The sequence below is a fragment of the Herpailurus yagouaroundi genome, unplaced genomic scaffold (genome assembly GCF_014898765.1).
Source record: "Herpailurus yagouaroundi ecotype Mexico unplaced genomic scaffold, PumYag 183, whole genome shotgun sequence".
NCBI lineage: Eukaryota > Metazoa > Chordata > Mammalia > Carnivora > Felidae > Herpailurus > Herpailurus yagouaroundi.
Window position 1 is genome coordinate 11,107,439 of NW_024412414.1, and position 144,179 is coordinate 11,251,617.

At 39.7% G+C, this 144,179-nt stretch overlaps 3 protein-coding genes and 1 pseudogene across 10 annotated transcripts in view; 3 read left to right on the plus strand and 1 right to left on the minus strand.

The window, feature by feature from the left end:
- Window positions 1-20,412: 20,412 nt before the first annotated feature.
- Window positions 20,413-21,431, plus strand: LOC121041392 (nucleophosmin-like; annotated as a pseudogene).
- A 50,209-nt stretch (window positions 21,432-71,640) lies between these two features.
- On the plus strand, window positions 71,641-98,115 carry CRBN (cereblon). Of its 5 annotated transcripts, none has more exons than XM_040492124.1 (12): window positions 71,641-71,646; window positions 73,673-73,725; window positions 77,855-77,967; window positions 78,587-78,789; window positions 79,626-79,775; window positions 83,681-83,840; window positions 92,150-92,212; window positions 93,430-93,514; window positions 94,113-94,228; window positions 94,859-94,923; window positions 95,572-95,703; window positions 96,678-98,115. In XM_040492124.1, exons 2-12 carry the CDS (start codon window positions 73,698-73,700, stop codon window positions 96,856-96,858), a joined length of 1,296 nt encoding a protein of 431 aa, XP_040348058.1. In that variant the 5' UTR covers window positions 71,641-71,646; window positions 73,673-73,697; the 3' UTR covers window positions 96,859-98,115. The 5 variants fall into 5 exon arrangements, with proteins under 5 accessions (XP_040348058.1, XP_040348059.1, XP_040348056.1 ...); XM_040492125.1 differs by having other exon boundaries at window positions 71,642-71,646; window positions 77,858-77,967; XM_040492122.1 differs by lacking the exon at window positions 71,641-71,646 and having other exon boundaries at window positions 73,606-73,725.
- Window positions 98,116-98,542: 427 nt separating this feature from the next.
- Window positions 98,543-119,317, minus strand: TRNT1 (tRNA nucleotidyl transferase 1). Of its 3 annotated transcripts, none has more exons than XM_040492128.1 (8): window positions 119,247-119,317; window positions 118,000-118,174; window positions 111,246-111,439; window positions 107,395-107,533; window positions 102,924-103,050; window positions 100,682-100,875; window positions 99,642-99,895; window positions 98,543-99,465 (listed from the first exon to the last, which is right to left on the minus strand). In XM_040492128.1, exons 2-8 carry the CDS (start codon window positions 118,145-118,147, stop codon window positions 99,211-99,213), a joined length of 1,311 nt encoding a protein of 436 aa, XP_040348062.1. In that variant the 5' UTR covers window positions 118,148-118,174; window positions 119,247-119,317; the 3' UTR covers window positions 98,543-99,210. The 3 variants fall into 3 exon arrangements, with proteins under 3 accessions (XP_040348062.1, XP_040348061.1, XP_040348063.1); XM_040492127.1 differs by lacking the exon at window positions 119,247-119,317 and adding an exon at window positions 118,966-119,216; XM_040492129.1 differs by lacking the exon at window positions 119,247-119,317 and adding an exon at window positions 116,091-116,154 and having other exon boundaries at window positions 118,000-118,113.
- Window positions 119,318-131,014: 11,697 nt separating this feature from the next.
- IL5RA (interleukin 5 receptor subunit alpha) overlaps window positions 131,015-144,179 on the plus strand; it is a 35,619-nt gene continuing 22,454 nt past the window's right edge. Inside the window, exons 1-8 of one of the 2 annotated variants that reach the window (XM_040492130.1) lie at window positions 131,017-131,616; window positions 132,864-133,007; window positions 136,077-136,131; window positions 136,674-136,758; window positions 138,254-138,399; window positions 139,463-139,601; window positions 142,639-142,792; window positions 142,867-143,054. In XM_040492130.1, the coding sequence (XP_040348064.1) occupies window positions 136,686-136,758; window positions 138,254-138,399; window positions 139,463-139,601; window positions 142,639-142,792; window positions 142,867-143,054 (700 nt within the window). In that variant the 5' untranslated portion in view covers window positions 131,017-131,616; window positions 132,864-133,007; window positions 136,077-136,131; window positions 136,674-136,685. Of the gene's footprint in view, window positions 131,617-132,863; window positions 133,008-136,076; window positions 136,132-136,673; window positions 136,759-138,253; window positions 138,400-139,462; window positions 139,602-142,638; window positions 142,793-142,866; window positions 143,055-144,179 lie in introns of both variants that reach the window. The other variant, XM_040492131.1, reaches the window with a different exon arrangement.

Here is a 144,179-nt window from a genome sequence, read left to right on the forward strand (position 1 = left end):
TTATTAGTCCTTAGAGAAATATAATTTAAAACAAGAATTATCTGCTATACAACCACTAAACTAACGTTTGTTTTTATTTTAATTTAGCATATTATATGCCTGGGGGGAGGCAGACTGGTAGACAGAGAAATGCAGCCCACTCCCCCCACCCTCCAAAAGATGTCCGTCCTAATCCCCTCTACCTGTGAATATTTTGTGTCATAAGGCAAGGGGGAGCTAAAGATGCAAATGGAAATAAATTTGCTAATCAGCTGACTTTAAGATTATCCTGGATCATCCAAGTATTCATTGTAGTCACAAGCGTCCTTTACATGTGGAAAAAAGAGGCAGAAGAGAGCATCAAAGTGATCCTAAGAAGGATGTGTGTGACCAGCCATTGATGGCTTTGAGATGGAATAGGACCACAGGCCAAAGAATGTGGGCAGCCCATAGAAGTTGGAAAAGACAAGTAAATAGATTCTACCCCTAGAGCCTCTAGAAAGGAACACAGCCTGCCAACACACCTTGGTCGTAGCTAAGTGAGATCCATTTTGAATATCTGACTTCCAGAGCTATAAGATGATAAATTTGTGTTGTTTAAAGCCAATGGTACTTTGTTGTAACAGCCATAGAAAATTAATAAAGAAATTATCTGGAACTCTCCTAAATTTCTCACGAGCATAAGATGGTCCAGCTACTTTGGAAAACCAAGTTTGCTAGTGTCTAATAAAATTAAAAATACATCTAACATATGACCCAGTAATCTCATGCCAAGATACTTAAACTTATATCCCCTCAGGAGTTTCTTGTGACTTGTTTTTTTATAACTCATCCCAGACTAAAAGAGAAACAAGTTGTAGGATAGCACATGATGGCATACTCCTCAAAAATAAGAAGGGGTAAAGTACTAGTACATGCAGTACCATAGATGACGCTCAAGTGTACTAAAGTACAAGAACCCAGACTCAAAAAGCTATATATCACGTCCTCTATATGACTTTCTAGAAAAGATAAAACCACACGGACAGAAAACTGACCGGTGGTTTCCGGGGGCTAAATGAGGGGAGGAGACAGTCTACAAAGAGCCACCTGGACACTTGGGGGGGGGGGATGGAACTATGTCTTGATTGTGGGCGTATGTGATTATGAGTTGAATACCAAAAATGGGGGAGCCTTACTATAAGCAAATGCATCTCATTAAGCTTGAATAATCTCCATGTAAGACAAGCTGCATTTGAAATCAGACAGTCTTAGCAACCCCATCTACTGATGGTTCCTCCCTGCTGTCTTATAACAGCAACTTTTTAGAAAAGGCAATTTCAGAACTGGAAGGCATTTTAAAGATCGTTGACTTTTAAAATCATTTTCAGGCTTCAGAATTTTTCCCCCACATGTAATAATATTATTAAGTAGATCTTGTATGCCAGACACTATGGCAAGCACTTTGTATTAGCTCTTTTAGCCCCCACAACATCTCTATAAGTTGATATTGTTAAAACAATGAATAGATTAATAAGTAATAATGAAGAATCTATTAACAATAATAATGATAATAATTATACAGGTGGGAATTATATTATACAGGCTTATATAAATTCACATAGCTGGTGAGTCGTGGAATGCACATTCAAACTCTATCAGTTTGATTCTAGACCCCTTCCTTCAACCATTATATTGTACAGCTTTTCTGTGAAGTCCCTACATTAAATCTCTAAAGAAGTGGTACATGTAGAGCTGGTTGTTGAATGCATGTGCTTGTATGTGTATAGTGGGAGTGAGGGTCTGGATCCTGTCATTGGTTTCACAGTAATAGTATAATTTGAATTCTGATCTGGTTGAATGGTAAGATTATATAAGGAGGAATTTGCAGCCCAGGAAGGTCAAGTGACTTGCTCTAGGTCACCCACCCAGCTAGTGACTGAGGCAGATTTTCTGACTCCTAGCCAAGTGTTCCTTTCTCAACCCAGGGCCAACTCATAATACAAAGCCCATTTTTAATACAATATCTATCCTCTTAGCCTATTCAAAGCAAATTCTGACAGAAAATTTAACCTGTCAGTTGGATTCCCCCTCTTTGTACCATATTTTTCCATTTAAAAAATAAATATTATTATACTCAAGGGAGTAATAGTGATCCCAAAGAGATGGATTATAGAAGCATAAATAAAAGCCCATCTTGGGGCGCCTGGGTGGCGCAGTCGGTTAAGCGTCCGACTTCAGCCAGGTCACGATCTCGCGGTCCGTGAGTTCGAGCCCCGCGTCAGGCTCTGGGCTGATGGCACAGAGCCTGGAGCCTGTTTCCGATTCTGTGTCTCCCTCTCTCTCTGCCCCTCCCCCGTTCATGCTCTGTCTCTCTCTGTCCCAAAATAAATAAAAAACGTTGAAAAAAAATTAAAAAAAAAATAAACAAAAGCCCATCTCTTTCCACAATCTTGGATTGTGCCATCCCACAGTCTTTTGACTCTCTTTTTGAATAGCGTTTGGTACGTGTTTTGTAAGCCCAATAATGTAAACTATATATTATAAGGGACAAATAAATTTAGTTTGTATTTCATACACAATACTTCCTTGCATTCCCTGCTCTGATTTCAGTGCACATTCTCTTTCTGTTTCCTCGAAGTCTGCACTGTCTTGGAGCCCCCTGCACACGCCATTGCCACTGAGAACTGCACACCCAACCTAGCTAGGAACAGAAAACAAGCTGGTCTTGCTCCAAGTAAATCCTGGCAAAATACTAGAGCAGTTGATAAACTAGTACAGACCAATTAGGAGCTCAATATAGTAAGGTGCTAAGAACTGAGGTATGTGAATTATACTGTACACATTCTCACATAAGACAAGAGCAAATGGATTTCTGTATTATCTCATTACAGAGAATAAAAATAAGATTTGGCGGCTTTCAGTAGCTTTCAGTAGAAGGTAGGCAAAACACAGTCTTAGTTCATTAATGAGTCTGATTCTGTTAGTACCACTGACCTCCCGTAGATACTCTGGGATCTAATCCAGAATATCTAGTTGGTTTGTCTTTCATTAAGCAGTGACTGTGTAAAGGACATGTACCTGCTTCATTGCTTCAGTAAATAATTTGCTGAGTGACTATTTGCCAGAACTGTGCTCAGTTGTTTTCCATCCTAACATTCCTGGGTGACCATCGCTGTTACTCTTGTTTTTGTTCTTTTTATCTTTTTACTTTGACTTGTTAATTTGGTTTTAAAGATGTTGAACAGATTAAATAAATTGTTCAAGTTCACCTGTTAAGTAGTAGAATCAGAGCTGTCTGTTTCTGTATTTCAGGTTCCTTTCTGTAGATCACACTACCTTCAGAGGAGGAAGTATTGGCAGAATAGCACTTTCAAACTAACCTAACCAAGAATACCAACTTTGCCACCCAAATCTGAACCTGTCTACTCCTCAGAGACTGTCTACTGTGTGTATTTTGGCTAGGCTGAGACATTAAAGATACAATAATTTCCAAAGAATACAAGAATTAGCAAGAAGCTTAGAAGCCATCTGACCTAACTTCCTTTTCTTACTCTCCCTTTCTTTTTTTTTTTTTTTTTAACACATGAGAACCTGTTGTATGCTATGCAATGCTGAGAATTTCCAAGTCCCCATGCTCTTATGGAGATGACAGTGTAGTGGTAGTGAATGACAAGAATATAGATCATAGGGTCCTGGCCATGTGAGGGTTGGGTTGTAGGCTGAATGGAACACAGTGAATGGGCACTCCATCCAGACTGGGGACATCTCAGAGAAGGTGATAACTTTGTTGAGCCCTGAGAAAGATACAAAGGAAATAGAAGATAGCAACTCAAAAGGATGAAAGCTTATACCTCAAGGAAAAGAGACTTGAATTAAATAACTAGGAACTATGCTGTTCAAATTTCAGCTGTCTTTCTTCCCACTTCCATGGAGGAAAGGTGGATGGTGGCATTACACCTGTGCAGCCAGAATCCAGGCCAGTGCTATAATCAGTTTATAATCGCCCAAGGACTGGGTGAGAAGGGTAAACATAGACAAGCAACAATTGGTGGGTCCTGCTGTGGATTGTACAGAGCAGTCACTCATTGCCATAGGAATTCAAAAGAATAAGCTGCTCTGGATGCAGTCCGTGAGACTCAAGGTTCTTGTCGTTCATTCAGTTTTCTGAGTGCCCGTCCAGTGTCCCTCCCAGCTGGTGAGCCATTTCATCCTCTTTTTGTGGGTTGATTTGTTTTAACCCAATTTGAGATAGGGAATTGATCATTGCAAAAGCATCCTCCCAAATAGAAAAAAAAAAAAATCACAAAAGGAGAAATCCAAATGTCAATACCTACATCAAAAGCTCTTTACCATCCTTAGAATTAGAGAAATTTAAGTGAAACAGTAATATCATGAGCTCTCTATCAAACTAACGAAGACCAAAAGACATGATGATGCCCAGGGCTGGTTAGGGTACAGGAAATGAATCCTCATGTATTCTTGGTTGAAGTGCATATTAGAAAGCCCTCTGACTCTATATATCAACATGTGGCATGTACCTTCCTGTTAATCTGGCAATTCCTCCTGTAGTAATTGATTCTAAAGAAATAAATGGTATAAGGTTACAAATGTGTATGCACAAGAATGTTTACTGAAGACTTATTCATAATAACAAAAAAATGGAATAACTCCAAATGTCCTTATTTAGGGGACTGATTTTATTCAATGATGGTATGGTAATGGAGTAGAATACTATTCAGTGTTTTTTTTTAATGTTTGTTTATTTTTGAGATACCACGAGCAGGATAGGGGCAGAGAGAGAGGGGAACAGAGGGTCCAAAGTGGGCTCTGAGCTGACAGCAGTGAGCTTGACACAGGGCTTGAACTCATGGACTGTGCGATCATTACCTAAGCTTAAGTTAGATTCTCAATCGACTGAGCCAACCAGGTGCCACTAGTGTTTATAATGATTATAGAAAATCCATATATGATGATATGAGAATGTCTACAATATACTGTTGTGATTAAAACAAGAGAGCAAATATAGTGTGAACTATTTTTTATTTAAGATACATATGCATATCAGAATCTGGAAGGTCTGGTTATCTCACAGGGACTTACAATAAGGAAGTTTTACTTCTGAATCATTTAAATATTTCACAAAGATTTTTTATTACTCAGAATTCAAAAATATTTTGCCATATTCTTCTGGAGGGATAGGATGTAAGAGAAGGATCAGACCAGTAGTCTTGGGACCCATCACATCATGGAAGAACATGAGACTCATTAGGCTTTACTTAAGCATTCCTCAAATGAAGGATAGCTACAGATTGATGAACAAAACATTGATGAAAGAAACATGTGAAATTTTTATATGGTCCAAAAAATAGAAGCTAACCTAGAGCTGGGTTCGTTTTCCACACCTTTTGCTTCTTTTGTGCCCAGCCCACCATAATTAGGAGCAAGCCTGCACACCCAGCCCCTACCACAGCTAATGCTGTTTTTGATACATGAAATTCAGTGACATGACTCCACCACTGGAATTTCTAGAATGCTATCAGTATTTACTGCACTGGCAGAGAAATTTTACTTTTCCACTCTTTTCAGGTGGAACCATTTGAAATTGCCCCCACCAAACCACTTTGACTTATAAAAAAGAAAAACTAATTGTATATGATTGGTCATAACACACTCCCTCTAACACATCAATTCATATTTTATGTGATCTATATGAAATGGTGTCTCCAGCAATCCCTAACTACCAATCGAGAAGTAGTGTATATTCTTCAGTCTGAGTGGGTATTTGTCCTCCCAAGTTTGGATGACATAAAAAACTCTGGCTGTACGATTTGAACTGTGTACGTTTGATATCGTGATTTTACAACTGTTGGTAGAAACTCACTTGGAAGCCCTGCCCTTCACCTCCCCTGTCCCACATGCATGTCTATCCCAGCCCTCTTCTTTCACACTGACCAGCAGAAGCTTTTAGCATTATCATGTTGTTTTTACTTCAAAGAGCTAAGAAGCATAGAGGCAAAGCGTGAGAATCAGCCTGTAGACGTTCTCTGAAGCTAAAGTGTGCTCTGCCATAGAAGTGAGAGCAAAGCTACCTGAAGTAATGATTTGTGCTTTTTTAGGTGGTTCAAGTTATGAATTGCAAAGTAGCAAAGATAGTTAAGAATAATGTATAAAAAGGTAGAATCAACATAACTCCTATAAAAAGGTTAATAAGGTTTATCGCCTAGACCAATTTTAAGGCAGGTTTTAACTTATATGTGTTTGGAAGCCACCAAAGCAGGTGATTAGATACAATATTTAGCTTGATGTGCAGGAAAAGCAATTGGGATGAAGCAAATCAATTTCCTAGACTCTAATTCAGGGAACCTGGAAGGTTTTATTAAATATAAGGTTATATTTAGATTTATGGCTTCTGTTGATCCACTAGAATAAACGGACATTGTCCTATCATTATTTTTTAATTTCTTACATTAGGTGTTTTATCAAACAAACAAAAAATAGACTGGAAGAAAAACTCAGCACCAGCTTCAGAATAATTTTTGCCTTTTCCCGTAATTATTTCAATCTATACTCATTTATTGCCTGCCTTGGTGTCACAGAGAGCACACTGCCAGGGTAGAACATTATGTTACAGTGTGGAAGAGACACAGGGGGAGAGACATTTTCTAATATTGACCTTTTTATATAAATGAACCAAGTTATTAACATTTAAAAAAATCCTTTCCATGACTGATGATGCTAGAAGCAATAGAATTTGTCCAGACAAAGTACCTCTGGGTTGCCTTTTTTCTCAGAAGATGGTTTCCAGGAAAAGTGAGATGCAGTGAGGCATGATGGACGAGCACAGAGGATAGATGGAGGGCTTATGTGGGAGAGGTTGCAGTTCCCAATTACCCAGGTGATTAGAACATCAGCTATTTCATTCCATTCCAGGAGGTACTTCTGAGTCCTGAGTGTGACACAGGACTGCCCACAATTTGCTACTTTGGTGGGGAAACCTAGCACAGAATGCAGCTGAAACCAGTGTGAGGCAGAACCTGGAGAGGGATGTGCCCAAGGGTGTTACCACTTAGTAGGAAAAACAACAACAACAATAGCTACAAAGAATTTGAAATGTGATCAGATCACGAATGTGAAGTTGTCTGAAGAAATTGTGGGAGGAAGAAGTAATAAGCCCTATTCTGGAATAAGCCAGATGCTGAGGGTCCATGAATGATGAGTTTCTTTTCCAGAATTATCTACCAGGACCCCTTCCACAGCTCACAGCCACCAAAAGTCCCAAATGTTTCATTCCCACCCTGGAACAGAGACAGGCCCACCTTTAGGAATCTGGCTGATTCCTAAATCCTCAATTCCCAGGTGTGAATATAAAATGAGGCGGGGCTCCAGTGGTGCTGCTCTTATGACCTTTTTCAGATTTCTTGCATGGCCTGGCCCTGCTATGCTTGCCTGCCCCCACTCTGCCATGACTGAACAGTGAAGGCTTCACGCCTTAGCTCCCTGAGTATCTACAGATTCCTCCTGGTTAGCCAAAGTGTACTCATTGCCATCTCAAGGGCATCTTACCCTTTTGGCATTTACAGCCTGTCAAGGAAATAACTCCATCCCCGCTGCTCTCTGGGATTGGAAGAGAGACATTTTTTTTTTCCCCTGGAAGGGTGGACTGTGAAGAGTTTAAGACAGACAGGTAGAGACTGGGGTTCTATCTTGACCATTTGTTCATTTTGTTAACACTAAGTAGAAAAGGAGCTTCTCATCTCTTCCCTTGGACCCAGCTCAGGGGACCTTCATATGCCCCCGTGAGCCCCAAGCCCTAAGTCCCCTGTCCACAGTGGCAGTGTCTGCCTCCAAAGTGTAAGTATAATATATAGTGCTAGGCTGACTACTGAAGACACCCAGGATAGTTTTCAACAGTATAAATATGTCCATGATGACTCTGTGTAAGAGAATTGTCACATTATTACGTCAAACTCATGAATTTGTGGCCTGTATTAGCCTGAAGCTAAGATAAAGTGGTGGGTTTATTTAAAGAATGGTAGTACCAAAGGTACAGAAATACAGAAAAAATTAATGAAGGGATACATAAGTGACTGGGGGGTTAAGAAACCTTAAAGTAGAGGCTTTAATGAGCAGAGGTGAAACAAGTGCAGCAGCTGCCCTGGATAGTTTTATCAGGGACCTTGTGCCCATCCGGGTCCTTGATTCCACACACTCCCCTAGAGATAGATGTGATGGCAGGTGGAAGCAAGATTTGCCCACCTTCAAGCCTTGGCATGCCCCAGTCCATGAGCCAGTGCCAGAATGCATGGTAAAGATGAGCTCCAGTTGTGTTTGCCAGCTTTGGACACAGGCATCAACTGTTCATTGCCCTCCCCCACCCCCAAGGATTAAGGAGCTTCTTCTTTGGACTCTCAAACATGAGAAAATTGATGAGATTCCTGCCAGTATCATGACCGTTTGGGTCCCCCCTTCAAGGGATGGCTCCACGGACCTGCTAGAGAACCCTAAGGGGGTGGGGAATTCACTCAGTGACTCACAGATGTCTCCCACCCATCCCCACTGGGGACCAAGGCACTTTGGGCGTACCATCCTCCATGGAGCCAGGAGAGGAGAAATTATTTCTATTAGTATCTATAATAGTAAGGATCAACATTCAGAGTGATCCCCTGAGTGAGAATCTATGGAGAAATGTGTCCATTTGCTTTCTTCCTGGTTCTGGTGTCACATCTCTACTTGAGGTTTTATGGCTAATGAGTAAGAAGATACTGAGTACTAGTAGAAAACACTTGTTACAGTAAGTGTGTTTGTTCCCTAAACCTACTGTAACAAATTACCACAAAGTTGGTGGCATGAAATAATAGAAACATATTCTCTCACAGTTCTGGATGCCAGGAGTCTAAAATCAGTAGATCAGCTATACCACATGTTTCCTCGGGAGACTCTGAGGGAGTATCCATTTCTCACCTCCTCTAGTTTCTGGGTGGCTTTTGGCATTGCTTAGCATTCTTTGACTTCTGTCCACATCACTCCAGTTTTTGTCTCCTTCTTCATATGACCTTCTTTGTGTCTGTCTTTTCTTTTATCTGTCTCTATAAGGACATCTGTAACTAGCACCTTGATGATCTAGGATAATTTCTACCTCAAGATCTTAAGTCACATCTTCAAAGTCCCTTTTTCCAAATAAAGTAGCATTTATAGGTTACAGGGTATATTAATCAGAGTTATTCATAAAAACAGAGCCAACATGGGGCGCCTGGGTGGCTCAGTCGGCTAAGCGTCCGACTTCAGCTCAGGTCACAATCTCACGGTCCATGAGTTCGAGCCCCGCGTCAGGCTCTGGGCTGATGGCACAGAGCCTGGAGCCTGCCTCCAATTCTGTGTCTCCCTCTCTCTCTTCCCCTCCCCCGTTCGTGCTCTGTCTCTCTCTGTCTCAAAAATAAATAAACGTTAAAAAAAAATTTAAAAAAAAACAGAGAGAGAGAGAGAGAGATTGAGTATTATAATATATATGAGAGGAAGATAAGAAAAGAGAGAAATATATTTTAAGGAATTGGCTCATGCTGTTTTGGAGGCTTGTTGATTACAAAATCTGCAAGGTAGGCTGTTAGGCTGGAGACCCACGGAAGAGTTTTAGTTCAAGTCCAAGGTAGCCTGCTGGCAGAATTTCTTCTTGCTTGGGGAAAGCCAACCTTTGTCCCATTAGTCCTTCGGCTGATTGTGTGAGGCTCACCCACGTTATGGAGGATAATCCGTTTTATTCAAATTACTTATTTAAATCTTAACTCATCCAAAAAACACTTCATAGAAACATCTATGGTAATTTTTGACCCCAAATTGGGTCACTGAGGTCCAGCTTAGCTGACACATTAACTGTCACATAGGGATTCAGACCTAACTTTGGGAGCCCATATCAGCTTACCATGACAAATCCTAGATGCTGTTTTCAGCTTTTATATATATTACCTACTTTAATATTTACAATAATTTTGGGGGTAGAATTTATTTCACAAGTGAAGAAGCTGAAACAGAGAGGATACAGGATTTGACTAATGTCATGTAACTGGCAAGTGATGGAGCGTGGATTTGGACCTAGGCAGTCTGGCCTCATCCAATTAAGTTTTCATTAAAGGGTCATATTTCTGGTAAATCTCCATCTTCACAGTGTCATTGGCCTTTAAATCACATTCAACATTTGATACTTCTGCCTGAATAATGTTTACTTGCTGATTGATTATATGAGAATGGTAAAAACTAAGGGCAGGGTAGTTTCTGTAGTAATTACTCTTTTCTCCTTTCCCTTCCTCCTGCTGTGGTGTTTTGACTTTGTGTACATATCCTATATAGTGGCCTCTTTGTCTGACATTGGGTAAACACACACGTGGTCCTGGCTCAGGCCCCACCCTATTCCAGATGCTGGGGGCACAGTGAAGGACCATACTCAGTTTCAGTGCTAGTAACTTCTTCCTGAACCCACATGTTATGACATTGTCTTTCTCTGATCAGATGTGGAAATTAACTCAGAGGGGTTAAGAGGAAGACTGTCCTCTGATTCAGTTCCAACCTGAAGAGGTTGCTAAGATACTTTGAATATCTAATGATCTTGGAAGACATAGCAAGGGTGTTAAAGCCCATGTAATCATCCAGGCCTTTTGTTATCTCGAAACCTGGGCATGGCCAATAAGTCTAGCACCTTATAAGAAGGAACCAGACAGATGTAAATAAAGACTCAGGTTAGAATTCAAGCAGCTTTATGTTGCTTCTTCCTCTCAGGCCTTCAGCAAAACACAGAGAATGTCCATCTTCTTAAACTGAACTTGAAATTTCATAACACAAAGGTTTTTTCAGTGCTGGTTTCCCTTCTAAACACTTCACAATGCCATATGGAAAGATTGAGATTTTAGCAGCTAACTATTTTTGTATTTTCTATTATGATTAAAGTTTAACGATAATCCTGCTTTATCTCAGTAGGGCTTCTGTTTTCTAAGTGCTTTCATGGATGTGACCTGGTTCAGCCTCACTGTGACCCCATTGGATAGACAGGACAGGAAGGTGCTTCATTGTACAGATAACGAAATTCAGACTGGGAAGAGTTAAGTCCCCCCCCCCCCCAAATACACACATAGTGAGTTGACCTGTTCACCTTAGTTTTTAGATATTCCTGAGTGAAATTAGGAGAGAACGGTAGGAAATATAAGACAGCATTATATATTGTATCTTCTTCTGAACTGTAGTAGCCGTTGTGGTCCCTTAGACTGTCTCTACAATCTAAATGAGGCAAGGCTAGGCAGGTGCTAACAGTTCCTTGAATAAAGTGATTTTTTTTCAATGACCTAATAAGTTATATGTAAAATTTTAAGTACTCTATGTATTTTTAGTCCACTCTAACCCATTATAATATACTAAGCAACTCTTACATTAATTTTTACTGCACTTATTTTACACAGTGAAGTCCTGATGGTAGAAACTGAACTATTGGATAAAATTTCTCCAAACTGGCCTGATTTATTGGTTAATCTTTCAGTCATAGCTACACATGAATATAAAATGCGTCCTTTTGCCTGAGACAATGTGAACACATATTCTCAATGGAGTGTTTTAAAGTGGTGTTTTTACTCTTTTTTTATTTATACTGAAAGTTTTCTAAATCAGATTTTATGAAAGCTTCTAGAGTATATGGACCCCACCCATGGAGATACCTATTTACACATGTATGCAGTTAAAAGCACAAACTGTAGGGACTCCTGGGTGGCTCAGTCAGTTAAGTGCCCAACTCTTGGTTTTGACTCAGGTTATAATCTCACAGTTTGTGGGTTCGAGCTCTGCCTCAGGCTCTGAGTTGACAACGTGGAGCCTGCTTGGGATTATTTCTCTCTCCCTCTCTCTCTGCCCCTTCCCCACTCTCAATCTCTCTCTCGAAATAAATACAAGTAAACATTTAAAAAAAAACATGAACTGTGGTATTGTACCACTTGTATATATCAGTAATAAACTGTGTAACCTTACAGAAATGACTTAATCTCTGTAAGAATTGTCTTCATTTTCCATATGGGATAGGAAATGAATGATCTGACCTATCCTATGGGCTTGTTTAGGAGATTACATGATAAAACAATTGGAAAAAGTTTCAGTCACAACTATATCCTGCCCATAGTTAACACTCAGGACATATCTATTATTATTATTCAGTGTCATTTACCCAAAGTGGCTTAGATGACAACATACAAGAGAATGTAAAAGAGAACCAGAGTAAAAAATCCAAAGACTTGTATATTACTGTCCATCTGCTGCTGTAATAAATTACCACTAATCTGGTAGTATAAAACAGAATGAATTTATTACCTTACAGCACCTTACAGTGCTATAGGTCAGAAATCTGAAATCAGTTTCCCTGGGCTAATACCAGGTGTGAGTATGTCTGCATTCCTTCTGGAGGCTCTAGTAGAAAATTTGTTCCTTGTCTTTTCCAACTTCTAGAGTGATATCTCTTCTTCCATCTTCAAAGCCAGCAATGGCTGGCCAAGTCTTACACTGATGTTCCTCTTCTGTTGTCAAATATCCCTCTGCCTCCCTCCTATAAGGACCCTTGTGATTACATTGGGTTCTCCCAGATAATCAAGAATAATCTCAAAATTCTTAATTCCATTTGCAAAGCCCCTTTGGCCATGTAAGGCAACATCTTCATAGGTTCTGGGGATTAGGATGTGGATATCTTGGTGGAGGCATACTAGCCTACCAAAGTTTATGCCAAATATATGCCATTATAACCATGTGTTAAAGTTCTTGGACTCCATTTATTGCAGAGTTCCAACTCAGAGACTTCTTTCTCTTACCATTAGTGCTATTCGAATAAACTTGATTCTCTAGTTCTTAGTAGCCCACTGACAGTTAGAAATAGTCATTGTGTGCCTGGGAAAGGCCTGGAAACTGGGATCTCACTTTAGCTCACATTCCAATGACCAAGACATGGTCACATGCCTGCACACAGCTCAGCTCAAAGGATCTGGGAAATAGAAGCTGGGCCACAAGAAAAAAAGAAAGAGAGGTTCATAAATCCATACCAGTGTCTATCACATTCTGCAGGTGTTGTAATCACACAAGTTAGATATAAGGGCAGAGTAGGTCCTAGAGGGAAAAAATCACTGAAAGGGAATAGAAAAACAACTAAGATAAGCTCCCACTTCATAGTTTGCCACAGACACATAGGGAAGAGAGTGAGGAAGACCTGAGCGTCTAAAATCAATGACATATGCTGGCGTGACTACATGAGCCTTGACTGCTGAGCTGAACCATCTCCTAGAAGATCTCAGAATTACTATGCTAAGTCCCAGACCAGATTACAGAGTCCAGTGAACACAGCCCCATCAAATACAAATAGAACTGTTTCCCCAGTGCAACAAGAACAATCCAATGTTTAGGATACCAAATTGATGCTTTCAAAAAGTAAAGAGCATACCTAGTGGTACCTTGTAAGTGGAGGAAAAGTTTCCTTTTTTGCTTTCTATAACTACTTACTAGATATTGAAAGCAGAAAGAAATTAGAGAATCGAAAAGTGGCCTCAAAGCACAGAGAGTCCAGTGAACTCAGGGAGACTGATCGACAAGTTGAGTTTTTCCGGCACCTCCCCTCTCTCAGTACAAAACCTCCCTGTTGCTCCTATATTGCAGCAGTACTCTTCTTCCCATTCTGTTGTGATTTGTTTTAGATATAATTGGGAATATAAGGTTACCTTTCTCTGGGTTGAGGAATAGAAAAATGAAGCAGGAATGCAAAGTCACCACCAAGTTACTGGTAAAGTCCTGGTAAAGTAAAACAGTTGGTGAGAAAAGAAATAAACCATGCTCTTCCAAAGAAAATAAAACATCAGGCTAGGTCATGGGTTTTAAAGCCAGATGTCTAATGTCATGTCATCTGCAAAAAGTGAAAGCTTGACTTCATCTTTGCCAATTTTGATGTCTTTGATTTCCTTTTGTTGTCTGATTGCTGATGCTAGCACTTCCAACACTATGTTAAACAGCAGTAAGAGTGGACATCCCTGTCGTGTTCCTGATCTCAGGCGGAAAGCTCTCAGTTTTTCCCCATTGAGGATGATATTAGCTGTGGGCTTTTCATAAATGGCTTTTAGGATGTTTAAGTATGTTCCTTCTATTCTGACTTTCTCAAGGGTTTTTATAAGAAAGGATGCTGAATTTTGTCAAATGCTTTTTCTGCATCAATTGACAGGATCATATGGTTCTTATCTTTTCTTTTATTAATGTGTTGGATCACATTGATTGATTTGAGAATGTTGAACCAGCCCTGCAGCCCAGGAATGAATCCCACTTGATCATGGTGAATAATTCTTTTTATATGCTGTTGAATTCGATTTGCTAGTATCTTATTGAGAATTTTTGCATCCATATTCATCAGGGATATTGGCCTGTACTTCTCTTTTTTTGCTGGGTCTCTGTCTGGTTTAGGAATCAAAGTGGTGCTGGCTTCATTGAATGAGTCTGGAAGTTTTCCTTCCCTTTCTATTTTTTGGAATAGCTTGAGAAGGATACGTATTATCTCTGCTTTAAATGTCTGATAGAAGTTCCCTGGGAAGCTGTCTGGTCCTGAACTCTTATTTGTTGGGAGATTTTTGATAACTGATTGAATTTCTTCGCTGGTTATGGGTCTATTCAAGTTTTCTATTTCTTCCTGTTTGAGTTTTTGAAGTCTGTGGGTGCTTAGGAATGTGTCCATTTCTTCCAAGTTGTCCAGTTTGTTGGCATATAATGTTTCATAGTATCCCTGATAATTGCTTGTATTTCTGAGGGATTGGTTGTAATAATTCTATTTTCATTCCTGATTTTATCTATTTGGGTCATCTCCCTTTTATTTTTGAGAAGCCTGGCTAGAGGTTTATCAATTTTGTTTATTTTTTTCAAAAAACCAACTCTTGGTTTCATTGATCTGCTCTCCAGGTTTTTTAGATTCTATATTGTTTATTTCTGCTCTGATCTTTATTTCTCTTCTTCTGCTGAGTTTGGGGTGTCTTTGCTGTTCTGCTTCTCTTTCCTTTAGGTGTGCTGTTAGATTTTGTACTTGGGATTTTTCTTGTTTCTTGAGATAGGCCTGGATTGCAATGTATTTTCCTCTCAGGACTGCCTTCGCTGCATCCCAAAGCATTTGGATTGTTGTATTTTCATTTTCATTTGTTTCCATATATTTTTAAATTTCTTCTCTAATTGCCTGGTTGACCCATTCATTCTTTAGTAGGGTGTTCTTTAACCTCCATGCTTTTGGAGGTCTTCCAGACTTTTTCCTGTGGTTGATTTCAAGTTTCATAGCATTGTGGTCTGAAAGTGTGCATGGTATGATCTCAATTCTTGTATACTTATGAAGGGCTGTTTTGTGACCCAGTATGTGATCTATCTTGGAAAATGTTCCATGTGCACTCAAGAAGAAAGTATATTCTGTTGCTTTGGGATGCAAAGTTCTAAATATATCTGTCAAGTCTAAATACATCTGATCCAATGTATCATTCAGGGCCCTTGTTTCCTTATTGATCCTGTGTCTAGATGATCTATCCATTGTTGTAAGTGGAGTATTAAAGTGCCCTGCAATTACCACATTCTTATCAATAAGGTTGCTTATGTTTGTGAGTAATTGTTTTATATATTTGGGGGCACCTCTATTCGGTGCATAGATATTTATAATTGTTAGCTCTTCCTGATGGATAGACCCTGTATTTATTATATAATGCCCTTCTTCATCTCTTGTTACAGCCTTTAATTTAAAGTCTAGTTTATCTGATATAAGTATGGCTACTCCAGCTTTCTTTTGACTTCTAGTAGCATGATAGATAGTTCTCCATCCCCTCACTTTCAATCTGAAGGTGTCCTCAGGTCTAAAATGAGTCTCTTGTAGACAGCAAATAGATGGGTCTCGTTTTTTTTATCCATTATGATATGTCTTTTGGTTGGCGCATTTAGTCCATTTACATTCAGTGTTATTATAGAAAGATATGGGTTTAGAGTCATTGTGATGTCTGTAGGTTTCATGCTGGTAGTGATGTCTCTGGTACTTTGTCTCACAGGATCCCCCTTAGGATCTCTTGTAGGGCTGGTTTAGTGGTGATGAATTCCTCCAGTTTTTGTTTGTTTGGGAAGACCTTTATCTCTCCTTCTATTCTAAATGACAGACTTGCTGGATAAAGGATTCTCGGCTGCATATTTTTTCTGTTCATCACATTGAAGATATCCTGCCATTCCTTTCTGGCCTGACAAGTTTCAGTAAAGAGATATGTCACTAGTCTTATCAGTCTCCCTTTATATGTTAGAGCATGTTTATCCCTAGCTGCTTTCAGAATTTTCTCTTTATCCTTGTATTTTGCCAGTTTCACTATGATATGTTGTGCAGAAGATCGATTCAAGTTACATCTGAAGGGAGTTTTCTGTGCCTCTTGGATTTCAATGCCTTTTTCCTTTCCCAGATCAGGGAAGTTCTCAGCTATGATTTTTTTCAAGTACACCTTCAGCATCTTTTCCTCTCTCTTCCTCCTCTGGAATCCCAATTATGCGTATATTATTACATTTAATTGTGTCACTTAGTTCTCTAATTCTCCCCTCATACTCCTGGATTTTTTTATCCCTCTTTTTCTCAGCTTCCTCTTCTTCCATAATTTTATGTTCTAATTCACCTATTCTCTCCTCTGCCTCTTCAATCCGAGCTGTGGTCACCTCCATTTTATTTTGCAGCTCATTTATAGCATTTTTAGCTCCTCCTGACTGTTTCTTAGTCATTTGATCTCTGTAGTAATAGATTCTCTGCTGTCCTCTATACTTTCTTCAAGCCCAGTGATTAATTTTATGACTATTATTATGACTATTATTTTAAATTCATTTTCTGTTGTATTGTTTAAATCGTTTTTGATCAGTTCGTTAGCTGTCGCTACTTCCTGGAGTTTCTTTTGAAGAGAATTCTTCCATTTCGTAATTTTGGATAGTCCCTGGTGTGCCTCAGAACTACAGGGCTCTTCCTCTGTGCTGTCTTGAATAACTTGCGGTGGTGGGCGGGGCCGCAGTCATACCTGATGTCACCTGATGCTCACTGCTGGGGACACAGTCAGACTGGCGTGTACCTTATCTTCCCCTGTCCCAGGGGCAGGACTCACTGTGGAGTGATGTGGCCCCTGTCTGGGCTACTTGCTCACTGCCAGGCTTGTGGTGCTGCTTCGATGGGATCTGGTGTATTAGCCGGGGTGGATCTGCAAGGTGCACAAGGGCAGGAAGTGCAGATGCAGCTTGCTTTGCCTTCGGTGGTCTGCTTCAGGAGGGGCCCTGCGGCACCGGGAGGGAGGCAGACCCATTGGAGGGATGGATCCCCAGAAGCACGGCATTGGGTGTTTGCGTGCGGTGCAAGCAAGTTCCCTGACGGGAACTGGTTCCCTTTGGGATTTTGGCTGGTGGATGGGCAAGGGAGATGGTGCTTCCCAGCACCTTTATTCCGCGCCAAGCTGAGCTCTGTCCTCTGGGGCTCAACAACTCTCCCTCCCGTTGTCCTCTAGCCCTCCCACTCTCTGAACAGAGCTGTTGACTTATAACCTTCCAGATGTTAAGTCCCCCTGGCTGTCAGAACACACTCCGTCTGGCCCCTCCGCTTTTGCAAGTTAGACTCAGGGGCTCTGCTTTGCCAGATGGGCTGCCCCTCCACCTCCCAGGCTCCCTCCCACCAGTCTGTGTAGTGCACACTGCCTCTCCACCCTTCCTACCCTCTTCCGTGGGCCCCTCGTCTACACTTGGCTCTGGAGAGTCTGTTCTGCTAGTCTTCTGGCAGTTTTCTGGGTTATTTAGGCAGATATGGGTGGAATCTAAGTGGTCAGCAGGACGCGGTGAGCCCAGCGTCCTCCTATGCTGCCATCTTCCTTCGAGAATTGGCACTTTAAATACAAAGAGCAAGGGGAGCGCCTGGGTGGCTCAGTCAGTTAAGTGTCTGACTTCAGCTCAGGTCATAATCTCATGAGTTCAAGCCCCACTTCGGGCTCTGTGCCGACAGTTTAGAGTCTGGACCCTGCTTCAGATTCTCTGTATCCCTCTCTCTCTGTCCCTTCCCTGCTCGCTCACTCTCTCTCTCTCTCTCTCTCTCTCTCACACACACACAAATAAACACTTCAAAAAAAATTAAATAAATAAAATGAGAAAAAAAAAGTTTTCAAAAGGATTGTGTGCCAACAGCGTTCCAAGCATGCTGATTACTTTACATCACTTACCTCATGTAATCCTTAAGTGACAGATTTACGAGGGGGAATTACCATAGTTAGTCTCCTTTGCAAGGCACCTGACTCTTGCCACACAGACCAGATAAATCCATTGATAATTTCCCATAGTGTGGGATAATACTGCCCTGGTTGTTTGAAGATAATTTTAGTTGTAAACGACATTAATTAAGTTTGTGAAAAAAGTGACTTGTCGACCTTTTTTATACCATAAAGAGAATCTCTCAGCATGCTGTTGGCATGTCTTTAACTCCTCTAACACTTTTTTTATGTGTAAGTTTTTTTTTTTAAGCTTATTTATTTAGTTTGAGAGAGAGAGAGAGAGAGAAAGAGAGCTTGGGAGTGGGGGAGGGGGAGAGAGAAACCTAAGCAGGCTCCATATTGTCAGCGCAGAAACCGATGTGGGGTTCAAACACACAAACCGTGAGATCATGACCTGAGCTGAAATCAAGAGTGGGATACTTAACCGACTGAGCCATACAGGCTCTCCTTCCCTCTACTAACACTTTTTAGTCTCCCGGAGAGCAGACCTCAGACTCTGATGAGATTTCTGTAGCCAATACCACCTAGCTAGAACTTCATAACTGTTTTTGCTTTTAGTGTATGGTTTTTTTTTAACTTTTTAAATATTTATTTAGTTTTGAGAGAGAGAGAGAGAGACAGAGCACGAGGCGGGGGGCGGGGTAAGCAGAGATAGAGGGAGACATAGAATCCAAAACAGCCCCAATGCGGGGCTCGAACTCACAAACCATGAAATCATGACCTGAGCTGAAGCCGGGCACTCAACTGACTGAGCCACCCAGGCGCCCCCTTTTAGTGTGTTTTTAATTGCTTTCTAGTTACTGCTGCACTTCATTTATGGGAAGAGAATACATATTTCCTCTTAAAATAAGTGCATGTCCACTTATTATAACTTTATTTCCATTCAAAATAGCTTTAAGGTATGTACCCTAAACTGATGCAGTGTTATATGCCAGTTATATCTCAGGCGATCAATCATTCAATTAGAAGAAGGGGTAATAAGATAGGAAAGGGGTTCCTGTGAGGCAAGTAAGAGGTAGACAGAATGTTACTCAGCACATCTACATGGGAGTCTCCTCCCATGTGATGTCAGGGTGAAAACTAGGGTTAAGAGGAAAACTACATAGCGGAGTGAAGGAGATGGAGCTGTCTCAGGTGGTTTCCAGGTTTCAGATTAGATGTAACCTTTCTCAACCTGGATTCCTGGAAGAATCAAGCTCCAATGTACAGAGTTATCTACTGTATGTTGTGAATCAACTGCTCTCTTAATAAGCATCTAGAATGGTTCTACATATGTGCAAAGGAAAAAAAATAGCTTCCAGGAGTATTAGTAAATAATAGTACAAGTGGTGGAAAATGATCAAAGTTCTTCAGAGTGGTCGAAACATAAACATCGTAGAATGATTGAAACTTAAGACATTCTCTACTGAAATACAATACAGGAGCCCTTACAGGAGCCACTGTGAAAGGGACTACTGCCCATAAGAAAGAGCCACAGTCCAGCCATTTTCCGGGGTGGGGGGCAGTTTTGTCCCCCCGGAGACATTTGGTTGTGTCTGGACACATCTTGGTTGTCACAATTTTGAGGGTGGTTGTGGGGATTGTGTTACTGGCATCTAGTGCCTAGAGACCAGGGATGTTGTAAAACCCTAGGACAGCCCACAATGGGAGTCGTCTACCCTATCCGTCAATAGTGCCAAGGTGGAGAAAATGCTCTATCCTGACTGTGCTGGGGGTAATTCAGCTGCTGCTGCTTGTCTTGTCTGAAGGCCAAGTCCCTATTTGATAAAGTTCACATGTCACATTAGAGCTGGCAATTCTTGGGTGTTTGACCTTTGGATGAACTTTTCTACTTGTTCTAGACAAATTATTTAATTATAAAGTATCTTCTATTTTAACTTTTAATTCAGAAAGTGTACCAGCAGTGAGCTGCATTCTTGCCCCTGGTCCTTTTATAACTAGATGCACAGACTTTTTGCTACCCGTTTTTTAATTGTTTCAGCTTTAAAAAGGAATCTCGTGTGGGTGATTCTGATCAAAGGAGTGTGGCAGTTTTTATTTCATCTGTTTGGACCATTTCATTGCAAATGGTCCTACAATTTTTGCCCTTTAATGTATCACAGACTTTAATTTGTAAATCTACATTTTACTTTGAAAATATTTCTAGCCTGCATGGCTCTTTTGTGTTACAGTAGTCATTTCTCTCCATCCGCCTTCTCTCCCACCTAAGTGCGTGCCACCACCCCATGGAAGATTCAGTGGACACAGACATGAGCCCCCTAAGGCTCCAGAACTATCTTTTTGGTTGTGAATTAAAGGCTGACAAAGATTATCACTTTAAGGTAGATAATGATGAAAACAAGCACTAGTTATCTTTAAGAACAATTAGTTTAGGGGCTGGTGCAAAGGATAAATTGCACATTGTTGAAGCAGAAGCAATGAGTTATGAAGGCAGTCCAATTAAAGTCACATTGGCAACTTTGAAATGTCTTTACAGCTAACGGTTTCCCTTGCGGGCTTTAAAATAACACCACCTGTGGTCTCATGATTGAAATGTGGTTCAGGGCCTGTGCATATTAGTGGACAGTGCTTCATAGCTGTGGAGAAAGATGCAGAGTCAGAAGACCAAAAGGAAGAGGATGTAAAACTCCTTAGTATATGTGGAAAGCCTTCTGTCTCTGGATGTGGTAGTAACATTCCACAGAAAAAAGTAAAATTTGGTGCCAGTGGAGATGATGATGATGATGATGATGATGATGATGACTTTGATGATAAAGAAGCTGAAGAAAAGCCTCCAGTAAAGAAATCTATATGAGATACTCCAGCCAAAAATGCACAAAAATCAGACCAGAATGGAAAATACTCAAAACCACCAACACCAAGATCAAAAGGTCAAGCATCTTTCAAAAAACAGGAAAAGACTCCCAAAACACCAAAAGGACCTAGTTATGTAGAAGACATCAAAGCAAAAATGCAACCAAGTGTGAAAAAAGGTGATTCTCTTCCTAAAGTAGAAGTCAAGTTCATCAGTTATGTGAAGAATTGCTTCTGGATGACTGACCAAGGGGCTATTCAAGATCTCTGGCAATGAAGGAAGCCTCTTTAAGACATTAGTTTAAACAGTTTGTTACAATTTTCCATCTTATTTCATTTCTGTAACAGTTGATATCTGGCTGTCATTTTTATAATGCAGAGTGAGAATTTTCCAAGTCCTAGCAATCAGACAAAACAAAGAAACAAAAAGCATACAAATCAGCAGGGAGGAAGTCAAACTTTTATTCTTAGTAGACAACATTCTTAGTAGACAACTCTATGTGGAACACACAAGAGATACCAAAAAAACTGTTAGAACTGATTCATGAATTCAGCAAAGCCACAGGATACAAAATGACTGTACAGAACTCAGCTGCATTTCTATACACCAATAATGAAGCAGCAGAAAGAGAAATCAAGGAATTGATCCCATTTACAATTGCACCAAAAATCATAAAATACCTAGGAATAAAGCTAACCAAAGCTGTGAAAAATCTATACACTGAAAACAATAGAAAGCTTATGGAAGAAATTGAAGAAGATACACACACACAAAAAGGAAAAAACATTCCATGCTCATGGATTGGAAGAGCAAATATTTTTAAAATGTCAATACTACCCAAAGCAATCTACATATTCAGTGTAATCCCTACCAAAATAACACCAGCATTCTTCACAGAGCTAGAGCAAGCAATCCTAAAGCTTGTATGAAACCAGAAAAGACTCCAAGTAGCTAAAGCAATCCTGAAAAAGAAAACCAATTGTGATGCTGGAGGTACCACAATTCCAAAGTTTAAGCTCTATTTCAAAGCTGTAATCACCAAGACAGTATGGTACTGGCACAAAATCAAACACATAGATGAATGGAACAGAATGGAGAACCAGAAATGGACCCACAAACATATGGCCAACTCATCTTTGACAAAGTAGGAAAGAATATCCATTGGAAAAAGACAGTCTTTTCAGCAAATGGTGTTGGGGAAACTGGACAGCGACATGTAGAAGAATGAACCTGGACCACTTTCTTATACCATACACAAAATAAACTCAAAATGGATGAAAGATAAATGTAAGCAGAAAGCCATCAAAACCCCAGAGAAGAAAACAGGCAACAACCTCTTTGACCTTGGATTCAACAACTTCTTACTTGACATATCTCTGGAGGCAAGGGAAACAAAAGCAAACATGACCTATTGGGACCTCATTAAGATGAAAAGCTTCTGCATGGCAAAGGAAACAATCAGCAAAACTAAAATGCAACTGAAAAAATGGGAGAAGATATTTGCAAATGACATATCAGATAAAGGGTTAGTATCCAAAAATATAAAGGGCTTATCAAACTCAACACTCAAAAAACAAGCAATCCTGTGGTCAATAGATGTGAATAGACACTTTTCCAAAGAAGACATCCACATGCCTAACAGACACATGAAAAAATGCTCAACATTACTCATCATCAGGGAAATATAAATCAAAACCACAATGAGATACCACCTCACACTTGTCAGAATGGCTAAAAGTAACAACTCAGACAACAGCAGATGTTGGTGAGATTATGGAGAAAGGGGAGCCCTTTTGCACTGCTGGTAAGACTGCAGACTGGTGAAGACATTCTGGAAAACAGTATGAAGACTCCTCAAAAAATTAAAAATAGAACTACCCTATGTCCCAGCAATTGCACTACTAGGTATTTATTAAGAGGATACAGGAGTGATGATCCAAAGGATACAGGAGTGATGATCCAATGTTGATAGCAGCACTATCGACAATAGCCAAAGTAGGGAGAGTCCAAATGTCCATTGACTAATGAATGGATGAAGAAGATGTCGTGTATAGGGATGTGAGTGTGTGTGTGTGTATGTGTGTGTGTGATGGAATATTACTTGGTGATCAAAAAGAATGAAATCTTGCTATTTGCAACAACATGGATGGAAGTAGAGTGTGGTATGCTAAGCAAAATAAGTCAGAGAAAGACAAATATCATATGATTTCACTCATGTGGAATTTGAGATACAAAACGGATGAACATAAGGAAAGGGAAGCAAAAATAATATAAAAAACAGAGAGGGAGACAAACCATAAGATATTCTTAAATACAGAAAACAAGCTGAGGGTTGCTGGAGGGATGTTGAGTTGGAGAATGGGCTAAACGGGCAAGGGGCATTGAGGAGGATACACGTTAGGATAAGCATTGGGTGTTACATGTAAGTGATGAATCACTAAATTCTATTCCTGAAATCATTATTATACCATATGTTAACTAACTTGGATTTAAATTCAAAAATAAATAAATAAATAAATAAATAAATAAATAAATAAATAAAATTAAAGATTAAAATATTTCTATAATGACATGTACTTTACCACATGCAATTAAACAACATTCTGAGCCTCAATTCCTATAATTAAATAATACTGGGGTGCCTGGGTGGCTCAGTTGGTTAGGCATCTGACTTTGGCTCAGGTCACTATCTCATGGCTTATGAGTTTGATGCCTGCTTTGGGCTTTGTGCTAGGCCTGGAGCCTGAAGCCTGATTGGGGTTCTCTGTCTTCCTCCCTCCCTCTGCCCCTCCCCCACGTGTGGGGCCTCGGGGTCGTGTGTGCGTGTGGCCCGGTCGCTGGCGCCCCCCCACCCCCTCAAAAATAAATAAATAAACCATTAAAAAAATAAAGAATACATAGGGGCTTGGTCTGAAATTGTACCAACCTTGGTCCATACCTAAAATTTGGATTTTCAGACTAATTACATGAGGTTATTTTCTTGCCTCTTTCTTCTAAATACAAACTTCAGAAAGTAAACACTAGTTTGTTGAAGATTTTGATTACTGGGGAGATGGAAAATCAGAGTTTTGCTATAATGAGATTGACCTGTATTTAGTGAATAATACTACTGTTACTAAAATGGGAAAAGAAATCATTAGGACATAAATTCATTTTTATAAAGGGATGAATATATAATTGGTGTTTATCATAGAATTACTTGAAAGCAGGCTATCTTGGAAGAATAAAAATACTCACTAATAATTGACCCCTTATAAAATTAGCTCCTCTCCACAGACTTGGAAGCTATTACCTATGTTGGGTAATACCACATTGATTGGTTATTTGTCAATTCTGTGCTTCAGCAGTGTAAAACAAATGCAAAATGTAATTGCAAATCCACCAAATCTTGCCCCTGAAATGCAGGATTTCAGAAAGCCTTAAGAGAGAGAGAAGGAAAAGTTCTCTAATTGAACACAACGACATCCACAGATAAGGACCCAGTAGAGAAAAATTAAGAGAAAATTGACAAGAATGTTTGTAAAATAAATTCTTTAGAAGAGAAAGATTTCAATATCAAAGATAAAGACAGCCTCTTGGGAAAACTGAGGAAGCCTTCAAACACTTTTGCTGAAGTGACCCTTTTGATTATCACACTGTGAAAGTCAAACATGAAAGAAAGGACATTGTATCACTCTCTACTGCCAAAAATACAAAAAAAAATTATTCTTGTCCCCTAATAATCAATGCTTGATTTAAGTTCTGCTCATTCTTACATTTTATGCAAAGTTGCATTCAAAAATTACATATTAACTTTGGAATAAAATTTTGCAACTTTGATATAATTTTTCAAGATAAGGTTCCAATCACACATTTCCTTATGTACTATGAATTTTGGGTTCCCATTTTAATAGCATTCATTTTAAATTATCTTTTTCTACTACCATTTATCCCTGGACAGCTATGACTTCTTGTTAGAGAATCTCATAAAATAGTAGAGTTTAAAGAACAACTATCAGAAGCCATCAGGTCCAGATAAAAAAATTAAGATTCAGTGAGATTGTCACCTGTCTCAAGGTTACAAATTATATAAAACACTTTAATGGAATGTAAAATTACTCTAAGCCAATAAAATAATTTGCAGATAAGAAAAGTAACCCTTTTGAAGACCCTTCATTGGTGCTTCCAAATTTGAAATCATTTGATCAAAGAAGAGCAATAAATATTACTATTTTTGCCCATATATTTCTAAGTCCCCTTCATATTTTTGGTAAATGGTGAGAGAATAGGAATTATGAATCCCACATCTACCACTTCCTCTTGATTAGTCATTCTCTGCTCCTCCTAAAAATCTGTTCCAGCTCTGTGTTTATTTTTGTATTCCCTTTCACTTAGTGTAATCTGTGATGGATCACTATGCAATTAATTTAAATTACCAACATATCATTATGATAATCTTTTTAACTACCTTGAAATGAATACGGTCCTGATTTGACAAGTTCTCACTGCCTGGTATAGGAAACCATGTGGATGCATGCATTTTCCTCATGTTCTGAGGATGATGAGTTTCTCATTTCTCATGTTCTTACTGTGTTTTTGTTTTTTTTTTTTTTCTCACTTCTACCCTTCTCAGCATCCTGTGTCCCCATTAACTGGAGTCTTCTCACACTCATGATTCATGAGCCAGAAATGGCTTACAAACATGTTTGTCCCCACACCTATGTGATGTTTTAAATTTGTATTAGGGGCCAGGTTCAAAAATTGGGTTGTTCACATAAAACAGGTATCTAGCATGTCTTAAAACAAAGACAAACTGGGGCGCCTGGGTGGCGCAGTCGGTTAGGCGTCCGACTTCAGCCAGGTCACGATCTCACGGTCCGTGAGTTCGAGCCCCGCGTCAGGCTCTGGGCTGATGGCCCGGAGCCTGGAGCCTGTTTCCGATTCTGTGTCTCCCTCTCTCTCTCTGCCCCTCCCCCGTTCATGCTCTGTCTCTCTCTGTCCCAAAAATAAATAAACGTTGAAAAACAAAAAAAAAAAAAACAAAGACAAACAAAACAGATCTTGCTGAACTGCTTTGCCACCTGCACCAGCCAGCTAAAGCTTGGTAACGTTCAGCCTCTTTTTACGCAACACCCGCTTTACACTATGCCGCAGTTCTATCAGGTCCCGCTGTCCTATGAAGACAAACTATCAGTTGTTGTGTTGTATCCGTGCTAGTCTTTTTCTTAGAGGGAAGTTAAGGTGAAATATTTCATGTGTATGTGTCCCTAGAGAAAACAGGAAAATGAAAAAGACACAGAAGGCTGCATGTTTCACAGAGAATGGGAGGCAGCCTTCCTATCTTCTCTTGTTTTCCCCACAGCACGTGAGTTGGCAGTCCCTGATTTAGCCCATTGTTCCCGCATTATTTAGTGTGTGTGTCAATTAAGGTTCTCCAAAGAAACAGAATCATTAGGATATATATCTCTAGAAAGGGATTTATTGTAAGGTAGTTATGGAGGCTGAGCAGTCCCATGAGGTACCATCTGTAAGCTGGAGATTCACATGGGCTGGTGGTGTATTTCCAAGGCCTGAGAGATGTGGAGCCTGTGGTGTACACACCAGTCTGGGTCTGGAGGCCTCAGAGCAAGGGAGCACCAAGGGCACAAGAAGATCAATGTTACAGCTTAAGCAGTCTGGCAGAGCTAATTCAACCTTCTTTCACCTTTTTGTTCTATTCAGGCCCTCAACAGATTGGAGGATGCCCTCCCACACTAGGAAGGGCCATCTGGTTTACTCAGTACACCAATTCAGATGCTAATCTCAAACGTAAACACCCTCACAGACACACCCCAAGTTTTGTTTAACCAGCTATCTGGGCATCCTGTGGCCCAGTCAAGTTGACAAATAAAATGAACTCTCCCAGTGCTCTTGTGGGGATGAAAAGTATAAATCAGTACATGAATTAATGCAGATGAAAAGTGTGTATATGCTTCACAGACCAGGGAGGCTGTCATTGGCATATTTCATCAACGTTTGAAAGTGCACACCACAAATCTTAAAACCAAGAAATTTCATACTGGAGTAGTGGCTATATAGATGATTATCAGATTGTTTATTCCTAGTCCTTTGCCTTTTCCCAAGAAGTTTGAGGTCTGCCAGAAATTTACATGAAAAGAGAACAAAACAGTGCAAGTATTTTTCTTGTATTTACTGCTTTAAAATCATCCTGAATTTATTTATTCATTTTTTATTTCCTCCCCTCCTCCTCCTTTATGCTCATCATAAGAAGGTCTTATGATATCTCAAGCTGATATAAACTTAAATGGAAATGTTTGCCTGCTTGTTTTGATAAGGACAGACTAATGCCTTTTTCCTCTTCCCAAGTAAAGAAATCTCTAGAATGTGTGAAACTGTTGGTAGCAGGTCCCAATTCCCAACAGAGAGACTGGTCGTTTACTTAACAGTCTGCTTTGGGGGCTACTCTGAGGAGCTCAAAGGTCAAGTCCCTAATCAACAAAACTCTAGTGAAATATTTTAAAATACAGCCAGTAACCATCCAGATAATGGCCACACAAGAGAGTTAAAAGCTCTTTGGCATGTTTATATCTGACCTTCGTCTATTAACCTCAAGGAAAGGTAATGAAAGTTACACTCAAGAGAGATGATATTATATACTTCAGGATAAATCTACTTAATGAATAAGTAATAAGCAAATTTTTAAAGAATATGAAATTCCTGGGGACTCTTTGGAAAAAATTTAAAATCTCAATCCGGAGTGTGTTTACCATATAATTATGTAAATGATAATTAGCCCACAATTTCTGAGCCTGAAAGTTTCTTCATTACTAAATAATGCACTAGAAAGAAAACAAACCACTACCACAAAATCTGCAATGGCCAACATCAATTAAATATGGATTTCTAGAATCTTATTTTAGCTATACTAAAATGCCTTTATAACAATAACAAACAGTAACACAGACACTTGGAAGAAACGTTCAGATGGAAAGAAATGAAGCAGCTATAATTAAAAAAAAAATACCTTTATCTTGAGTGATCTGCCAGCTCTCGAAGGAAATGGGACATAGTTAACTGTGGTGGGGAGATTAATTGGTATTTATTTGCCTATTTATACTGGGTAAGACAAAGATTAAATAAGAGAGTTTATTAATGCTTTGTTCAGCATTTTTAAGACCCATCCCCAACCCCAACCACTACTTACCAAGGAAATTTAAAACTCCTTCTGGTATTCTAGACCCCTCACCATCTGGTCTTTGCTTCTGTGTTTTAAACAGATTTCCTACTACTCTCTCAGAAAATAGTAGAGCCTAGGGTTATTTATGGGTCTGGATTTAATTTCTAATTCTACCATTAACTGTCTGTGTGACTTTGGGTAATGTTATTCAATTTCCTTTAGCCTCCATCTCTGTTTGTAAAAGAAGTCATTCATCAGAGGCTTAAATGAGGATTAAATGAGATAGTCTGTGTTGTGGACTTGGCCCCATTGTGGGCATGAGGTAGGCATAGCAGACATTGAGCTTGCTGCAAGGACAAATTTAACTTCTCTCTGTGCCCTGGCAGTGGTCACCTTGAGCCTTCTTCCCACTCCATCTCTTCCAGTCTGTATCCACCTTTCAGGTGCTCCCCATAAAGCCTACTGACTCCCCACCTTTACTGGATGTTGCCTCTCTGGCTTCCAATTCTTTTCCCTGGAATATACAGACTCAGCAATTGACCACAAGCTCTGTGGGGACAGGAGGCATATCCCAGTCATCTTTGTTTTACGTCAGTATCCAGAGGAAATTGGGCACTGTACAGGCAGAGAGAGGAAAAGGTGAGATGAGGGGAGAGGAATGGGAGCCAGAGAAAGAAAAGGCAAATGGAAGGTGAGAACACAAATACTCCCACCAGAAGAAGCCCCCCCCAGAGAAGGCCTTGGAATGAAGGGCTGAGTGGGAGAGAATAGAACACAGAGCAGGGGTGTGTGGCTCTGTTTCCCCATCTGCAGTTGCTGCTGCCAGCCAGTAAATGGCTCCTACAGCTCTTCAGTGGGATCTCTGCTAGAATAAAGCAGCTCTGTGTAAACAATATCCCTGTGTGGTCATCAAAGAACGCGTAATAGGCTCTCTGTGTGAGGGAATATATAATAGACTCTCTGATGAGGTTGCTGCTTCACCCCCTTGCTATTTCTGTACGCTGTTCTGATAACATCTCAGAATGTGTTAAAACTAAGACCACTGGAATTACAGCATTGAAGGGGATATATTGGGGAAGGATAAGTCTTTCTGAGGTGCAGGGATTCTAAAATGATGACCCCCTCCACCATCACCTCTGACCTGCAGTCAGCTTCAGAATCCATGGAAATAATTCTCATGGTGATGCTTGCTCACAGTTCTCTCTCTTCCCTCACCTGTGTCCTACAGCTGCTGCTGCCTCTTTTCTCTAAAGGGTAGATTTGAGGGGTTTCTCTTTTTATTCATCTGGTTAAAATTCAATAATCCTCCTCCAGGGATATCTCTGCCTGAGATCTTCCTTACTTGATGTCAAAACCAACAGCTGGAGAGGTCCTGATAAGGCAAGTTATGGCTGGGCATTGCTGGGGACAATGGTGTCACACCTGGAGTCTTCTCCCTAGAACCCTGCTGTCTGGAGCTCAGGGCTGACCTTATAGACCACAGAGACAGCTATTCATGACATGTGGCTTCAGGAATGTCTGAAGGGGCCTTACCCCTAAATTCTCCCATGTCAGCCTCTGTTATTTGAAGAATCATGGACAAAAGTAAGGCTCAGTATATCTTGAGATAGTAGATAAAGTTTCTTTTCTTTTTAAGCTTATTTATTTATTTTGAGAGAGAGAGAGAGAGAGAGAGAGAGAGAGAGAGAGAGAATGAGGACGCACGCACACACAAGCAGGGGAGGGGCGGAGAGAGAGGAAGAAAGAGGGAATCCCAAGCAGGCTTCGTGCTGTCAGCATAGAGACCAACGTGGGGCTCAAACTCAAGAGCCATGACATGACCACATGAGTCAAAATCAGGAGTCAGATGCTTAGCTATCTGAGCCAACCAGGTGCCCCAGTACAGTTCTATCTTCTATATGCCTGGCCTTGCTCCACACATTTTATAGACATTTTGAGCTTTAAGTTATTCCTATATCAAAGGTATTGATTCAACATATTCATTTACACAATAGACATTTACTAGGCGTCTATGATGTTCCCCCCCCCGCCAAAATGGAGTAAAGCAGTTAATAAAACAGTCCCTGCTCTCCTAAAACTTACCAAAATAAACTAAATACATAACATGTCAGGTGGTTGCCAGTGTTCTGATAAAAATAAGCAAATCACAGTCAGCAAATAAAGAAAATGGGAGAGGAGAGGAACATTCTTTACATAAAGAGGTCAGGGAAGTCTTCCCTGATGAGGTCACCCTTGAGCAAAGATCAAAAGGAGAGAAGGAAGAAATGCTTCAGGAAGAATAGCATAAGCAGAAGGGCTGTAAGTACAAAGGCCCTGAGGCAAGAATATTGCTGACTTTCTCAGGAGTAGCATGAAGGTAGATATGGGAGTGGACTGAAGAAGATGATGAAGTGGTATAGGTAAGTTCAGGGAGGAAGCAGGTGGCCTGGTCATGCACAGTCTCATTAGGGTTAGAATTTTGGTTCTCCCTGAGTGAGATGGAGAGCTTTGAGCAGGGGAATACCATCATGTGATTTGTGTTTCCCAGTGTTCATTCCCACTATTGTAGGAAGGTGGCAAGAGTCAGCAAAAGATGATGGCATGGGCTTGGGTGGTAAAAGTGGTGAGAGGTGGTAGAATCCTTGATATAGTTGCTAATAGATTGAATGTGGTATGTATATAAGAGAAAGAAAGAAAAGAAGGCAGACATATCTGTAGAGATCTTGTCCTCAGCAACTGGACAAATGGAGCTGCCATTTTGTGACATGGGAAAAGCTAAGAAAGGAGGAGATTTACTTAAATATATGAAGTGAGTACTGCTGCCCCATTTTACAGATGGGGAAACTGAGACGTGAAGCTTATATAAATTGCCCAAGGTCATATAAACAGAAGAAAGTTAAGTGGATTTGACCCTAGCCTTATTTGATTCTATCAACCCAGCTAATCCCACAAGGCAAATATAAACTATAAAATGTATATTATATGATAATATGTGTTATATAGTAAATTCTATTAGGGTTCTCTTGATCATAAGTGAAGAAATTCTTTATGACGCTCCCCAAAATATTTGAAGATGAAGCAACTGAGGCCAAAGTTACATTAAATCTGTATATATACTTGGAAAGTTGGATATTTCAGTCATTAAGGTTACATATATTTCTGTACTATTTTAAGTATTTTACCATATTTTAATAAAATTTTATAATTTTCTCATAATAAAAAATAAGTGACAGAAGTTCTAAAGCTAACTGAGGCAAAAACTGTAGAAAATAAAAGGAAAAGTGAAAAGAAGATAGTACCTTGTTGGTTCATATGCTGGGAAGGATACTGGGGTAGGTAACTCCTAGAACCAAAGAATGAGCTATGGGAACTAGGGTCTCAGAACTGGAAATGAGGCTCTAAGTTCATAGAATTCACTTGGAATTCTTTTTCTTGTCTTCATCTCCTGATCATTGGACTTGATGTCTCCAACAGTATGTTGACAAGCCAATTTCACAAGATAGCAAACATGAATATTAGTAGCCATCATTGTTAATCCCAGAGAAAATAGAGTTTCTCTCCCTCCACAGTCAGGCACCAATCCAAGGTACAAATTATTATTCAAAATAATTTTCTCCCCTCTTCCTCATAAAAAAGACTGTACCTCCCTACCCTTGGCCATGTGATTTGCCAAGCCTACTCTGGGACAAGTGTACATCAGTTTGGCTGTGTGACATTCTTTGGTCCATGTAAGGAAAGGGAGCACAGTGTGTGACATATTTGAATGTAAACTTGAGGAGACATCACAGTTTTCCATGAGCTTTTGCTTTTCTCCTCTGTCACAAGTCAAGGTATGCCCTTTATGAAGATTGCTCTGTTGGTCTGGACCCCAGAATGAAAAGGTACATAAGATGCACAAACCCAACAAAAGCTAATGTGTAACATGAATGAAAAGTAAATGTTTGCTCTTTTGAGCTGCCACCGAGATACTGAGAATGTTTGTTGCAGCAAAGCTGCCTGATATGCCACTCAAAGATTGTATTTGGCTATCTTTGTGTCATGTGCTCTTCTTGAACCAATTACCTAGTCCAGAGACATTCCTAAGGGTAGCATAGGCTACACTGTGCTATTAATTCACAAACATTTGTGATTTGGCTCATCACACTTTATTGCTAATCATACAAACACCAGTATGTTATTAGCAGGGGCTCTCTTCCATCAGGTAAGCCAAGGGTCTAGGCTCTCTTCTTCTCACCCGTGACCTAAATACCTGGCATCCAAGGTCCTGTGGCATGGGAAGAAAGCTTGAAATTTATAAAGAATGTTTTCTACTCTGAAATGTTTTTATACTTGGGCCATAGTTGGAAACTGCAAACACTATTTTCATCCCTATTCCACCAAGTAACATGGCCCCACCTAACAGTAGAGCCAGCTGGAAAACAATGAAATTTTCCTGTATGCCTAAGAAGAAGAAGATTAAATTGAATTTGGTTATCCTATGGTGCAATCTGTGCTGTAATAATTATGTTTGACCCAGCCTAAGCAATGTGCCTACCTCTGTGGTCTTATTTACAAAAGGAGAATAGGAAAAATGAATTATCCTGAGCAACCATCATTCACACTGCGTGATTGGTTATGGTGAATCACTAAGTTCATTGGCTGAGGAACCAGGAGCCTTGAGCTCTGGCCCTAGATCTATTACTTTCAGAGAATAACAAGAGACTCTTTACTGGGGGTCTACTTCCCTTATGTATAAAATGTCAACTGACTTCAAAAATTATTTTGGAGGCCATGGGCCCTTTTAAAAATCTTGTAGAAGCAAGGTACCCAAAAGATGCATATACACAAGAAAGTTTTAGGGTGGTTCAACATCCTTCAAAGCTCATGTGTTTCAGGTCATAATTCTGGAAAATGATACATTGAGCCCCTTCCAACTTTGACATTTTATGATTCAACTGGATGGATCTAAGGAGGAAAAAAAAGGAGAGGTATTCAGCAGTGGAGAGGAGACATAATCTATGGGCTATGTGCTCTGCAAACCTGCCCCATGGGCTGTCATCCTCTGCTTTTCATCAGCAATAAAATTTACCCAGAGACATTTTTATCATGTCCCACTGGAACAGATCAAAAATATATATATCAGGTAGATTTATTTTCACACATTTTCAATGAGTTGACAATTTCTTATTCTTAACTGAAATATGGCTTGGGCGATATCCTCTCATTTGCAATACAACCCATTTTGTACATGTGAATGACAAATGGCTGATCTACAGGTTAGTAAACAAGGAAACAGACATCAGCTGTGCCTTGTTCTCAATAGTTAACATGAACCAGTTTTACATGATGCATTGTATATCTTAAAGGAGAGAAAAGAGATGTAATGCCCAAATTGGAGTCCGCCTTGATTAAACCAGGTATTTTGCCACTTATCCTGTCTGCTCCTTGTTTGTCTATCAAGAAAATGAGTATCAGTCCCCTTTCATTAAAACATTATTTTCAGGAAAAAAGATAACTTGATGTACTCACAGGATGCAGTAGGAGAAGAGGGGAGAGGCTAGTCTTACTCTATTCTGTGGCCATACCTAAGATCCTTCCCTTATAACAACCACTTTGCAAATGCCCCAGTAGATTTTGTGAAAGAGAATGGATGGAGCAGTTAATCCTGGAATTAAACAAACCAACAAACAAAAGCTAAAAGGGTATACCTAATGGTAGCATCTTTATGTTTCAGGATTTGTTCATTTTCTCCTTCAACAGGCACTATTAAAAGTACCCAAAGTGCATTAGGTATCATTCTGAGATGACAAAAGCCTGGTTCTAAAACTTAAAAGTCATACTTAAGTTAGAGGGATAAAACATATCATGGCGTCACCTAGGGCACTGAGACTAGAGTCTAAAGCCAGCATGAGAGACAGAAAATGCCCATAGTCCAGATTCTTCCTGAGGTCCCAAAAAAAGGTGTGGGCCATGTTGAAGAGCAACATATCTTGTTCAGTAAGTCTAATATAGTCTGTTGTTTTCAGTAGTTGGAATAGATCATCAGTTCTTTGGTGGAGTACTGTAGAAAATACTTGACAGCCCAGGAAGAGGAAGATTAAATCAAATTTGATGATCCTTATCACTATGTCTGTCTTGGGAAGTCCATTTGGTCCAGTCTAAGCCAAGTGTAGTCGTAGTTTACTATGTGAACATCTCAGTAAACTGTGGCACTCATGTTGAAAGATACATGTTAATATTACAGCATGCCCTGAAAGCAAATCTATGGGGGTTGGGACCAATTGAGGAATAGCAAATTATTTTTATCACCCACCTTGGGCTCATTCAATGGGGATATACCCATTGAATGGAATGCCATGTAAAATAGTCTATTCTATCTAAATTTAGAATATATCATTTATGTTTCTTCTTTTATAATTTGCTAAATGCATCATTTTAAGTTAAAACAACTTTTTATTTTACTCCATATGACTAAATATAGTTTAAGCTAGAGTGTGAAACTGCCATAAGAGAATGACAAGGACATGCTGTTGATCACTTAAGACAAGGAGGTCATTGAGGTCACCTTCAATGGAGAAGGTGGAGTTTGAACTAACAATGCAGGAAGGGGAGATGTAAATATTTAGTGATTGGGAGGAAGACACTCCACTTAGAGCCAACAGTCAGAAAGGAAATGGAGATGGCCATGCATTGCATGTTTCCAAATAATATCACAGCGGGCATCCATAGGTAATAGCAGAAAATAATTTGAAGCAGAAAATTTTAAGACTTGCATGCCCATCTTAGAGTTTGGGACTTCTTTGAGGAAGACGTAGGAAGTCAGAGTTAGTTTTTCAAGTAACATGATCAGAGTTGGGAAGGCACAGTGTTAGAATTAGAAATGGCAAGTTCAGAGATTTGAAGGTCATTTAGGAGGCACTTGGCCCAGAGGTACAAGTCTAAACTAGTCAGGATGTAAGAGGAAGGAGCAAAGAGGAGGAACATCTATCCTATGGGGACTGGCTTCATGATTTCAGAAATTAGCTTCATGAAAGGATAATGAGAGAAGGAAGAATTAGAAATTACTCAGCTTCCTGCATGTCTGTCTGTCATGTCTTTGAGCGAAAGTACTCTGTTCATCTCTTCAGCTCCTGAAGTGTCTAACATAGCCCTTGGCACAGAGTAGAAGCTCCATAGAAGTTTACTGAATCTCATCCTGCATCTCAACATTTTTGCTGGCTGTTGCCGGAAACCCTGCTCTCTGGAGGGTAACAAACAGGTGAATGGTCCCCACAGTAAAGCAGTACAGGCCTTTCTTCTTTCTCGGTCATATTATCATGGAGTTGTACATTGGCGTTGGATTAAAACCTTCACTGTATGGGTAGTAGCTAGAACTGAAAATCTACACTTTCTTTGTTTTTATTGTTTGATGATTGATTGTGAGTGATTTGAAATAACAGGAAACTCAGAAACCATCCAAGAGTCCTTTTCTTTCATGATAAGTCTCCTCACCCAGACAGCTAGCTTTCCAGGCTCCTTGCTTGAAGATTTCCAGGGTTAGAAGGTCACCACTGTGACATTGTTAAATGATTCTAATTGTTTAAAAGTTCTAGAACTATTAACTTCCTCCTCAGTGATTTATGTGTTACAACTATGTACTCCTACATACACATACTCACCAACCTGCCCACTGCCATTTTTTTGTGATCCTTCTGGACCTAAGTTTACTTAAAAAATAAGGTAGAAAATATACAGAAGGATCTTGAGAGACTTTACTAACACATAGTATTGCCATGCAGTAGAAATCATGCCAAGTTCAAATCCAAACCCAAATGGGGAGGAAAAATTTTCACAAATACTTTTAAGCTGAAATTGTAGGATATTTACAATCACTTTTCCTGTTCACTATAGCCATCCGCATAGCAAAAGGACCTTGTAAGGAAAGTCTGATTGGGGGCTTTATCTCATTCTTTGGTTTTCCTAGATTTGTAATACCAGACTAATTCTGCTTGCTGTGATTTTCAATCCAAATTTTGCTTATCGTTGGAATTGTTGGAGATAGAAGAAGAGAGATAATGTAGAAAATACAGAGATACTCTGAAACATTTAGCTGAAGCAATGGGAAGGGGTGGGGAGGGAGTCACAAAAACCATTATGTAAATTTACATCAACTCATGAAAATCCATTTAAGGTCCTTTTGCCTTGAGAAATAGCACAGGTGCTTGACAGACAATAGAGTGAAGGCAAAGCGTGGAAAATTTTAGGCTAGTCTGAGTTCACTTCTAACATTGGGCATTATGATTAAAACATAATAATATTCTACATTATCGCATAGCAATAATCTGCAAATACCAACCCAATTTCTTTCCCCTAGAGAAAGTCAGCCTTTTAAAAATCCCATATTGTAGCCATCTGTCACTTCTCCTTTAAGCTCTTCAGGGGTCTTTACAGTGTCAATTCTTCCCAGCTACTTGGGGATACAAAAATGATCAAGACCCAGCGTCTCCTTTAGAGAGTTCTCAGTCTCCAAGTTATCAGGATTTCCAAACATTCTTCTCCCACTCTCCCATCAGCATCTTCTACATACTCCAATTTACCACTGTTCCTAAGAAAATAAAGCATTTGGGAAAAAACCAGTAGTATTTATCCAGAGTGACCAGTGTAGAAGACATGTTTCTGTGGGACAGAAACTGCCTATGTGTGTTAAATATTGTACTTTTGTTAATAAAACCTCAGAACCTGCCTCACAATGAGCATATGGATAACTCAAAGTTCCTTGGTCCACATATCCATGTATCTGTGACTTCTTTGAACTTTAGGAAAAAACTATATATGCATTCCCAGCAAATTTTATGTTAATGGTCCAGACTCTTGGCTTTTAGTTTATTAGTATCAAAATCGTTTTTAGATGCTAGATCCATGTCTCTTGCTAAGCAGAGTATTCCCCTGGTGTGCCAAAGGTGAACTGATGGACTATAAGCAGTCATGTGCCGTCAGCCCCAAATCCCTCACCACCGAGCGCTTTAGGAGTGGGCACAAGAAGAATTGAGGTTCAACAATGAAAAGAATACCTGCAGCCATCTCTGCCTTTGTACAAAAGGAAAAGAAAAGAAAAATTCTTCTATATGAAGAATTCACATGTTCCTATTCAGACTGTTTTAAAGATATAAATCTAAGTTTATCTGTATAACCCTGAATGGTTTGCTTAATATCTGGTACATTTGGCTCAAAGGCTAACTCCCCCATGCCTGCATGTTGGTGTCACATCATCTGGAAGGAAATGGCATTTCCATGAGCTCTTTGAAGGAATTTTTAGTGCTCCAGAAGGAGCTATATTTTTCAGGGGCTCCCAAATTCACCCCTGAGGAACCATAAAGGATTAAGCTTGCCTCGTTCACAGGAAATAGATTTTTTTTTAATCCTGATTTATTTCAAATTTATGTAATAAAGCATTCTGATCGGCCCCACGTGGATAAGAGAAACAAAGAGGATGGAAATCATGACACAGAAAATATTTTCCTGAAATTGTTTCTTTCTCCCATCAAGATGCATTTCAACAATATGCAAATTGGGTGGTGCCGTTCTACGATAATTATGTTTTCTTAATGTTTCCACAACAGCTCTGCTTTTGCCAGACTTCACTATTTTAGCAGCATAATGGTCACTTTGGAATGGATGAACATGTATTATACCTAGAAAAAGAAGACCTTGGAAAATCAAATTCAGATAATACAGAGAATATACTTCCCATTGCTAATTTGCTGCATAGTTATCTTAGCAATGGAGAAAAATAGAGTGCTCTCTGAAGAAAAAAAAAAATGGATAAAGTGAAATGAATTAATTAGAAATATCCTGAAATGCAAATCCCTCCAGTTCTAAATGTGTGCTTAAAACCCTTCACAAAACCATGGAACACACAGGTTGGATGGATCCCGATATAGTTGTGACTCATCAAAATGTGTGCCACAAGAGCAAGTCTGAACACTGCTAATAAAAACTATCTTTTGTCAAGTAAATTTACACAATGCACCAGATTAAACAAAGGTAACCAAGTTTTATTCCTATAGGAACACTCTTTAATGTGGCAGTAGTCAAGGGTTGTCTTCCAAAGCCAGGTAAAAGATTCAGTATTCCCAAACTATTTGGAAAAGGAACCGTCTTTTCACAGAGACTCAGGATTGGTATACCAAGAAATGCTCTTTGGGGAACATTAGCTACACCAGTCCCTAATTATAGTAGTAAAGCTGCAGTCTAGGAAATGATTGACTCTTCTGAGGTCACCCAGATGACTCAAGGCTAATCTAGAAATGGAGTTTCAGGCTCCATAATTCTCAGTACAGCTTTCTGTTCCCTCTTGAATATTCACTTTTCCTCATTTGATAGAAGCTCATCTGATATTGACATGTTTATAAATTTCCACTTTTTAGAAGATTCCAGAATTTTTCTATAGGGAATGGCAGATCTGTAATATCCTAGTTTGTTCTTTCCACATCCTAAATGATTTTTATCGTTTAAAAAAAATGCATATCAGGGCAAATCGGTGGCTCAGTCAAGTAAGTGTCCGACTTTGGCTCAGGTCATAATCTCATGGTTCATGAGTTTGAGCCCCGCATTGGGCTCTCTGCTGTCAGCACAGAGCCCACTTCAGATCCTCTGTCCACTCCCTCTCTACCTCTCCCCTACTTGTGCATGACTCTCTCTCCCTCTCTCTGTCTCTCAAAAATAAACAAACATTAAAAAAAAATTTTTTAATGCATATCTGCTCCTAAGTAACTGTTCAAATAGTTGCAGCCCTTTATAACAAGGGTCTCAGGCTTCTCATTGCTTCTGCAACCAGGCAGGTAATACAAATGAAACAGCTCAGCTTTAGCCAACTACTGCTTTGTGGAATTCTGAGCCCTTTGTTGCTGGTTCTGACTATTTTAAAGGGAAAGCCAAAAATAAAAGTTTTTACATGAAACACAGCTTTAAATTTTAGTGAATAGCTTAAATTAAAAAATAAAATAAGTTTCTGGCCAAGAAAATACATCTGCAGGCAGAATTTGGCCTATAGGCTGCCAGTTTTCAGTCTCTGCTTTACATTTTGTAATTAGTTCATTTTCTCCCTTGGCTCTGTGAGGGTGCAGTGGTAGGAAAGAGACTCCTGGTATCCTCAGGACAGAGTCACACATTCAACAGGCCAGAGCTATCACCGATTTCTGTCTTCCCTGGAAATGATGCCAAATGAGAGAAAGTCAGAGATAAAGAGAAGTGAAGATCCTGGGTGCTTTCCTCTCTGTCTGTCTGTCTCTCTTTCTCTCTGTCTCTTTTAGAGGGGCAGCACAAGCAGGGGAGAAGGGCAGAGGCCATAGTTAGTGTGCAACCCAACATGGGGCTCTATCCTACATCCCTGGGATCATGAGCTGAGCCAAAATCAAGAGTCAGGCTCTCAACCAACTGAGCCACCCAGAGGCCCTTTATTTTTTAATAGACTTTATTCTTTAGAGCAGTTTTAGAGTCACAATAAAATTGAGCGGGAAGTAGAGAGTTTGCATATTCCTGCCCTCACACAGCCTCACCCGATATCAAAGTGCAGAACCAGAGTGGCACATTGTTACAATCAGTGGATCCACACTATCATTAATTCATAGTTACATTATGGCTCACTTTTGGTGATGTACATTCTATGGTTTGGGCAAATGCATAATGACATGTATCCATCATTATAACATCCTGAAGAGTATTTTCATTGCCCTAAAAATTATGTGTTCCACCTATTCATTCCTCCCTCCCCATTAATCCCTGGCAACCACTGATCTTTTTACTCTCCATAGTTTTGCCTTTTCCAGAATGTCATATGGTTGGAATCATAAAATATATTGCCTTTTCAGACTGGCTGCTTTTGCTTAGTAATATGTATTTGAAGTTTTCCGTGTCTTTTCATGGTTTGGCAGTTTATTTCTTTTTAGCCATGAATAACATTCCATTGTATGGATGTACCTGAGTTTATTTATCCATTCACCTACTGAAAAATATCTTGGCTTATTCCAAATTATGGCAGTTATAAATAAAGCTGCTATCGACATCTGACACAGGTTTTGGTGTGGACATAAGCTTTCAGCTCATTTGGGTAAATACCAAGGAGTAAGATTGCTAGATCATGAGTGTGTTTGGTTTTGTAAGAAACCACCAAACTGTCCTCCAAAGTAACTATCCCATTTTGTATTCCCACCAGAAATAGAAGCTCCCTTTGCTCCATATCACTTACCTCTTTTAATGCCCGGTATATCTTGCCTGTACTCAGCTGACATGGAAATGCGCTAAGTGACTTAGAACATGAAGTTTGTTTTTTTTTTTCCCCCCCCAGGGGCCTGAGCCTCAGAATACCTGAGGGAACGGGAGCTCTTCTTCTTTCTGTTGTATATTTGGCTGATTTTCAGATTTGGACATTACCTGGCAAAGCAGCTTCTCATGGGGGTCTAGGCACAGGCACAGGCCCTCATGGGTTTGTTCCCCGCATTTTCATTGAGAGAAATCCCTTTCCTCACTATTATTCCTAGGAGAAGTTGGACAGCATAGATTGTTAAAGATTTTATTCTCAGGCTTTTAAAATAGCCTAGGCTCTAGTCTGAGAGCTGAGTTGAGGTCTGGATAAAATTAGAAAGGCCTAAAACCGGGATGGTAACATACTTCAGTTCTGTGACCATTTTCTTATGCAGGTGACATCAATAACAGGCAGAAGACAAATTTATTGTCCCCCATTATATGTTCAAATTTACCACTCAGATGAATTCTTTGTCAGGGACTATGCTCAGATAATTATAAAATCTGCCCATTAGTCTCCATTTCAAAAAAGTTTCAAATCAAGGGATTAAAATCTCCATTCCAGTGCAAGAATCAAAACTCCAAACTCTACCTGATAGCAAAGTTTCTCAGCCCCCAGCCTGGTTCTGCTTTGAGCCTTTTGGTTTTTCTGAACCCCGTGGAGACGGAGGGGAGCCCTATGGACTACTTCTTAGTTTCCCAGTATTCATTAGCTGATTTATTCTTCTATGCACAGGACAAGAGGGTGGCAGGCAGGTGAAAAACTCATATTCTCATGTGGCTGGTGCTGCCATAATTTAGCATCAGGACCGTGCACACTTGGAGGTTGTTCAAAACTGTCTCTTTCTCTTGGGGGCATTTTTTTTTCTAGAGGGTTCCTTTTGTATGTTTCTTAGAAATTCCCTTCTAGGAAACTCCAGCTTCCCTGTGGAGTTATTTCTCTTCATCCAGTCTCATGCGATTCCCTCCTTTAGGCTCTGGAGTCAGACCACAGGAGTTTGGGTCATTAATTGTGAGTAAATCACCCAAACCTCCATGCGTCAGTTTTCCCAGCCTCAAAACAAGATGATAATAGAATTGACCTCAAAGGACGCTGAGAAGAATTAAACAAAATTATCAATGTTAAGTCTTGATACTAGAGCTCAGTGTATAGCAAGATTGCATTATAAATATTATTGTTAGTACAGTACCAGTAGTTTGAAGACAGTTTCTAGAAGATAATTCCCAAAGACACAAATTTAACATCAAAGAAGATGGTAAAGGGGATTTTTCTAGAGAAAGAAGAAGTATGTTCTAAAGTTAAATGTGATGTCATGGTGAAGTAGAAAAACAGTGGGTTCACCTTCAGGAGCCCTGGGTTCTAGTTCTAGATCTACTACCCACTGCTATGTGTTCTTAAAAATGTAACAGAACCTCTCTGTTCTGTGCCTCAACTCTTTTGCTAAATTTAGATTAAAAAACATGGTCTTAAATTAATCTCTTAATTTTGCGAGTTTGATATTGGCTAAATTGTATAATCCTAAATTTCTTCATCTTTAAAATGGAATTAGCCCAGCCTACCAGAATTGTGGTAAAGATCAAGTGAGACACTATGTAAATTAGCTCACCATGAACTGTCAATCATTCATTCATTCAGCAAACATTTATTGAGCAACTACACTCCCAAATTCTATGAAGCTGTAAACTATTGCTAACATCACCATGAAGGAACCATGTAAACTCCAGTGTTTCTTCTAGTCCTAAAACTTTTGGGATCAAATTGTAAAAAAAAATTAGAGAGTGAGGGGATGGAGAACTATTTATCATGCTACTGGAAGCCAAAAGAAAGCTGGAGTAGCCATACTTATATCAGACAAACTAGACTTTAAATTAAAGGCTGTAACAAGAGATGAAGAAGGGCATTATATAATAATTACAGGGTCTATCCATCAGGAAGAGCTAACAATTATAAATGTCTATGCGCCGAATACCGGAGCCCCCAAATATATAAAACAATTACTCATAAACATAAGCAACCTTATTGATAAGAATGTGGTAATTGCAGGGGACTTTAACACCCCACTTACAGAAATGGATAGATCATCTAGACACACGGTCAATAAAGAAACAAGGGCCCTGAATGATACATTGGATCAGATGGACTTGACAGATATATTTAGAACTCTGCATCCTAAATTGTAAAAAAAAAATAAATAGAAATCTTTCCCATTGTCCATGACTGGTTTGCCCCTGCTAGTGTAGAGAAACAACACAGGCAGCTCTGTCCAGCAGACTTAATGAGGTGGTGAAAATATTCTGTCTGCACAGACCATTATGGCTACTACCAGCCCCATATGACTATTGAGCACATCAAATGCAGCTAGTGCTACTGAGGACCTGAACGTTTCATTGTATTTGATTTTAAGTAACTTAGACTTAAATAGCCACACTTGGCTAGTGGCTACCATATTGGATATCACAGAACTTTAGGACACTCAGCAAAAGGTGGTACAGGAAGAATAGAGAAAATGAAGGCCATGGAGTCTAATTTGAGAGATTTATTTCCCACTTGGTGGAAGAGTATCTTTGACTGCAGATATTTGGTTTTATAGTTTTTTTTAATATCGCATCCTGGAGCTTAGATAATCATGATTTGTCTCGATGAGACTCCAGCTTATATTGCAAGGCCTTGCCCTGAAAATGGTGCAGGGGAACTCCTCAAGCTCTCTGTTGTTACAGAGTATAATTATGTGTGCTTCATGAACTATGAAGAATGAAAAATTTATTAGAAATTTTTTACTCATTGGTCCTTAAAACAAGCATAATTTAAGAAGAACTGAACATAAACAAATGCATTTCCTCCTCAGTGCACTATTGATGGGAATGTAATACTGAATGATTTTGAAAACATACATTCACTACATCTAATTCTGTAAATTCTGTAAATCAGACATTTGCTGAATGGTGTTGGGGGCAGGTGGGCTTACACATTCACCCAGTGAGCAGAAGGTAGGCATGTCTTTATGAAAACACATACCACAAAATGCCTGGTATGGTGAGAGGAGTGATAGACTCCAAGTTCATTCTCATGCCAGCTTTTCCCTGCTTCTACAAAATGAGTGAATTTTCCCACATCTATTAAAATGAGATAGAAATGAGAGACAATGTACATATAAAAACTGTTGTGTTTTTTCTCTACTACTCACATAGGAATTTCTGTGGCCTGATGTGTCAGTTTTTCCCCAAACCAACCAATTCTCTGACACCAGCTGGGTGTCCTACAGTTTAGTTCAGGTCTAATACTTTCTACCTAAAGTTAGGAAGACCCCAGAGCCTACCAGAGGTAGGCCTCTGAGCCTACTGAGGTAGACCTCAGTCCTACCAGACTGCCACCACTTTCACATGCTACTCCTAAGTCCCAGGTTGTCACCTGTATTTCTGACCAACCAGCCACAATTTGAGGTTCCCACAACCCCCTTTTCTTGAGTTTAGTAATTTGCTAGAATGGCTCACAGAACTCATATAAACATTTACGTTTACTGCTTTATTATAAAGGATATAATGAAGGCTAGGAATAAACAGCCAGATGGAGAGATACATGTGTCTTAAAGAGTCTGAGTGCAGGAGCTTCTGTCTCTGTGGAGGTGGCACCCTTGTGGCACATGGGTGTGCTTATCAACTAAGACGCTCTCCAAATCCCATACTTTGGGGATGTATAAGGCTTCATCACTTGGGCATAATCAATGTAAAAACTCAGTTTCCAGCCCTTCTCACCTGTCCAGAGAATAGGGGTTGGAGCTGAAAGTTCAAAGCTTCTTATTATGGGCTGGTCTTTCCAGTGGCTAACCCCCATCTAGGAACCCACCAGGAGTTGCCTGATTAGAAGAAAAGACACTCTGATCACTCAGGAAATTGCACGGGTTTTAGGAGCTCCATGTCAGGAACTGTAGCAGAGACCAATATATGTATTTCTTATTACTTCACAGTGTGACAGAGTATTTGAGTCCGCTTGGATACGAAACCTGCTCCAATCATTTATTGCCTTTGCAACTTTGGGCAAATTCCTTAACTTCTCTGTGCTTCAATCTGTTCTCTAAAGTAAGGACAATAGTGCCTAATTCTCAGGGTTATTGCAAGAATTTAAATAGTTAAACATACATGAAGCATTCACATCAGCACCTGGTACAAAGACAGTCAAGGAATGCTGACTAATTCATTGTGCTTAAGAACTCTTCATGACAAAAATAATAAAAGAAAATATATACAGTTTATAATGGGACTATAGATGCTATGTATTCATCAATTCAGAATGATAGAAAAACCGTAGGGGCAGAATCACAGAATTTAGGTTTATGTTACATTCTGGAAGTTGATTTCAGAGCTGTGTACCTTCTCTTATCTGTACACCTTCACATGTTCTCTAGCAGATCTAAAAAGGAGAACCTACCAACACGTGGGCAGACAGTAAACAGGGCCTACAGCGTGACAATGTGACTCGATTTCCCCACATTCCAGAGTGAACAAAGGATAAAAACAAAAACAAATGTGACAAAATCAAAACACAGACATTCTGTTGAATACAAGCATACTTCTGAAAATGATCAGTTCTAAGAAGCAGAAGAACAACACTGGGCATCTTTGAAAGGATGCAGGAAGAGTCTCTGTGATCTGAGAAGTCTCATGGAAAAAACAGACTGACGTAATAAGACTACAGGACAGATGCAAAGATAGCAAGCTGGCAATGGAAAGGGGACTAGCCCTGTAGTGGAAGCTCATGGTAGAACCGGCCTTGTGCAGACCAACCTAAGAACCTTTCTAGAACGAAGAAGGAACACAAAAAGGGCAAAGTGATGAGAGGCCATCAGGAGGTTGAACACATGGAGGACAAGGGGAGAACATCTCAACTAGGTATTCCTGTAGAGGGAAGCAGGGCATTTAGAGGAAAGTGGTAAAGACTTAACTGGAAAAAAATAAATCCTCCTGAAGAAGGACCAGGGATAGGGCATGTTACTGAGTCTGTAGATGGATAGGTTTTACCCCATTCCAGAGAAAATCAATAGGAAAACACCAACACATGATGTCTATGAGCCTTCTTCTCCAGTGTTTAATGCCAGAAGACTATAGAAAAATACCTAGGGGCGCCTGGGTGGCGCAGTCGGTTGAGCGTCCGACTTCAGCCAGGTCACGATCTCGCGGTCCGTGAGTTCGAGCCCCGCGTCGGGCTCTGGGCTGATGGCTCAGAGCCTGGAGCCTGTTTCCGATTCTGTGTCTTCCTCTCTCTCTGCCCCTCCCCCGTTCATGCTCAGTCTCTCTCTGTCCCAAAAATAAAAAAAAATTTAAAAAAAAAAAAAAAAAAAAAAAAAAAAAAAAAAAAAGAAAAATACCTAGAGTTTTTTGGGTACACACACACACACACACACACACACACACACACATATGCTAATAATGGGGAACTTGATGTTCCTCATCTGCAGAATTAAGGGTTGGATTAAATAATTTCCAAGTCCCATATGCTCTAATTTTTTTTAATCCTTTGACCCCCTTCACCCCTTTCTGCCACTCATCCCCATCCCACTTGTTGGGTAATCACTAATCTGTTTTCTGTATCTATGAGCTTGATTATTGTTTTTTGTTTTTGTGTTTCTTTTCGATTCCATATACCAAAAGTATTGTATGGTATTTATCTTTCTCTGACTTACTTCACTTAAGCGTAATGCCATCAAGGTCCATCCATGTTGTCACAAAAGGGAAGATTTCATTCTTTTTTTTACTGCTGAATAATATTCCATTGTGTATGTATGCTACATTTTAATTATCCATCCATCAGTGGACACGTAGGTTGTTTCCACGTCTTAGTTATTATAAATAATGCTATTATGCTCATGGTAGTACATGTATCTTTTCAAATTAGTCTTTTCATTATTTTTTGTATACTTTTGTATAATCCAGAAGTGGAATTACCAGATCACATTAGAGTTCTATTTTTAATTTTTTGAGGAAATTCCATACTATTTTCCACAATGGCTATACTTTATATTCCAACCAACAGTGCACTTGAATTCTCTTTTCTCCACATTCTCACACTTGTTATTTCTTGCATTTTTGACAATTGTCATTCTGATATGTGTGAGGTGATATCTCATTGTGGTTTCAATTTTCATTTCCCTAATGAGTAATGATGCACAGCGTACTTGTTGGACATCTGTACGTCTTCCTCAGAAAAAAATGCCTACTCAAATCTTCCCATTTTTTAATCGAATAGTTTGGGTTTTGTATATTGAGTTGTATGAGTTCTTTATATATTTTGGATCTTAACACCTTATTAGATATGTGATTTGCAAATATTTTCTCCCATTCAGTAGGTTTGTCTTTTTATTTTATTTCTCCCATTCAGTAGGATCATTTCACTGTGTGTCTTTTCAGTCTGATGAAGTCCATTTGTTTATCTTTGCTTTTGTTGCCTTTACTTTGGGTGTCAGATTAAAAAAAAATCATCATTAAGGTTATTGTCAAGGAGATTTCTTCCTATATTTGCTTTTAGGAGTTTTATTGTTTCAGGTCTCATGTTCAACCCTTTAATCTGTTTTGATATAATGCTGGTGTATGATGCAAAATACTGGTCTAGTTGCATTATTTTGCATGTGGCTGTCCAGTTTTACCAACACCATTTATCGAATAGACTGTCCTTTCCCCATTGTATATTCTTGACCCTTTTGACATAAATTAATGACCATATGCCATAATCTATTTTTATGCCAAAACCATACTTCTTTGATTACTACAGTGTTGTAAGAGAGTTTGAAATCAGGGAGTGTGATGCCTCCAGCTTTGTTCTTCTCTCTCAAGATTGCTTTCATTATTCAGGTGTGTGTGTGTGTGTGTGTGTGTGTGTGTGTGTGTGTGTGTGGTTTCATAAAAATTTTAGGATTGTTCTATTTCTTTGAAAAAGTCTGTGGCATTTTGATAAGGACTGCATTGAATCTGTAGATCACTTTGGCTAGTATGTATATTTTAATAATATAAATTCTTCCAATCCATGAGCACAGAATGTTTCCATTTATTTGTGTTTTATTCCATTTCTTTTTAACTGTCTTATGGTTTTTAGTATATAGTTCTTTCACCTCTTGGCTAAATTTTTTCCTAGGTATGTTATTCTTTCCAATGTAGTTGCAATGGGATTGTTTTCTTAATTTTTCTTTCTGGTGGTTTGTTATTAGTGTAGAGAAATACAACAGATTTTTGTGTTTTGATTTTGTATCCTGAAACATTACTGAGTTCACTTATTAATTATAACAGTTTTTTGATGGTCTTTAGGGTTTTCTTTATACCATGTCATCAAATAGTAACAGTGTTACTTGTTCCTTTCCAGTTTGGATGCCTTTATTTCCTTTCTCTTGCCTTATTTCCCTGGCTAGGACTTCAATACTATATTGAATAAAAGTGGTGAGAGTGGGCAACCTTGTATTTTTCCTAATCTTACAGGAAAAGCTTTCAACATTTCACCTTTGAGAGGTCAGGCACCTGCTTTTCTGGGGCATTGGTTCTCTGAGTGTGCTTCTGGATTAGCAGTGAGGAACATTCTTCACCTCAGACCTGCAGAATCAGAAACTTGTAGGGAGGTAGGGCTTGGCAATCGGTTTTAGCAAGCCTGCAAGATGATACCGACGGACCGCTGAAGTTTGAGAATAAGTAGCCTAGGAAACATTGTGAAGAATCAAGGATGGCTATCCTGTTTATGCTTTCACAAGTGACTGGTCTTTCATTTATTCTTTTGCAAGGAGAAGTTCCTGTAAGTTCTTTGAAGGTTAAATTTCTGGAAGTTTTATTATTATTACGTATTTGTCATATTTGTTCCCTTCATTGCTCCAAAAAAGGTTTAAGAGGGCCTGCAGAAGCCAGTAAGTCTTCTTCAGTAGGTGAGGTTTTAATTCTCTTTCTGTTACATCTAGGTTAATTTTGTAGGGGAGACATGATTTGGAAGAGAGAGCAGTGACGGGCCTTGCCCCCTCCTCTGTTCCCCCTACTTTCCTTTTTATCGTCCCCCTACCCCATCCTCCCCTTCCTCTGCCAAGACAGCCTTGCATATATTAATTAAGGGTCAGTAAACACTATGTCAGAGAAATTTGGGTGAAGTGTGAAGCCACCATTTGCAGAATTAAAAAAAAAAATGTTAGAGATAGAAGAGATCTCTAAGATCTCTAAGAGATCTCTGTTTCCAAGGCCATCATTTTACAGAGGACTCTGCGGCCCAAAAAGGTCATGCACAAGGTCACATGTCAGATCTATGCTGCCCAGATTCCTGATTTCATGCCAGTAAGGTAGACTCCAATAAGCCAAGTAAAAAGTATGAGCAATTTTCACAAAAAAAAAAAAAAGGAAAAAAAGAAAAGAAAGAAAAGAAAAGAAAAGAAAAGAAAAGAAAAGAAAAGAAAAGAAACGAAACTTGACTAAAGCAAGGTGAATGTGACCTATTCTCATTTTCATTAAGGTTCCACACTGTGAGGAGAATCAGTTAGGAAAATGTGAGGATCAGGTTACTGGCTTGAATGCCAGGGCAGAATGAAATTGAGATTTATCTGAGGTGTGTCCAGAACAAGAGTAGGCATGAGAAATCTTTGCAGTTGCATAGAAAAGAAAATCTGTTGAAGGCAAAGATGAAAATTTTAGAAAATAAGATCATCAGGGTAGATGAGTTTTACAAAGCCAGTGGCTAAGGTGAGGATGGTTGAGGGGGTGAGGAGGGGTTGTACATACAAGGGAGAGGGCCATGGGAAAGGGGTGATTAGAAGAGAAATGTGAGGGATGGCTAGGAGGCTCAGAACGTTAAGTGTCCAACTGACTCTAGATGTTGGCTCAGGTCATGGTCCCATTATCATGATCTCACAGTCGTGAGATTGACACCCGTGTCAGGCTCCATGCTGGCCATGGAGCCTGCTTAAAATTCTCTCTCTCCCTCTCTCTCTGCCCCTCCCTCCTCAAAAAAATTATGAAGAAAAATGTGAAACCCAAGTGCTAAATTATAAAGCTAATCTAAGAAGTTCTTGAAGTTTATTTACAGAAATGAAAATATACAAGCAAAGTGTTCACCAGCAGAGAACCAGCTGAAGTATGGAGAACAGAGATTTCCAAAAGATGAAAATGGTGATGATTTAAACAGGAAACTGTACAGAGATACATTGCAGGAAGGGCAAGGAGAGGGGTGGTGATGAATAAGTAGAAAGTTATAGAAATTTGTCATGATGGTCTGACACACAAGAAGAATGCACCAAAAAAAGTGAAGGTCTTAAAATAATCAAGGGGGTATTTTCTCTTTTTTCCTTCCGTTCGTTTTCTTTCTTTCTTTCTTTCTTTCTTTCTTTCTTTCTTTCTTTCTTTCTTTCTTTCTTTCTCTCTCTCTTTGTCTCTCTCTCTCTGTCTCTCTCTCTCTCTCTCTTTCTTTCTTTGTCTTGGTGAGAAGAAATGAGGTTATCCTAGTAGTAAATACATTTTGAGAATTGATGAATTCAAATAATTGGCATCAGTATATAGAGTCAGACCACCTAAGAGGGGCTGCAAACCCAGTCAGCTTTAGTTTTCAGAGACAAGTTTAAGGGAAGATTTTTCCATTTAAAAAAAAATAGTTGAACATTTTTTAACGTGTTTCTTTTGTCATCTGCCTTCATCCCCCTATTCACTAAGTAGAAGGAAAGTGTGTTTGTGTCTGTGTGAGCAGTTCTCCAAAGGTGTAATGCCCTCCCTGCAAGGGATCCTCTGTAAATATCAACCACGCCATCTTGTGGCAGATACATATTTGTGCACCAGGCTTAAATTTCACTGTGAAAAATGAACACCACATTTGAAAAATAGCAACATCATGATTTCTCATTACCTTCAGTCATTAAATAAAATATTAATTATGAACCCGTGAGTATAAACTAGAATGGGAAGTATACATTAACTAGGTACTTGTTATAAAATATCTGTTGTGAAATGAAGGACAATTAAAAAGTTAATAGATACAAAACCCTTTACCCGAATCTTACACAAAAAGCTTGAGAATTAGGTCAGCAATTACCGTTATAAAGACTCATTTTTCATTGAAGCTAAAGTAGGTGCCCCTCCTTCTCTACTGCTGCCTCTTGTATTTCCTTCCGATTATTTATTACATTTTATTATTATTTTATTTGCTTTTCTCCTCCAGAATGACTTTTTTTTTTTTAAGTTTACTTATTCAGGGGGTTGGGGAGGAAGGAGTAGAGCAAGAGAGAGAATCCCAAGCAGGCTCTGTGCTGTCAGCTGTCAATGCAGAGCCGGATGTGGGTCTTGTTCTAAGAAACTGTGAGATCATCATAAAAAAACAAAAATTTAAGAAACTGTGAGATCGTGACCTCAGCCGAAATCAAGAGTGGGACACTTAACCCAATGAGCCACCCAGGTGCCCCTCCTCCAGATTCATTCTTAGGACGTAGTAAATTTCATGAGCTTAGGAATTGCCTTTGTGTTTTTCACCCTTGTATGCCCAATGCTTCGTATTATTCCTGTCAGGTAATAGACACTGAATAAATATGTGTCAAGTAAGTTTCAATGAATTAAAAATACTTAATAAATAAAATAAAGCCCAAAAGAAAAGTATCTATATGAACACATAGAAATTTGAAAAATCCCTCTGACTGAAGTGAACTACCATTTTTCAAGGAATTCTGTCACTCTGGTTCAAATATACATCCCTGGTACTTTCAAAAGCTGCAATGTTTGGGGCCACACTGCCAAGAGTAAAACTTCTAGAATGCATCCTTTTTTCAGTGATAGCTCATTAGTAAGGAAAAGCCCTCTTATTTAGGCTGGGATCTTAGCAGTAAACTGGTGCCTTTCAGAATCAACAATCAACTCAAAGAACAGCTGGAAAATTCACATCTTGATGTTTTCCAGATTTCACTGGCTCATCAAGTGGCATGTAAATAATTGATTTCAGCCCCAATATTGGTAGCATCATAACTTGGAAGCAAAGTGCCAGGGCTCTGCCTTCTTGGATATGAACTTGGTCATGTCACATCAAGCATTCATTTTAAATCCTAGTACCACATATGTAGTTTGACTTCTGACAAATGCCAAGTGTTTTCCAAACATATTCTTATCATGGGCAAAAGCTATTTGAACACCAGCAGAATAAATGGTGGAAAGGTAGAAAACTGAATTGCACATGACTTTGAATGTGACACTGTGTAGATTTTGTGTTCACTTCTCTTCATTCAATGTGGAGAGCAATCTTGTGCACTCCCAAAAGTTTATCAGGGGGCATGATTCACTTTATTGAAAGTTCATGAACCTCCTAAAGGAAAATGGGGTGCAGATGAATTAATGATCATAGTAGATCAACATCCTAGACATATCTGGGGAAGGGGATGTGTTCTGGTTGGCTCTTCCTCCTTCCCCTACCCCCACCCCCATCCCTCACCAGAGATCACAGTAAACCTTGGAGAGAGTATGGATGTGGGACTCTACCAGCTGAATTGCTTTCATTTACTTCAGTAGGAATCAAAATTTAATGTGTATTGAAATCACCTGGGAAACTTGCTAAAATGCAGAGTCCTACGCTCAGCCCCTTCTACTTCCACAGATGTGCAGAAGCCAGGAATCTGGTTATCAGGTGAGGCATACAACACACTTGGGGACCCCTCAAATTACTACTTTCAGCCCTGGATGTGTGGGGACAGTTTTTTCTTCACCGCTGTATTCCAAGCGCTCCTGGCACGTGGTTGGTTATAATGAGTAACATGTAGGCTGGGACAGTGGATGGGTGGAATGATGGATGGAATGATAGATTGATATGTAGATCTAGGAAGTCAGAGTAATCAAGAGTCAAATTTCCAAGGTCCAAAGATTCTTTGAATTTATCCTTAAATTTCTAATATATTGTATGTTGCGTTTGCCCTGATTTTGTGAGACCTTTATTTAAATACCATCTCCCTTTGGCAACAGAATAATTTCGTCACTTGGGATTAAAAGTGATATTTTTTGCAAAATGGCAAACTGTCTTGACATTTCATTAAGAACCTTTTAACAAACTTCTGTTCTCATTCAAAAATGTTCTTCCAAGTGGAACAAAGAGGACCCCCGCCCCCACCACCAATCAGTGGTTTTATAAAAACAAAATGCTTCTTTGCAGTGAGAATGTGATCCAAGGGCCATAGGGTGTGGCTATGAGCAGGAGAGCAGGATTCCACATGTATCTTCTCTGCTAATCAGACCTTGTGACCTTGAACTGCCTGGGCCCTAGTTTTCTCATCTGTAAAGTGAGACATTTAACCAGATGGTCTTTAGTGCCCTTTGGGCTGTACATAGTATTTCATATCGCTTTGTGGCTTTGAAATTCCTCACATTCCTCTTCCTTGGGTGCAAAATAATAGACTTTCTTAAAGGCCTCCATTGATTACATTGTGGGAAGCAGAATAAATGGCTCCCCCCAAGATGTTCATGTTTTAATCCCTGTACCTGTGAATATGCTGTCTGACATGGAAAAAGGGACTTTGCAAGTGTGATTAGGTCAATGACTTGAGAAAGGGAGACCATCCTGGATCATTCAGGTACACACATTATAATCACAAGTCTTCAAAATCAGAGAACCTTTCCTGGCTGTGATTAGAGAGAGATGTGACCTTGGAAGAGGGGTCAGGGAGGACATTGGTGGCTTTGAAGAGGGAGGATGGGGGTATGATCCAAGGACTGTGTACAGCCTCTAGAAGCTGGACAAGGCAAGGTAATAGGTTCCTCTCCAGAGTTTCTGAAAAGGAGCCCTGCCAACACCTTGATTTCAGCCCAGTCAGACCTGAGTTCGGCTTCTGACTTGAGCTGTAAGATAATAAATTTGTCCTGTTCAGTCTGCCAAATGTGTAGTAATTTATTATGGCAGCAGTAGGAAACAAATATGCCCTAATAATACAAGTAACATTCAGAAGTCTGGCACTTTGTACAGCCCATTGGCCTCCTATAAGCGAATCGAGGAGGGTCATTTAGCCTTGGGCTCAGACTGAACACATATTTGATATTCTTAGCAACTCCAGTTTAAGAATCCTCAGATTTAGACTTTTTGACACTGATCTCCAAACAATCCCTTTGAAAAGTGAATATGTAGTATGTATAAATACACATACATTCAGTCAGATATATTTAGCCAAACTAATTTTTCCACACCCTAGAAAGACCACTCACAGGATGCTCTAAAAACAGAATTGATAACTTGTAACAAATGCCACTAGGGGTAAGCCAGTTGCACTGGGCATGCCCAGTGTAAATAATAAAAGGGCTTTCTGAGGCAAGTAGCCTGTCTCATGCAGCTCTTGATCGGAAAGGTAGTCTGGTTCTGAGAAGCTTGGAGACTAAAAGTAGCATTTGGAGGGGTGCCTGGGTGACTCAGTCGGTTAAGCATCCAACTTCAACTCAGGTCATGATCTTCTGGTTCATGAGTTCAAACCTCACTTACAGCTCTGTGCTGACAGCTTAGAGCCTGGACCCTGCTTCAGATTTTGTGTCTCCTCTCTCTATCCCTGCTCACGCTCTCTCTCTCTTTCTCTCAAAAGTGGATAAACGTCCAAAAAATAAAAATAAAAAATAAAAGTAGCATTTGGATACATGTAAAAGTATAAAATAGAAGGAGACCGTGGCAATCTCCCAGGCCTCCTCTTCCATTTCACAGACAACCAAACTGAGACTCAAAGATCCAGAACCGTCCCCAAACTGAAGTATAATATGCCTGAAGTAGTCTTTCTGCTATAGCAGTTTGAAAGGAATGCAGGATTGCAAAGTAAATTTACATCACAATATCCTAGAATCTGCACTACATGAGCCTATCTTACAAGTCACCTGGCACATCAAATTTTGAAGTTTTGCTTACTCCAACCAGGAAGTTGATTATGATTTAAGGAGGCAGGCAGGTGAAGGAGGAGACAGCTGGCATATGTAAGAACTGACACACAAGCTCTCAACTCCTGCTGGCTAGAAATAGGCACACACATCTCAAAATAATAAGAATCTCTAGAGTGGTCTGCAATCCACCTTAACTTAGATTATCTGCATAACTTTCATATGAACACTGGTTTGATTCCACCGCAAACATTAATGAGCACCATCTCGAATGTTAAAAGTGGGAGAATCCTTACAAGCACCTCATTTATCCCCAGAATTATACAAACAGGAACAGGCCCAAGAGGTTGAGGGATGCATCTGAGCTGCAGAACCAGGATATCAGCCCCGTTTGTCAACAACCAGGCACTTGCTCATCCCTTCTTGCTCAGTGACACTTAGACAATGCTTTACTGTGAGGACCCTCAAAGCATCATGAAAGGGGTGTTCAATCTCAGCCCCACCTACTACCATGTGCCTGTCACTCTGCACAGTGTACCTCCTGAGTTCTGAATTCATGAGCTCTGATAGAGAAGAAAAAAATGGGCTTGTAATCCCAACTTTTTGGTGAAAATGTAAAGGATTTCAGCTGTAGGCTGAGGTCACAACTTCAGAGATTGGAATGGGAAGCACCGTTCACCAGAGATCAGATACTGTAATCACCACAGTGTTTGGGAAAATCAGACTTCACTCTTCCTTCCTCTACCAAGTACTACTGTGTTAACAGGCTATCAGTGATTACCCAGACATTCCACTTAATATATTTAACATTAGATAAAGATGTCTATCCAGAGCCATTAGATGAACTCACATTTGATAATAAACCTAATTTGACAACATAATTCTGGTACTTCAAACCTCATGCTTTGTTAGGGCAATGACATCTTTATTCTTGATTTCTCTAATTCACTCTCTGAATGAAGAAGCACACAGAATAGTTACCTGTCAAGTGCTACTGTTCTAGGAAAATTCATTTTACTGTTAACACTTATGGGACAGTAGGATTTCAGACTTGGGATATCTTCATTCTACTGGGATACTTGATATGTGTCCCTGTGCCAATTTCAAATCCCATCCTAGAAATTCATAGGTAAGAAGAGTTGTGTTAAATGAGCACTCTATGTGGATTATCCATTTGAAAGATTGATAACGCAATAAAATACTCCTAACTTTGAAACTGTGAATAATAAAATGTAATCTTTCTCTGATAGTTCTGAATGCACTTTAGAATTATGCAGTGCCTTAGAGTCATTGCAGAGAATATTACTTTTTATAGATCATAGGACCATAGAACTTCAGAATTGAAAGGGACTTTTTATGTCATCTTGATGAGAGTTGACAACTAGGTTTTGTATAGTTTCCAACTACAGTTAATCGGTATGGGTGTGATGTGCCATGCTGAGGTTAGTTATGGGCTCAGTAGACAAGTATAATATGATTGATTATAAATGTCTCCCATGGACAAGAGAGAATAATCATTAGTATGGCACGTATTTGCTATCCTTAACAATTCCAACATTTTCAATTTAGTTATTGTTGTTGCTGTAGTTGTTGTTTGAGAGAGAGAGAGAAAGGGTGGGCATGAGTGGGAGAAGAGAAAAGAGGGAGAGAGAGGATCTCAAGCAGGTTCCGTGCTCAATGAAGAGCCTAATGTGAGGCTTAATCCCATGACCATGACCTGAGCTGAAATCTAGAGTCAGATGCTTAACCCACTGAGCCACCCAGGTGCCCCCCAACATTTTCATACTAAACATGAGTGGCCAAAACCTAAGCATAGTTCAAATATTTAACACAATCAATCAGCTGGCCTATGGTTGAGCAGGACTAGCCACTACTATTTCTGTCATAGCATGCTAGCTCTGTAATACCAACTCACAACTTGCACAAAATAGAAAATTAAATAAGAGTTTCTTGAGTGTCTAAAAACTTTGGCAGGAAAAAAAAGCAACAAGGCAGAAAATATCTTTGGATGGTGATGTACATTCCCTAGGAAACTGTTAACATTTCACTGAATAATTCAGAACGATTCGAGGTTAATTTTCCAGTGAGGCATCATGTAGTTTAAACTATAATCATGCTTTCAGAATTCATTTTTATACAGTCAGTAAATATGTTTTAGAGTCTTCTCCATGCAAGGTACTGTAGTAGAGTCATGAGAATAGTAATAAGACATTCTGGGCAAAGATCCCCTAGCATTCATTCAGCAGACATTTACTGAGCACTTGCTCAAGTCAGACAGTGTACTCTGTCCCAGAGACTCAAAACCAAGCAAAAGTCTCCCTTAAATGAGTTGTTTTCCTAGTAGTCAGTATTTGGCACCATAACCATCAGGGTCAACCAAATGCAAACCAACTATGTTTTGTGGTTGGATCCACGGGAAATTGCAAGAATCCGAAGAGTGAGATAATGTTCTGAAGAAGAAGGTAAAGTGAGGGAGGGGCTGGCGATTTTTCAAAATAAATGCCCAATGAAGATGGGAAACTTCAGGTGTTAAATCTCCCTTCTGAAGTACAGCACAGGCACATCAGTCACAAAGCACAGCTCAGTGAATTACCACACAATGAATGGAGTAATTACATCCATGAAGCCATCACCCAGGTCAAGAAATAGAACAAGATTGGCACAGAAACTTTACTTGTCCTCCTCCCCAATCAGTACCCCTTACATCCACCCCGAGGATGAAAACTGTGCTGACTTCCCACACCAGTTTGGTGTTGTCGGTTTTTGAACTATATATCGATAAAAATCACATTATGTTTATTGCTTTGTTTCTGATTTCTTTTATTTTTTAACATGTATTTATTTTTGAGAGAGAGAGAGCAAGCAAGGGAGGGGCAGAGACAGAGGGGAACAAAGGATCTGATGTGGCCCGTGCTGACAGCAGAGAGCCCGATGCAGGTCTTGAAATCAGGAACCGTGAGACCATGACCTGAGCTGAAGTCTGACGCTCAACAGACTGAGCAACCCAGGTGCCCCCTATCTAGCCTCCTCTATTCAACAATAGTTTTTGTAGGAATTATCCATGTTCTGGTGTAGTTAGGACTTGTCCACTTTTGTTACTGTAAATACACTTCAGTTTTTTGTTTTTTGTTTTGTATCCATTCTATTGCTAGAGGATATTTGTGTTGCTTCCAGATTGGAATTATTACATAAACTGCTTCTATGGACATTCTTTTACATGCATTTCTGCTGGAAATATACCTAGAATTGTAATTGCTGAGTCATAGGGTACATTTATGGTGACCTTTATATTAATACCTCCAAACAGTTATCCGAAGTGGCTGGTAATCAATTTAAACTCATACTTGTAGTACCAGAGGGTTCCCATGGCTACACATTCTCATCAGTGTTTGGTATTTTCAGTATATTTACTATAATCGGTCTAGTAAGTATTTCATTAGAGCTATAACTTGGATTTCCTTACATTACTAAGGAGGTTGAACACATTCTTATGTTTGTAGGGCACTCATATATCTTTTGTGAAGTACATGTTCATATCTCTTGCTCATTTTTTGTTTGGATTGCCTATTTTTTTTTATTTGTTCAAGTTTTTGATAAGTTGGATTATATTTAAAGTAAGAATTTGTGTTCATCCAAAGATGTGGGTGTTTCTGTCAGGATTGAGTCAGGGTATATAATCCACCCCAATTATTTGGAAAGAGAGGGTTTAATAATATAGAATTATTAACTAGATACAAAACTGTTAACCATAAGACAACACATTAGGTAGCAGTTGCAGTAAACAGCTAGCTTCCTGGAACTGGAACAACAAAGGGAAAGGTCGACTTTATTAAACTCAGACCCTGGGGAAGGGGCTTCACCACAGCTTGATTCTCTGTGGAAGATGCACTCGTCAGCTGATACTAGGGTCTCTGAGAGGGACGCAGCAAGGCTTTTGTGTAAGTGCTGGAAAAACTACAAACTGGATGTGATTGCTCCTGTGAGAACAAACTGTGGCTAGCATGGACTTTTGGGAACAGGACTCAGGCAGAAAGGGGCAAATCCCCTCCTCCTGCAGCCTTGCTGTGTCCCTTGAGCGCCCCCTACAGAGCAGGGCCATGGTTTGCAGCGTTGAGGCCCCGACATCACAAAGCCAAATAAAGAACTAAGGGGTTGGAGCTGAGAGAGGATATCTTGATACCCAGCAAGAGCAGCAAGAGAACAGAACAAGCCAAAGAGTGAGGCAAAACACACATCCGACAGTGGGTTCAGGTCTAGATTTGAGTGATGTCTGGCAGTTAATGATAGCTACCCCTTGAGGAAGTGCTTACATGTGCCAGTTTGGTGATGGCTTCATCCCACTCTCCTATCTCTTCTCACACAGCCTTTTCCATGAGAACTCTCTCGCTATTCCCACTTGAAAGACAAGGAAATAAAGGCAAGAGAGCAAGGAAGGAAGAAAAGGCAAGGAAATAAAGGTCATAGCGCCAGGAGGTGCCAGAGAGAGTAGATAACAATTCAGATCAATCTAATTCGTTTTTATCTTCATACTCAAGTTCAAAAATAAAGAGGATTTACTGTAAAAAAGCTATAAAAGGTTATGGTAAATGGGACATGAAAATTAATAACAGGTCTCCTGACTTAAGGGAACTTCTACAGTAATCAATATTTTTCTGGTCATATTAGCTCATAAAAATATGGCAGATGGCATCAGTGTCTCTCTTTTTTTTACCTTCTATGGTCTATTTTCCTCTAGTTGGCCTTTTAGGAATCCTTGTCACTGTGGTAGAAAACCACAGATTCTACTGACAGCAGTTGTTTAAAATTACGTTTACTGGCAGTGGCTTTGATTTCTTACTTTGTTCTGACAGATGAGAATTGTGTTTGGGTGAGGACAGTCCTTCTTTGTCTTCTCTAAAGTCAAAGCTTAGGCCCAAGTTGCTCCCAGAGCCGTAACCGATGGGAAAGCTCTCTCGTGTTGGGTGTACACAATTGTTGGGACACATTTGAACCACCTGCATATGGACACTGCCTCAGTGTGCTGAGATGTCAGAGATTTGGAGAAAAATATCAGAACTCATTTATTCATTCATTTTCAGGCTGAAGTGTAGGGTGAGCTGAAAATCTCACTTTCTGTAAAAGACAAAACAACATGGCCGTCTCCTAGAATTATAGGTGGAAGTTAACATTTATTGGGCACCCTCTGGGTGTGGTGGCAAGTACTGCCACGGCCTCCTATTGGATGTCTGCTTGTCCGTCCCCCCAGTTCAACTGACCCTCCACCCTGCAGCCAAATGCCAAATGCCAAATGCAAACCTGATCATGTGACTCATTGCTGTGGGGAAGATTAAAATTCTTAATTCTGTGCACCGGGCACTGCTTTCCCTGTAGCCTGAACTCATTCGATTTCACCTTTACCCCCTGACCTCCAGCCCACTAGGTCCCTTCTGCTTAAGAACTCTTGCATCTGCCATTCCTGCTATTCTCTCCTATTCCCCGCATACACCCCTTTCCCATAGTTGACCCTTACTGATGCTTCAGGCATCATTTGCTGAGGGAAGCTTCTTTGACTTCCCTTCCCAGACAGGTGAGGTCCTCCAGTTAGAGGCTCATAGCCTCACCTGGACTTTCTTTTTATGGCATTTGTCATTTATGGTATATCTATTTAAGCCTTGTCTGTTTTTCACACTAGACTGCAGGCCCTAGGAGAGCATGGGCATGCCTGCATTGCTCACCGTCATGTGTCCACAGTGCCTAACACTATACAGGAACATGGTCACCATTCAAAAAGTTTGTCATAAAAGAGTTCTTAACATCCATGATCACAGCTGGTAGGGTATGTTGAGCAACCTGTTTATTCTAGATCTCGTCTGAATGTTTCCCTCCCCAAAGGCCAGTGCACATTAATATTCTCATGTCACCTGCTTTCATTTATTTCTTTGGGTAGGCTATACTTGATTGTCACTCTTCTGACAACATTGAGGGTCACTGCATGAGCAACTGGACTGTGAAGTTCTAGGGTGGGGCCTAGGGATGTGCATTTGAGCAAGTGCTCCCAGTATCCTGGGCCCACCTTTAATGGCACTGCCTCGGCCCCTCACCCTCCTCCATCCCCATCCCCAGACCAATCTGACCTCAGAAATCCTTTCTCTGTCTCTTCACATTCTGCCCTGCATTCGTTTCCTTTCCCCCACTGTACCAAACTACCACAAGCTGCATGGCTTAAAATGACCCAAGTATAACTACTCACAGTTCAGGAAGTCAGAAGTCCAGAATCAGTGTCTGGGCTGAAATCAAGGTGTTGGAAGGGCTGTGTTTCTTCTGGAGACTCAAGGGGAGAATTTGCTTCTCTGCTTCTGTTGTCTCCTTCTCTGACTCTGACGTCATGCATTCTTCTTATAAGGGTCCTAGCTGATTACACTGAGCACCCAGGTAATCAGGATAATTTTCCACCTCTGGATCCTTAACACATCTGCAAAGTCCCTTTTGCCACGTCATATATTCACAGGTTCCAGGGGTACAATGTGGACATCTTTGGGGGATTATTATTCAGCCTAGCACACACCCCAATATATGCCCCATCATTCTTCCTTTTCTACTGTTTCTAGAAAAGAAATGTCCCTTGTATTTGCCAGGGTTTACACCATAACAGCCCCTCAGCCCCCCACCCCCACTGTTCACATCCTCCCACGCTGCCTGCCCCTCTTATTGTCAAATATCACCTGCGTTGTCTTCAACTGTAGGGAGTAAGTTCTTTTTGGAGACAGACTGGTCTGGGTTTGAATTTCCAGGTCTGCTGCTTCTGTGCTGGGAAGGCTTAGACACAGAACTTCAATTCTGGTTCCCTTCTAGTAGGCTTACAAATGCCTCCCTTCAGGGGTGCCTGGGTGGCTCAGTCGGTTAAGCATCTGCCACTTGATTTCGACTCAGGTCATGATCTCAGAGTCTGCAGGGTCAGGCCCCACATCAGGTCTGTGCTGACAGCATGGAGCCTGCTTGAGAGTATCTCTCTTTCTCTCTCAAAATAACTGAATAAACATTTTTTTAAACACCCTCCTTCAAGGCCGTTGGGAAGATTAATGGAAATAATGAATGAAAAGTTTCCTTCCCCACAGCCTGTCAGGTGGAAAGCATTAAGCTAAAGTAGATTTTTGCCACCATGATCTTCAGTGTTTTCCATTTCTGTCTTAATTTGGAGTCTGGAGGTCTACACTACTTTTAAAGACGGTTGTGTTCTCTCTGAAGTCATCACATTCCATGAGTGGACATTCCATGACTGGACAGATGTAGGCTGGACTTCTCTATGTGCCACATTGTTTTCCAAGTTGAATTTAGTCCAACAATTATTTATCAACCTCCCGTTCACCCCTGGGCTGCTTGCTGAACAGACACAGGTGAGCGAGGCGTGGTCGCTGACCTCAGCAGACACTCCTCCGAGCTGGGAGATGGAATGTATAAAAAATTTTTTTCAAAATAAAGTGACAAATGCCATAGTTGCCTGGAGACATTAGGAAAGGTTTCTAGATGAAGGGATACTTGAGCTGAGTGAAGTAGGAAATACTTTTTGCAGGAAAAGGGTTATTGCTCTTTGTATTCATCAATTCTATCACTGCCCGAGGCTCTGGGCCAAAGTCTGTCATCAGCAAGATTTATGCTTGAGTGTTTCAGAATAATAAGAGTTTCACCGTTCTGTTCTTTCAAGCCCAGGCCTGGCACAGAGAGAGCTTGTGGTGCGGGCCTGGTTAATCCCAGGATTCCCCCCTTTTCCAGGGACAGGCATGATATAAATTAAAGCAGCACCGTCAGTTTGCCTGATTGGAATATGGTGGCTGCCCAAGCATCTTCAGCCAGCACTGAGAGGCCCCTGCCAGCAGAAAAATGGCCATGTGATAAAGTACAAAGAACATCAGGCTGGGCTATAAATCAGTGGCTGTCTGACTTTTTAGATCTTGACTCATTCCAGCAAAGCAAAAAAAACCTATCTCCACACATCCCATGCATTCCAGCTTTCTAAAGCAAAAGAATTCTGTGATAGCATTGGAGTGAGCACGTGACAATAAAATCTCCGAAAATGCATCAGTCAGCCAACACAAAAGCAAATCTCAACATAACTTCTCAACTAAATGCAATAAAAGGAGCGACAATCTAAAACCAAACCAGCTGAAGGCAACACCGATGCTACACAGCACCCTTCCAGAAAGTCATGGGAATCCCTTCGCTTCATGCTTCACTTCGTGCATGCTTCTCAGTAGAAGCTTTGCAATATTGCCAAAGCATTGGGTGGCTGCCGGACTTATTGATAGAATATAAAATGGAAGTTTTTAGTAAACTCTAATAATGTCTTAATTTTTTTAGGTAAGCTTTACACCCAGCGTGAAGCCCAACATGAGGCTTGAACTCATGACAATGAGGTCAAGACCTGAACTGAGATCTAGAGTCAGACGCTTAACCAATTGAGCCACTCAGGTACTACTACTAATGCCTTAATTTTAATTTATGAAAACCAAGTTTTAGTTACCTATTTTTTTAAGTTTATTTATTTTGAGAGAGTGAAAGTACATGGGAGGGGGAGAGAAAGAGAGAGAGAGAGAGAGAGAGAGAAGAGAGAAGAGAGAGAGAATCCCAAGCAGGCTCCACATGGGTCAGCACAGAGCCCAATGCAGGGCTTGAACTCATGAACTGGGAGATCATGAGCCAAAATCAAGAGTCGGACGCTTAACCGACTGAGCCACCCAGGAGCCCCTAATTACCCATATTTTTGAACTTTATTAATAAACAGTCCTTAGTTGTACATCAGAGTGAAAAATCTATGAGCTTGGGTCTGCTATCTGCAAACAAACAAAACAAAAAACACTTACATTCTCAGATCCATTTACAATCTAATCAGAAAGAGCCTTGTAACCTACAGAGGACTCAAGCTATATGCAGGGATACTCTGCTCTGTGAAATCAACATGCATTCCTCATCTCCTAGTCCCTTTTGTGTGGTTCTCTTTTCATCTTTCTTGGGGAAAGCTAAGGAGTGTCACAGGGCCCTGGCAGAAGCAAGAAAACTACAAATCTATGTTAAGAGCATGAATCTGGAGGTAGAACCTGGCACTGGCAGGCCGGGGACCAAGAAGATAGGACAAAGGTTAAGGAGCACACAGTAAGCTAAGATCCATGGAGACTTGAATTGATGAGTGTGTGGAAAATGAGAGCCGGTTGTGACATAGAAAATCATTCATCTTGAACCTTTTGTTTCATAGGGTAAAGTGAGTTTTGATCATGAAAATTAGAAATGATAGCATGGACGTCTCAAGATTGCTATACATTCAATGAAGAGACACACATAAAGCATGTGGATTGATTGTGGATCAGAGTTAAATATGTGTGACAAATGTTTGCTCAGTCCTGAGTGACAGAACCAGAACTGAGCCTTCTCATGGAGAGGAAGTGTTTGGTCAGGCTGCCAACAATCCCAAGCATACAGGAAATTCATATTAAAACAGTGGTAATCCCAAGAGCCAGGAACTTCATTCTGAGGAACTTCATATGTTTCTATTCAGACGGGCATGAATCTCAAGTTCACTGTATGATTCTATCTGGTAAAGTAATTCTTTAGATGCTATCCTCCCGTGGCAGGAAGTTCTCCTACATAGCTCCTGCCACATTGTGTCTTATGCTATTATTTATATGCATCTCAGCTGTTCCTGTGACTTCTTTGGGAAAAATATACACCTCCTTTTAATTTTTTTAATCATGAAACTAATTACCTATAATTTCATTAGCTCATAAATGACTTAGAATTATGACATATGGAAGAAATATAAATGTTTTAGAAGCCCGTTGGGGAAAAAATTCCCAGTATCCAGAGGCAGCCACTTTTTTTAGAATATTTCATTATTTATGTTGTACATTACTTTGTTTGTGTTTTTCTTTCCTTAAACATGTCAGGGCTTTCAGGCATGAATAGAAACTCATTCTGGCTCACATAAGCAGATAATATTTTACCTGGAAGATAACCGATAACTTTCAAACTATTGGACATTTTGTTTCATGTTTTAAATAATGCTGACAGGAACATCTTTGTGTACAAATTTATCTGTTCTTTGAATTGTTTTCATAGGATTGAATTCTAGGAGTAAAAACTAATGGTGAATCCGTTTAGGTCATGAGATCCTTATTTCAGGGTCCTTAATTTTGGTTAGGTTCTTGGATGGCCAGTATAAATCTGTAAGTGATTTTTATGAAGGAACATGAGTGCTGCATCTCTTAAGTGCTTTGCTGTCTAAGATTCATGTAACGTAAGGCCTACCAACTGCTCTTTGTCCAAATTGTGCCTATCGCTGCAGCCAAATAGAGAGTTCTGATGTCATTGTTGAGCCTTGGACAGTTGGAAGAGGGCATCCATGTGATGCCACTGGCACGCTAACTGACCCTGTGTCAGTGCAGAATGTAGCAGTTGAGAGAGAGTGGCTGAGGCCAACCTTGTACTGAATCCTTTCCCTCTGAGAAGGTCCCTGTACTTCTAGACAAACGTGCCCCGTCCTTCTCCTTCTCCAGCAACCGTCCTGGTTCACATATCATAGAAAAAACATATCATGTGACCCACTGCCCTGGACACACTGCTACGTCATTTATTTGCCTGCATCCCCCACCTCCACCCTCAGACTATAACCCAGCTGAGGAGAGATTCCATGTTAATCCTCTTTTTTCTCTACCAGCTCATTATCCTCTTTCTCCTAGTGGAATGTAGCTCCATGAGGACAGGCACTTCTGTCTGTTTTCTTTCTGGAGGTTTCCTAAGCTCCTGTAACAACACCTGGTGCATGAGACAAATGCAATGAATATAGTTATTAATCTGAGTTGGAAGAATAGCTGAGCAGTATAGAGTCTAGAGTCTTAGTGTGATTTTTTTTTTCTTTCCAAACACATCTGGATTTGTTTCTCAGCTCTGGTCCAGGCTTGCAAATCATCTTAGCCTTTTTTTGTCTTCCTGTCTCTCCAGTTAGCTACTCTCCTGAGCATATTATTAGACTCTGTTTTATCCATTGATGTTTTACTAATCGAAATCCACATTACTCATGCATCTATTAATAGCTTCATATGAAGTATTTTTCCCAGTGATCACCTAGGTTATAAATTTTCCTGCTGCTTCACAGTACAAATGATAAACTGATGTCAGCTGCAGCTAAGGGTATATGTACTAGAACTGGGGAGCCCAAATTCATGTCAGGCATTGGGAGTTATATTTATTTAGACCCTAATCTGATTGGTTTTCCATCTCTCTTCCAATTTCCCTCATAAGTTGCTGGACTTTCTCAAATATGGATGTGATGAGATACATTATCCTGGTTACGTCTGAAATTGGTCATTGTGCTGGTCTCTTATTTTTAAGCCAGTGGCTTATGAAGTTGTTATTTCCTGGACGTTGGATAGCATCACAGCATGTTAGAACATCCAGGGATTGTGGAATTTTGTTCCCCTTCAAGGGTAAAAAAGTGGAGAGAGTTGAAAGTGTCAATCTCAGCAGTTCCAGTTTTCTTTATTATTGTTGTTTATGCATCCATGTGAAATTTTGTTTGAGCGAGGTATTTTGAAACCTATGTGTTTATTGAATATGTGTGTGAACAGATGTGCGTATACAAATCTACACATCCATATATGCCTACAAACACACACAGGTGCACACACAGGGAAACCACTGATGGTCCTCCCCCCTGTGGTAGATTTGTCACTAACAGAACCAAAATATTATCACTCTTTCCTGACCCCTTCATATCAGGCTTGGTCCTCAGGTTTACACTGGCCAGTGAAATCAGAGTGGAGGTTGTGTGTCACTCGCAGGCAGAAGCATTTAGGTGGCAGTGCTCAGTTCCCCAGAAGTATGTCCTGATATGGAAGTACCCTGGATTGAAGCAGCCTAGACCAGGGATGCATCTCAGAGAGTTACCACACCCACAGCTGACTTGATTTGAGCAAAAAATACACTCGTCCTGTAAAGGCACTGAGATTTTGTTACTTGTAGCAAAACCTCCTGCAGGCTGGCAGTTGTAAACCTTTGCATACAAGGCCAAGAGGGAGGACATTGAAACGACCCAGGTGTGACCCAAGATCACCATGGGAAACAAGACAGGGGATGGAAACTTGGACTCCTCCCTCCTTGCCTTGTGGTCCTCTCCCTGCAGTACTCAGTACTCCTTTGCTTCCTTACGATGGTGGAAACACCCCGTGGCATCAGGAAAAGCTAGAGGGTGAATCATGAGACCGTTTTGTGCACAAGTTTAAAAACATAAATTGCTCACTGCTTTACTATCTTGTAAAATCTTCCCTACTTTACCTGTCAAATCAGAGATGGATGTGATGGCAAGAAGTCTCAGTAAATTGCAATAGTAAGTATCGTCACAAATAATCATTCTTGCACATAATCCAGCATGCCTGAGACTTGAATAGGCTCTGGGGTACCTGAAAATATTACCATAGCAGTGAAAGATGTATATAAAGGCCTTTTTTTTTCAAATCCCAAATTATTCACCAATATTACTGAAATAAGGAAGTGAGTAGTTAATAAAATTGTCAACATTTTGAAAGGGCTATGAAATATCCTTACTTGATCTAGTTTCTAGGCCTGCTCACATAGCTGCTTTCTCTCCCCTGCAGGTCTGCATAAAGCAGACAAGATCCATCTTTCATTCCCTTGGAACCCTGGGATTTACAGGATCACAGATGCTGAAACACACATTCTGAGGCAATGGCTGCCAGACTCAGCACTTGAAGGTGAGGAGTAGACTAAGGAGGTGTGCCTGGGTGGCTCAGTTGGTTAAATGTCCAACTTTGGCTTAGGCCATGACCTCATGGTTTGTGAATTCGAGCCCCACATTGGGCTTACTGCTGTCAGCGAGGAGCCTGCTTCACATCCTCTGTCCTCCTCTCTCTCTGCCCCTGCCTGCCTCTCTCTCATTCTCAAAAATAAATAAACATTAAGAATTTTTTTTTTTAAAGTAAATTAGGGGCTCCTGGGTGGCTCAGTCGGTTGGGCATCTTACTTCAGCTCAGGGCATGATCTCACAGTTTGTGGGTTCAAGCCCCGCATCGGGCTCTTTTTTCCTGTTGTGTAGGTTGCCAAAAAATGTAAACAGATTTCTCCACTTGGACAAGTTTAGGAAAGTATTTGTGGTTTCTAGAGACTAAACACATGAGAATTGACTTCATTCAAAAGATTTTTAAGTTAGTAACAGCACCAGAAGAACACTTCAGAAGAAACTTTGTGAAAGTGATCCCCGTTATGTACGAATCACAGAGCTACAAACTCTGACCCTTTTGTCCAGGGAGGCCTACTGTGAATGTGAATCCTCGATCAGATGGTTGTATAAGCTCTCATAGCCCTGGCACAGTGCTCTGAGCTTGTTTGTGGGGCATAGAATCCATGATACAAACTGGCACACTTTGGAGAGTGGATGGGAGACGCAGAGGGGGCTCTGGTAATAATTATACATCAGACACATACCAGGGCTGTCTGGGCAAATCAGGATGTGGTGTCATTCTATCTGTACATGCTCACATGAGAGGTTGCAAATACAGTGCCAGCGGGATCTGGGCAGGACTGGCTCGTTGGGGGTCTCTGTCCAACAGAGGCTGTCTATTTAAGTGGGGCAACTGCCACATACCTCAAGACAGTTGTTCCTGTGCACAAGCCCCACCTACAGCTGCCAAAGCTTCCTAGTTTTTGAAAAGAGATTAATATTTGTGTGTGTACTTTTCAATTTCCACATGTTGCCAACTAATACCAAAACTCAAGATATCACAAGGACTAAACAGACCCTCATAACTAGCCAAGAGGTCACTAATATTTGACCTCTTTCTTTTTTTTATATGTTTAAAACAAAATTGTTTTAATGTTTGTTTATTTTTGAGAGAGAGACAGAGACAGAGCATGAGCGGGGGAGGAGCAAAGAGAGAGGGAGACATAGAATCCAAAGCAGGCTCCAGGCTCTGAGCTGTCAGCACAGAGCCCAATGCAGGGCTTGAACTCTCGAAGTGCGTGATGATGACGTGAGTCAGTTGCACAACCGACTGAGCCACCCAGGTGCCCATTGACCTCTTTCTTAAGAGTGGTAGAGAGAGCTACTACCATGCAGAAGGAGGTAAGGACTCTTGGAACAAGGTAAAGGTGTTACTTACATGTGCTTTTGCACCAAACAGTAAAGAACTGGAAGGTGTATTCAGTTCCAAAATTAACAAATTAGTCTCTTAATTATAAATAGTAACAGAAGAAACACCACTCTTTTTCTACTGCCTCAGAGGGCAGCATGGAGCCTCCCTGGGGTCAGGTTTCCCCCGCCTCACTGCCCTGGTGGCTGGGCCTCTTGCCTGGGAACTGAAATGTAAGCTGTGGCCCCTGCCTGGAGAGGCTCCATACTGCCCACCCTGCTCTATGCAAGACTCGCCCTTGAAAATGGCAGAAACAGCAGGAGGGAAGAGGGACAGGCAGGAAGAAATCTCTTGAACACAGGCCACCAGTGAGGAGGCTGCCCATCCTATCAGCCCAATGTCAGGTCTCCAGGCTCTGGGGCTGCTGTGGAGAAAGGTGGAAGGAGGAGACACAAACCTGCGACTGCCCCTTGGGTCACCGAGGCCTCACCTTCTAGCTGGTAGGGCTACCCTCCCTCTGGTGGGCACAGCCAGCCCTTGTGTACCCTTGAGGCTGCTGTCCAACAGTGGAAGGCCACTTTGGGCGTTGCCTCAGAGATTTAGCAGCAGCTGTCAGCCAGGGGGCACCACTGAGCCATATTTGTGGGCTGGGACTCTGGCTTCTCCCACTATCCAAGCACCTGGGCGCCAGCAGACTCTAGAGCTGTAACCCCCAGGTGACCTTCAGAGAATCCAGCACAGGCCAGAGGGGCTGGAGCTGAGAAGCAGGACATGTGTACCCCCTGTCTCTCTTTCCTACCTAGGCACCCCAGCTGCAAGGCCCCAGTCACTCCCCTGGCATCCACTGGTCATGAGGGAAGGGCCCAGAGCAGTGCTTTTGCACAGAGTGAAAGAGTTAAAGTAAAAAAAATCTCAGCAAACCCCAAATAGTGCCTATTCATCCAGACTGTGTCAGGAGAATGGACAGAAAGTTCCAGTACAGTTCCTGTTCCCCCGGGCTTGTCATCAGCACCCTGTACAAGATTCCTTCCACTGCTGCCTCACAAAGGGGAGGGGGCAGAGAAGCAGGAGTGAGGAAAAGACCAGCACAGCAGAAGCCCAGATTCAAAAGTCTTCATTCACTTCAGACTCTTTTCCCATGTTGTAATTCCAGTGTTCTGAACATTAATAAACAGACATTTGTGAGGCACCTGGGTGGCTCAGTCGGTTAAGCATCTGACTTTGGCTCAGGTCACGATCTCATAGCTGGTGGATTCGGGCCCCAAGTAGGATTCCAGGCGCTAAACACAGAGCATGCTTGGGATTCTCTCTTTCCCTCTCTCTCTGCCCCTCCATGCTCTGTTTCTATCTCTCTTTCAAAAATAAAGAAATAAACATTATTTTTTAAAATGCTAACAGAATATATCTACAAGGAAATCTAGCTTTGGTTTTTCTAAAATCTCTGCTTTCCTTTCAAGACTCTTTTGGCTGTTTGGCTGGTTTTATTAATCAAACCACTTGGAGCTTAACCTCCATCCCTGCAGAAGTGAACAGGAAATCTTTTCCTTTAATCATGAAGGGAAATCTTTGCTGGAAGCTGTCCTTTTCTCAGTATTCCCCATGGCTGACCAGCAGACTTTCTCTGGGTCACATCAGATAGTCATGCCGTACAACCACCACAAGCTGCAAAGGATCATGGGGAATGGGAGGGGGCTCTGGTGGCCTTGGTGCAAACATGACCCCACAGGGCCACATACACTGTTGCCTCAAACAAAATGAGGGTTCTTAGCAAGGAAGAAGAGAGGAATTGATGTTAGGTCGGTCAACAATGTCATGGCAGCATGACTGCATTTCACTCATTCATTTGTTTACTCACAAATAAACATTTTTTGAGCACTTATTAAGTGTGAGGCCTTGCGCTAGGCATTTGGGACACTTGAGTAAACAAAAGAGACAGAGATGTCTGACCTCCCAATGAGCGTACATTCTTGGAGGGGTAAGGGCAATTTTTAAAATTAAGTCTTACAGTGATTTTAGAAGTTGACAAATGCTTTTGAGGGAAAAATACAGCAGACAAGGGGGAGAGAGAATGGTGAGAGACTGGGGGTCTGGTTGCAGTTAGATACTAGCTAGTCTGGGAAGGACTTCACAAGGAGAGGACATTTGATCAAAGACCTAGAAGATACCAGGGAGCAAGCCATGCATCTATGTGGGACAAAAGCATTCCAGGAAAGGGCAACAGCCAGTGCAAAGGCCTTGAGGTAGGAATGGCCCCTACTTGGTTGTGGAATAGGAAGACCAGTTGATGGAGAGTAATGAGAGCCTGGAGAGGGTAGCAAAGGGGAGTTAGAGCAGGATGTGGAAGCCCACTGTGCATTACTAGGGCCTTGTGGGCCCCTATTAAGAATTGGCTTAGAGCACCTGGGTGACTCATTTGGTTAACTGTCCAACTCTTGATTTAGGTTCAGGTCATGACCTCACCGTCCATGGGATCAAGCCCCACATCAGGCTCTGCGCTGACAGTGCAGAGCCTTCTTGGGATTCTCTCTGCCCCTCCCCCACTCATGCTTGTTCTCTCTTTCTCAAAATAAATAAAAACTTAAAAAAAAATGTGATGGGGAGTGAAGGGAGGGTTCTGAGCAAGGGAGTCACATGATCTGACTTGTGCTTTCCTGGGATCATTCTGGCTGCTTTGTTAAGAATGAGCTGTAGGGGTGCCTGGGTGGTTCAGTCAGCTGAGCATCCAACTTTGGCTCAGGTCATGAAGTTTATGACCTGGTTTATAAGTCCCACATCAGGCTTATTGCTGTCAGCACAGAGCCCACTTCAGATCCTCTGTCTACCTCCCCCCCCCCCCCGCTTACTCTCTCTCTCTAAAAAATAAATAAACATTAAACAAACAAACAAACAAAGAAAAGAAAAGAAAAAGAAAAGGAATGAGCTATAGGGGACAAGGGTAGAAGGCCAGAGACCAATACTGAAGCTATTGGAATAATCTAGACAAGAGATAATTGACTTCTTAGACCAAAGTAGGAACATTCTTTAACACATTAAAAAACTAGAGAGAATACAAAAAAAAAAAAAAAAAAACAGAAGGGAGCCAGAAATTTCTCTTCCCAGTGTGTGTATCCCTTGCTGCTAATAAAGTGCAGAACCCAGAAATTGAAAGAGCAGTGGGCTTTTAATTTTCATTTTCTCTTATCTAATACCAGCCTTAATTATGTCCTATTGAAGTCACTTCTCGAGCTGCCAGGAAACCATCTATGAACTTACATATTTCAAAAACATTTTATATTTCCTTCCGTTCTGGTTTGCAGAGCTCTTTATCAATGAAACACATTTCATGCAAGCAAGAAGAAATGTGAGGAAGTCAGTATGATACTCTGTTCAGGATAAAGTTACTGAATTAAAAATAAATGGTGAATGATCATGTTTTCCTTTTTGGTTTTAATAACCAGGGCTCAATCCAAGAAACCTGCTTGCTTAGATGTTTTTGTTCAGTGATCATTTGTTACTATCCCTATTGAAAGAGGGAGCTTTGGATGACTGGTTAGACTCTGGAGCGATGAAATGAAGGAGGGAGCAGATGATGAATGTGAACAGTCAGAGAAAAAAGGAGGAGAGTGGGGAGTAAAACATATGCAGATGGTAGCCTCAGTGACCCTGGAACAATGCACAAAAGAAGAAAGAACGAACTAATGCTCTTGCAGCCACATCTGCTGACCTTGCCAAACTTAAAACCTGTCCTTTCTTGTCCACAGGGTTTTTGGTTGACCTAGGGTGCAGGTTGCAGTTCGGGGGCCACCTCTGGGAAGGACCGTGAGCAGGTCAGGACTTCCTTATTTAGACATCAGATGCTTGATGTGTAAAGAGATGTCTTCTGCAGGTAAGCACAATTTAGTCAAATTCTATAAATTACAGTGAAATTGATAATGCTACCACATCAAACGTGTATATGTGTACCTTTGTTTTCACCCTCTTCCCACCCCACCCCCTCGCCTTCTCTCTGACACCCATACCCCACCCATTCCCTCATCATTCTGTCATTCTTTTCTGCATTTTTCTTTTCCTTCATTCTGGCATGGATTCCCCCTTCAACTGGCCAGAGTGATCATCTCAACCTCACTAACCGTCAACATAATGTATTATATGTAACTGTCATTAACTCGAACGTAATTAGTACCATTCATTAATGTCATTAATATTGCAGACATTAGTAACTAGGACAAATCTGAGGCAGTATTTGGTCCGTTCTCCTTTTGCAAATGGAGAAAGTGAGGACTGAGGCCATAAATGATTCTCCCAAGGCCACAGAGTGACTTGAGGAAAGAAGGTAGGATGACACAGAATTGGGTTCATGTGAGTCTCACACATTAGGAGGTTTTAGCTTTTAACTTTCCGTTGAGGCCCATTTTCAGAACATTTATTTAAATCTCAGATTTATTACTGTTTTCTCTAGAGCAATGTTGCTGGTTTTTTACCCCTCCCCTTGCTACCATGTTGAAATATTCTACTTTATTTAAAGCTATTTTCAGCTTTCCTCCTTTGCTGGAAAAATGATGGTGAAAACACACTATGAAAATTTTTGTCCATTGTCCAAAACAAAAATCGTACCCGTCACAACGCCAGTACTGTAACAGAATTATGCTCCTTTTTGCAAACCTTACTTCTTTTGCCATATAATAACTTATTTTTATTTAGTTGAAGTCATCATGAGTCGGCTCTTTCAGATTCAGACCATCTTACTTCACCAGTCAATCATAGGCCTTTTTCTATTCTGTGGAATCATCATTTCAAGCATTTGCTTCTGATTAACACGTGTTAATTTTGGAATACATATGGGAAAGTACTGAAAATTGTTGGAAAGAATATCAGCTATAATCTAACTACCTTCGGAAAAACTGATGCATTTTTCCAGCCTTCATTTGTGTACTTTTACAGAATTGGAGTTTACGCTGTATAAACAGGTTTCTATTTGTCCCCCGCCCGCTTCGTCAAGAGCGAGGTGGAGACAAGCACCTGAGCCTCAGTTCCCCCACAGGTGAAATGTCACGCCGGGGGGCTGGAACCAGGCCAGGGCTCCGCAGTGTGTGCGACGGACGGAAAGTCACGAGGTCACGGTGGCAGAGACAGCTTTCAGCCCCCGCGGCCAGTCTTCCAGCCTGCAGCTCCCTTTCCCGGCTGCGGCCGGCGAGCTGTGGACCCTGGGGGCCGCCAGAGGGCGCTGTGGCCCCCGTGCGCGGCTGCGGCGGCGCGGGGCGGACTCTCCCCCGGCTGCCCGGGCGCCGCCCTGTCCCAGCCTCCTCTGCGGGTAAACAGACATGGCCGACGAGAGGGATCCGCAGGACGCTGCGCACGACATGGGCAACCACCTGCCACTCCTCCCTGGTAACCTCCCGGGGCCGGTCCTTGGCGGCGGGACGGGGCGAGGCTCGAGCCGTGAGCGGTGCCGCAGGGCTGGGGAGACGGACGGGGTGGAGCACCGAGGCCTGCAGGGGCGCCCCGGGAAGCGGCCTCACCTCAGGCCTTTGGCCAGCGACCTAGTCCTGGCGCTTCTGTCTCATGCTGGATCGCCTCAGGCTATGAACGAGGGTTTTGGACCGGGGAGGGGGTTTGCTCCTAAGGACAGGGACCCTTCCCTCTCCGTTTTGTGTTCAGAACTTGAGTCCTAGGAAATGGGTTAAAACCAGCGGGATTGAGGGAGGGGATATGGGGGATCTGGTCAGTTTAGCAACCCTTACTTTTTCTGGACTTGTTCCGTTCAGTAAGAGTGACAGCTAACAGATGTTAAACGTTTAACGTGTCACGGACCCTGCGGTAAGCGTTTTGCGTGCATTTCTCTGTTTAATTCTTCCCACATAACTTTTCTGATTCCGGTTTGGTAAGTGAGAAATGGATGAGCAGTTTAGTTCAGTGACTTGCCCAAGGTGACACAGTAGCAGCCCCAGGACTGCAGTTTGAGTCTTTTTGTCAGCATAGCCAATGTCGCTTACCCACTTCACTGACAAGACAGTACTAGCATGTTTTTCTCAAGCATGTATTTCATATGCTTGATTAGAGAGACTTATAAGTGTGATGTTAAATTCAATTTTCTTTTTCCTTTGTTTCGTGAAAATTTGGACCTTGGCTTTATATGGGAATCCTGGGCAGAAAAAAAATACATGGAATAATTGTACAGACTTGTCATGGAAGGCTGTAGAGGATATGCTTTCCAAGAGGTTATCCGACAAACTGGGGCTCTTAGCTGAGTTCCTTCTCTGTGTGCCAGTTAGGTGTTGTGGACCTGAGAAGAGGTATGATACACAGTCTGGAACTTGAGGAGGTTTATAATCTGTATGAGGCAGAAGTTTAGGGCCAGATAAGTTGATGCTCGTATTGTCCTTCAGAGAGATTGGGGTAAAGCATTGTGAGATGGGTCTGGAGACATCCAAAAGCACATACTTAGGATGGGGTTGTGGAAGAGAAGGCCTAGGAGGTAGGTTGTGTTTCAGTTCTGGGGGAGCTTGCGTCTCTTGCCAGTGGGGTTGGGGCTTTTTTCTGTGGGTTGCCAAGAATCAATTGTGGGTTATAGGGAGTTGCCCAAGGAAAGCTTTGCTTGGAGGATTAATTTGTCCACTGGGAGTTGTGTGCATTGGAGAAGACTGATTGCATGCCCACCATGTAGGAGGGACCTTTTATATAAAAATAAACCACAGTGGTTGTTGCTGAAGCCAACCTAGCTGAATTGACATAAAGGTAAGTCTGTCAGCCTTTGACTGAAGAGCTGAGCTGTTTATTTCAGAGACATCAGCCCCACTCTGAATGTGCCAAATCCCGTTTCATGGAGGTTACTGATGTTCTGTTGGCATTCATATGCTGCTCCTGCATGAGATGAGTCATCAGACTTCACCCTGATAGTTGTGAACAGTCAGTATGTGATTTGTTGAAAAGAATCAGGAGAAGGCCCAGAGAGGTTGTAGGTATAATAATTAGGCTTTTGTAAATCATAGGTGAGTTTTGTGAAGAAGCATTGGATTGTCCATAAATTAATGTAGTATGAGGGGTTTTTTTTTCTTTTTTTCAATTTTTTTAATGCTTATTTTTTTTTGAAGGAGAGACAGACAGAGCATGAGTGGGGGAGAAGAGAGAGTTGGAGACACAGAATCCGAAGCAGGCTTCAGGCTCTGAGCGGTCAGGACAGAGCCCGATACGAGGCTCAAACTCACAAGGGCTGAGGTCAGGACCTGAGCTGAAGTCAGATGCTTAACCGACTGAGCCACATAGGCTCCCCTATGTAGTATGAGTTGTTTTGAAGAGTAATACTCTTTAAGTGAAAAGGAATTACTTTAAGATGCAAAGAATCTGTGTTGGCCAAGGGAAACATTAATAAATAAACAGTTGAGTAGGGGGAAGTGGGTTTTGGCCATATTTATGAGAAAGGCTACCGTATATAAGGAAAGCGCTTGAGATTTTTGTTGTTGTTGTTGTTGTTGTTGTTGTTGTTGTTGTTGTTATCTTTTGGTGAAACTTTTGTGTTCTTAGCAAAAATTTGTATGAAGTGTTAGACCACTCACCATTTAAATATAAGTTTAAATAAGTTACACTACTCTCTTTGACAAATCCTAATACCTACGAATTTCTAAGAATTAGTAGAAAGTCCAAGGCAATTACTGCATTGGAAAACATTTGTTTTTTTCTTGTCAGAAACCTAGCTGGAGGTAATTTGATTTAAATAGTCTTATACCCAAAAGAAAATGACAATTTTGCATTAACGTTTTATCTATTCAGAAGTGTATTTGGGGCATTTGAAAATACATGAAATATGAGGTCAAAAACGAGATTCACTTTGTCTATGCCAGGATTTCTCAACCTCAGCACTTTTGGGTTTTTTGGCTGGAAAATTCTTTGTTGTGGGGGACTGTCCTGCAGCTTGTGGGATGTTCAGCAGCATCTCTGTCCTCTGCCCACTAGATGCCAGTAGGGCTCCCTAGTTGTGACAACCAAAAATATTTCCATACATTTCCAAATATTCCCTGAGGGGTAAAATCAGCCCTAGTTGAGAACTGCAGATCTAGGATAGGAATTTTACCCACTGGCATTAACAAGACAGACTTCCATTTAGTAGAATAGTGCCTATTTAGTGTAGCTTTTTCTGACTCTCATTTCTATTACCAGTAACATCAGGTTTTTAAAGTAGATAAGTTTAGTTTTCAGAATTTAAAAATTGTGTGTGGGGAAAGTTTTCTAAAATGTTTCCTTTAAAATACATTTTATGTTTCAAGTGAACTTTATTTTTGAATTTAAAATTCCAAAGCGAAATTCCTATGAAAATGATGACAGACATTTCATTTTTTTAATAGTATAGTGACAGCCAGGGAATTGGTGTCACTGCTATGAAAATGTTTTTACTGGGTACTAATGTTATCTTTTCCTATTTTAATTAAAGGATCTTTCTTCCTTCCTTCTTTCCCTCTTTTCTGTCTTCTCCAAGAATTCTTTAAAGTTAAGAGTTTGAAAGACGTTTAGAGATTGTCTTGTTCCTGCCTGTCATTTTTCAGATGCGGAATCTAAGGCATAATCAGGTGAAATGAGTTGTCTAAGTCCTTTTAGTTACTGGCAAGAGAGAAGAAAGGAATCTCTCATCCATAAGAATTTAAATAATTTATGTAGATAGTTCCCCTTCAAGGAGTAGGGAGCATAATCCCTCACCTTGTTAAGTGTGACTTTTGCCTAGTAATTGGCTTCCAAAGAGTACAAAGTGGAAAGGAGGAAAGTAGTAACTTTACAGTAGAGAAATCTGACAATCCCTCAGCTAGGTGATCACTGGCAACATCAGCAGTGATAAATCATATTAATAGTATGCACCCTTGATATATGATAAACACAGCCTTTAGCCTCTTGTGATGTTCTCCCCAAAGTACATAACCTCATTGTAATAATAAGAAATATATCAAGCAAATTCTGTTTGAGGGACACTGCAAAATGCCTAAGCAGTACTCAAAACTGTCAAGGCCATCAAAAACAAGGAAAGTCTGAGAAACCAGCCCCGAGGAGGCTAAGGGGATATGACAACTAAATGTCATCTGCTACTCTTGATGGGATCCTGAAACAGAAAAAGGATATTAGATAAAAATAAGGATAGCCAAATAAAATGTGGAGTTTAGTTAATAGTAATGTGCCAACACTGATTTTTAGACAAATGTACCATACTAAGAAGTTAGAGGAGAGAGTGTATGGGAGATAAACAGGAAATCTCGGTACTATTTTTGCAGCCTTTATGTAAATTTTAAACTAGTCTTAAAAAAAAAAAATAGTTGATTTAAAAAAGATGTAGTTAATGGGAGAGCCATACATACACCCAGCCCTCCAGCTGCCTTTTCACAGTACTATAGAGATTACAATATGCGAGTAGTGTTTAGAAGAAGCCCTCTTCTCCTGGGCTCAGAAGCCTCATGAAAGAACTCTGCATTTGAAGGTGAATATCACTTTGACATTTTCTTGCATCCGTTTTTTCCCTCCAAATCTTCTACTTTTACAGCAGAGAGTGAGGAAGAAGATGAAATTGAAATGGAAGTTGAAGACCAGGATAGCAAAGAAGCCAAAAAACCAAACGTCATAAATTTTGACACCAGTCTGCCAACATCACATACAGTATGTAATTTAGTAGCTGATCTTCTCTAATAGATCCATAAATATAACAGTAGATAGAGGTTTCTAAAAACAAGTAACTGAGTTTAGCGTCATTGGATATTACCTCACGCTAGACATTGTGGAGGAGGGCGTGCACTGTTTGCCAGTTGATACCCATACTTAATTAACTCTTATTTTCCAGCAGTTTCATACTATGTCCTCATTCTTTGAAGAATTCTCATCCTTCATACGTTTCCTCTAGTGGTAGGGCTACAAAAGTACTTTTTACTCTCTATACTACTTGGTACCAGGGTGTTAGCTAACATGCTGACATTTTATAGTAGTCATTTGTGATATTTGGACATAGAGTTTTCTTATCTTAGTCAAAATAAAATATTTTGAACTAAAAAATGCTCTTGAATTTGTGTGTGAGACAATCTTCACAAGATAATGGAAATTCTACTCATAAGAATCAGAATGAGATTTTCACGTGGGATGCTGATACACCAACTTTACTATTTAAATAAATGTTGTACCTATCGTTTATATTTCATTTAATCTGATTTGTTCTTTGGTCTCTTGAGCTTGTCTTCTTATGACATATCTCTGACCGTGTATCATTGTGTTCGTTCTTAAATAGTATCTGGGCTCTGATATGGAAGAATTTCATGGCAGGACTCTGCATGATGACGACAGCTGCCAGGTTATTCCAGTTCTGCCACAGGTGATGATGATCCTGATTCCTGGGCAGACCTTACCTCTTCAGCTCTTTCGTCCTCAGGAAGTCAGCATGGTGCGGAATTTAATTCAGAAAGACAGAACCTTTGCGGTTCTTGCATACAGGTAAAATATTAGAGTGGATTTGCTTAACATACTCTCTTTCATGTAGAGTCACAGCAGAGGTCAGTGTTAAAGCCAAAACTGACTATTATTTTGTATGCGCAAGAGATTGGATACGAATGTGAGGTAAGAAATTGTGATGAAAAGACTGAAGGTACAAGTAGGAGTATTTTTATTGTTCTCATTACCATCCAAATCAGATATGTCCTGTCACACACATTAAGCTTTCTGGTAATTGAAATTTTTAAAATCATTAATACCTAATAAAAATTTCTGGAATTGGATTTTCAGTAACTTTCATTATTTAAGGAGAAAGAGGGCTTTTCCATTTTAATGTAAAGGGTTACCTTTACAAAGGAGTGGCTTGTTCTTTTCTTTCTCTCAAAATTCATACATTGTCACATTATAGACCAGTGGCAAACTGAAGCTGAATTTCAAGTATCCTGTAGCACCTGGAGGAAAGCAGCAGTAGAAGCAAGAAATGAATACAGGAATTTCCCACCCCAGTACAATGCTGCTAATAATAACCAGCAGAAGTGATGGTCTACTGAAGTAAAAGAATTCCTGGTTTGGGAAATGAGACTTTAAACCCCTACCGATCCTAGATCATCTTTAGTAACTAGAAATCTATTATTTTCCTGAAGTGCTCGAATTGTAATTCTGAAGTTTTATTATATATCTATATTCTCCCATGTGATTTTACAATAAAATTAGGATAGCTTTGCAATAAGGGCTACTTGCTGTAATATTTTTTTCATCATGTGTATTGCTTTTGCCAGCTTTGCATATTTAAAAATTTAATGTTCAAAACTATTTTCTTTTAAAATTTACCTTGGAAGTAATGTACAGGAGAGGGAAGCACAGTTTGGAACAACAGCAGAGATATATGCCTATCGAGAAGAACAGGATTTTGGAATTGAGATAGTGAAAGTGAAAGCAATTGGACGACAAAGGTTCAAAGTTCTTGAGCTAAGAACACAGTCAGATGGGTAAGAAATACCATATATCTTAAAATGTGTATCATTAAATGAGATGGTTTTCTTAGATTTTTTTTCCTATTGTACTGACCCTTGACATTTTTTAACTTTTGATTAGTTGTTCTCTTTCCCTTTGAAGGTATAGCCTAGTGGTTTCCAACTTGGGTATGCATCAGAACCACATGGGAGGTTTTTAAAACTATAGAGGCTTGAGTTTCATTCTCATCTCCCACCCTTAGAGAGTGGTTAACCTGGGGTGAGTCTGCAGCATCTTTTGTCCTGATTTCCAGGTGATTCTCATGTCCCTCCACATTTGAGAATAGTAACATAAACCCAAAGAACAATGTCTTGTCTTTGGGGATATGGCTTCTTTGAGAATGAAGGCCTCTCTTCAGAGTGAAAAAGGGTGGGGAGGCCACAGGCTTCTTAGCTGTCTGTGCTCTCACCAGGACAGCTGTGGTGTTTGCAGCGTTCCTGTGATAGTGAAAGCCACAGTGGTTGCACCTGCGAAGTGCGCCATCTGAGCTGTAGGAACCATTTATAGTTAGCGCCCATCTCTGGTGTGAATTTTATATCACTCACAAATGTATTAACTATGTAATAAGTGATCAGTAAATTCTTGTTGTCTCTATACCTTACAAAGTTTAGAAATTCTCTAAGTATAATTGTTTTAACAGTGTGGCATAGCTCTCACGGTTTGAGCTTTTTCACAAGTTAAAGGACCACTAACCTCACTTAAAAAAAAATCCAATTCACCTTGTTTTATCCTTTTAAAAACAAAGCAAAACAAAATATGCATTTGTCCTGATGATTGCATGTTACCTCGTATGAGAGTGGTTCTTAACTCTGGCACATAAGAATCACCTGTGAAGTATTGCAAAGATACAGGTTCTTGGGGTTCACCCAGTCCTAGTGAATTGGTCTCCTAACCAGAGCTGACAATTTTATCTGACCTCTGTGTTGAACAGATATGCTCTGAACGTGTAGAACTTCAGAGGTTTTGTCTTGTTATGTTCTCATGGTGGGCATTTACAAATATCACTGAATTATGTAAGTTACAGGTGGGTGAGGCATCCCTTTGGGGCTAGAGAAATGAGGGGTGAGGTGCCAGAGCTCTCACTGGTGCCCCCCCACCCCCAGAACATTTCACGGTGCAGACTCTCATGGTGTTAACATGTTGTATTGTCATTGCAGGATTGTATGTCTATCTCCCTCAGTAGATGAACTGCCTGAGGACAATCAATGATTAACACTTCTGTATGTTCTATAGTTAGGACTATAAATGCCACATGAATGAATCAAACAGTGTCCTCCTGATGGCTGTGTATTGTGATAATTAGCAAACTGTTTTGTTACTACAGATTTTACTAACAGTTCCATATTTAAAGTACTTCATATCCTCCTTCTTTTAAATCTTTGATTATTTGTGTGAATACTATGTTATAGGAACTATAAAAGAAACTTGGGAGAAAAGTTAGGTTTCTGAGGCTTTCTTGACTTTTGACTGTGGGAAGACTGTTTTGAACACAAGATGGCAGTAGACAATTAACTCTGAAAACAGGTCAAAGACTAGATTAACATGAAACTGATAGGGTTAAACAAAACTTGGAAAGGGCACGTTCTGTTATTCTGTAGCCCACTGCTAAGACCTCTTACAAAAGTGAGTCTTTTTAGTGTAAAAAGGTTCCATGGAGTGAGAATTCTCTGGTTCCACTGCCCCTCTAGCCCTGTAGCTGCCTTCAGTAGAAGTGGTGAGATGGAAGGCACTCTGGAGGTAGATAATCTAGTGCAGTTTTGTCTTTTTCCAAACAAGACAAACAAGTACCAGAGAGGTTAAGTGATTTGCCTGAAGTGATGCGGGTAGTAAGCCACTTTTGGTTGGTTCTGGGCCCCCTCACTTCCAAACTCATAATCTTTCCACTCTACCAGAACTCCTCCATAGCCCCTTCGAAACTCAAGCCAATTTCCCTTTCTCCAGTCAAGTAGTGTGAGATAATAGTCATTTGTCTTTTACGTAAGTGACCCTTCATTTATAAAAACCATACGGTTGCCTTCTAACCTTTTCTAAGAGCCTTTATTTCTTTGGCATTTTCTGAACACACGAAAGGGTTTTTTGGTTTTTTTGGAAAATTAAAAAGTGTAAGTATGTCATTGAATCACTGTAGAACCCTTCAGAAATTCCTGAGTATTCCTTTGCATATTGAGAAGAAGAGGAGATTAATACCCTATTTGGAATTATAGAAGTTCTCTTACTTGTGGTAATTGAGACCATTAATCATCAGAATTATTCAAACTATCTAAACCTAATTTGAAAGCAGTTTTTATTGCTCAACTTTGTTTCTTATAGCAATTTTTCTTAAGTCACATTTCATTGGTTTTTGTAACATTTATATAAATTATGTAACTATAATAACAAAACAACTGCTATAAACATGTTGGGAAGAAACAAAAGTAGCGTATGTTAAAAACAAAGAACCAGCCCTGTGTGTGCCACTGACCCCAGGCGTGTCTAACAAGAGGAGCAGACAGTGTTGCTCAGGCCTGCAAGGCAATTCAGACAGCTGGCGCCACAGACTGATTATTAAAATGATCAGTAAACCAATTTTTCAACAGCATTAATGTTTTTATCCATATACAGCAAAATCTTATGTGATAGTTGAGTTAAACATCATTTTTAATTTAGTTACTGGTGACCTTAAAGAAGAATCGGATTTCTAAACATTTCTGTAGAATGCCACACACTTTTGTTTTAAAAATATGATAACCAAGTATTTGTGTTCATGTGACAGGTGAAGAAAATAAAGATGTTATTGTTTTTAGGAGTTCTAATATAATAACATTTGAACACAGTTTGAACATGTTCGTTTGTTTTAACATTCTGAGAAGTTGTGTAGACATATCTTTGATCTTGCAGGAAAGAAAAGAAGTTAGTGAAATGAGTCTAACCAAGTTAGCTAGTTTCATTTAGTAAGCAGAAGTATCAAAATTTCATTCCTCACTTTTTGTAGGTCAGGACCATGATTAATATGAAAAACCACATAAGAATTTCTAAACATACTTAATAATGAAGCAAAGACCTTTTATATATTGAACTTTGGCAATCTGACAGATTTTTGTTCCAGCATTTGAATGTATAATACAGTCTACATTTCAAGAGCTGTACTGTAGGAGATACGCTTCCAGACAAAATAGCTCATAGGTACGGTGTTCCTATTGGCATTTGCTCATGATTAAGATGTTTGCAGTTATGATATTCTCAGATAGCATTCTGGAAATGGTGACTTCAGTCTCATGGGAATTTAATTTTTAGATTAAAAGAGGATAATATAATGCATATTTTGATTCTTTGCATTTCAAGTTAAATGTTTGAGAAGGAGAAAAAGAATGCACATAGAAATACAGACTACATGTAATTTTGCAGTCTTATTTTAGCTGTTCACATAAATGGGTTCTTGATTTTCTCTTTCTTTACTTGCCTACTCCTCCAATGAGATTAGACTTAAGGGACAAGTGTAACAGCCAGGGAGCAGGTGGAGAGCTGGAAGAGGTGGAGTGTCCAAGAATGTCTGAGAAACTAATTTAGAAGTATCAAGTGGTAATAGATGGTTGTATATTGATTTTTTAAATTTTGTTTCATTAATAAACTCTGTGTTTGTCTGACATGTACAAATCTCACTTTCCATTTTACAGTGAGATTGAAAATCTGTATTTGAGGTTATCTTTGCTATGATTTACGAATGACAGTATTTTCTGAAAATTCTTGCAATAATATTAACGTCGGCATTTGACGAATACTGAAATTTAAGAAAAAAACTGAAAATCTTAGTATTTAAAATTACCCATAATGTTTAGAAACTTAGTAGTTTGAGTTAGTTTATTTTAAAAATGAACACCATGCTTGGTTCTCTTTATTTTAGAATCCAGCAAGCTAAAGTGCAAATTCTTCCCGAGTGTGTGTTGCCTTCAACCATGTCTGCAGTTCAGTTAGAATCCCTCAATAAATGCCAGATATTTCCTTCAAAACCTGTCTCATGGGAAGACCAGTATTCATATAAATGGTGGCAGAAATACCAGAAGGTGAGAAACTAATTTTTTGTGCATCTTCAGAAAATGAAGACAGGTTGCTTTTTTCCTGTATTTGAGAAAGGAACACAAACAAGTCTCATGATTCACTCCCCAGACACCTTCTGTGGTAATACTCTGGCTGCATTTGATCAAAGCTAGAGCTTCTAAAAATTTCATAGGCAGCCATTTACATAAAAGCAGTTTGCAAAAGTAGTCAAATGTCACAGTACTATAAGGTGTTCTTGCTTTTATGCCTGTCAGCTGTGTACTAGTTAATAGTTTGTGATTTTTAGTTCTGTGGAAATCTTGCTAAACTCTAATTAGATTACATGTTTGGCTCTTGAATCATAAACACATCACCTTAAGGAGAGGAGAGTTCCAAGTGGTAGTAGTATGTTCCAAATCTTTTAGACTTCTGAAAGCATTTTAGCTCTCTTTTTATATAACATGGTTGACATCACAAAAATTGGCTTGATACTGTGTGCTCTGTGAAAGCACTGCTTGTTTGGGCATTAATTCTCACACATAATCCTTTAGGCTAGATCACTCTTTATCCCAGAAAAAAATTTGATGAAGCCTGTTCCTACTCATTTTTCAGATGTATCAGTTTTGAGTATAAAGTAGTTAATAGTGGAGCACCTGGGTGGCTCAGTTGGTTAAACGTCTGACTCTTCTTCTCCGCTCCGGTCATGATCTCACAGTCATGAGTTCAAGCTTTGCGCTGAGCACAGCCTGTGTAAGATTCTCTCTCTCCCTCTGCCCCTCCCCCACTCATGCTCTCTCTTTCTCTCAAAAAATGAAACCTAAATAAATTTAGAAAATAGCTAATATTTATGATTTCTGCATAAAGGAAATGATCACTAGTCTTTAAACTTAGAAAAAAATCGGCTCTTTGAGGTCTATCTTTTAAAAATATGGAGACATTTCCATTTTAATCTGAAAAGTCTTACATTGATCAGTCACTCCTTACTCTTTAGGAAGTGGTACAGGTTTTAATTTTGGATAAATTTTCATAGGTTCCTAATTTGATATAAATTAATATAGATAATTGATAAAGGAGTCTTATAAACTAGCCAGTGTACCACCACTTGTAATGTTCCTAAGGTAGAATTCATCCAGTTTTCAGAGAGGACTTTGTGAGGATGGCTCCTTGGGGGGCAGCAGGCTTATAACCAGGTAGGCTTCTTGTTTTTAGTAATCTGTACCTCAGTTGGACAGTCTGAGATATGGTTTTGTGTGTTTTAACAAGCGTTTCTAAAAAGAATCCAATAGGAAATGTAGAAATAGATAGCTTAAGGATTCCCACACAACCTTGAAACTAATATTTTTGAAGATTTAACAGATACGTATGCTTTAACTTTGCAGACAACTTTTCTATAGCTAGGCAGTACTTGTTTCAAACCTGATACAGACACTTCAAATACACTTTTATCTTTGTTTAAGTTTAAGGGTAGAACAGCGGAAGATTTTGCTGTCATGTAGTCATTTTAAATGTCACTGTTGAAATAAGTACGTCAGAGTCAGCTCTGATGTACATGGGCTCCAAGGGAATGGTTTTGGAATTTTTTAGTCATCTCATGCCCAATAGTGTGTTCAGCACTGGGTGCTGCTGGGGTGTTATGTGGCAAGGAAACTGCATCAAGGTGCTGCCTATGTATTTAAATAATTATGTATTTCAATCACAGGATTGGGTTTTAGGCAATGTAATGTATTTCGATTTATATCATAGTTCTTCCACACTAAGACTGGTTGCTAAAAAGCAACAGTTAAAAAACCCTAACTTAACTCTTGTTGTAAATTTGTAAGCATAGGGTGGGAGTGATTGTAGTTGATTCCTGACTTAAATGCTCTGTACTGGTTGTGTGTCCTGTCTGTGGGTTAAACAAATAAGACTGGTTTTTTACTTCTTGTGTGTATTACTGATTGAATTCTTCTCTTCTGTGGCTAAAGAATCTTAGCTTGTCAGGGCGCCTGGGTGGCTCAGTCGATTGAGCGTCTGACTTCGGCTCAGGTCATGATCTCTCGGTCCGTGAGTTCAAGCCCCGCGTCAGACTCTGTGCTGACAGCTCAGAGCCTGGAGCCTGTTTCGGATTCTGTGTCCCCCTCTCTCTCTGACTCCCCCCCCCCCCCCCCCCCGCCCCGTTCATGCTCTGTCTCTCTCTGTCTCAAAAATAAATAAACGTTAAAAAAAAAAAAGAATCTTAGCTTGTCATATTAGTTCTGAATTAAGCCTTTGCAGCTCAATTGTCACTGGCAGACCAAGAGCAAGAAAGCCAGAAATGCAAAGACCAAGGAAGCATATGTTTGTTTGGAACCAGGTCCTCTTTCCCCTTTGTGATATTTCTTTAATAATAATCATATTTATTTCTCTAATGATAATATGTATATAATATGTTATTTTCATATTCAGAGTTGCCAAGGACTAAACAGAAGGTGATAAGGAAGGAGAGAGGTATGAAAGGTTTAAGGAAATACAATTCCTTCATCCCATGTATTTTTCAAATTGTTTAATGGGTTTCCTTCTTTAAAATTTGAGTAAAGTTGCTTAGATTATGAAATTTGGGTCTGGATCACTAGGCCAAGACAAATGGCTAGCTGATCTATTTTGGACTGCACATGACCTAAAAACTCTGTTCTACTTTAGAGAGGCCGCTTTGAGCCACTCACCGCGTGAAGGAAAAGGGAGTGGTAGGTGCCATTGGCCGGAACTCCATGTGCTTTGATTGATACTGTCTCAGTGGTTCAGCTTACCGTGCCTTTAGCTGGATGCTGACTTATCAGGGACTGGATTACATAACACTGCTTGTCCTAGGACAGATCTAAGGGTCGATTCACTTTATTCAGATCTGACTCTTACATCTCACCAGGATATGAAGCAGTGCATCCATTTGTCTACACGTCTGAGAGGTAGTTAAGGTAGTCAGAATTGGGAGATGCCTAGATGATTCTAAGCCAACTCAAGCTTATGTGGTTGCCAAATACTTTTTCAGCAGAAACGATACTTAAAGGGTCCGGCAGTGTAGCCTTCCTGAGATGTATTCAGTTAACCTTGAAACTGTTTGCATACACTTTTCTTAACATTTGCCCTTGAGAACTGAACATTCCAAATGACAAAATTAAGCTTCCACAAGTATTCCTTTGTAGTCTTCCATTCTGACAAGGGTGCATCTGACAAGATGTCCCTAATGATTAAGAAGCTAGCTAGTATAATCAGGGAACACTCTTCCAAAACTCACTTCCATCTGGACACATTCCTTATTTTGTGATTTGATCTTTGAAACTAATACTTATTTCTTTCCTTTCCTGTCACAGTGCCTTTCACTTTTGGCTGGGTTGATTGTATTGGGATTCTCACAATAAGGAAACTTTTCTTTAACGTACTTGGGAATATGACATACATTTTTAAGTGCACCCCCTCCTAACCCAGACTTTCTCTTTGTTATATAGTCTTATTGTGTTGATGAGAAAAGAGTTGCATATGAAATGTAAAAAGAAATGAAATGTGGAAACCAATTAAAGTGATTGGTGCTTATCTTTCTAGTCTTGCTAAATTTATAAATGGTGCTCATAGGGAGCAGGAGCAGGAAAGAATTGAACACTGGTTCTGGCTCTGAAGAGCAAAGCCCTTGAAAGTGGGCTCACGTGTTAGTTTCTCGGTCTTCGAGAATTTCTCTTTGAAGACACAAATATGTTCATTTCTTTCCATTTTGTTAGGTGAAAAGATACACTACTATCCTAGACCTTACTCTCTCTTACAGGAGATTATTCTGTATCAACTTTTGGAGCACTGCTTCCTTGTTTTCAAAGTTGCCCCGGTGTTCCCTTCTATGGCTAGGCTACAATTTACATGACCAGTCACCTCTGGATGACAGACCTGCACTAAGTGTTGTATACAAATGACCATCCATACAGGCAAAAATATATAATAAATTTTGGAAGTGGGATTACTGGATGACAGGGAATCTGCATTCGTAATTTTGACAGATGTTCTTGGAGTACCTTACTAAGGAGGTTGTTCCTGTGTGTAGTCTGACAGCAGTAGTCATCATGGCTTCACACTGTACTATCCAACTTAATTGTTGCTGATCTGATAAGTAAAACACAGAATCTTTTTGGAGGTTTAATTTGAATTTCTTTAGATATGAAATGAGGTATAACATTTTGTGTTGAATAACAATTTGTATTTCCTTTATTAGGAAGTGCCTGTTCATAGTATTTGCTCTTTGTGGATTTTTAGGAGTCTTTCATATGTTAGGAAACTTACCCTTTGTCTGGAATTAGTAAGTTCCACACATTTTCCCTGGTTTGTGATTTGTCTTTTGACTTTGTCTTTGGTGTCCCACAGAAGGGTTTTTTTTTTTTTTCCTTAGGTAGTTAAATTTACCTCTTTTGTTAATGCTTCTGTATTCTGAATTATAGCTAGAAATTACTTCCTCATACAAAGGAATGTTTTTTTAAATGTTTAGAATGTAATCTTTTACTTTTGACTTTGATTTCGTTGCTTTTTAATGTCATCAAAACTTTTTAAGCTTTTATCCACATATAGTTTATCCTGGTATGAATTCAACTCCACTTTTTTTTCCAGATGGCTCTTCATTGTCCTATTACCATTTTCTGAAAAGCCCCTATTTTCCTTCACTGATACAAGGTGCCCCCTTACCATAGACCAAATTCATGTTTTTTATTTTACTTTTCTTCTGCTTTGTTGTCAGTCTCTTTATGTACCTCCATTAACACTTTTCTAACTGTTGACAATTTTTAATTTTTGTAAATAAATATATGACTGGTATATATTACTGGTCTTTTCTTTTTTCAAGGTCTCACTGGCTACTACTGCTTTACCTTTCCATAGGAACTTGTCTACGAAGACAACTTTTTGCTTTGTCCCAGAATAGTAACAGTTGCAGTAAGACAGTAACATTTGTTGGCTTTTTTTATGTTAGAGAAAAAAAGGTCTTGAGAGCTTAGGCTGTGTGTAGTCAGGGACTTCCTTGGACAGAGCAGTGATTTCCCAGGCATATGTTATATCCTTGTAGTTGTGTATCTGCCATTAGTAGTTTAGCAGTCTCGGAGCAGGAAAGAGCATACCCTTGCATTCCTGGGATAAATTATTTTTATTATTTACATTGCTGATGCTGATGGGATTTAATACAACAAATGACCACCTTTGACCACTGTGTGTATCAGTGGCAATGATGTATTATTCATGTTTCGCCTTTTACATTGCTTTTCTGATTTTATTACTCTTCAAAGAGCCATTGAAGTGGAATTTCACATTTAACATTCCACATTGTTGGAAGGCAAATCTGAAGCAGGCTTTACAATGGAAGAATGTGATGGATTGCCTTCAGGGAACAGATTCATTTTCAGGGCCTTTCTGCCTGCTTTCCATAGTAAATCCTGTTCCCAGAGTGAATACTTCTTTCCTGGAGAATCACACTTCGGTCACTTGTAAGCACCTAACTTTTAGGCTAGTACTAAAAATTTTTTTGAAGAGTAGCCCTTTTATGAAGTAAATTGTGGTGTTGATACATGTAAAGAATGCTCATAAATTGCCAGAACTTGCCATCAGTGTTACCCAGATAGAAGACAGGAGCCATTGACATTGTGCCAGAAGTCTAAACTGGGACTCTTAAACTTGAGATATTGAAATGGCTTAAATTTGGGCGTTGGCTCAAAAGCTGGCTGTAGTTTGCATAGTTGACTGTATAAAGCACATCACAAATATTAAGGATAAACATGTAATGGATCTGTAAGTAGAACTTTAGAATCTGTCAAGATAATCCTGAAAAAGAATTTTATTGATGTTCTCACTTTAAAAAGTTACAGAACTGAGACACATGAGTTGCAGTGTGTTCACATTCACAAAGGATGCAGGGTGGCGGGCGAATGGTAAGGATCCTGACCCGCTGCATTGCTCTTAATACACTAGTGTGCCACGTTCTGTTCTCTATCTGTTACAGTGGGAAGTCATGTTTACAATATGAATAAATTACTTTGGTTTCTCTTTATCTTGACATGGATGCCAAGTAAAATGCTACGTTTTGTAATATAAAAATGATCATTCTGATGTGTAAAGTATATACTAATAACTGAGTTGGGAGTGTGTAGTGTGTCAGTCTGCCAGACCGAAGCTTTGTTGGATTTTTGTCACTTTGTAATTCTAAGTATACAGCTAGAAAGTAAGCTGCTCTGCAAGAAAATGTATGCTCCAATGATTTTGGCCTTTTTTTGTTTTAGTCACTGGTATGTATACTCCCAGTGTGTAAAGATAATGCCTGACACCTACGTACTGGGTGCTCAGAATATTTCTTGAATGAATAATGGTCACAGACCCCCTGGATGCACAGCCTAGCAGCTCCCCATTTACCATGACTTTGGGCAAGTTTTACCATCCTTCTTTGCCTGTTTCCTTCTTTTTCAAATGGGGATGATAATACTACCAACCTTGAAGAATTATTTTAAGACCAATAAAGTGGTTGCCATTGCTATTACTACATATTCACAGTTACTTGAAAGGCTGTTGTAGTTCTTTATTCTGTGTGCTTATCCTGTAGCATTTATTTGGAGTGTGACAAAATTCTTTAGCCTTAGTTTTTCGTCTTAAAAGTATAGAACTGATTGGAGAGTAACTTAAGTGCCTTACAATCTGGGTCCTCTGGCTTAAATCACTTTTTGAACATGTACTTGGAGGCCATCCCAGACCCGTCTTTTGGTAGATTCAAATATAAGAAAGATGAGATTGAGCCAAAACTTCCTCTCATTAAAGAATCCATTGGTTTGAGCTTTAGTAGATGAGCCTTGAGAAACAAGTCCATCCTCACCCATGTAGTAGTTCCCTAAAATTATTTAAAAGAAATTGCCACGTCCCCTTGAGAGGCAGCTCCAAACTAAACATCCCTAATGCAAACTGTTGACCTCCTCTTAGCATCCTTGCCCCTGACAATTAAAGTTCCCATTTCTGACTGTCACAGAAGGGTAACATTATTGTCTCTTCTTAGATTCTGGACATCTTCTAGCATAAGATTGCAGGGAGAGTAGGATGTGAGCTCTGCAGCACATTGGTTAGTTCATCTATCAGCTGAGTCCCCCAAGTCTTTTTCACATGTGTGGTGTACCCATGTTTCCTCATTTCATGCCCATTCATTTGGTCATGCAGGTGCAAGCACAGGATTTCCCTTTCATTCTGTTAAATCTTACAGCTTGCTTTTCATGTTCTATTCTGGGACAGTCCTTTTTGAGCCACCTTACTCCTTTCCCACCCACTTTTCATGTGTCATGCCCCACGTTAACAGTTTACAAAATTATGAATGTCTGTACTTACATAGGTTTTGTTTTCTTTATTGAGGAAGATGTAATCATTCGTTATGCTCTGTAGGTTTGATATGCCTTGTTTGATCAGGTGCAAAGTATCCCCTAGTGTATTACATATTCTAATGTATTCATTGTTCGTTGACATTTAGGTTGTTTACAATTTGTTCCTATTAATAGCACTGCTATAGCGCATTCCCAATCATATTTTTGTATCCTGTAGAATACTTCTCTTCCCAAACTTTTTTGGGAGTTCTTACACACTTCTTCTTCCAGGTGAACTTTAAGTTATGCTTCTAAATTCCAATCTCATTGGTATTATTACACTGAATATGTGCTTTGAGGACTCACATTTTAATTATTGAGTCTTCCCATCAAAAACAGAAATTCTACTGGAATTTAACTCACATTTTTCTATGGATTTAGGAATGCTTGCATTTGGATTCTAAAATACAGCATTTGGAAGAGCTACCCAGTGGTTTTTCCCTTTCCCGGAGTTCTGTGAAATGGGGGACTTTATCCTGGACTCTCAAGTTATGATCATTTTTTTTCTTAGAATGGGCTCATTTATTATATGTGCCTCTACAGTAATTCACTTTAAAGCCATTTAAAGTTTTACACAAAGACAATTTGGATTATATTTTTAGTTTCCCTGTATATACTGAACAAATGATTAATAGGCATATAATGTGATAGGTTATGCTGTAACATAACTACGTTTAGTCACTCTTCAAGTTCATCATAACTTCACTAAGTTATCCTCAGCATTAAAATGTTAAACCATCCCAGTAAGAATGAGGATTCTACTTGCAGTATAAATTGAAAGCTGTAAAACCATGATTGTCACATTTAGTAGGTAATGAATCATCTGTTAATAGGGTTATCTACAAAATTTTTCCATATTTTTGAATTTAGAACATATTTTCCAGGGCCAAAATCAGTTTTCAAATACTGTTCTTTCCACCATAAGACTCTATATAGAGTTTAAGTGACTTTTTTTCTGTTTTCAGAGAAAGTTTCATTGTGCAAATTTGACTTCATGGCCTCGCTGGCTGTATTCCTTATATGATGCTGTAAGTATTACCTTGTACTCTTTTATCTCTAGGGTAAGCCTTGTCATAATCAAGGGTCATTAGAATGAAACATGGGCTTTCATACTCAGCGGTATCTCATTTTAATAACTAATGCCCTTCTTTACATTTAGGTAGAATGCAAAGGAATCAAATTCTGCTGGATTTACTTCCCCTTTATAGAATTTTTCGTTTTCCCAGTTTCTAGTGGCTTATAAATTCAGGACAAGGTAATGAGATGTTTTAGGGTCTATTAAGGATTTGAAATGTGTTAAGTGGTAGGTAGGTTTCGAAAATTAAAGAATCCCGTAACAGTGTTTTGTTTTTTTTCCTAAACAAGTAGATGAACTTAGGTCTCCTGACCCCAGTTAGTCTACTGCATCCACCAGTGTTCTTTCTCTTCAAATTGTCGTACTTAGGCATCACCATACCTTGCAAAACTTAGTAAGAGGCAGACTGGAAGTGTTCAAAGAATCTGGGTTTTAGACACAAAGACTTTTAAAAGCCTCACTTCTATCATTTTCCATATGGTTTGAGGCAAACCATTACCCATCTCAGTAAATTCAATTTTTAAAATGGGGAGAGTGATAGTTATTGTACTTGGCACACAGTAGGCATTCAACAAATGTTAGTCATTTCCCTTAGTGAACCCCCTCACCTAAGACTTGGAATCTTAGGAAGAGTAAATACTGAAATTTGAGCACTTCTCACAAGCACAACAGCAAGAAACTACAGTTCACTCTGCCCTTCAGTGCTTTGGGCCATTACAAATGCACAACAGACAAGTGTTTTTTGCAGACATCTGTGAAAAGACAGGAAGCACTCTTGTGTACTAAATGGGTGCCAAGTAAGGTGTAAATAGCAAGTGCTCCTGTAATTTATAGGGGCCGCTATCCCTGTGGACAGAGTCAGGAAAGCCTTCCTAGAAAAAGGGGGAAGAGAGGCCAATTCCACACAGTTCGTAAGAAAACACCTAGAAGGCAGCAGGTCAGGATCACGTGCCACTACAAAGACAGTGCAGGACAGAAGCCTGGAAGGCCACCTTAGTGCCAGGTGGAGGAGCCGGGGCCATGACCATCTGTGCACGAGACAACAGAGTTGAAACCAGGACTTGGATTTTAGTACATAGAGTGAGGACTTACATTGAAACTTTAGCTGAAAATCTGGCAGTAAATTGTAAAAAGTCTGTGAACCTTATTATGGCTTTTACTTTAAACAAGGAAACTTTAATGGATAGAATTAAGAAACAGCTCCGTGAATGGGACGAAAATCTAAAAGACGATTCTCTTCCTTCAAATCCAATAGGTACGAAAAGTCTGCTTCCTTCCTGTGGCTTTTGTTTTACTAAAATTACTGTTTTCTGTGTAATGAAACCAAAAATTTTAGTTTCATAGTTTTATTCTGAAAAGCATACACATTTGTCTTGAGCAGTTTAAAAGAAAGTATTTTAGTGAATTGTAGCAAAGCTCTTAAATTCTGTGAGCACTCTAATTTTAGGCAGTTTTCCTATTCTGCACAACTTGCAGTAACTAGCTCTTATCGAAAAACTTGAGCGTTAACACTTTCCTTTCCCTGTTCTTTAAGGTGGCATTAAAAATGACCCGAGTTCTAGGACTTATGTAGCTTATGTACATACTGTTTATTAGGTAGTTACCGTAGCCATTTTTCTAGTCTTTGATGAAATTCTATTAACATGGGCTTGATTTTCATGTTTAAAATACATTTATAAAACCAATTATAAGAAGTTAATTTTAGAACTTCCTAAGAGTATATACTTGATAGCTAGTATATTTTAGTATTGTTTATGTGAAATATGTTCTTTGTGAATGCTATAGGGAGGGTTTATTTCAAAAAGACATTATTATCTGCTTTATAAAACTTGAAAAACCACCATGTCTTTAAGATTTTTCTTACAGAGTAGCTGCTTGTCTTCCTATCGATGATGTATTAAGGATTCAGCTCCTTAAAATTGGTAGTGCCATCCAACGACTCCGCTGTGAACTAGATATTATGAATAAAGTAAGTCACCATGTTCATGACACCTGTGTCTTAGGCTAGATTATCTGTGGGATCCAGTCATGCAGTTAGAAAACTAATTGTTTGCTAGTTTTATATAATTTACATTTTTTATTTTTTTAATACTTATTTTTGAGAGAGCATGAGTGGGGGGAGGGGCAGAGAAAGAGGGAAACAGAATCTGAAGCAGGCTCAGAGCTTTCAGGACAGAGCCTGACACCGGGCTCGAACTCACAAGCAGTGAGATCATGACCTGAGCCAAAATCAAGAATCAGATACTTAACTGACTGAGCCCCCCTCCAAGCATCCCTACATTAAAAATATTTAAAGGATAATTTAGACATTTCATTTGGGATCACACATACATTCAGATTGTTTTTGCATCCTTTAAACGTTTGAAGTTTGTATGTGGAGCATATGTGGTTATATATATATGTGTCACTGTCCTATAAAGTCATTAGTTTTAGAAATGAGTATGTGTCACTTTCTCTAAAAACTGTAGTTTTTAATGATTGGAAGGAAAACGTTATTCAGAGGGATCAGTATTTTCTCTAAAGTTTCTTGATGAGCTATGTAATTACATAATTAAACAAACGTGAGTTTTCCCCACTAATTTTCCCTTAAACTTTTTAGTGTACATCTCTTTGCTGTAAACAATGTCAAGAAACAGAAATAACAACCAAAAATGAAATATTCAGGTGAGAGCTTTATTACATTTTTAGTGTACTTCTGGATATATTTTCCCAACTCCTATAACAGAATTATAGTCAAGACTATATATCCATTCTCCATATATTTCCCTCCATTAAATTACAGTCATTTCAGCAAATGAAATAGGAGGGGGTTAAGATACCCTTCCGGATTGGGTACTTAGCAGCAATAGTTATGTAAGGTATTAATCAGCATGTCAAGTCAATTATAAGGGGGCAATCCTTTCTTCCCCATTCCTGCTTGAAAATCTGTGTATCTTTTTAGTGAGTAAGGATAACATGAAGGCTTTAGGCTAGTATCTTGCACTCAGGGCCAAAGGTAAAGTAGGACATGCTTCTGAACATGTACTGCTACTGCAAATAGGACACTATTGTGTAGGACAATAGAGAAATTGTTGTCTAGAGTAATCAGCAGCCCAAGGATGATCAAAAGGACATTTTCACTGTACTCCCTCTGTGAAAGACTCCTTTAGATGAAGTTTAACTCCCTATTTTACAAACGTGTAGACTGAAACTGGGCTGACCGCCAACCTCCTGTTTTCATAACGGGATTCTAAGCTGTTCCCTCTTATAACCTCATTAGACATTTCTTTCTTCCCATCTTGACTTATCTTCTGTGCTGATTCTCTCTTGTAGTTTATCGTTATGTGGGCCAATGGCAGCTTATGTGAATCCTCATGGATACGTGCATGAGACGCTTACTGTGTATAAGGCTTGCAACTTGAATCTGATAGGTCGACCTTCTACAGAGCACAGCTGGTTTCCTGGGTAATGTGGTGGTGGTTACTTTTTTTTTTTTGGTTTTGCTGCCTTAACTGGGCAGAAAAATCCAGAGTTCTAAGCAGAGTTGTTAGAATTATAATCGAAAATAGACACTAAGATGAATAATTCTATTTAAATGCTGTTCGTTTTGAGAATGGCTAGTAACAGTATTTTTGCATAGTCTCACTAAATGTATAGTTGGAAAGTTGGCAACTGCAGTTATCCTTAAATTAGCTATACAGTTAATCCAGACCTCTTTCATTTTAGCTCATTCTGAAAATCAGCTGGCTTATGACCCAGCAAAACTGTATCTGAACCAGTATATTCCGTAATGTGTCAAACCAGAGAATATCCCAAGCAGTAGTAGACAAAACAGATGCAGAAACCATTTAGTCCTGGTTTTGCTGAATGGCCTCCAAAGTATGAGCCTGATACAGCACCACCTGGAAACTTGTTAGGGTTGTTGAAAATACTATTAAGGCTGAAGAAAGTCTAAGTAGTCAGAGGTAAGCTGAGTATGGATTAGTGGTTATACTTGCCATTTTGGACTTCGGACCATGTGACTCGAACTGTCCAATCTTATTTGATACAAAACTAGAATTAAGAGATACACCCTAGGGAAGTAAGATATGGTTTGGTTGATTTTTCTAGTTACAGTTTGACTCTTCTGACAAAATCATTCTTACTGTAGACGAGTAGTTCTAAAATACAGGTCTCTCTCCATCCTACCCCCCATTTTGACTTGACACCAGTATATTTATGGAGGTGGTTGGTTGGTGTTTTCTAACATGACTGCAATATGAAACCACCAGGGAAAAGTACCTGTGAATTAATCCACATTAACAAGATTAGTTTTACACAGCTTAAGAGCACAGTCAAAATTACAGAATTTGGCTCTGTCTTCCTAACAGATTTACCGTGATAGCTTGGGATACAAAAATGTGTTTCCTTACCTGATACCTTTTTTTTAAATTTTCTAGGTACGCCTGGACTATCGCCCAGTGTAGGATCTGTGCAAGCCATATTGGATGGAAATTTACAGCCACCAAAAAAGACATGTCACCTCAGAAGTTTTGGGGTTTGACTCGATCTGCTCTGTTGCCCACAATCCCAGACACTGAAGATGAGATAAGTCCAGACAAAGTAATACTTTGCTTGTAAACAAATACATTAGGGATAAAGTTATTTATCAAGTTGGTCTTCTAAAAATCAGATCTGCTTTGGAAATTCCTGCTTTTGATGCATACCTAAGTTAAAAAGCAACATTACATGGAAGGTTCCAAATGGTATTTGAAGATTTAAATTAAAATTAGGAATATCTACTTTAGTACCTTGGTACCATTATACTCTGGCTTGCCAGAATGTCCCTGATAGGACATGAAGTCCTCACTGAAAGTGATGGTTTCCTGCAGAAAACATAGTTGAAATTCCTCTTTTTGAAAGAGGCAAAGAAGAAAGGCTTTAATTTTCTTTAGTTTCTCTCATACTGATTTGTAAATTTTGAAAATATTAAAGAGTTAAAATATGCAATTTGAGCCCCAAAAAAGTGTTCATTTCCTTATGTATTTGTTAGTGAAAAACAGTAACTTATGTATTTACTCTTTAATTTGAACCTAAACTACTATGGAGCAGGGATGCTAAAACATACCCTGTTCAGGACAGTGGCTCTATTTTGTAAGCAATTTTGTTCCATGTAACTTGAAAAAAATTGTAAGTAAACTTTAAGAGCAAACAATATTACACATCCTCATTGTTTAAATAATGTAAAATATTTACTCACAAGCCAATAATTTAAGATGAAGTTCTAGATAGACTGATTTGCTACCTACCTCTTTGCTTATATGTTCAAGTGTTTTTTGGATCCTTTCACATTTGTGTAGTTTTGATATTCCTTCACTGCTTTACAAAATTAACTGGGAAAAAAGTTCAACCAAGGGGGGAAAAATGTATGAGGCCCAGCCAAAAGCAGACTGTTAAAATCTGTGATGTTGTAATATATTATTTTCTTTTACCAAACATGCCATGGCTGTGACTGCCTAGACTTAAAACATCAACTGAATCTCATGCTGCATTATTTATATACAGGAAGTAAATGAAACGCAACTCAAGAATGCTGTCAGTTCTTTAAGAGTATATGCCAAGATTGTAGTTTTTTTTCCTAAGCTATTACAACTACTGAGAACATTGGGTTTATAGGACTGTACTAGTTCTTCAGTCTTACACTAAACTAAAACTTATTTCCAATAGCAAAGCACATCTCTACACTGAAACCAGTCACAGAGAAGGAACGCTGCTTTTACTTTTGCCATCTGAAAGGTATAACCTCAGAATGTTCTATTTTGTTTACTGACACTTGCAAATAAAAGTTTCTGATATTTAAAAAAAAACAACAAAAAAAGCATATAACACTATTTTTAAGTGGGACTTAAATTACTGACCTATCTAGCTACACAAAAATATAATGTCACAATGTTGAAATAATACATTGCACCCATTTACCTACTGAAAACATTTGGAGCTCAAACCTTTTACTTTAAAAGACCATGTGTGCAGGGGCACCTGGGTGGCTTAGTCGGTTAAGCGTCTCTCACACCTCATGAGTTCGAGCCCCACGTCGGGCTCTGTGCGGACAGCTCGGAGCCTGCTTCGGATTCTGTGTCCCTTTCTCTCAAATATAAACAAACAAACATTAAAAAAAGAAATTAAAAGACCATATGTACAGGCCTGTTCACGGACATTATAATGTAGGCCACATCTTTAAAAAGTTAACACTGACCTTAATTTGTCAGTATGTAGAATATGTGTATGTGTAATGATATATACTGTCATATACCACACACATTTCTCTTCCAATTCCAAAGGGAATGTTTATTAAAATATAGGCTCAAGAGTAACTGTCAAGCCAATCTTTCTCAGGCCTAGCATGCATAAATTATGACAAAAGTACCAACTACGTACTAAAACAGCTTGCTAGAACCAAGTTTTGGGTGTACGAATGCCAGCCACCTGGGACACATCTGGTCTTCATTATTTTATATAGGCCATTTTGTCAACTGCTGTGTTATCAACACACTTTTGTAAGCTTCAGTTCTTACCTGGATTCCAGAACGATAAAATAATGCAGTTATTTCAATTACAAACATTAAGAAACACTTTTATCGAGTTACCACGTTTTAAGATCAATCAGTAACACGCTACACCAAAAAAAAAAAAAGAAGAAAGCCTAGACAGATTACAACAGGGGAAAACAACTATACTATTTGCAATAGGAACTACTCCAAAAGAATCACAGGGTTCAGTGATATAAATCAAATTAAGAGGAGGTAGACTTCAGTTTACTGCCTGAAATATAATTAGATCTCACAAATTAAGACCTTTACTCATCTGAAGAGGTCCTCTACGCTGGCTTTTATTCTGCTATATATTCAAGTCTCTTAAATCGAAGAGGGAAGGGAAAAAAAACGAACAAACTAGTTTTACCAAAAATTTTCTGCTATTTAATATCAGCTCTCATCAATTTTCACTCTTCTTTATGTAACTTAGGAGTTCATCTTTATCCATTTGGTAACCGCTTTTTTTCCACTGTTCTCGTAACTGCTGCAACAGAGCCCCAATTTCTTTTCCCGAAGAAATGCCTACTTTTCTGATGTCATGGCCACTCACAGGAAATGGAGGAATGCACCATTGCTGCATTTGCTCAAGAAGACGATGCTCTCCTTGGTACTTCAGGAGTTCACACACACGGGTCGTTGCATCAGATTCCCTAGACTGAGTGCCAAAATCACACACTTAGTTTCACCACACATTAGAATGCTTACTAATCATCTTATCCTAAAAGGTAAATAACCAATGTGAAATTTTTCACTTAAAATAAATGAAATCCACAGAACACACTGGGTCTTAGTATTAATAAATTAGTTCTGACCAAGCCTGTATATACTTACATCTATAATGAAGTCTTGATAGGGTTTCAATGGTTCTGAACTATCTGCTGCTTTAACCAAATCTTTCCTGTTTTTAACTACAAATATACCAAGGTTTTTCTCTTCTTTTGAAATCTTCAACCTCAAATCCAATTTTGTGACATCATCCTGTACTTTGAATAATGAGGCCAAGACAGTCATTGGCTTTGGTGAAAAACCTTCAACATTTTTACTGACTTTGTTAAATTCTTCTAAACTTGCATTAGTAGGTAAGCCTGTAGGGACAAAAACAATTTTTCACCTATTTTTATTTTTTACAGTGGATAAGTTTAATAAAACACACTAATCTCCTCAACCAATCACGGCTATAGTATACTAAATGTCCTGCCACTAGAACTCACTGGTTCAGCGTGATGCTCCCATCTTACAGGTAAACCACTGATAAACTGTTGCTATTCTTTCCTATAATCCCCCCAAGACCTACAGTAAGGAGCCCTAAAACATTAATTTCCAGAGGCAGAGGCAGAGGCGGTGGTATCAGACGCACAAGTGACACTTACCACTGACTTCTCACGGAGCTACTGTCACACAACATCCACCCCCAACCCACCATTCAATAACTATTTGAAATACACCCAAGTTTCCTTAAGTATGCGGTAGCATATACCACTGTTCTTTCTGATCATTGTAACATTAATTTCCATATGTTACCCTTTAAGTGCCTCACATGTATTAATTCACTGAATGTCTCAGCCCTTCCTTTAGATAGATGCAACTATTTTCACACCCCTTTTTTAGATTCAACAACTAATGATTAAAGAACTAACCCAAATCACAAAGTTGATATGCGGCAAAGCATCAAACCCAGGTCTGATACCAGAGGCCACTGTGTCCTACTTCAGTGCTGTGCTGTCTTTGAGCTGTGTCCTCCTACCTGTGATCTCAGTTTATCCTACTTTAAATTACTCTTTCTCCTTTTGGAATTAGTCAAACATTCTTATGAAATTGTAAACCAGGTATCTCATTGTCAAAATCTCAAATATTTTATAACTTCTTCTCACCTATGTAAGGAGCCACATCAAGATCATAGATGAGGTTAATCAAGTGATTTACATGGTTACCAATAAGAATTTTTTTCAGTTCCACCCATATTCTCTCCCCTGATATTCCAGCCAAGCCTTTTGCATTTTCTGCAATTGCTTCCAAAGTCTCAGGATCGTGGTCACCAGGCTTGTCTACAATTCTCCCATAAAACCTACAAAACAAAATTTTCAGACCATGTTACCCCTAGTTGGCATTATCACTAGCAAAAATCTAGTTTTTCATTTTACTGGTACTATTCCATACATCTACTACAAGACAACAGAATTAGGGGCCTTAGAAATCATCTGCTCAATTCTCTCTACCTTCTCTTTGTTCCCAGATAACAAAACTGAGATCCAATAAAATGTAAATAACGTTCTGTAATTAGCAAGAAGTAAAACCCTCTGCTCAGTCTGATTTGCAAATCACTGAGCCACCTAGAATGGCTACCAAATGTACTTCCTGGAACTGGTACCTATACTGGATGAATAAAATAGCATTCTTGGAAAGGCACCCAAACAACACCAGAATGCCATCAATGGAGCAGGGTACAAAGTATGCCTGTCTGTGCCCTTCAATACTTTTTAAAAAAAATTTTTTAATGCTTATTTTTTGAGAGAGAGTGTGTGTGAGTGGGGGAGGGACAGAGAGAGAGGGAGACACAGAATTTGAAGCAGGCTCCAGGCTCTCAGCTGTCAGCACAGGGCCCGATGAGATGCTCGAACCCATGAACCATGGGATCATGACCTGAGCCAAAGTCAGACGCTCAACTGACTGAGACATCCAGGAGCCCCTAGTACCCCTCAATACTTTTAATAAAGAGTTTCAAATAGGACACATCTAGTTGCAGACACAGGAGTGTATTTCTTGTAATCTCAGAAATAGAAGCCTTAAAGTATACCTGTATGAACACATCTTTAAAATTCATTTATAATGTACATTAAATGACAGTAACTATGGATGTCAGCCTGTGTCCTATTATTTGCAAACACAGAGTCTGCAAATACTGAAATTTAAAGAACATTTACTAACAAAATATGTAGGCTCTGTTACAGAATACTCCAGATGTGATCCTAAGCAGTAAAAAATATTACTACACATAAACTAGCCACTTACAATAATTTTTTAAAAAAATAGAACTATCCTACGACCCAGCAATTCCACTACTATTTATCCAAAGAAAAGAGGAGTGCTGTTTGAAGGGGCACATGTACCCCACTGTTTACAGCAGCACTATCAACAATAGCCAAAGTATGGAAAGAGCCCAAATGTCCAAATGATGAATAAAGATGTGGTTTATATATACAATGGAGTATCACTTGGTGATCAAAAAGAATGAAGTCTTGCCATTTACAACATGGATGGAACTAGAGTGTATTATGTTAAGCAAAATAAGTCAGAGAAAAACAAGTATCATATGACTTCACTCATATGTGGAATTTAAGACACAAAACAGATGAACATAAGGGAAGGGAAGCAAAAATAATACAAAAACAGAGGGGGACAAACCATAAGAGACTTAAATACAGAACAAACAGGATTGCTGGAGGGATGGGGGGGGGTGGGCTAAATTGGCAAGCTTGCATTAAGGAGGACACTTGTTGGGATGAGGAGTGGGTGTTATATGTAAGTGATGAATCACTAAATTCTATTTCTGAAATCCTTATTACGCTATATGTTAACTAACCCAGATTTAAATATATAAAAAGTAAAATAAACATTAAAAAAAATGTGAAAAAGGTTAGAACCCAGACTTTAAAAATCATTTCTATCCACAAAACCACGCAAATGCATTTCATGCTTACTAAGTTCATCTGAGGGATTTCCCATGACCACCTCAAACTGTAACCCATGTGAAGGCAAAGACTTTGACCGGTTACTCCGTGTTCAAAGCACCCACCACAGTGGTTGGCCTGTGGTGAGCATTCAATTATCTGTGAAATGAATGATGAGTGCAGGAAATAAAAAGAACACTGGACACAAGAAAATTGATTTAAAGCTGAATTCTATAAAACCATCAAAGAATGCAGTAAATATCTTTGGGAAAGAAAATATGAAGCATCTAAGTAATCTCTCACAGTAAGTCACATTTTACTAAATCTATCAGGGACAGACATTTGGGATGTCACCATTTTGTACACTCACCTGTGCGTTTCACATGATCAGAATTGTGCTCCAGGGTATTAAAAACTGTTACCATTATTTTAAAAAAATTCTTACCGGAAATATCTTAAAATTCGAAGATAATCTTCTTGTATCCTCTGTTTAGCATGCCCAACAAATCTAACTTTCTTATTTTTTAAATCTTCAAAACCACTGAAGTAGTCAAATAAGGTACCATCAAAACCTATTCATTAAAGAAGAGGGGAGAGATATCATCACTGTTAACAAGTAAGACCTAGAAAACAAGAAAGTCAGCTAAAAACTATTATAAACAGTAAAAATTAAGTGAAGAGTTACAAAGTTAACATAGACATGAATAGCATTCATCCATATCCACTATCAAATAGAAGACATAATGGAATAAAAGGCTGTATTTATAACACCAACTAAAAAGATAATATCCAAGAATGAACTAAGTAAGAAATACGCTAGTATGAATTGGGGTAGAGACACGAAACAAGCTGATTTTCAAGTAAATATGAGAGAATAAACAAGAATGGCCAAAATAATCTGCGGGAAAAAATAAAAAGCAAAAAAAAAAAAATGGAAAAACTAAAATCATAAACCATAGGAAAAAACATTTATGATCCTGGAATGGGGAAAACCTTTAAAAATATACAGTTAACCCTTGACACAGGTTTGAACTACATGGGTCCATGTAGAGGATTTTTACAGTACTGTAAATGATTTCTCTCTTATTTTCTTAACACTTTTCTCTACCTTGCTTTACTGTAAGAACGCAGTGTATGATACATAGACCATACAAAATTTGTTTTACTTGATTGTTTCTGTTATCAGTAAAGCTTCCTATCAATAGGCTATTAATAATTAAGTATGGGGACGGGGGAGTCAAAGTTAATATGCAGATTTTACACTGCATGGGGATTTACCAAGAAACTAAAATTAGATACACACACCCACAACACCAGAGCCTTAAGGAAATAATTCAACCACACAAAAATCAAAGGTGCCTTCATGGCAAAAACCACCATAATGAAAAGCATACTGAGAAAAATACTAAGTTAATAGAGTCAAATACCAAGTTTCCATAATATACAAAAAGCTTTTGTAAGTAATTAAAAATACCACATATAAATAGAAGAAATCGGTAGAAATAAGCTAAGGAAATATTTTTAAAAACCTTAAAAAATGAAGATTTTGCAACCTTCAGTCATAAAAAATTATAAATCTTTGAGGCAACATTTTTTCACATTTCTATCACGTGGCAAAAATCCAAGTCTGACTGCACTGTGAGCAAGGGTATGGTGAATCAGATCAGGAGACAACTCTGCAGCCTTTTAAGCTTTATGAATTCTGAACCATGTGAACCTAACACCCATTCAAAGAAATGTAACCAAAAAAAATCCCACTATAATATGTTCTTTCATATGTAAACAAAAAGAAAAAATTAACATAAGGCATATAAAACCTCAAGTAGTAGAGTGCCCAGTTCATTTCAGTTATCCTTGAACTTTTGCTAGTTTTAAAAATTAAAAATCTCCTGTCCTGGGCAATCAGACAGCTGGTCACTCTAGGGACTGAAAAAAAAACAGAGCAAAGACAGGTACCATTCAATCATCCAAATGGTGGTGGGGGGGGGTTGTCAGTGATCATGAGAGATGCTTTACCTTATAAAGGCACTGCCTCTACCTCTGAAGAACAACTACTTGTCAATTTATTTCTGTTTGAACTTTAATGCTCTTTGATTATCCCAAATGCAATACTGGTAAGCTGAAGCATAACACTTCCCAAACTTTTGATTTATATAGCATTTTGATATATATAGAAATTTGAAAGGCTCAAAATTCAAAGAAATAACAGAAAATGGGAAAAAATATCTTTACAAAGTAGCAAATACATGAGGTCTATCGGTCTCTTAATGTAATTTCTCTTAATGAAGAGACGGCTCTCCCTGGTAAGCATGGAAATACTAAAGTCCTTTTCACTAAAGGAAAAATCAAGGTTGGAGGCAAAAACAAAAAACAAAACAAAACAAAACAAAACAGGATAAAACGAGCAAAGTGTGAGACACAAAGTAACCAGAAATGGCAAAACTAGGAATGCTTCACCCAGTAAGGCTTGAAAAAAACCTGGACAGAAAAAGTAAAAATTAGTGACAATACACACTGATAGGTGTGCACTTTGTTTTTTGTTCTGAATATCACTTTCAAAATATAATGCATAAAAGTAAGAAATAAAGCAGAGTTGCTAAGAATAATGTAGTGGTCAAGAACGTGACCTCCAGAGCCAGGACACTTAGGTTGGAATCCTAATTCTACAGTTTACCAGCTGCATGACTTTAAGAAAATTACTATAGGTTAAATAGCAGTATCTGCTCCATAGGGATGCTGGGAAGATTCAATTGCTGTGATGTGCTCAGAACCATGCCCAGCACATTACAAAGGCTCAGCAAATGGTAGACAACAGTAGTACAGGGCACCTGGGTAGCTCCGTTGCTTAGGTGTCTGACTCTTGGTGTCGGCTCAAGTTATGCTCTCACAGCTTATGAGTTCAAGCCCCGTGTCAGGCTCTGCACTATGTGGATGGAGCCTGCCTGGGATTCTCCTCACTGTCTCTCAAAACAAACTTTAAAAAAAAAAAAGAAAAGAAAAAAGAAAGGAAACAGTAGTACCAGTAAGAACAGCTTTTACTTTTTTTAATTTTTTTTTTCAACGTTTATTTATTTTTGGGACAGAGAGAGACAGAGCATGAACGGGGGAGGAGCAGAGAGAGAGGGAGACACAGAATCGGAAACAGGCTCCAGGCTCTGAGCCATCAGCCCAGAGCCCGACGCGGGGCTCGAACTCGTGGACCGCGAGATCATGACCTGGCTGAAGTCGGACGCTTAACTGACTGCGCCACCCAGGCGCCCCTAGAACAGCTTTTACTTTTATAAAACAGTATACTGAAAAAGAATTATTAACCTCTCTTAGTCAGGTATGCTTAGGAGAAGCTAGTTACAGATTTTATACATTGCACTAGTTGCAGCAGTTTACCCTAAGTCAGAATGAGGTAAAAAGAAAGGGGGGGGGGGGGCCCGGGTGGCTCAGTTCGTTAAGTGTCCGACCTCAGCCCAGGTCATGATCTTGGGAGTCCATGGGTTCGAGCCCCTAGTCGGGCCCTGTGCTGACAGCTCAGAGCCTGGAGCCTGCTTCAGATTCTGTCTCCATCTGTCTCTGCCCCTCCCCCACTCATACTCTGTCTCTCAAAAATAAATAAATGTTAAAAAATCTTAAGAAAGAAGAAGAAATGAACACCGGGAGTGTGATCACATAATGGAGGGACAACATGCCACCAACTGGGCTGATAAATCATGTAGGCTGTGGAAACCCAAGGTCCAATCATGGTAGTCTGTGACCTGAGCTAAGTTACTTAACATCTCAGTCTGTTTCCTCATAAAATGGATTTTATCCTCAGTGAAGTTTTCCTGACAGTTAAATGAGATAAAGTATATCAAGTGACTCAGAATCTAGCAGGTGCTCTAAAGACATCATCTTTAATGTAATTAGCAGGAGATCCCACCTACAACCCCCTTCTCCATCCCATGAAGCAAATACTATTACAGGTTTTCTCCACTATCTGAAAGTTCACTTTAGGCCACGCTGCCTTTACAAAAGACCTACTCTAAAAGCTGTTTTCACTACCTGAAAGAAATCTGGAAAAGGATTTTCATTTTGATGAAATAGTAATTGCTTCCTCACCTTATACCATTTCAACTTAAGAAAGGTGACACAGAATACTTTTGGATAGCGAGGAAACCTATACTTCATCCTTTCACTATTACTGCTGCCACAACCAGGTTATGAAAAGTGGATGCTTCATCTCTCTTTTCTAATCCAAAGTGTTAAACATAAAGGGCTTGCCTAAAACTTAAAGTACAAAAAATAATGCTTCAATTAAGCACTAACTTAATTCACCTACTATGAGTCTCACTGGTTTCATTCACACAAAAATCAAGCTGAGATGATAAACAGGTTTTCTCTTGCATGAAACTCTGATTCAAGATGATTCCTAAAATGCAATGCCATGAAAGAATCTGATGTTGTGCCGAGGCACAGCAACAGAGAGGCTGCTGAAGTCATTTATCAGTCTGCACCCAGGCACCAGAAGAAGAAGAGCTAGGGTGGGAACCCACAAAAGATGTGCAGTGGAGAGTGACATGGGGACATGCATTTTTCTTACCTGAAATGTTAACCATTTTTAGATGCAATTAGTAAGTTAACACTGAATGTGTACATGTGCCAGTCACTGTTCTAAGGACTTAAAACTGTTAACTTCTTTAATCCTCACAACAGCCTTACAAAGGAAGCTAATATTAACATCCTCCTTTTATAGCTAGTGAGTCATGGAGTCAGAATTTGAACCTGGGACTTCTGGCTCCAGAATCATCTTTTAACCCATATGCTACACTGTTTCTTAGATGAAACTAATGCAACTTCCCAGGTTGGAGGACATTTCCAGAATGCAGATTCACTTTAAAAGGCAGCTTTCACACAGAATGGATTAAAACATGATCTCCAGATATTACCTAAAAACATAGAATTTATAGTGAGATCTCTGCGTTCAGCATCTTTCTGCCAATCAGTTGTGAATTCTACCTCAGCGTGTCTTCCATCAGTGACAACATCAATCCGCAGTGTAGTAATTTCAAAATTTTCTTCATGAAGCTGTAACGAAATTTTTTTTAGTTTTTAGAACACTGGATGAACTGAAAAAAATGACTTCTGACACATACATCTTTCTTTTCAAAGTCACCTACTGCACATGTATCTTGAAATAGAAAGACAACCACAATATTCACCTGGGTGCCTCAGTCAGATAAGCGTCCAGCTCTTGATTTCGGTTCAGGTCATGATCTCACGGTTTGTGAAATCAAGCCCCGAATTTAAGCTCTGCACTGACAGCAGAGAGCCTGCTTGGGATTCTCTTTCTCTGCCCTCCCCCTTCTCAAAAATAAGTAAATAAACTTAAAAAAAAAAAAAAAAAGGGAGTCTGATGTTTAAAAAAAGACAACTCTAACAAATGTTGTGGCACAGGAGTGAGGAGGCCTTTAGAACAGTATATTCTAGTTCTTCCAATTTCAATTCAGGCTACTTTGAAACATTTTATAATAACTCTGGTTTGCAAAGAGCTGATTATCAATTTACAACATATATACCACTGAGCAAAGGATCGAAAGAGGAAAAAACACAAACCCTTAACACATCCTAAAACTCACTTACTGGTAATCAATGAAGTCGAAATAAAGTGCTACATATGTCATGGGAAGAAAGATTACCTCAGCTGGGAAAAGCTGAGTAGCTTCAAGAACGACTGACATGTGAGCTGAGCCCTGAAAACTAAGTAGGATCTGCACATGCACACGTAAGAATAACATTTCAAATCAAGAGAAAAGATGACCAAAGGCACAGTGGAGAGAAAGAGGGATATTATCTGCCCAAAAAAGTATAGCTGACAAACAGCATGTTAGCACTGAGGGGTAGACAACAAAGGGTTTTACATGCCATGCAGGAATTTGGAATCTCTTCATTAAGAGCTGAAAACCACTACTGATCATTGGAAGTCTGTTCTGGAATTCCTCTCAATCTCATTTCTTTTCTAGAAACAAGTTAGCTCTAGAACTCAAGAATTTAAGGCACACGTTTTCTCTCAAGGCAAGTGGTAAGTAAAAGGTTTGAAATATGAAGCCTGAGGCGCCTGGGTGGCTCAGCCGGTTAAGTGTCCAACTTCAGCTCAGGTCATGATCTCGCAATTCATGGGTTTGAGCCCCACGTCAGGCTGTGTGCTGACAGCTCAGAGTCTGGAGCCTGCTTCAGATTCTGTCTACCTCTCTACATACCCCACTTGTGCTCTCTCTCTCAAAAATAAATAAACATTAAAAATTTTTTTAAAAAAAGAAATATGAAGACTGTGTGAAAATCACTGTAAGAAATAGACCCCTGGAATGCCTACCTTACCCAGGCAAAGAACCAGAGATTACCTCATTAGAAAGGCTAACCTAAAAATGGTTACACTTTGGGACACCAGATACAGCGGGAGTGAAGCACCCCAATGAAAACAAGATTAAGTGGGGAAAAAAAAAAAAAGGAAATCAACATGACCTTTATTCCCTTTCCCCACTTGGTTTTTCAAAATGCTAATAACCAGATTTGTTCTGGAATAAGGAATAGGCCTACTCATATGGACAGTGATGGTCCCACAACTGGCTGATGTTTCCCACACAAAACTAGAGTAAATCTCTGAAGTCACTTTACAAACACCAGAGGATCACACAAACGTAAGGAAAGAACCAAACCCACAGTTAAAGAAAGCCAACAGGAAAGACAGAAAAAGCTCAGAGGAAAGAGAGACATTATCCAAGTAACTATTAACTGGTATCCTAAAGGAAATAAGATACTGCATCTGAAACAAGAAAAGGAAGTTTTCAAAAGAAGAAAGACCTCTTGGGGTGCCTGGGTGACTCAGCTGGTTAAGCGTCCGACTTCAGCTCAGGTCATGATCTCATGGTTTGTGAGTTCAAGCCCTGCATCGGGCTCTGTGCTGACAGCTGGGAGTCTGGAGCCTGCTTCAGATTCTGTGTCTCCTTCTCTCTCTCTGCCCCTCCCCCACTTGTACTCTGCCTCTGTCTCTCAAAAATAAATAAATGTAAAAAAACAAAAAAACCTGGATGGTCAAGCTAAGGCAATCTCATGGAAAGACAAAGATAGGAGAATATAAATTAGGAGACAAAGGTAAAGATAGAAGCTCAGACCCCGTGATCCAATATCCAACATCACAGGAGTTTCCAAACCTGAAGATACCGAACAAAAGGGATGAAATGAGGAGAGGAATACAAGAAGGCCCACTAAGTGTCCCCACACAATGAATGAAAAAACACATACAACCAAGCACGGCATCTTGGAACTACAAACACCTGATAAAAAGATCAGAAAGGCTTCAGGGCAGGCAAAAAATCTGGTCTCAAACAGAAGAGAAATGTGAATGAGCTCAGACTTCCCAGTGGCAACACAGGCAGGTGGAAAACAGTTCTGAGTGAAAATGACTGCCATCCTCAAATTCTACAACCAGTAAAACTATCAGACCAGTGTGAAGGTAAAATAAAAAAAATTTCAGACATGTAAGGCTTTTCCAGGTTTCAAACTATTAAAATGAGAGCAAAAAATCAGAGCACCTGGGTGGTTCAGTTGGGTAAGCGTCCAACTTCAGCTGAGGTCATGATCTCAAGGTTAGTGAGTCTGAGCCCCACATCAGGCTCTGTGCTGACAGCTCAGAGCCTGGAGCCTGCTTCAGATTCCGTATCTCCCTCTCTCTCTGCCCCTCCCCTGCTTTCTCTTTCTCTCTCTCTCTCTCTCTCTCTCATAAATAAACATTAAAAAAAATTTTTTTTAATGAGAGCGAAACCAAGAAAGAATATCACACAGGACTCAGGACCAAGGCAGTCTAGTAAGGAAGAGGCTGGGAAATTCCCAGAATCTGGTGCAGGGAAATCTCGAGATGAGGAATAAGGAGCCCGCCCAGAACATACAGATATGAGAGGAGAGAATGCACCAGGTGAGGTGGTTCAAAACAAGGAACTGAAACTTGACGGGTTTACTCTGGTTTACTCTACTAAGAATTTTACAGAGTAGAGGAATGAATCAGTGGCACACAGAAAGCTACGTAAAAGAAAAATGTTATTAACTGCAGGGAAACCAAAATCACCCAAGAAAGGTAGTCACAATACACTTTACAATCCAGCAGTAAACCATAGTTTTAAATGTAAACACTGAATATGAATTCAACCAAAAATGATGGTACATGTACACTGAGAAGACAAGGGAGAAGTGCCTGTGCTGCTGCTAAGAAAGCTGAGCTGCTCTCCTGTGCAGACATCAGCAGACAACATCTTACACCCAGGAAATTTGAAACAAAGACAAACACTGCAGCAAAGAAAGGTCTTTTTTAGAACCGTGGGGCTAATAGGTAAGTACCATAACAACTAGCTACAGCAGAGGAGGCTACAGCAAAGGAGGATGCAGGGTTTAAGAGGGAGATAGAAAATGACCTTTTTTTTTTTTTTAATGTGTATGTATCTAGAGAGAGAGAAAGAGAGCAGGGCAGAGGCAGAGAGAGGTAAAGAGAAATCCCTAGCAGGCTCTGCACCGTCAACACATGGCCCGACGTGGGGCTCGAACCCACAAATTGCGAGATCATGACCTGAGCCGAAACCAAGAGTAGGATGCCAGACGCTTAACCCATTGAGCCGCCCAGGCACCCCAAGACTGACATATTTTTTTAGTTTTTTGTTACTTGATTTTTTTTAAAACCTAGAAAAAAACATATAGAAATTCTAAAAATTAAAGAAGAGGCAATGCAATTGCTGTCAAACCTTTCACTCACCCTGGCAGTAATTGTCCCATGCTTTTCCCCTTTGTTGTTTATCATGCGAATACCAGCAGACTGAAACATCTCCTTCATCTGAGCAGGGGTAGCAGTGGTAGCAAAATCCACATCTTGAGGCTTTACTCCACTTAATAAATCCCTCACTGCTCCTCCTGCTATTCTTAATTCATGATTTTCTTTCACAAATAAATCTGAGAGGAGAAAGAATATTTTTTACTTCAATGTATTTAAGAATTACATAAGTACAAAGTTTTTCCCATCTATTAGGAACAGCAGAGATTATTTAACTGAACCTTTTCAGATAAAAATTAGGAGAACAAGGCCCACAGAAATGAAGTGACTTACCTATAGTAGAAAGCCTGTCACAACTGTGAGAACAGGGAACTTGCAGAAATTTTCTTGGCAGATTTGGAAGATAATTCCGAATTCCACAATACCCCCAATGTCACCGATACAGATTTGAATTACAACCAAAAAGTAAAGTGAATAACTGCTTTTTCTATTTCAGAATTGTGAGGTGTTCTTACACCTATTTCTCTTCGGGTACTGATGCTGAAACTGTATGTTCACGCATAAAACTATGGAACTGTCAAACAACATTAGTCTACCACACCAAGTATGATAATGTTACAACGAAGAATCCGCCAAGAAAAAAAGTGCACATGATGTTATATCTGCTCCTATCTGTGTTCTAGAAAAGCCATATGAACGCTGAAACTACTGTAAGGGCCTCAGTAGAGGAAACCCAGAGTGGACAAGACAAAGTCTACTATAATTACATAATGACTAAAGGACATCATATGGTACCTAGTGAGAATGACATCCAGGAAATGGCCATATATGACCCCCTAAGCCTTGGTTTTGACACGAGCTGGCCTGGCACCCACAACCGGGCCCCAGCGCTCTCCTGCTGAACATCATCTCAGAGAACATCCACGTCAGACAAGTCCACTCGGTGACCATGATGAATCAGTTAAGACAAGACAACTAGTAATCATGTCTGAACACAGAAGAGACACAAACACTGTCAGAGGCACCACCTTATGACAATTAATACATGGGACTGCTCCTTATTTACCCATCGGTTAACAGAGCAGAGTGCTGGGTTCTCGTCTCCTAGGTAAGAATTAAGACACGCATCAGATTTATCCTTGCTGCCTGATACCACCTAACCCACAGCAAAGCCCCACTTCTTAACACCCACCCCAAAACACAATACAAGCACAAATCCTACAAGAAGTTCTTTCTAAAAACCTTTTGCGAGATACTCCAAGGTTCTCCTTGGTTGGTGTTCTCCCTCACTGCAGTAACAACGCACCTGGTGTGTTCCTTGTGGTCTCTGGCTGGTGGGCACTCTCACCTATTTAGCACTGAGGGAAATCCATCAGAGTTGTGGCATCCCTAATCACAATCCGATACGTTAACCTCCATCCCTACCCCTCATCTGCTCTTGCTCCTCCTCTTCCTCTACCTATTCTTCCTAAACCTTCCAGCCCCACTCTCTGCAGACTATCTAAAACAGTCTGCTACAAAGCAACAAATGCTCCCACCCTCTGCCTCCTGGCCTTACCTTAAAAGCTCTCCCAGAGTTAAGTCCTTCCCAGGAGTATGTGTTCTTCTTTCACTCCATATTTATCAAGTCCCATCATCTGTCGCTATTAAGGGTTCCTTTGATATGGGGTTCATGGCCCCTAACTATGTTACTCCAGTTTTCATGAGATTTATAGAGGTCCAGGACCCAAAAGTGAAGGACTGCCAAACTATTTCTGGATACTACCCTCATTTCTCCCTAGTTCACAGTCTCTTTATCTCCTTCCTGAACAAGAGGGCTACACCAGCCCCCTTAAATCCAGCTTCCACAGTCCAGACATAGGGCTCTAAATTATCAACGTGATTAAGCTATGCCACTGTTCCTCTGACTATTCCCAGCGCAAGATCCATATTTCGTCAGTACATTACACAAGGGCCTCCGGACCCATTTCGGTCTCATCTCTCACTAATCTCTGCATCACACTTTACATTCACCAAACTCTCCTGGTAGTTTCCATCTAACTGCTCGTACGGGTCACTTCACCCAAACACGTTCCCCACTTACTGATCTAGCTGAGCAGCTGGCCATGAAATGTCTTGGTGCGCAACCCACACCAAGAAAGGCATTTTGCATGGCAGTCACTTGTACTTAAAATGAAGTTTCACAAAATACATACCACACAATCTCATCTACTGTATCCTCTTTCCCTGTGTTTTAATGCTGGTCATGACCACTAAATCGATTTTATGGTCCACTAATGGGCACCACCCAGAGTGGGAAAAAACACTGATCTATCTCATCCTTATCCTTACTCATCTTTTTTGATTCAGTTTAGAAAGCCTCTCCTGATGGCAGAGTTGACTGAATTTCTTCTAAGCTATCACAGTAACCTAGTTTTTTTTTTTTAATTTTTTTTTTCAACGTTTTTATTTATTTATGGGACAGACAGAGACAGAGCATGAACGGGGGAGGGGCAGAGAGAGAGGGAGACACAGAATCGGAAACAGGCTCCAGGCTCCGAGCCATCAGCCCAGAGCCTGACGCGGGGCTCGAACTCACGGACCGTGAGATCGTGACCTGGCTGAAGTCGGACGCTTAACCGACTGCGCCACCCAGGCGCCCCTCACAGTAACCTAGTTTTATGTGTACTAATTATACTAAAATTTCCTGTTCATTCTCAGGGTAGAAAACCTATCCTACTCATCTTTACACCAACATGGCTCACCAGAGAACTTGTGATATCCTAGATTCAAAAAAATTAAAAAAAAAAAAACTAGAGTGGTCTCGTTGAAATGTGTATTGTTTACAGGTTTCTTCCTTCAAATGAACACAGTAAGAAACCATTTTCAGGGGCGCCTGGGTGGCGCAGTCGGTTAAGCGTCCGACTTCAGCCAGGTCACGATCTCGCGGTCCGTGAGTTCGAGCCCCGCGTCGGGCTCTAGGCTGATGGCTCAGAGCCTGGAGCCTGCTTCCGATTCTGTGTCTCCCTCTCTCTCTGCCCCTCCCCTGTTCATGCTCTGTCTCTCTCTGTCCCAAAAATAAATAAAAAACGTTGAAAAAAAAAATTAAAAAAAAAAAAGAAACCATTTTGAAATCCAAAAAATGAGCAAGTTTTACTTTCATTTGAACCTACTTTAACAGGATGAAGAAGGTCAAGCCTGAATACAAGATAACCTCTGTTATAAGATTTTCATGCTGGCTCACTAAAATAAAATTTTAAGTTCAAAGTCACCTAATAAATTAACTGCATTATAGAAAGAGATCCAGAATTCAAAATAATCTAGTCATCATTTTGATTAGCCGTATGGAAATAGATAACTATCTCCAAAAAACTCACGATTCTAACATTATGATACAATTGAGAAAGGCATATAAGGGCATATGTATATGCTTGTGTGGAACAGTCATAAAAACTGTAAGAAACCAATGATTTTATACGGACCTAAGAGTAGGGATTATCAGGCTTAGACACTCCTTTTTCCCTCAATTACTGTTGTATTCAATCTTACAGAAATCCACATTCCAACAAATTTTATAAACTACATACTCAGTGAAATACCTAATGCAACTGAATTTAATTGTAAATTTAAGCCTAAGACTCAAGAAATGCATAATTTCATCATTCCAAAGCTATTAATTTGCTTCAACTGACACATCTGATAATAAACGATTTTTAATTATGGCTAGCAATACAAAAGACCATGGGACATCATGTGTCAGAAAACTTCTATGTGTCTGTATTTTAATTTTATGTTAACTTTCAAAGTTTAAACTTCTGTGCTTTATGTTTTGAATTTTGAGTTTTGGAGGCTGGGGGTACAGAAAGAGAGTCAAAGTGTAAGACTATCCCATGGCATGACCACATACCACCAATATACAGAAGCTCCCAAACTTCAAGAGTGATTGGGTGTTCCTACTGTCCCAAATGTTACTTTGATGGTTTTATGACATCACATACCTAAGCAGTTAAAAGCTAACTGCTCAGTACTCATCCCCAGCATTGCTTATGGACTATAGCCAAGTGGCCACAGAAGCTCTGGCTTGTCCACCTACCACGTAATATAGGCAAAAACCACTATGTTTGGAATTTCATTCTCATGTACAGAATGAAGAAAAAAATCTTATATGCCCCTAATATACTTCTACAGTGTTGTCCTCAAGCAAGAGGAAAAACAAATTACATGACATAAACTGACAAATAATAAAATCCTATATAGGGTACAGAAAATCTACTATCCTAGTTTCCCAAATTCTTACATACTGGAAACTAATTTCACATGTGGCAAAGAAGCTATCAAGATCTGAGAACTGATATGGTATTTAACTGCACGGTATCACCACACAATAGCCATCATTAGTGTGTGTGTTTGTGAGTGTTGTTTTCATGGAGAACATCTTATTTTATTTACCAGGACACCCAGGTCTTTAGAAAGTAGCAAAAAACAAAAACAATTATTTGATTTTCTAACTGACTGAGCTTTGCACTAAAAGATTCCATTCTTGCTACTTCCACTATAGCCTAAAAATGTCAAGTCTAGAAAATGTCCATGCTCCCATTTGCCAGTCTTTCAAGGACAAGACCCTGTGGATAAACTACCTGTATCTTTCCACCCTATTTAGTTTCTAAATCCTTAGGATTTCACCTCTTAAAGTGGAGACAATTCAACTCTTGAGGTGACAGTTAGTAAGCCAAATGAAATTGTTAAAATAAAAGACGCTCAAGAACTTATAGTAATCAATATCCAGAGTCTTGTTTCCAAAAGAAAAATGCAGAAGGACCTGAAACAGGCCACCAACAGTTAATTACCTACATCCAAGCATTTGGCACCTTTCTTCCAAGAGGCCTCTTGCAATTGAAGATGGGAAGATTAGGAGCTGGGAAAGGCATATAAAGAAAGAACAAGCTTGAATTCAACTCAGATTTGGAGCTTCTAAACTCGTGTTGCTCAAATAGCAGGCACATGTGGTTACTGAAGTGAGCACTTGAAATGTGGTGAATTAAGATGGTTAGTATGTGCTAACCATCAGATTTCAAAGACTTGTTACAAGAAGGATGTGAAATGTCTCCTTAATAATTTTTACACATATTTTATATTAAAATTATGGTATCTTAAGTAAAGTTGATAAAATGATATACTGAAATAATTTTCATTTTATTAATTTATTTATTTATTACATAATTTATTAATTTCACCCATTTCTTTTTACCTTTAATGTGGTTACTAGAAAACTTTACATCACACGTTGTGACTGATACTTCTATTGCACTGGGAGTTTCTAGCATTTTTCACTGTAATTAAAACTCACAGGCAAGTATCAGCTTTAGGCCCTCAACTTCAAGACCACGTGAAGAATCTGTATGAATCAACAAGCTCTGGACCACTGACCTCTGACGTGTATCTAAAAAATCATCTATGTGACAGGCTCTGTGCTGACAGCTGGGAGCCTGGAGCCTGCTTGAGATTCTGTGTCTCCCTCTCTCTCTGCCCCTCCCCCATTCATGGTCTGTCACTGTCTCTCAAAACTAAATAAACGTTAAAAAAAAAAAAAATTAAAAGAAAAAAGGGGGGGTGCCTGGGTGGCTCAGTTGATTAAGCATTCGACTTCAGCTCTAATCATCTTATGGTTCATGGGTTCGAGCCCCACGATGGGCTCTCTGCTGACAGCTCAGAGCCTGGAGCCTCCTTCGGATTCTGTGTCTCCCTCTCTCTGCTTCTCCACCATTCATACTCTGTCTCTCTCTCTCTCTCAAGAATAAATAAACGTTAAAAAAAAAGTTTTTTTTTAATCATCTAATTTCAAGAATAAGAAAGTAGCTTTGGGAATAAACTGATACAAGGAATGAATATAATGCCATGGTTCCTCCACCTTTTATGCATCAGATTAATAAAGTGGAGCTTTCATAAAAATTTATAGATGCCCATCCTCCCCAGAGATTTCAGTTTAGTGGGTCAGGGTGGGATCCCAGCATTTGTAGATCTTAAAAGCTTCCCAAGTGAATGAATCTAATAGACAGCTAGGGTTGCAAACCACTGTGTAAGTCATGCTCCTACATACATCTACCTTTGTGAATTTCTTATGGGCCACTAAAATACCACAGGTTTTGAAATACATCAGTGTGGCTGCTTCGGCAACAGCTGGGCTGATATTCCAAGGTAAGGAATGAGAAAACTGTGACAAGCAATGGAAGCTGCTGTATAATCAAGCACTTAGCTAAAGTCATTTCCCGTGCTCCTTCCAGGTAAGTTTTGCACATGCACAGAGGGGACTCCTATTTCCTTCTGCCTCCTCTGCCTAGGCAGGAAATGCAGCTTGGTGGTTACAAGCTGGGTTCTGAAAACAAGACTGCACAAGTTCAAAATTCAGCTCCCCAGTTATTATAAAAATGTTGGCACATTCCTAAGACTGTTTCCTCATCCACAAAACAAAATATATCTATGCATTAAGCTAGTAAGCCGAATCTTGTAACGTACATGAAGTACTTAGCACAATATACAGAAAAGCTGTGCTTCGTAAATGAAGTCACTGCTGGACTCTTACATTTTGGCTACTTTTGGATTACCCACGGTAAACTTTTCTTTCGTTAGGTCAACAGCAAAACAAAAACAAAAACAAAAACAAAAACAAAACAAAACCCTCGAGTGTTGGCTAAAAAACTTTAACCCTATGCTCCTCCATTTACACAGGCTTCCAAAGCAAGAAAGCATCCTAATCTCTCACCTGTCAGACTCTTCAATCCTGCTGTGAACAGTGACTGGAATTCTGGAGACTGCAACTTCATTGTAAACAGATATTGCTTGAAAAGGCACAGCCTACTCCAACTACAGCTCAGTAGTGGCCTGCGCCAGGGATTCAGGCACCTCAGCATCTGGGGACAAAGTCACCAACTATACATCTAGGAGAGAAACATGCATGCACAATAATGAAATCTACAAGCCAAGGGAAACAAAGGGATCTACTGCAATTTTATTTAACTGAGAGACTCTCATCTCCTGTTCAGATGAAAAAACTGAAAAAAGTGACAATATGAGAGGCAGACACCTATACTAGATCTATGCTTGTAGCTGTCCACTTTTGTACTCCTGAAGCACTTACTGCTATACTCGCGTCCTCACATTTTACTGCTACAATACCCTCTGGAGAGGTGGGTTTCGGTTAAGGCTTGAGGGGAGCGGTCTGCTAAGGGCAGATGGCTGCAGAAAATGTAACTCAAACACTTGCAGGAACACTTGGCCTCCTCCAAAACATGGGACAATCACTGATGTTTATCACTGTACTTCCCCACCTGCCCCTGAGATTTATGACCCAGGGATATTTCCTAGACACTAGAAAACATGTTTCCCCAAGACTTGTCTTTGCTTCCCACTTTTTCCTCATTCACCATTCCTTCCCATTATGCCAGCTCCTGAGTCCCACCCACACCCTGTTTTCCATGTAAAGTGGGCCTCTTTGAGGGACCAACAGGATTCCAATTGACCCCGAAAGAAACCACTGGAGAACCATTCTTTTCCTTGGGAAGCAGCTTTCAAAACGCGGCGTTGCCCACCAGGAGGAGCGAGTTCCGCTCATCCAGACCACGTGGGGAAGAAAAACAGTCTCCTTCCAACTCCGCCTCAAATCAGAAAAACCCGCTAAGGACCCTGGCCCTGAAGTGGTATGTGCCGTGTCCCACACCAGGTGCCGGACCGAAAAAGCTTAGGGAGACCCTCCGGGGCCCGGCCTCGAGGAAGGGAAAGTTCCCGGGGAAGCCCGGTGAATCAGCCTGCAGTCACTGGAACGTGGCAGGGACACGGCCGCACGACCTCCACGTTAGGCTCCGTTCCGCGGTGTAGAGGAGCCCTCTCACCACCTCAGGGTCGCCCCAGGTGACCCTGCGTGGGGGCAAGTCGGCCGCTGCAGTCGCCCAGCAGCCCTTCCTGGGGCGCGCGTCCGCACGCCTGCCGCACGCCCCCCGCGCGCCCACTTACCAGCCCCGCCGCAGCCTTCGTCGTCATCGCAGCTCACGCACTTCCGGACGGCGTGCGCCGTGACGCCTCCGCCGTGCGTCTGTCGGCGGCGAATGGCGAATCGCAGCAGGGTGTGGGCGGGGCCCAGCGGGCTCTCTCTCTGCCCCTCCGGCCTCCTTAAGGCGCCGCCTGTGGAAGCGCGCAGTTTTCCTGCGCCCCGGAAGGCCGCCGTCACCCGGGACGTGCTGCTGGTTGAGGGGCGAGGGTCTGTTACTTAACTTTGATCCCATCTCCCCACACCTTTCTCTTTCCCTGAGGTGGTCAGACGCCCATCTGCATTGCATGCCTGTGTGTCCTTGGACAAGTGTCACTGTCTTCTTTTGTAAAATGAGACTGTCAATAAAACCTGTTTTAGGTTGCCGGGCTTACATGTCATGTTACTCTCCAGCAAGGAGGAAATGCTCAGTTAGTATTACTATTCCTGCCTGAGACATTTCATCAGGACCTAAGCACAGGGTTCGAGACACACTTGTTCTAAATGTAAGCCCTCTGGTCAAATGAAATGACTGGTCATGTTTTAATTTCCCACCTGGTTTATGTGAAGTCAGAAAGCTGTTGCAGGTGCAAAGTGAAGAACTTGGATTGGATTCTTTCTTGGGTTCTCTCTTGGATTTTCTCTTTTTTTCCAGGGCTGTAGAAGAGTAAGTAAAGCGGCAAAGGAGTGGGAGTTTAAGTCCCAAATCCTTAAAAAAGGACATTTCCAAGAAATCTCCCAATTACGTTTAAAAATGAAACATATGATGCAGATTTTACTTAAGCATAGTCTTTCTAACATCACTTTAAATAACTTAATTTCCGTAGAAAAATTCATATGCCATGGTATTTCTGTGGTTTCCAATGATCAGACCTCTTCAGGGGTGTTAACTATCCCATTTTGAGAAGCACAGAACCAGTTTTCCAAGTTGCCATTCAAAGGCAAAGCATTGATTTATGCTCCTTAACATGGCAATAAATATATATATTCATATATCCTAACTAGGCTGAAGAAAAAAATACAGAGAATTCAGTGTGAAAGAGCATATCGCTATAGAAATGTAGACATTAACAGGATAATAGAAGAGATTATGGACAATTTTATGTCAACACATTTGACACTGGATGAAATGGACAAATTCTTTTAAGCATGCATCAAAAGTGAAACAGGATGAAATTTAACATCTAAATAGTCCTTTACTTTGAAAGAAATTGAAGTTTGTTCAACAAACTTCCCACAAAGATAATTCCAGGCCCAGATGGTTTTAGTGGTCAGATTTATCAACCACTTAAGGAAGAAATAACACCAATGTTGCACAATTATTGTTCAGAAAATAGAGGGGGAAACACTTTTCCTCTTATTTGGGGCCAGCATGACACTGATAACAAACCTAAAATAGATATTACCAAAAAAAAAAACTTACACATCAATAGCCACATGAATCTAGAAACACATATATTTAATGAAATATTAGAAAACTGAGTCAAGCAAATTGGATTTTGATCAAGTTTGGTTTATCCCAGGAATGCAAGGTGGATTTAACATTTGAAACCCAATCATTGTTATTTACCATATTAAAAGACCAAAAAAGAAAATTATATCATCCCAATAGATGCTGAAAAAGCACTTAAATTCCACACTTATTAATGAGGATTATTCTCAGAAAACTGAAATTAGAAGACATCCTTGATCTGGTAAAGGGCATCTATGAAAAATGTATAGCTACTATCATACTTACTGTTCGTTTATTTTTGTGAGTGCAAGCAGGTAGGGTCAGAGAGAGGGGGAAAGAGGATCCAAAGTGGACTCTGTGCTGACAGCAACAAGATATGGGGCTCGAACTCAGGACTGAGATCATGACCTGAGCTAAAGTCACACGCTTAATAAACTGAGCCACCCGAGTGTCCCACAACTATCATCCTTAATGGTAAAATCTGACTACTTTTCCCTTGATGACAAGAAAAAGATGCCCAGTTAATGACTTCTTTTCAACATTTTACCATACTTCATAACCATTAACATAAGGCATGAAAAAGGCATAAAAGATATAATAATCAGGAAAGAAGCATCACTGTTTTCAAATGACATAATGGTTTATATGGGAATCAACATAACTATTAGAGTTAATGAATTTAGCAAGGTCTTAGGATTCACATTTAATAATTGAAAACACATGTATTTTTATTCAGTAGCAGCAAATAGTTATAAATAAATTCTAATTTTAATAGTATCTCTAAAATTATAGAGATATAGATTATAACGTAGGAATAACTGTAACGGAAGAAACTATAAGGTTGTCAACCAACCATGTAAAGATAGTCAACTTCATCAGTTATTATGGAAATGCAAATTGAAACCACAGTGACATGTCACTGCGTACCTATTAGAATATTTTAATCAAAAACCTGATAATATCAAGTGCTGGTGACATGTGGATTGACGGGACCTTATACACCATCGGTGAGAATACAAACTGCTACAACCACTTTGGAAAACAGTTTGGCAGTTTCTGATAAAGTTATACCTACTCAATATACAACCCAGCAATCCTACTCCTTGATATTTAGCTGGGACAAATGAAAACATACGTTTACACTAAAAAAATGTGTGTGAATGGTTCTAGTAGCCTTACTGATCATCATCCAAACTTGGAAATAAGCCATAGTTCCTCCAACAGATAAATGGATAAGTAAACTGTGGTACATCCATAAAAAGAAGTATCACTTAGCAATAGAAAAGAGTTAACTCCTCATATATACAACAATATATCTAAATGTAAAATCAAGAAAGCCAGACTCAGGAGGCTACATAATGATTCTATTCATGTAACATCCTGAAAATGGCAAAACCACAGAGAGAGAAAAAAGAGTATTTGCTTCAAGGAACTGGAGCTGGAAGGAGGGGTTCACTACAAAGTGGCATGAATGAATTTGGGGGCCAGTAATGGAATGTTATATATCTTGATAATGCCGGTGATTTCCTGACTGTCTCTGTCAAAACACGGGAACAGTACACTAAAAAAGGGTAAACTTTCCTGTATGTAAATTATACCTGAAAAAACCTGACCAAACTATTTTCTTTCCATATATTAGCCAAAAACTAGAAAGTGAAAGTTTAAAAAACATACTTTAGCCTCCCAAGAAATGCTTATTCAAATAAGTTCAACTCTTAAAGCATTCACATATGAAGGTAGAATGAAGAACTTTGAGGCCATTAAACTAAAGCAGAAGAGAACTCTGTAGAAAGAATGCCCCTCAACACCCCACTCCAGGACACTGGTAAGGAGAGCCAAAGCAATCCAAATATTCTCTCCCCTGCATACAAGATGTTTACTATTATCTCTCCTAAGGGAAATATAACTTTACCTGCAAAGGAACTGACAGAACTGACATTTACTACATGAAAATCCCATGGGAAGTATTCTTATTGTCTAGTACCTACCCAAAAGTGAATATGAGCACAGGGGACTGTTAGGAATGGGCAAGTTTCTGTTACGCCATAGAAACACCAAAGCCATGAGTATTATTCTTCAGTTAGAAGGCAACAGATTACTGGGGCTCCTGGGTGGATCAGTCAATTAAGCATGTGACTCTTGATTTCAGCTCAGGTCATGATCTCATGCTTGGTGGGCTCAAGGCCTACAATGGGCTCCTCACTGAAACCTGCTTGGGATCCTCTCTCCCTCTCTTTCTGTCCCTCCCCTGCTCATGCATGCATTCTCTCTCTCTCTCTCAAAGTAAATAAATAAACTTTTTAAAAAGGCAACGGATTATTAAAAAGTAAAGAAAATGAGATAAAATTTTAGATTTATTGTATATACAAACTTCAGGTCTTAGCTATCAATGCTGGCTTGAAAACCCATTAATGTTGGTTGGTATGTATCGCAATGGTTAAATATTCCGTCAGGAGTAGATGGCCTTCATTTTTCTTTACAGTGAATCAAATATTTTTATTCCAGTTTATATATCTAGGAACGAAAATGTGGTTCCCAAATGTTTGGTTGTCTCTGTTCATCTAAGTTTTGGTTGTGTTCCCTTAAAACGGAGTCATCTCTGGGGTGCCTGGGTGGCTCAGGTCATGATCTCCCTGCTTATGAGTTCCAGCCCAGAGCCTGGAGCCTGCTTCGGATTCTGTGCCTCCCTCTCTCTCTCTGCCCCTCCCCTGTTCACACTCTGTCTCTCTCACTCTCCCTCAAAAATAAACAAACATTTAAAAAAAATTTTAATAAAAATAAAACTGAATCATGTCTGCAAATCATAGAGAAGTAACATGGTGTATGAAAGACTTGTGAATGTCACACTGCATCCATTCATTCATTCATTCATTCATTCAATGTTATTTGGTGTCTACTATGTGCCAATGGCATGTGTGAATGTTCATAGTAATGATGAGATTACCTAGTAATTTATACTATGCTTAAACAGTAGCAGGCATCGTATTAACTTATTAATCCTGAGGAACATCCAATGATATACTTCCCACTGAGGAACAGAGGCAGGGAGAAGTTAATTAGTCTAAGGTCACATGGGTAGTGAGGAACACAAGGAAAATTCTCAACTCAGACATTCTGACTCAGAATCACTAGTGCACATGATGAAGCTGGAGAAACAGGCAGGACCAGATCATGCAGGGCTGGGCCCTTCACAGGATGACACTAGGACTTCATTTTAATGATGATATAAAGACATTAAAGGTTTTATAAGTAGGGGTTTTCATAAACCTACTCTATTTTCACGTGACTACTCTGACAGCAGCATGGAAAATGGGTTGGAAGGACCTGGCACAAAAATGTATTGTCTCCCAGTTCTGGAGGCCACAAGTCTGAAATGGATCCACAGGGATGCATTGCTTCTGCAGGCACGTGGGGAGAATCTGTTTTGGTTTTGGTTTTGGTCCTTTCCAGCGTCAGGTGTTTCCCTCTGTCCATCTTGAAAGCCAAAACAAAATGACTGGCTGGTCAACTTGGGACATTGACTGTGTCGACCTTAATATGCTAACTCCTTGCTCCATTTGTTCCTATTTCTGGTTTTAGGCAGAGGATTTGATTTCAATTAAAAACACATGGCTGAGCAGAGGTTAAAAACCATTAAATAGCAGAGTGATAACCCTGAGATCAGAGCTCCCTACCCCACCTGCCAGCGCCCAACTCCAGGACCTATGGTGTCAGTGTCCTTAATACATCGCTGCTCCAAGGAGTATCTACATTTTGAAACAGGACAGTGAAAGGAGAATAATGCTTCACATAAAGATAATAATTTATAATAGCACTTCAGGCCCCCTGAGGAAGATATTTGAGGCAATATTCAGACAAGTCAGATAAAAACCCCACTGGATTCTATTCCTGAAATCATTATTGCACTATATGCTAACTAACTTGGATATAAATAAATAAATAAATAAATAAATAAATAACAAAATTTTGACCTAATTTTAAGATTATGCAATTTGGGAATGATGCTGGTTATCTCCTCAAACTCCTCCCCCACCCCCACCCTCTTTTTTTGGGAAGCAACACTGAGTAATTTGTTTAAAAGACATGTTCTGTTTTAACAATGTGTTGTTTCTTTGAAACAATAGAAACTACCTCTTTGAAGGAAAAGTCATCCACTCGTTTTGTTCTCATAAAAGTTTAATAGAAGCCAACTAAAGTTTAAGATCTCCCAGAGGACAAATAAAGAGATTTCTCAGAAAATGTAGAATCGCCATTTTCATTGGTGCTGGGGGATTTTACACACAAATGCAATTTTATTTTACATTTAAAAGAGGTAAGTAAATAGACAAATCAATTTTAGCTGTTCTGAAATTTCATACTGGGTCATTAATTTTAAAAGATGGGACTTCAATAATAGTTAAAAGAACAGAGGCCCAAGGGTAAAGACTGTGAATAATCACCTTCAAAATTCTGACTTAGCAGCAGCCTCAGATCAGAACCAAGAAGAGTCTAAAACCAGCTTCCTTGTGATGTTCTCGTTGCATTTCTACCTTCAAATGTAGAATCACACAAAACTCCCTATTGTAACAACACAAACTGCCTCTTCTTTCCTTAAAACTGGATATTATGATGGATTCTGACAAAACCAAGCAAGATCAAGTTAAGGCCTGCCTTCACGTCTAGTGTTGGAGACAGAGATATAAACATAATATTCAGTATAGTATAGAAATAAAATAGACTTAGCTGTTGAATGAACACTTGAGGGAAAGAGAGTCGAGTCAGAGAAGTCTTCCCATAGGAAATCATATTCAGACTTAACCTAAAATAATTGGAAATTTCTCAAGAGGAATCTCTTTGCACCTCAACCAAGTAAGATATTTAGTCCTTACTGAGTATTTGTTATATTGTTTCTTTTAAAATAATTATGACAATTAAACAACTGAAGTGTTGCCATTGTGGGCAGTGTAGCTGTAGGGAGAATCACAATGGAGCTGTGCTAAGTTCTCCGAGTTGATTCATCTGTAGAATAGGTTTATAGGGCTGTGATATGATAAAATGTACAAAGCAATCCACAGCCTCAGGCATGAAGTAGGTTATCTTCTGACTGAAAGTGAATAGTAATTTACATTCATAAAGTAAGCTTAATTGTATGGTTCATTTGTTTCACATTTTGGTTGATTTCCTGTATCTGGCTTTGCAAGCAAAGAATGGGTCCCTGCAAAATTACTTTGCAATAGGTACTCACAACAAATCGTTATGTTGTACACCAACTTATATAACATTTTATGTCAATTATATCTCAGTGTAAGTGAAAAAGCAATAAAAGCAATAGTTAAAAAAAAAAAGAACAGGTTACTAACACTTCATGATGCTTCAGCTGCTGAGAGTCTTTACTCACTAAAGACATGCCGTGAATTTTAGCTTTCCATGGTAAATCTACAGATTGATTTTATGCTGGAATTCTTCTAATACCTATCTAGGATTCTAGTTACATCTCGTTAGGGCGTCTTCTTTTTTTTTTTTTAACAGTTTTATTGAGATGTATTCACAGATCATAAACTTCACCTATATAAAGTATATAATTCAATGGTTTGTAGCTTATTCGAAGAGTTGGCAATCATCACCATAATCAATTATGGACATTTTCCTTACCCCCTAAGAAACCCCACGGCCATTGGCATTCACTTCCTATTGGTACACATTCCCCCTACCCAGCCTAGGTGATCACTAATCTTTCTATGTCTATATATTTTCCTATCCTAGACATTTCATATAATTGGAATCATGTAACATTTGGTCTTTTGTGAAGTGGCTTCTTTCACTTAGCTTCCGGTTTTCGAGGATCAGCCATGTTCCAGCATCTATCAGCACTTTGTTTTTATTGCTTAAATAACATTCCATTGGATGGATATACCACATATTCTTCATCACTGGTTGACAGACATTTATGTTATTTCCACTTTTTGGCCATTATGAATAACACTGCTGTGAATATTCACACACAAATTTTTGAGAACTTGGAATCTCAGTTTTCAATTCTTTCAGGTATTTGCCTACAAGTGGAATTGTTGAGTCATATGGTGACTGTTCAACCGTATGAGGAACTGTCTGACTTTTCCAACGTGTATGTACCATTTTACATGCCCACCAGTAGTCTATGAGGGTTCTGATTTCTCTACATCCTCAACAACACTATTATTTGTCCTTTTTATTTTAACCATCCTGGTGGATGTGAAGAGGTACCTCCTTATGGTTTTGGTTTACATTTTTCCGATGGACGATGTTGAGCAGCTTTTCATGTATATGCTGGTTATTGGTACATTTCCTTTGCAGACATATCCACTCAAATCCTTTATCCATAGTCTTATTGGGGTATTTGTCTTTTCATTGTTGAGTTAGAAGATTTTCTTGTATTTTTTTGGTTACAAGTCCATTACCAGATATGTAATTTGTAAATATTTTCCTCCATTCAGTGGGTTGTCTTTTCATTTAGTGTCCTTTGCAGGATAAAAACTTTCAATTTTGCTGAAGCCCAATGTATCTACCTTTCATTACTTATGATTTTGGGTCATGTTTAAGGAACCACTGCCTAATGTGAGGTTAAGATTTATGCCTACATTTTCATCTAAGAATTTCATAGTTTTAGTTCTCACTTTTAAGTGTTTGATTTCTTTGGAGTTAATTTTTGAACATAGTATGAGGTAGGGCTTGAACACCATTCTTTTGCATATTTACACACCATTTGTCAAAAAACTGTTCCTTTCTCCATTGAATTATTTTGGCATCCTCATCAAGAATCAATCAATCATAAATGTGAGAGCTTATTTTTGGACTCACAGTTTTACTCCATTGATCTGCATGTCTCTAATGCTTTATTCTCCTCCATTTATACAGAATAAAATATTTGTGTATACAGGAGCAGAAGAAGAAATTAAAGAATATCTTCATCCCACTACAGTAGATACACCATTGGTTTCAATTCTTTTTTTTTTTTTTTAATAAATTTTACTTATTTATTTTGAGAAAGGGAGAGCACCGGGCAGGGGCAGGGCAGAGAGACAGAGACAGAGACAGAAAATCCCAAGCAGGCTCCCCACTGTTGGCACAGAGTCTGATGTGGGGCTCAATCTCATGAACCATTAATTCATGACCTGATCAAGAGTTGGCAGCTTAACCAACTGAGTCACCCAGGCACCCCATCATTGGTTCCCATTCTTCACTGCTGGCTAGCAGTTGTATACATCCACACCCTTATTATGGCCTTATCATGTGGGTGGACTATACTGCGGGCTGAGTCCATTTGACCCTGGGTGTGGCCATGTATTCTGTTCTGACTCTTGTAATGTCAGTGAATATGACATTAGCAGATATTTGAAACAGCCTTGTGCAGTTGGTCATGCTCTCTTGTACTTTCATTATCACCTGTAAAAAGGATCTGCCTTGGGTAGCCACTGGTTCCAAGTGAAGGACAGATGCTTCGAACGCACATGACCCCACTCTACGATCTGGAGGCCAGCCAAATTTAGCCAGGCTCTAGTCAAAAGTCAGACACTTGGGCAAGAAACAAATGCTTATCAATGTTTACTGCTGTGGTGTTTGTGGGTGGGTGTTCTGTAGCAATAGCTAACTAATAACCTACCGCTTAGAGATAACCACTCCTATCAGTTTGGTCTGTTGATCAAAAAATGAGATCATAAAAAAAATCTGTCTATCTGTGTACACTTGCTCTCCTCTTGTTTTTAACCTTTTTCCATAGCACTTATTATCTACATCTTTCAACCTTTGAAAGCTATCTCTCTATCATCCCTGTATTACTTTTTACAAGTAAAGCTACCATGAATTTCACTCTTTTTCTCTCAAATACATCTTGGTCTACAATTCACCTTATTTCCATGGAATGGATTCCTAGCAATACATACCCTCAGTAAGCTTCAGTAACAAGGGTCCCAGGTGGAGCCACTGAATCCTGAGCTCCTGTTATCCTATTCATATTTTCACCTATACTATTTGGCTAAACCCAGTCGGTTGGGCTTCCGACTTGGGCTCAGGTCATGGTTCATGAGTTCGAGCCCTGCATTGGGCTCTGTGCTGACACCTCAGAAACTAGAGTCTGCTTCAGATTCTTTGTCTCCCTCTCTCTCTGCCCCTCCCCTACTCACGCTCAAATAAATAAATATTAAAAAAAATAAAATAAAAGAATACAGATAGATTGGATTTCACTTAAAAAAAAAAACAACAAAAACAATTTGGGGGATTCTTCACGCATGTTCCATCATATCATTTTTAGACATTTACACTTTATTCTAAGGAAGAAAATTGTTGCCACAAAAAGTGAACTCTACAAAGTCCTCACTTTCCTTCAGGCTAAAGTAGAAATAGGACATGGAGACAAAATGTGAGCACATTTTAAAAATTATTATTGGTAGAGTTGATAAAGGATCATATATCCAAGAAGATGGTATCCAGGGTAGTAGCCAGATCTAATTTTCTTTATATCCTTAACAGTTCCTGGAACTGTGCATAGCAGTATGATAGGAATCAATAGGCAGAAAGGGAGAGGCTAGGGCTTAAAGGTCTCCAGGTGGGGAAAAACACATATTTTACAACATTTCTTCTGGGAACATCTGACCTGAAGCAAACTCTCTCAGTCATAAGGTTCCTCTTAAGAATGCAACAAGACACCACCCACTCCCCCTCAGACTTCCCTCAGGAATTTAACAAAAAACCTGACTAAAAATAAGTAAACCATAAGACATATGACCCACAAGTAACAGTATGGCCATAGACCACCCTTCATACAATGGAAACGAGCCAATCAAAAAGGATTGACTAGGCATTTGGAGTTACCTAGCCAATAAGGGTAGAGCCTGAGAAGGAACAAGGGGGGAAGGAAGGGGGCCGACCCAAACCCTATACAACAAAGTCCCCTGCCTATAGTCAGACATTCATTTTCAAATGCCCCCTCTCTGTAAAGAGAGCTTTCTTTAATACTATTCTTCCTTTCTGATCTTATACTGTAATAAACTTTCGCCTGCTGCTCATTTTTTTTGTTTTCTTTTTTAACATTTATTTATTTTTGAAAGACAGAGAGAGCACTAGTAGGTGAGGGGCAGAGAGGGGGCAGGGGGAGACACAGAATCTGAAGCAGTTTCCAGGCTATGAGTTGCCAGCACAGAGCCTGACACGGGGCTCGAACCCACAAACCACGAGGTCATGACCTGAGCCGAAGCCAGATGCTCAACCGAGGGAGCCACCTGGGCACCCTTTCTGCTGCTCATTTTATTCTGTGTCCACCTATTCATTCTGCAAAGCTGCAAGACAACGAATCCCGGGTATTGAGGTAAAACTTCCTGCAGCCGCAACATTCAGTAAATACTTCTTGAGTAAATGAATGTAAGAAACAGAACGTGAAAGCAAACTTGGAGGCCAGAAACCATGGCCCTCACAAATTATTAATAACTATTCTTAGGGCTTCTATAGTGACAAGTATGCTACACCTAAAATTAGATGTGTGGGACATCAAAGAGGAGGTCAGAGGCTGATACTCCACCTCAACTTTTCTGGGGAATTCTTAGCAAATAAATGGATCTCGCTCTGTTCCTTCTGCCACTTTCCTTTTCCCCAGAGGAAATCACATTTTTTAGGTCATCCAATAATGATTGCTCCAGTTTCATTTTGGCAACTGCTACAACGGGCACCTTAAGAACCCCACTCACCGTCCTTACTCATCATAAACACTGAGCCTCCTGGGAAGGCTCGTTCAGGGAACCTGTGGTTCCCCACCCTGCACACAGAATTGATCTCACCTGGCAATTGCCAAATTATTTCCCACTCCCCCTGCATTGGCTTTTCACGGGCCATCATCACTCAGCTCCTTGGGGTAAGACTGGAGGTCCCCTTACAAAGGCAACGACTAGTATCCGGCTCAGATGCTAAACACGATAAGTGCTTTTCTTATCCATTCACACACCCTGGGCCACAGTTTTGTTTTGTTTTGTTTTGTTTTGTTTTGTTTTGTTTTGTTTTGTTTAAATTAGTGTTGCTAGTCAGTCACCTCAAAATTCCTGGACAGAAATGGAACAAAGAAAAGGAAAAAGCAACCGAGTTTACTTAAAGCATACTGAGGACAGTGAGGTGCCCTGCTGGGAACCGGGGAATGACAGGAGGTAGAAGGCCCCGGGCCTTGCCGCAGGCCCACACTGCCATTGTCGTCATTTGTACAAGCCAGGCTCCAGCTGCCAACAGTTTATGACACCCAGAAACGCTCCCTGACCCCCCTCCCCCTGATCCCCCTCCCCCGCACACACATGCACTTGCAGGCACAGGACCTGCTAGCAACGCAGGGAAGGGCTAATGCTCAGCACGAAGCAAGACCTGTTCCTGGGGCGCCATTCTTTTTGTCATATTCTGTGCCTGGACTTGTGTAGGTGACCAGGGCACAATACATACCTTCGCTGAATGAAACATATAAAGATCCTAGGAACGCAATGCTTGAGAGTACCCGCCGAAAACTTGGTTACCTTGCCACCCAGGAATAAATGTTCATTTCCTGAGCAGAGCCAAACATCTGGAAGGAGAAGGAAAACGCAGACGAGACCGTTATCAGATAGTGGCTATCTGCACAAGAGAGTTTCTTTCATTTCATTCACTTGGGAGTTTCCTTTAGGGTTGGCCCCTCATTGCTCTTACAAATGCTCCTGGATCTATACTGAGAGGAGCCTTGTCTCCCTCCCTTTGTGAAGCCAACTGCCTGTGAGTTTGTAACCATTACAGCTGTTGATGATGAAACAATAAAGAAGAACCTCCTCTAAGTCAAAAAGTGCAGCTAGAGATAAGATTCATTTTCAATGCCCCTGCAGCTGCGTCTGATGGCATGGCCACCGCACTTCTCAGCAAGTGGGGATCCAAGGCTGATTCATCGCAAAGTGAGTAAATGCCTTTTTTCCCCTCCAAGATGACCCTGTGCTCCACCTCCTAACAATTTCATTACGTGGGGGTGGGGGGAGGGGGATAAGAAAAGTGAGAAATAATAATTTATAAATATATGGCAAATTTTTAAATAAAAAGGGGAAACAAAACCCCTCATAACTATTATTAGCAGAGACAGAACCAATAATGGTGCTATATACAATGTCTATCAGGCAGGTCATATTGATTCTGAGTACAGCGTTCTATTCTTGTATATTGGCCAAGTAGCTGGGGAGGGCAAACCCATGGCAAGGCGAGTCATACTAACAAAACACCTACGGTTTTGTTGATACTTATTACAGGGCCTTGCTTTGCCACTGCCGCAAACACTGTAGGGATTAAAATGAAAATATATACTCTGCCAAGATTTCTCAGAAAATACATGAGTTTGGAGAACAGGGCATAGGATTTAATTAAATATCTTGGTGAGGAAGTTTCAGAGTTAATTAAGAAAGCTACAAATTAAGAAACAGCTGCAAAAAGGAGATCGCATTGCATCTAACTGAAGGCATCCAGCCTTTTGTTTCTCCTGGGGGTTCTGGGATTTTGAAGATTGTTTGACTTGATATAAAATGTACAAAAAAATGAAATAGCTGAAATCTAAAGAGCTGAAATACCTCACTCGGTTTTGTGAACTATTTACTCAAAGTTACAAACTTACTATATATATATACACACACACACACACACACACACACACACAGAAGAAATGGATTGAAGGAAAAATTTAATAAACAGAGAAAAATCAAAATCCTTCAGTACCCTATGGCCTAACATTTATAAACACATGACAGTGACTGCTTTCAAAGCCATTACTGATTAATGTGTTTGATACCCAGTTTAATGAATTATCATGCCAAAAATTTCACTACCTGGTACAATTTTTATTTTGTACGAAAGGTTATGTCCTCTTTTGTATTGAAAAAATATATAAATGTATGTAGCTATTGGTTAAAAGCTTGCATTTCAAAACATAATAAAGATTTGAACATCAAATCACCTCATTTGTTTTCGGTACTTGAAATGCTGCTTAGGGAAATTTTAGGCAAGGTACCAAATGTATCACACCTCCCACAAATGGACCATCCTTGCTACATGCGCCCAGCCTGCCTTGCTGTGGTCTATTTTGTCCGCATGCTAGGTTTTACCCTACAGAGCTTGACTTGGTGAGGCTACTGTATTAATTTGCCTCTTTTATATACAGGGCCAGACACATTCAGCATCTGCCCTGTGCCTGATACTGTGCTAGGTGCTGGGGCTGCAGCTGAATGCACCGATAGGATGGACCTAGTCCCTGAATTCTGCTCTTGAGCACGCTCATTGGAAACAAGAGGATCCCCAGAGGCAGGTAAGCCCAGGGAGGGGGGATCCTGGATGTGGGATGACACATCACACCACGGGCGATTAGATGGCAGACATTTAATCACCATTGGGAGATTAGCAGCAAAGTCCTCCTTGCTTATTTTTCTATCTGCTCATTTTGGCAACACCATTTCTACCTTGGCAAAAGATCATTTATGGCAAAAGATAGGGCAACAATTTGAACCCATGAGTTACATTTTATGACTACTTCAGACAATTCACCCAAATCCAAAAAAAAAAAAAAATCATGCATTATATGGGATCCTTATAACTCATTTATATTTTTAGGAAGCCTGCACAGTTTTTCATTGGGCGGTGGGGTCGGTAATGCATTATACCTAAGGGCTAAAGGTGCCATTTGCATGTTACACCTTGGTTTATTTATTTATTCTTCCTCCCTCAATGAGTTTTATTGCTGATTACATTGCACAGGAAAAAAAAGAGGAAGTACAAAGTCAACTCTCTACTTTTAAGAGCCTAACAGAGCATGAATCCTCTCAGTTACTCTTCAATTTCTGTACACTGAGCGTGAGTCTGGAATTAAATGTCACCACAAATGACTCAAAAATGCTCTAAAAACAGGGTTGCATATACAACTTTGGTTAAAGACAAATGTCCCAGGCAAAAAAAAAAAAAAATAACAATAATAAGTTGAAAAGGAACAAAGAGGGGAAAGTGTGTTTAAGTCTGAACTTCGGTAGAATTTGACCAATTCTTAGGAACACTGGGGAAATCCATTGCCAATTGCCAAAACTTGACCCAACTCTCTGGAAACATCTGTAGTGTGACAGGTTGTACTCCTGTTTTCTTCCAAATTTCAAAGAATCTAACACTTACCAGAAGCCAGATTCTTAGAGAGCACTCGAGGAATTTTACATTGACTCGATGAAATGTCACATGAACGAGTAGCCTATGATATGTCTACAAGGCTGAGCTTGTATTTATGAGGATTGTAGGTAGGCAATCCATGTTTGCTTCATTCTGCTTAGTCTGAATCTTATTTTGACAATTTGATCGTATTCTTGTAGATTTTAATTGGCAGCCATGAGAAGTAATTGATCATATTGTCATTTTGATGTATTTTTTAAGATAAGATGTACTCTATTCTTGTACAATGATATGTTGCCCAGTTGACATCTATCGAACAATGTATCTTTGTATTAGAGACATGGCCCAGAGAGATGTGGGTTGTTTTTCTACAAAGGCTAATTGCTATGCGTGCGACTAGAAATACTCAGGGGCCATGGACAGAAGCTGGAAGAGCTTTCAGGGAACAGAAGACAACACACAGGATTGTGGAAAATACATCAATTGCTGAAGCTCCAGTAATATCCAGTCTTCAGGGGAATTTGTCTAGCTGACAAAAAATTGTCATTCTCACTAATATTTAGACTTCTATTGGGGTATCTTGTGTTTATATGACAAGTGATTTCCCTTCAAAAGCATCACCTTACTGAACAGAAACTATCACAATGAGATGTGGAAATAAGTGTATGGCTGTTTTATAGCAAAAAAGTTAACCACTGAAAAATTTGTGAGTGAGCAAATATGAAAAGTAATTCTGTTTTCAGCAGCTATACAATCAGTACACAACAAATCTGAAGAGAAGGTTCTTGGTCATGTAAAATATTCAATTATCTCCCCCACTTAGATAATCAACAGTTTCATCATGTCAATTATTTAACTGCAAAGGGCAAATATAGGCGTTTGGTTACAACCTACTACTTACTTTGCCCGTCAGTAAAAGTCACTAGGGAATATCAATTTTGCATTTTTTTTCTGACCTGGAATTCCTATTAATGACAATTAGTGCAAAGTTAGAGCATATACGATATCATTTCAGGAAGTGCTGACATTTCAAAGACATGACCTTCTCAAGTTGCAGAGCAAACAGTGTTGTTTGTTAAAGGGTTTTTTTTTTTTTTTTTTTGGTTTTATTTTTGCATCTTTGCTTCTCAGGTTCAGTAAATTACTAATGCTTCCCTTTAACTCATTAACATTTTTAGTTGTTAAAAAATTTTAAAGTATTAAAATACCTGCTTTTATGGTCATTGCCATTTTAAAAATTCTTTTTCTACCCAGTATGGAATCAGAGTAAAAGAAGTTATTATTATCACAAGTATTTTTTATTTGAAAAAGAAATTGAAGGATTTGTATGCTGTCTCTATCTTTTATACTGTGATATTTTACTAATTTCATTACCAAGTTAAGACTGATAGTAGTAAGTTAAGTAGTAAGTTGGTTAAATAGTAAGCTAAAAAAATAGTTTTTTGTTTTTTTTGTTTTGTTTTGTTTTTGTTTTGGGGGTTGTTTTGCTACTTAGACAAAGACTGTCTTCTGTGGTTCTACCAGCATTATATTTGCAAAATACCAACCCATTTAAATAAATATTTTAAGATTTTATTTTTAAGTAATTGCTATACCCAGTGGAAGGCTCAAACTCACAACCCCAAGATCAAGAGTCATGCTCTTCTGATTGAGTCCCTTTTTAAATAAATTTTTAAACTGAAAACTAGAAGTCATTTAAATTAGTGCAGAACATAGGCTTTGGTGTTAGAAAACCCAAGATTGGGTCTAAATTCCATCATTTATTAGCTGTTTGACCACTGGCAAATTAGTTAACCTTTCGGACTCCTTTTCTTCACTGTAAATTGGTCAATAGCCTTGTGGGCCACCCACTGAATCAAAGGGGTTCGTGAGAGAATAGGAGGAAGTGCTTTGCCAAAGTAAGGGCGGTGCACAACAGGGGAAAGCTGTGGATATTATGCCTTGAAATCCAGTTCATATGAAAAATGCCCTTCCATGTTTTCAGAGGAAACACTCAAGATTTCTAACCTATAGATCCCAATAAGGGATCAAATCTCTTCTTTGACGACTTGTAAAACAAGATGCTGGCATGATACCCACTCTTTCCAGACCGCTGCACTGAGTTATTAGAACATTTCTACTCTCATTTTCATTGTCCAGTTATTTCAAGTAGGTGGAAATGGGCTTTTATTTTTCCTCGGACCTGTAAGTATTTTTCTCATTCCTTTTATGCCCTGCCCCCACGTAGATTCATCAGAAAACTCAGCCTCTCCACAGCTCAAAGTACCAGAAGTTTATTGCAGGTTTGTGATACAAAGTTTTTTCTTTCCCACATTGGGATTCTTTTAGACTTAAGCTTCTGGGCCTATATTTAAATACTCATTATTGAAAATTGTTATGGTATTTGTTTTCAGTCTGATTAACTGTGCCCAGGAGTTTTTACTATTCAAAGATCTGCTGTGGTCTTTCGCTCAATACCTCTCCCACATAATTTCTGCGCTTCTGGCTTTGCCCTCTCTGTCACTCTAGATATTTCTTCACGAGTCAATTCAGAAGTCTATGTGCCCCTGTTGTGCTCCATTCACACCTTTATTGCAACAATGTTTAACTGGACTACAATTAATCACTTACATTTCCTTCTGCCCCTCCAACTATGCATCTACATTTTAAGGATAAGACTCAAGATTTGTTCATTCATATTTGTATTTCTAGCACATAACAGATTGTTCAGTACTGTTTGTCAAATGGGCAAATGACTACATTTTATGTTAAAAGGTAACTGCCAGTTTTTCTTAAAAATGGTAACAGGTGGTGATTTGGATCTTCATCCTTCTGTTTCCTACAGGATGTGATTATCATGGCACCTGCATTACTGATTCTCTTGGGGGCTACAGTGATACTGAGAGCAGACTCACTTTCTGATAAAAAATGTAGGTAACATCTATTAAGTTCAGTAGCGTTTCTTTACAAAAATACATCACAAAAATGATGACATTATTTTCTCCCAAATAATCCTCAATTAGGAAATTCTGTGTGGATTTTTTAAAAGGAGAATATTTATTCATATCAGAATACAACTCTTTAAACATGCTATACTTTAAGAAAGCAAAGTTGGCTGGAATGCAAATGTTATGCTACAGGAGGAATCGTATTCCATGTGCGGGTGTACAGGCATTATGGGACACTATGGAACAAAGCTGGAGCTGGTGACCACACATGGAATGCCTTCCCATACAAGGGGATGGTTACAAGTCCTCATAACCAAAGAATAAAAACCTTCCACCGTGTGTGGTTCAGAAACTTACTGATTTATGGATATGGTGTACTGACAGAGTCTAAGAAAAAGAAAATTGTCACATGGTCCCTAAGTAGTGTTGTCTAAGAGGACTTTCTATGATAATGACACCATTCTATATATACATTGTCCAATGTAGTAGCCACTAACCACAAGTGACTACAGAGTAGTTGAAATATGGCTCATGCAACTAAGGTAATAAACATTTGATTTTATGTAACATAATGGACAGCTAATCTAGACAGAACCCTGCAAGGCTGTATGCAGCAAGCATCAAGTAGGAGTTATAGAAGGCTCTTAAATATTAAAAGTTAGTGGAAACATCCGAACCATTTAGCAAATGAATAAGTCTGTTTCCTAATAGTATGTATAATGTTGTCCTAGTTTTGTGGGGGGGGGGGGAATTAACAAGTTGTATCAATGTATACCAAGGACAAAAAGTAATGAATATATCACGTGTTAACACTATTCTCAGCTGCAGGATTTTAGGCAATTTTTCTTTTTACTCACCTGTGCTTTCCCAAATTTCTAAAATGAACAGGCATTGATTTGGTAGTTTAAAGGAAAGCTTTTCTTTTGAAAACAGAGTGGTTCATTAAAGAAAAAAGAGCCCTCTTTTCTATAAATGTGTAATTTCACTCACGCATTTTTTTTGACTTTGAATCATAATGAGAAATAAATTAATTGTACATCACGAACCAGTGCATATACAAATATTTAAGTAGATTCATGTAGTGGAAACAAGAGGTTCACGGAACAGTAATTATATTTCAAGCTCCCTGATATTTTCTATTTTCTTCCATGTCATTGAAAACATTCTAGCCACAAACTAATAAATTTCCCCAGGCAATTAATAGATAAATGGCCCTCAGTTTGAAAAGTATAGTTATAATGAATATTGAGATATTCATTTTTCAGTAAAATGCCTATATATGTTATAGGTAAACACTTGGGCAAAATTAGAAAGATAATGAGTTAAAAGCAGTTTTAAAGCAACTTTTTCCAACATTATTTGAGTTTTATATATTCTAATAATCCTAAAATCCTATACTATACAATAAAATGTTTTTAAAATTTAAAAGTGCTACTTCCATACAATTGAATATCATGTTGGTCCTTTTCATCAACAGCTTTACTTCTCCCACCTACCAACTTCACTATCAAAGTTACTGGCCTTTCCCAAGTTCTTTTGCGTTGGGAATCAAATCCTGATCAAGAGCCAGTGAATATAGAGCTAGGCTATCATGTGAGAATAAATGCTCCACAAGAAGAAGACGTAAGTATTTGTTCTGACAGCTGTCTTTATTTAGAGGCAAATTTTCATTTTGACTGCATTTTCCCTATTGAATGAAATTCTAAGTTACAAAGAGAGAGAGAGAGAGAGGGAGAGAGAGAGGTGGGGGGGGGGGGGAATTGACTCAAGGGTATTCTGGAATGTGCCCAACCGAGTAGGGTGTCTGTTGAAAAGACCCTGATCTGGTACCATGCATGTTGGTTAGCATTCAACAGCAGCACAGAACATTCTAACTTTGCCACGATTCTCTCAGTAAGCAAAGAAAGTTTAGTCACTTTGAAGATAAAAGAATTTGATACGGGTTTTATGTTCCCTTTAAAATAGACAAAGAGAAAAAGAGAAGAGAGTGCTGGAGTAAGGTGGGAGGCAGCGGGTGCCTAACCAGAGAGGCCAAGTTCAAATCTGGGCAACCACTCTAGGTCTGGGAGATGCACTTTTCGGGTATCCCACTACAGGGCATACGTGAAGGCACCTGATACCTAGGAGATGCGTAGTAAAATCAAACAAAGAGAGAAGCAATTGGTAGTAACTATTTTTTCAGTCAACACAGAATTCTAGAGAATTTTCTTTTAGAAAGTTACCTCTGGGGAAGAGACTAGGACACTAGAGATGATGATTGTAGTAAATGTGTGCCTCAATTACAGTTTTTTGTTTTTATAAGGATGTCTTCATGTATCATTGAGGAATTATTATATTATTGTACTTTTATAAAGTTTATTTATTTTGAGGGAGATACAGACAGTGAAAGTAGGAGAGAGGCAGAGAGAGAATCCCAAATAGGCGCTTATTTTTTAAAATCAGACTTTGTTGATGTACAAATGGTATGCAAAAAGCTGTGCATATTTTCATCACTCAATGACTTTGAGGATAAGCATTTACATACCTGTGAAACCACGGGCCTAATTTTTTTTTTCTAGCCAAAGTACTTAATTGCGTTTCATTTATGTGCCATTTAAAAAGTGGAAGAAAATGCCTATTGGATTAAAATAGCTCTCTGAATGCTCTTTCCCTTTTATGTATCATGACTTGTGGGGTTTATTTTTAGTATGAAACCAGGAACACTGAAAGCAAACGGGTAACCGTTCTTCATAAAGGCTTTTCAGCAAGTGTGCAGACGGTCCCTTGGAACGGCCAGCCCCTCCCACCAAGCCGCTGGGTTTCTGCTGAACTTAAAGCCCCACCTGGTAAGGCAGGCTCCTAATGGCCTCCTGTTGTATTCCTGACGGTGCAGGTGTGGTGAAAGTTGGACAAGTGACTTTTCTGGAGTCAGTCAGCAGTTCCTGCCAAGCGTCCTTCCTCCTCCTCATCGTCCTGAGGCTGTGATCACTTCTTATTGTCATAACCTGCCAATCCCATCTGCTGCACCCCTGCAAACATAGCTTACACTTATCACTGCCCTGCTCCAAAGGTCACAGGGTCATCAGGGAACTCAGGACCCATCAGGTCTCTCTGAGACATTTTCCAACCACACCCTACACAATTCCTCAGTTTTTCTCAGACAGTTTTCTAACCTTGACCCCCACCTGACAGCCTATTCTTGCCAGGAGGCTTTGCTTTCCTGGATTCACTTCTATTTTCCTGAATCCTTCCCATATGTATAAGCCCAGATCAAGTTGTACCTCCTCTATAAAGCCCTTATACTTTTCATCCTATACACTGAAGAATGCTTTCTCCCCAGAACCCATTCATGGGCTGTGTTATTCATTTGGCACATATGACATTATCTTTCACAAATAGATTTATATCCTGCCACCTCTGACTAGGAGCCTGTTGGGAGCAGGGACAGTGTCTCATGCTTGATTACAGCCAGGAGAACAAGCAGTACATATATATGTTTATGTGTGTGTGTGTGTGTGTGTGTGTGTGTGTGTGTGTGTATGTTCTGAATGCTATGACTTTTCATACCAAATTGAAGCAAGCTGCTGATGGTTCATAGAAACCACAAGACTGAACAACCTGCCATGAAGAAAGAAGACAGCTCCCACTGTCTGTATACTGTCCTTTTGTGGAAAACTGGGGTTTCTAATACTTAGAATCAGTGATACTTGTGATTAAACCCTTGGAAACACACACACACACACACACACACACACACACACACACAGAGTAAAGAGAGAAGGATCACCAAGTCCCAGGTTATGTGAGTGCTCCTCCTAACAATTTGTCTTAGCCAGTCTGGCCCATAGGTCATCGTTCAACCACTGTCTTGTCACATCCCTGAATGAAAAAGCAACATACCTCCAGAACTGTGCCAGTGACTGAGAGCAACATTGTAAAGATCTTCCCGTTTATTCATTATAACATGTGGCCTAGACCAGATAGCAGCCAATTCACAATGGCCATGATTCCAAGTACAGACACTGATCCACAGTAGACACAGGATACAGACCTTTGTGTGTCTTACGTTAGAGTGCTTTTCCAGGTCTCAGTAAGTAACAGGACTCTACCAGTAATGCAGCTTTCAGAATTACATTTCTGCGATTCTAATTATTCTCTGAGCATGCCACTACACGTTGACACTAACGAAAAGTTAATTCTCCCTTGAATCAAATTGAATTCATACCAAATAATTCCTGGGAAGAGAGGTGAGAGACAAACAGATTTCAGGAAGAGTCTAAACTGTACTTTGGGCATGGAGCATCTGGTTATTTAGTGCATGGACAGTACATTTACTACAAGGCATAGACACAAAATTATGTATGTTTGTTGTATATGGATATATACAAGCGAACATCTCTGACAGCACATGGTAATAATACACCGTAGCCAATGTCCCTTTTCTCTAACTTCACTGAAGACAAAAGGGGCCTGTCTTCTTCTCCCCCTTGAACTACACTGGCTGCCAGCGATAAATATGATCGCACAATTGACTTAAACTAAGGGGAAGAGACCCCTTCTGTTGTTTGAGATTCAGTCAAAAGGCTCTCACTTTGATGAGGTCCTTCCCGACCCTCAGCCCAAAGTGCTTCTTCCCTCCTCTGAGCAACCACAAGACCAGGGTCAGCACAGTGTGCTCTGAACAGCACCAGTTAATGTGGTGACAATGCAGTTTGAAATGAAAACAAGGCTTTCCAGACAAACGATCTTCAGAGATCTTCAGAAATCATCTTCAGAAAGGAATGTAACGTGATGGGTATGGTGGAAAATCACAAGATTCTCTAATATCTTTGCATGTTGAAGAGGCCTTCAGCACGCAAGTGTGCACAGAATCTCCAAAGAAGTGTTGTTATGATGCTGTGTTGCCAGAACCCATTTCCTTCCAAGCAGCAATCTGTGTTATTCATGACATCTGCATGATGCAACACAATGACTCCCATGATTCTCGGATGGAAGTGGCCCTGGAGACCTTCCTCTACCAACTCTGTCATTTGCAGGTGGAAAAACTGAGGCCCAGAAAAGTAGGGCTTAAAGTGTCACAGTTAGCTATGGAAAGATGTGGTATTATAATACCAAGGTTGCTGGGCACCAAGGTCTGAATGACAATCTATTGTAGTTAAATTTTCATACAAGCATATCCCACATGTACACCCCCTTAGCCCCAAGTAGCCAGAAGGTTATTATTATTATTATTATTATTATTAATTTTTGAGAAAGAGAGAGAGAAACACAAGAGGGAGGGGGGCAGAGAGAGAGAGGTACAGAATCCGAAGCAGACTCCAGGCTCTGAGCTGTCAGTGCAGAGCCCAATGTGGGGCCTGAATTCACAAACCGCAAGATCATGACCTGAGCCAAAGTTAGAGGCTTAACCGGCTGAGCCCCCAGGCACACCAGACAGAACATTTAAAAAAATTTTTTTTAATATTTATTTTTGAGAGAGACAGTATGAATGGGAAATGGGCAGAGAGAGAGAGACAGAGAGAGAGAGAGGAGACACAGAATCGGAAGCAGGATCCAGGCTCTGAGCTATCAGCACAGAGCCCAACGCAGGGTTTGAACCCATGCTGTGAGATCATGACCTGAGCTGAAGTCAGACGCTTATCCAACAGAGCCACCCTGGTGCCCTCACAGGTTTTTTATTGTCAGAAACTCAGGCTTTAAAATCCTAGCTTCATCCCACAGTGAGCTGGTCCTTTGCAAATAGGTTTCTATCAATGTGTGATAACAATTACTTTTTCATGGTAAGACCTTCCCAATCACTACAGTTTCAGAGGAAGTACGAGATTTAAAGACTGTCATGGCAACATTTTGTTCTTATTTTTGGCCACCTTATTGACCATCTAGGGTCTCCTGGAACCTCGATTGTGAATTTAACATGTACCACAAACACCACAGTGAATAATCATACTCCCTTAAGGCCATACCAAGTTTCTCTTCACTGCTCCTGGCTAGCTGGCAAGGATGCCCCTGAGGATACACAGTATTTTCTCTACTATAGGTGAGTACCTACTTGTACTTAAGTAAATGCATTCTTTCCTATAGCCTTAAAAACTTATGAGCATTTTGATTTAGGTATGGCTCCTGGACCGAAGAATGCCAGGAGTACAGGAGAGACACCCTGAACAGAAATACTGCATGCTGGTTTCCAAAGACTTTTATCAGCAGCAGAGGGAGTGAGGCACTCGCAGTGCATGCTAATGGCTCAAGCAAGCATGCTCCAATCAAGCCTTTTGATCAGCTGTTTGCTCTTCATGCAATCGGTAAGGTAGACTTAACTCAGAGTTGGACTAACCAAATCGCAGAATCTCAGCTTCGAAGGGCTTATAAAGATCACGTGGTTTGACTAATTTTCAACCCTAAGTGATCATCTGTCCCCTGCCTGACAATCACAGGGGCAAGCTTTCTCAGCCTCAGCAATACTGATAATTTTGGATGGGTAACTGTCTGGTGGGAGCTGTCCTGTGCCTTGCAGGATTTTTAACAGCATCCCTGGTCTCTTCCTACTGGACCAGTAACATCCTCCCTGCAGTTGTGACAACAAAATATCTCCCAACATTTCTAAATGTCCCATGGGGGACAGAATCTCCACCATGTGAGAATCACTGAACCAGGGAATGTGAACCCACTGCTGAAGGGAGTATCCCTTTCATTTTTCAACTCTGACTCATTTCATGAAGTTTCTGGTGCTGTGATGGAGTGGTACCTCCAAATAATTCTCATCCCTTTCCCCACAAGATGGTCTCAGAGCTAGCAAAATACAGCAAGCTTTCTCATCCTGAGATTTCTCTTCCCCAAGCTCCCCACCCCCAATTTCTCATGCTTTCCTCTTAGGACCCTTTGCCACGTTGGTCTGTCTCCTCCAGGTGGTCCTAAAATGTCTCTCTCAGCATAGGGATTCTCAGATGTCAGCATATTATTTAAGGTTTCGTTGGCTCCATTCTCAAAATAGAAATACTGTAGTCTCCTTCATCCTAGATGCTTGTATTAATGAAATTCATCAGGAGCCTTTTACGCAGCATTCTTGTTACTAACCCTCAAGATTTCAGCGGTAATGTATTTACTGGCATGGGCTGTGGAGTCAGGCTGCCTTGGCTTAGGTCCTGGCTCCACCACCCACTAGCTGAGTGACCGTAGACAAGCTGGTCATTGCCTTGTGCCTCGGTCTTCTCATCAGAAAGAAATGGGGATCAACTAATATTTCCTGCAAAATTTTTGTGAAAATTAAGTGTGTTAAGAACTCTACAGTGCTTAGAACAATGCCTTGTAATGATACATAATTATAAATAGACAAGGTGTTATTTAAAGGGACATGATTTATCTATATCTCTATCAAATGAAGTATATAACTTGGTTTAAAGAACCAGCTCACAAAATAGGTTATATAA

Excerpts from the sequence above, each read along its gene's own strand:
- TRNT1 (XM_040492128.1), bottom strand. The coding sequence starts at position 118,147 with ATGCTGAGGTGCCTGAATCCCTGGCGCAGGCCACTACTGAGCTGTAGT. Across the intron at positions 107,534-111,245 it reads ATGGGACAATTACTGCCAGG|CTTCATGAAGAAAATTTTGA; the intron begins GTGAGTGAAAGG and ends ATTTCGTTACAG. Across the intron at positions 99,466-99,641 it reads ATCAAGACTTCATTATAGAT|TCTAGGGAATCTGATGCAAC; the intron begins GTAAGTATATAC and ends TTTGGCACTCAG.
- CRBN (XM_040492122.1), top strand. The coding sequence starts at position 73,659 with ATGGCCGACGAGAGGGATCCGCAGGACGCTGCGCACGACATGGGCAAC. Across the intron at positions 79,776-83,680 it reads CTAAGAACACAGTCAGATGG|AATCCAGCAAGCTAAAGTGC; the intron begins GTAAGAAATACC and ends TCTTTATTTTAG. Across the intron at positions 94,924-95,571 it reads ACCAAAAATGAAATATTCAG|TTTATCGTTATGTGGGCCAA; the intron begins GTGAGAGCTTTA and ends TCTCTCTTGTAG.